Genomic DNA, 144,179 nt, shown 5'->3' on the forward strand with positions numbered 1-144,179 from the left:
AAAAGACGGATGGGTCGTGGAAAATGACAGCAGATCATCACAGATTTAATTCGGTGGCAATATCAATTGCAGCTGAGATTTCAGATGTGTTGTGAGCTCTGGAGCAAATCGACAACCCACAAAGTTTCTTTTCTCCGGTTCCCCACGATAAACAAAATCAGAATAAGTTTGCATTTACAAGGAGTATTAATTTTACTGTCCATCCCTCAGGGCAATGCCAGATCCCTTGTTCTTTGTTGTGAGTTGTGATATATATATATATATAATGTCTGCCATAAGGAGGGAGATTAAACTCTGTGGAAGTTCTATGGAAAGTCAGGATATTACTTCTTAAGTGAGAGCAAGTTGCTGCACCTCACACTACTTATGATTAAGAAAGAGGCACAATAATTGGTGTGTCTCTTTGGATTTTGAAGACTGTGTACATTGATTTTGTATCCTGCTACTTTACCAAATTCATTGATTAGTTCTAGTAGTTTTCTGGTGGCATCTTTAGGATTCTCTATGTATAGTATCATGTTATCTGCCAACAGTGACACTTTTACTTCTTCTTTTCCGATTTGGATTCCTTTCATATCTTTTTCCAGAATCCTCTAATCTCTCCCTCTTTGACTAGCTCCTTTCCTTTCAGTAAGAAACATGCTCCGGTCCACTCTCCCTTTCTGAAAATAAATATCCTCAAATGGATGGGTCTCCTCTTCCTCATCTTCCTCACAATGTCAAACTATGTGCTTCACTGTAGAGTAATCCAGCTGGGCCCTTTTTGGGGACACTTCAGTATCAATATCCTTAGATATTTTTCTCTTTCGTTGGTCAGATGGCCCACAGAATACCCCTCCAGCTGCCAGAATTTTAGGGTCAGAGTTGGAGAAGACTGGGGGTTTATAGCTTTCAGGGTGCATACCTCCACTTAAGCCCTCTGTTTTCAATATGAGACTCCAACTGTTGGCTATGTTTGGGAACTCCCAATCCAGATTGTCTCTGCTTTACCCTCTCCAGAGAATAACACTTCAGACTTCTGTCAGGGCAGGGCAGGGCCAGACACTCAGCGCAGGCAGGCATCAACTACAGAAAGGGATTTTGAAAAGAATCTACTTCTTACTTTTCAAAAACCCTCATTAGTTTGGTACCTATTCCCCCTCCACCTCCCCTTCCAGAGTTACCTGTTGCAACCCTTGAAGATTCTTGTGAGGAGTGAAGGGGGGTTAGTAAATCAGGTTGTTTTCTGGCTTTTCCCACTAAGGGCTTAGAATTCCTAGTTTGTGGACTTCTTAGTTGTCTCTTTTCCTGCTCCTCTAATCTTTTCAAATATTGCTTTATAGTAGTTTCAGTGGGGTTTTGGAAGGTGAAGTTAGATGTGGAAGTATCATTGCAGGCATGGATGTCTCCCTGCCTGCCTCATTCACCCTACACATCTTTGTTATCAAGCCACTCTCCCTAAGACACTCCAGACTCAGCTTTTCTCATCAGGCTCTCTGATCTCTTCTCTGACCTTTCTGCTCTTTCAGCTCTCAGCCCTCAGACCACCTACCCCAAACCAACTTCCTATCCATAAAGGCCATGCTTGATGTTCAGACGCCTTGTCAGTACTTCTGCAATTCACGACCTGTCTACTCTCTCTGACCCTTAGCATTCCAAATACTTTTCCAGCTCTGACTCACATAACTTTGCTCTTTCTCTCTAAGTAGAATGCTGATTTCTATCAAACACACAGGCTAACCCTGGTCTCTGCTATTTGTTCAAATGATATTGGTGACAATGATAAACTACTAAGTACTGAGTGTTTATTATGTGCTGCTCACTATGGTAGACACTTTATACATATGATGACCTCATTTCATTCTTTACCACAGGTTTATCAGATAGATGTCATTTTTTACCCCACTTTGCAGGTTAAGAAACAGAGGCTCAAGGAGAGAAAGTGGCTTCCCAAAATTCGCCAGGCTAGTAAGAGACAGAGGTGGAATTCAAGCCAAGGTTGGTTCAAGTCCATGCTCTTCCTACAACACTATGCTGCCTCAGTCAAGGTATGAGAGAGGGAGCTAGAAAGCAGAAGGTGAGAGGACACTGAGTACCTGAATTGGAGGGAGTTAACCACCATCAATGGGGCAAAGGGTAGACCATAGGTAATGATGGGGCTAATAGAGAAAAGCCTTCACTGACTTCACAGGTTTGCATAGCATTGACCCTTGTGATCTTCACTTGTGCACATGATAAATTACCATGCTTATCCACCCACATAGAAAGTAAGTTAGAACACCACTATTAATCAATATAATACACACCTACATGGCTTAAGACAATGTATCACAATTGTAAGAGATGTTTGATTAGTGTTTTCGAGAAAGGAAGCTTGGATTCTGTTAATCAAGCTAAGACTTTACACTGTTTCATAGTCTGGCACAAAAACAGACATGATAGCGATGAGTGTGATCCACCAAGAAAGTGTGTAGTCATATTTTGAAAACTCAATTTACGGAATCAGGGAAGAAGAATATCAATATGGAAAAGATTTCCATTCAAGATGTTACAGTGAGTTCATGCTGTGGCTCGCCTTGTGCTCCAAACACACAGCAATGATGGCAAAATATAAAAAGGTAAAATAAAAAAGGAATGGTCAACATACACACAAAAAGGATAATTGTCTCTGTGCTGAAGCAGCAGGCTTTTGCTGCACTGGAAGCAAACAATGGTGTCTAAAAGTTAAGCTCCTGCTATGAGCAAGATGGAAGCTCACTGCTTAAAGCCAAGAGCCAGGATGGAATTACCCACAAACCCACCAACCCCTGAATGTAAATCAGGAAAAAAAGAGCTACTACCAAATCTCCCAGCATCTTTGGCTCTGGTGAGCTGCAATCTTGAAGAGGTGAGGACACGGACACAGGCTGACCTCACAACTAGGAGCTGAGCCAAGACATCAGCTGGCTCTGTGAGTGGATCTCCAATATGCCCAAGAGCTTCCTGGGGCAGTGATGTGAATAGGTCCTGTAAGGTGCTTTTGATCTTAACAACTGACTGGTATTTTGCAAGATTGTGGTAAGAAGGAAATATGCTGAATAGGTTGATTGATTTCCTTCTATCATCAAGGTTCCACCTTTGAAAGAGGTAAAATTAGAGAAAGTGAAGAACAGTTTTTAGAAAGTTGGGGGGGTGTTTGTGGATGTTTGCAGACTATTTGCAAAACAAATGTAGATATTCTCATGGTTCTTTTAAGATTTTTTGGGAAAGACTGTGAAAGTGGAGATGATTATTATCTATGATTGGTCAGCTAGACTGTGTAAGTATGGGAAAGGGGGGTAGGAATTAACATTTATTGAGCAATATAGCAAATTACTTTAAAGCATTGTCTCTGTGGCCAGACTGTGAAGGTTCTAATCCAAACTCTGACACTTATTTAGCTATGTGATCTTGGGTAAGCCACTTAATCTCTCATTGCCTGTATTTGTTTATTTCTAAAATGGGGATACGGTTGCTGTGGGGATTAAAAGCACTTAGAACTGTGTCTGGCACATAGCAAGCACTATGTAAGAGTTAGCTATTATTATTGGTCATTATTATGTGCCGCAGACATCTTAGTTAATAATCAGAAATTTGTCACAAAACCCTGTAAGGTAGGTATTTTCCTTACTGTACCCATATAAGAAAACTTAAGCGATGAGAGGCCAAACAAAATTACAAAATGGCACAGCCTTTAGATGCTACTTAGTCCAAGGCCTTCATTTTAAACTGAAGAAGAGAAAACTGAAAAGCAAAATGCAGCTAGCAGCAAGAAGGTAGGATCAACAGTCATGATTTGCGTGGGACTTTCCCAGTTTTAAAACTATAAGTTCTGCAGCCCAGGAAACCCCTCTCAGTTTGCACACACTTGAATGCTTGGTCTCTCTAGATGAAGATGAACAAAATTCAACGCCAGTTAACTGCCAAACATAAAAAGACACACAGAGAATGTGATATTTTCTGGTGAGTTTGTTTGAAAATAATTCATTAATTTATTCTCATTACAACAAATCCGTATTATGAAATGATTATGTTAGGTGCTATGACACCATATTAGGTGCTGTGCTCTTGACTCTCTACTGATCCCATCCCACTATAGCAAAAGGTAAAAGTGACTCTACAGTGAGCTTGGTTGACACACACCCATGCTTACATTTTCAGGGACACCAGAAAGAGATGTGAAAAAGAAATCTCTCACGTAGAAAGTTGTCAATGACCATGATCAACACTCAAATAATTCCTTTTCCTCTTTCTTCCTCTGAGGAGAGTACACTGTAGAAAAGTACTGATTGAAAATTTAGGAACATGAGGATGAAATAATTAATGAATCAAGGTCCCAGGGAAGACAGAAGGTAAAGGGAGTCCTTCAGTAAGGGAGAAGATTGATCTGTGTCCTTATCACCCCAGGGCCATGAATATGTTCTTTCCTTGTCATAAAGCAATGATGACCTCAGTTATAGTGTAATTTTCAAGGCTAATTTAGGCAAAACTTCAAAAAAGGTAAATATCCTGATGAAGACTAATGAATGGTAACATATTTTAAGAGTACATAATAGTACAGAGAAAAGGCGGTATGTTAAAATGTTGTTACTTCTATTCTAATTGCTAAAGGGTATACTCTTTAAGACGTGAACTTAATTATCAATCCTTTGACCTAAGAGGAAAACACATTTCATGGAAGACCCCTAAAGATTCCTATATAGTACAATTAAAATGCAGAAATATTTGAGAACATATTTTGGAGCACTGGATGGGTCAATAAAATAATGTATAAACTATTAAATGTGAACTAGGAACTTCCTGAAAGCATCAGATTACGCTCTATTCTCTGTCAGAATACTAACTTTTCTTTGACTTGTGACTCCTAGCCTCACTAATAATGCTTTTTTCCTCTTGTGCACATCCTAGCCTGGACTGTCTTTCATCATTTTATAGCAGTCAATGTGGTTATTGTACAGCTTCGCTTTCAATGAAAGCCAAGGGAAAATAAACCTCACACCTATCTCTCTGTGTCTGTCTATTTCTGTCTCTCTTTCCCTCTCTCTCTCTCCACATATAAAGGAAAGCCATTAAAAAAATAAAAGAAACAGGGTATTATACTTAACCCAGTCAAATCTTGGCAATTAACATGTATAATATTTTAAGATAGGGAAAAAAAAAGATTAGCAGAAATGGAGGAAAACAGATTGTATCCTAAATTCCATCAAAAGCCAAAAAGCAATTTTGGATAGTAATCTCCAGTTCTTTGGAGGCACATTATCGATTGTGATGAATTCCCTGAACAATCTTAGAGACTACCCCTCTGTACCCTTTGTTGTGTTTTGTGTGTATGCACACAAGCGTGTGCATATGTGTGTGAATTACTATATGGAACCTCAGAAACGTCTAAAAACTTTCTGCAATTATCCCTCACAGAATTACCAAACTGATGGGTTTGTTTCACAGGAGCTATTGTGACTTCTCAGTTTTACTCCTCAAGAGATGACTTAGATAGAGATAACTCTTCTCACAAGATAAAACACTCTGTATTCAGTTCCTACCTTATCACTGAGCTTGTGATATGAAGCAATTCCTACAATATCTGTAGTTCTAGGAGACCATAGAGAAAAATTTAGGGTTCCAGTTAAACTCTTTAATCCATAGGCCTATGTAAAGGACTGTCCCAAGGTATCCTCTAGCACACTGGTTCTCAAAGTGTGGTCTAAAGACACCTGGAGCAGTCCATGAGATCCATTTAGTGGGTTTGTGTATTAAAAACAATTTTTAATAACAACATTAAGATGATATTGCCTTTTTCACTCGAATTATCTGATGAATGTACAGAAGACTTTTCCAGAGGATACATGACATGTGATGATGTCATCTCTCTGATAGCTGATGGATGTGTGCTTTTTTGTTCTTAAATTTTAAACATTTCTAAGTTTTAATATCTAATACAATTAGTAGCAATAGATACGACCCACATCCAAGCATTCTTTGGGGTCCTCAATAACTTTTAAGAGTGATTAGGTGTCTTAAGACCAAAAATGTTGCAAATCTCTGCTCTATTAAGACTTTGTTATTCCTAGAATGCATTTCTTTTTAACAGATTCTGTGGAAACAAATTTTTACCTAGTGACTATTATTGTTTCTCTATCAATGTGGTGATTATATTTCTGAAGCAGATTGACCACAATTACATCAAAAGGTCCAAAAACCAAATGAGTCCATGTTATAACTTGGGGAAGAAAGCTACCACACTAGATGGCTGACATTGGCTATCTCAGAAGCCTCTCTCCAAGGTTTTCCCTATTAGAGAAAGAGGAGGTTTTTGTTTTGTGTGATGAGGTAAGGAGACAATTTGAAGTCGGTATTGACACAATATTATTCTGCTGATATGAACTCTGGTAGCCAGGTTGTCAGGTGTGTTCATAATACCAATGCTGTCAATTTTAAGCCTGAAGACCCAAGAGACGAGCAGTGTTTAATACATCATCCCTTGTTAAATAGCAGCCACAGAGTTGGCGGTAGCCAGTGAAGGATTCCCTGCCATGTAGGACGCGCCAGTTGTCTATAAATAGGACCTGTGAATGGGAAAAAAAGAGAGAAAAAAACACTCAGAACAAGGGCAGACCAAAGGAACCCTAAATCAGAAGAGATCATTTAAAATAAAAGCTTTAGGTTGTTCTCTGGTTACATTCAATGAAGTGTTTTTCTTTTGAGATTAAACAAACATTTGGAAACTAGGATGTACATAGCTCTGTAGTAGGCTAAATGGAAGTAACAAAGGTAACAGCAGGTTACAGGCCCTGAACTTTGAGGAGCTTGTATTTCTTGAGTAATTATTCTCTTATCAAAACAAAGCAAACCAGATCATTGGTTTCTTTTTTTTCTTTCTCTTTAATTGTTATTATATATGTTCTCAAAGAGTTAAACTATTTCATTATGTCTTATGCTAAGCTAGAGATATTCTTTATCCAGAGGAAATATCAAGAGCAAAAAAAAAAAAAGGAATCATAAAGCCAGAAGGACCCTTAGCCCTTAGGGACTATCTAGTTCAACCCCCTCATCATACAAATAGAGTCACTGAGTCACTGGGGAGAGCCTGCTTCTAGGTCATTTAGTGAGTGAGTGGTAGGACCAGGGCCAACACCCAGGACTCTTTTCTCTTTTTCCTTTGAGACATTTTGACTCACATATTCAATAGGTACTCATTCTTCACTGCTTCAGTATAACAAGCTTACTTGACATCTTTTGAGTTTGGCACCCACCCTGCCAGGCTTTAGTTTGACCCAAAACTCATTCTCAGGTTTCCTCAACTCTATTGTTAGAGTCCGGTGTGCTGTATACCAACGATGGACAACATCATAAGGTACGGTATTGATGACAGCCCGGTCATAGTTGTTGTACCTAAGGTGAAATTGTGAGAAAGAAAGATCTCCTCAAACACATGTTAAAGACATCTGTTGCTTATTAAGCAATTTTATATAAGCTTTCCCTATACTTATTACTTGTCCCATGATGAGGTAACAATAATAATGTTCTCTCATGACTATAGGATTTTAGAGAAGAGCTCCACTGCCTGTTGACCATATTTTGTTTTCTTTTGGAAAATCTGAGGATAGGGGATAGAAGAAAGTTTTAGCTGGTTTCTACCATCTTAGAATATTATGTTTTATCTAAAGAACATTCCCTTGGCCAAATTTCATAGAAACATTGGGGAAAGATCTGAGCTTTCTCCTCACCAAGCTTAGGTTGGCAAGAGTTTGTACTAACAAGGCTTTCTTTTTAATAGGATGACTTACAACTTTTCAGGTGTTTTCCTTCGTGGGAGAAATCCTAGCTACAGCCTAGTAGAGAGTTTACCCAGGAATCTTCATTGATTCATTCATTCAACCCTAACATTTACATGAGCACTTGCTATGTGCTAGGTGGTGTGTCAGGCATTAAAGATATAATGGTGAACACAGCAGACATGATCCCAGCCTTTGGGGATTTTACATTCTATTGAGAAAGATAGATGATGAACAAGTAACAAATACATAACTAGTTACAGATGTTATGTAGAAAAAAATAGTGTTAAATGATAAAAGAAAATATTGGGAAGTCTATTTCAGAAGGATTGTTGAGAGAAGGACTTTTTTTTTTTTTTAAAGAAGTGACATTTGAGCTGGTACTTGTATGATAAGAAACCAGCAATATGACAAGCTGAGAGAAGCACGTTCCAGGCAGAGAACAGCAAGTACAAAGTCTTAGGGTGGAAAGTAGTTTTATGTTTGCAGACAAGTGAGAAGGCCATGTGGCTGAAGCTGAGTAACCAAGGGGAATAATGGTAAGAAGTGAAGTGGAGGAGGGCAGCCATGGGCCAGATCATGTATAGCTCTGTAGGCTATGGTAAGGACTTTGGATTTTATTCTAAGTACTGTGGGAAGCCACTGAAAAAGCTTTGCTAAGATATTGGATTTCTTTTTTACCTAAGGCAAATTAATTTTTTTACTGAAGTATACTACATATACAGAAAAGTACACAAATCATAAGCTTGATGAATTTTCATGATGTGAACACATCCATTTCACTAGCACCCAGGTCAATGCATAGATAATTACCTGAACCCCAGAACATTCCCTGTCCCCCTTTCCCATATTGTCTCTCCCCTCACCCAAGGATAACTACCATCATGACTTCTTTCAGCAAAGATTAGTTTTGCTTATTTATAAAACTTTATATAAATGGAATACTACAGTATGTACTCTTTTGTGCCTGGCTTCTTTCATTTAACATTATAGTTAGGAGATTTATCATCATTGTGCTATATGGCAATAGTTCATTCATTCTTCATGTTGAATAGAATTTTATTGTGGGACTATACCACCACAATTTATTCATCCATTCTGTTGATGGACATTTGAGTCATTTCTGGTTTGTAACTATTACAAATAGTGCTGGAGGTTCTGGTCCATGATGGAAATCTAGGAGGCTCCTGAACTCACCTCCTCCCATGGACACAGCAAATCTACAGTTACACAGGGAACAATTCCCTATGAAGAAATCTAGAAACTAACTGAGTGACTCCTACACATTGGGTGAATGAGAATGTATAAGAAAGGCTGAGACAATCTTGCCATGACCCTACCCCTGATTCAGTGACATATAAACATATAATCATGTAGAAACTCACAACTCCCAGCTTCTCCTTGAGGACTGAAGGGTTTGAACCCAACATCTAGTGTCCCAACTTTTAAGACTTCCACCTGAGGGATGGGCCCCCAAAACACACAGCTTTGAAAGACAATGGGGCTTGCAATCATGAGACCCAAAGGACTATACCAAACAAAGAAACACTTCTTAATAGGTTTGTGAGGACTTATTGTGTCTATCCCCCCCAGGCCTACCACAGAGACAGCAGACATAAACACTCATATCTCAAACTTTCCCTAAAAGAGGTCTATTTGCATACCTTAAAAGCTGCTGCCTGAGGGTCAGATTTCTAATTTAGCACACATCTATGAACAGACTGTGACCCTCCCTGGGATGGGAAAGGCCAGTGGGCACCATCTTCACATTCTTCCTCTGGCCCACTCCAGGTCACCAGTGTCTCCCTGGAATGAGCTTGTATACATGTTTGGTAACCTGGTTTTTGTGACTGCTGCACAGGGGACACCCCCCTTGATCACATGGCTCTGGTAGTCAGTGGGGTTTGAGTTACAGAATCCACAGGACTGTAGCAAACAAAGAAACACTTCTTAACTGGCTATCTCTTCATGGCTTAGTGCAAAGAGGCCAAGCAGAAGCCCTCAGCTCCCAGTCTTTCCCTGAAAGAGGTCTACTTGTATACTTTAAAAACTGCTGTCTGAGGCTTCCAATCAGCCTGCATCTGGTGCTGACTGAGATCCTTCCCTTTGGGACACTGACAGGTCTTGACATACCCTCGACTACTGGGAGCCACTAAGAACAAAGAAGGCACCTTAGACAATCACAAAGGTTTGAGAGACAATCAAGAGGTAGAGCTGGGCTGAACAATAAGGTTCATCTCCTACATGAGACCACTCTGTCAAAACTGAGAGAAGTGTGAAAAACCACAGAGAATCAAGGAAAATGAAGAAACAGAGGAATATGTTATAAACAAAAGAACAGATAAAACTCCAGAAACAGACCTTAATGAAACTGAGATTAAATGGTTTACCTGATAAAGAGTTCAAAATAATGGTCAAAAGATTCACACCAGGTTAAGAGAACAATGCATGACAAAGTGAGAATTTAAACAAAAAGACAGAAAATATTTTTTAAAAATGTACCAAACAGAAAGCACAGAGTTGAACCCTGGGCCATTTGGGTTCACAGTTAATAGCTGAGTGTTAAGTGACCTTTAACAGATTCTGATTTTAATAACAAAATTTGATACACTTACATATTTCATTTAGTGTAGGATGTCAATGTTTACAAAACAGACATACTGTATGTAGTATTACAAATATGCTGCCTATTAAACTGTGACTTTCTCAACAACAACAACAAAAAAGAAAGCACAGAGTTGAAAAATATAGTAACTGAACTGAAAAGGTCAATAAATGGATTCAATAGCAGAATAGATAAAGTGGAAGAAAGGAACAGTGAACTCCCAGATAGGGAATTGGAATTATCCAATCAGAGGAGAAAAAAAAAAGAATGAAAAAGAGTGAAGATAGCTTTAGGGAATTATGGGACTCAGTCAAGCAGACCAATATTTGCATTACAGGGGTCCCAGAATGAGAAGAGAGAAAGGGTCAGAAAGCTTATTTTTTTAAAAAAATAATAATGGCTGAAATCTTCCCTAATCTAGAGAAAGAAACAGACATCCAAGTCTAGGAATCCCAGGGATTCCCAAGAAGATAAATCCAGAGACCCGCACTGAGACACAATATAATTAAAATGCCAAAAGTTAAAGACAAGGAGAGAATCTTAAAAGAAGTAAGAGAAAAACAACTTGTTACATACAAGGGAACCCCCATAAAACTATCAGCAGATTTTTCAGCAGAAACTTTTCAGGCCAGAAGGGAGTGACATGACATATTCAAAGTGCTGAAAAAAAAAATCCTCCAATCAAGAATACTCTACCCAGCAAAACTGTCATCCAGAATTGAAGGAGAGATAAAGAGTTTTCCAGACATGCAAAAGTTAAAGGAGTTCATCACTACTAGACTGGCCTTACAAAAAATGTTAAAGGGACTTCTACAATATAAGCTGAAAAGAAAAGGTGTTAATTAGGAACAACAAAACATATGAAAGTATAAATCTCACTGGTAAAGGTAAATGCATAATTAAATTCAGAATACTCTAATGTTGTAATGGTGGTGGGTAATCACTTATAAATTCAGTATGAAGGTTAAAAGACAAAAGTAGTAAAAATGACTATAACTACAATAACTTGTTAATGGTTACACAAGGTAAAAAGATGTAAACTGTGATGTCAAAGACATAAAACACAGGGGAGAAAGTAAAAATACAGAGCTTTAGTATGTGTTTGAACTTAAGTGTCAGCTTAAAATAGACTGTTATAAATATAAGATGTTTTAGATAAACCTCATGGTAACCACAAAGGAAAACCTATAATAGATACATGAGACAAGGGAAAAGAAATCTAAGCATAACACCTACAGAAAATCATCAAACCACAGAGGAAGAGACAAAGAGAAGAAGAAAGGAACAAAGGAATTACAAAATAGCCAGAAAACAAATAACAAAATGGCAATAATAAGACAGTATCTATGACTAATTATTTTATTTTTTATTATTTATATTTATTTATTTATTTATTTATTTATTTTATTTTTGGCTGTGTTGGGTCTTAGTTGCAGCATGCAGGATCTTTGTTGTGGCACACGGGATCTTTTGCTGTAGTGTGCGGGCTTCTCTCTAGTTGTGGCATGTGGGTTTTCTCTCTCTAGTTGTGGCGCATGGGCTCCAGAGTGCGTGAACTCTGTAGTTGTGGCATGTGGGCGTTTACTTGCCCCATGGCATGTGGGATCTTAGTTCCCTGACCAGGGATCGAACTGGTGTCCCCTGCATTGGAAGGTGGATTCTTTACCAGTGGACCACCAGAGAAGTCCCTATCACTAATTATTTTAAATGAAATGGACTAAATTTTCCAATCAAAAGACATAGAGTGGCTGGAATGGATTGAAAAATAAGACCCATCTATATGCTGACTACAAGAGACTCACTTCAGCTTCAAAGACATACACAGACTGAAAGTAAAGGGATGGAAAAAGATGTTCCATGCAAACGGAAACCAAAAGAAAGCAAAGGTAGCTAAACTTATATCAGAAAAAATAGACTTTAAGCCAAAGACTGTAATTAGACACAAAGAAGATTATAATTTAATGATAATGAGGTCAATCCAAAAAGAGGATATAAGATTTATAAATATTTATGCACTGAATTTAATAGCACCTAAATACATAAAGCAAACATTAACAGACATAAAGGGAGAAATTGACAATAACACAATAACAGTAGGGAAGTTTATCATCACCATACTTACTTCAATGGACAGATCATCCAGACAGAAAATCAATAAGGAAACAGTGGCCTTAAATGATACATTAGACCAAATGGACTTAATATATATATATATATATATATATATATATATATATATATATGTATATAGAACATTCCATCCAAAAGCAGCATAATACACATTTTTTCCCAGTGCACATGGAATATCCTCCATGACAGATCACATGCTAGGCCACAAAACAGGTCTCAACAAATTTAAGAGGATAGAAATTATATCAAACTACTTTTCCCAATTACAATGGTATGAATCTAGAAATCAATTACAAGGAGAAAACTGGAAAGTTCACAAATATGTGAAGATTAAACAACATGTTACTGAACAACCAATGGGTCAAAGAAGAAATCAAAAGAGAAATAAAAAATATCTTAAGACAAATGAAAATGGAAATATAACACACCAAAACTTATGGGATGCAGCAAAAGCAGCTCTAAGAGGGAAGTTCATGGCAATAAACACCTACATTAAGAAATAAGAAAGATCTCAAATAAACAATGTAACGTTACATCTCATGGAATAAAGCCCAAAGTTAGTAGAAGGAAGAAAATAACAAAGATGAGAGCAGAAATAAATGAGATAGAGATGAATAAGACAACAGAAAAGATCAATGAAACTAAAAGCTTTTTTTTTAAGAAGATAAACAAAATAGACAAGACCTATAACTAGATTTACCAAGAAAAGAGAGGACTCAAATAAAATTATAAATGAAAGGGGAGCTATTACAACTGATAGCACAGAAATACAAATGACAATAAGAGACTACTATGAATAATTATACATCAACAACTTGGGCAACCTAGAAGAAATGGATAAAAATTCCTAGAAACATACAACCAACCAAGACTGAATCATGAAGAACTAGAAAATCTGAACAGACCAATTACTAGTAAGGAGATTAAATCAGTAATCAAAAACCTCCCAACAAAGAAAAGTCTATGACCTGATGGCTTCCCTGGTGAATTCCACCAAATATTTACAGAAAAATTAATACCAGTCCTTCTCAAAATCTTCCAAAAATTTGAAGAGGAGGAACACTTCCAAACTCATTTAATGAGGCCATCATTACCCTGATACCAAAACTGATAAGGACACTACAAGAAAAGAAAACTATAGGCCAATATCATGGATGAATATAGAAGCAAGTATCTTCAAAATATATTAGCAAAGCAAATTCAACAGTCCATTAAAAGGATCATACACCATGATCAAGTGGGATTCATTCCAGGGATGCAAGAATGGTTCAACATCTATAAATTAATATGATATACCATATTAACAAAATGAAGGCTAAAAATCATGATCATCTCAATAAATGCAGAAAAAGCATTTGACAAAATCCAACATCCATTCATGATAATAACTCTTAACAAAGTGAGTATAGAGGGAACATACCTAGACATAATAAAGGCCATATATGACAAACCTACAGCCAACATCATACTCAACTCTGAAAAGCTGAAAGCATTTCCTCTAAGATCGGGAACAAGACAAGGATGCCCACTCTCACCACTTTCATTTAACATAGTACTGGAAGTCCTAGGCACAGAAATCAGACAAGAAAAAGAAATAAAAGGAATGCAAATTGAAAAGGAAGAAGTAAAGCTGTCTATATTTGCAGACTATGTGATATTATATATAGAAACCCTAAAGACTACACCAAAAAACTGTTAGAATTAATAAACAAATTAAACTGCAAAATATAAAATCAACATGCAGAAATCAGTTTCATTTCTATGCCCTAACAACAAACTATCAGAAAGGGAAATTAAGATAACAATCCCATTTACAATTGTATCAAAAAGAATAAAATACCTAGGAATAAATCTAACCAAGGAGGTGAAAGATCTGTACACTGAAACCTATAAGACATTGATGAAAGAAATTGAAGATGACACAAATAAATGGAAAGATATTCCATGCTTATGGAATAATATTGTTAACATGTTCATAATACCCAAGCAATCTACAGATCCAATGTAATCCCTATCAGGATTCCAATGGCATTTTCCAGAAAAATAGAAAAAGCAATTTTAAAATTTGTGTGGAACTACAAAAGACCCAGAATAGCAAAAACATCTTGAGAAAGAGGAACAAAGCTGGAGGCATCAAACTTTCTGATTTCAAACTATATTACAAAGCAATCATATCAAAACAGTATGGTACTCACATAAAACCACACACATAGACCAATGGAACAGAATTGAGAGTCCAGAAATAAGCCCATGCATATATATGGTCAACTAATATTTGACAAGGGAAGCAAGAATCCTCAATGGGGAAAGAAGTTTCTTCAATAAATGGCGTTGAGAAAACTGGACAGCCACATGCAAAACAACTGCACTGGTCTCCTATCTTATGCCATACATAAATATCAATTCAGAATGGATTAAAGACTTGAATGTAAGACCTGACACCATAAAACTCCTAGGAGAAAATATAGGGTGTATGCTCCTTCACATTGGTTTTGGTGACGATTTTTTGTTTTGACAAATAAAGCAAAGGTGACAAAATAAAAAATAAAGAAATAGACTACCTCAAACTAAAAAGCTTCCCCACAGCAAAGGAAATCATCAACAAAATGAAAAGGCCACTTACAGAATAGGAGAAAATATTTTTAAATCATATATCTGATAAGGGGTTAATATGCAAAATATATATAGAACTCATACAACTCAATGGCAAAAAAAAAACAACCCTTAAAAAGTGGGAAGAGGACTTGAATTAAAAAGTGGGAGGAGGACTTGAATAGACATTTTTTCCAAAGACATATAAACGGACAACAGGTACATGAAAATGTGCTCAACATCAGTAATCATCAGAGAAATGCAAATCATAACCACAATGAGATATATCCTCACACCTATCAGAATGGCTATTATCAAAAAGACAAGAGATAACAATTGTTGGTGAGGATGTGGAAGAAAGGAAACCCTTGTACACTGTTGGGGGGAATGTAAATTGGTGTAGCTACTATCGAAAACAGTATGGAGGTCCCTCAAAAACTGAAGAATAGAACTACCATGTGATCCAGAAATTCCACTTTTGGTCACATATCTGAAGGAAGTGAAATCACTATCTCAAAGAGATATCTGGGGCTTCCCTGGTGGCGCAGTGGTTGAGAGTCTGCCTGCCGGTGCAGGGGACATGGGTTCGGGCCCTGGTCTGGGAGGATCCCACATGCCGCGGAGCAACTGGGCCCGTGAGCCACAACTGCTGAGCCTGCGCGTCTGGAGCCTGTGCTCCGCAACAAGAGGGGCCGCGATAGTGAGAGGCCTGCGCACTGCGATGAGGAGTGGCCCCCGCTTGCCACAGCTGGAGAAAGCCCTCGCATAGAAACGAAGACCCAAACACAGCCATAAATAAATAAATAAATTAAAAAGAGTCTCTTATTAAAAAAAAAAAAAAAAAAGAGATATCTGCACCCCCATGTTAACTGTAGCATTATTTCCGATAGCCAAGACATGGAAATAACCTACGTAACCATGACAGATGAATGGATAAAGAAGATGTGGTAATACACACACACACACACACACACACACACACACACACACACACACTGGAATATTACTCAGCCATAAAAAGCATGAAATATTGCCATTTGTGACAACATGGATGGACCTTGAGGGTATTATGCTAAGTGAAATAAGTCAGACAGAGAAAGACAAATACTGTATGATTCCACTTATATGTGGAATAAAAAAACTGAACTCATAGAAACTGAGAACAGATTGGTGGTTGCCAGAGGTGGGGTTGTGAGGTGGGTGAAATGGGTGAAGGTGCTCAAAAGGTACAAACTCCCAGTTAAAAGATAAGGCCTAATGTACACTATGGTGACTAATTAGTTAATAATACTGCATTGTATATTTGAAAGTTGCTAATAGAGTAGATCTTAAAAGTTCTCATCACAAGAAATAAAAAAAACTGTAACTAAGTGGTAATAGATGTTAACTATTGTGGTAATCATTTCACAACATGTACATATATCAATCAACACATTATGTTGTATACCTTAATCTAATACCAATGCTATATGTCAATTATAGTTCAATAAAACTGGAAAAAGAAAACAAATAGTGCTGATATGAACATTCTATTACTTGTCTTTTGGTGAATATATATATATTCATCTATGTTTGATATAAATTTAAGAATGGAATTACTGGGTTATAGGGTATGTATATACTCAGCTTTAATAGATACTGCCAAAGCTATTCTTTTAAAAGAGAAAAAAACATTTAATGGTACCTTTTTTGGACATCATACAGTATTCATTAGTGTTAGATAGTACATGGCACAATCAGAGCCAATACTCTTAGTTTTCTCACATATAAAAATGAGCATAACAACATCTGCTTAGCTGACCTCATAGAGCTATTGTGAAAATCAAATGAAAGAATGCATATAATAGTCCTTCATCCCAGGCTTCAAGGAGCCATGCGCATAGGGAAAAATGGGTGAGGAAGCATAGTTTTCACCAGGGTCTTGACACTCACTGTCACTTCCAGAAGCCCTCAGTGCTGTGTTAGGCACTTGGTCAAATATTATTTCATTTAATCCTTTCATCACCCCAGAAGGGAAGGTGGTATTAGCCTCCTTTCACATGTGCAGCAACTGAAACTTAGGTTAAACCTGCCACAGAGTTTATAAATAGCAGAGTGGTTTTGAAATCAGGTCTCCATAATACTTTAACTCATTGTTTGTACCAGAGAGCAGAACAATGATCTAATTCCTGTGTATGCTGGTTCATAAGGTCAACTTTTTACACATCATAATTGTGATCTCTTGACTTCAAATAGAGATTTGAAGTTTATAAGTGTTTTCATATACACAATCTCATTGACCCTCTATCTGATAACCCTGTGAGGTAAGTAGCACAGCTATTAATTATTATCTTACTTTATAGATAAGGAACATAAAGATAAGATTTATCCAAGGTCACATGAGATCTAGTATTCACTATTTATATTATATTAGATGATGTTGTTTTCTAAGGCTGATAGCAAGAAGCAGCAGGAAAAGTTTATTACAGATTAGTAAAATGGATTTGCAATTTTTTAATATTTAGAATAAGATGACTTTTGCACAAAGTGATGTCATTATATTATTGCATAATTTTTCTGTTTGTTTTTTTTTTTCTGCTTTGATATGATGCAAGAAAGCCCTGGAAGTAGAGGAAAGCAAATAAAGCAGATACTTATCTGACAAGAATATCTAGGGAGTCCTAATGAAACTATTCCTCTTATTAGTTGACAGAAAATTAAAGATTTTCCAAGTACAGAGAGCTCAGTGATTGAATGGAAGATGCATTTGATGGGCACTGTACTCTGACAGATCACTGTTACAATCCCAGTTCAGATGTGTGACCTTAGAGAAACATTTGATCACCTTGAGCCTCAATTTCCCCATCAGAAAACGGAGAATAATAATAACTTCCTTATATGGTTATCAGGATTATATGAAGTATTATATATTATGAACTAACACCGTGCTTGACACATAGGTGGTCAATAATGTTAGCTAAAATAAACACTAGTTAACTATATCAAGCCACAAAAATGAGCCCTAGAAACCATGAAAGTCTTCACAGTAAGTTATACTCAGACTTGGAGGACAGGGTTAGACTAAGCTTTGAATAATAACGGCTGAAGGATAGGTAAGTAGTTGTACCAAAATATTTGCATTTTAATACCCCTTGCTCTAAAATGTTTTAATAAGGTTTAAAATGTGAATAGGTATTGCACCTATTATAATGTCTCATTTATAGAAAAAGCTTACTTATATACAGAGCATGCCATATATATATAGCCATGCCACGCAGCTTGCAGGATCTTAGTTCCCCAACAAGGGATTGAACCCAGGCCGTGGCAGTGAAAGCATGGAGTCCTAACCACTGAACTGCCAGGGAATGCCTAAGCATGCTATATTTTTATTTTATTAAAAAATATTGAGCACTGTGTTCTGCTTCTGATAATGGCTAAGTAAACTCCTATTACATCAACCTGTTCCTCTCATAGGTGACAATTTAAAACTCTGGACAAAATACAAAAACCAACTATCCAAAGGTACTGTAGAGGCAGATATTGGAGGGGAGGAAAGAAAGAAACTGTACTGGGTGAGTTTCCCATTTTCATGGCATCTAGCCTGAGGGTATGCTACAGCCTTCACCATACAGGGCAGTTAAAACCCCAAAAGAAATCTCTCAGTCTTTCTGTCCTGAAGAACCAAACGACAGAGTTTGGGGAATCCACTGCCACCAGAAGGTGAAGAGGAAAACCTGGAAAGAAGAGAATCAGAGAAGAGGAGCACAAAACTTTATAAGCTCTACCCCAATATGTGGATTACCCCTGAATTTCACATGTGCAAGAGAAACTCCCAGCATTACATCTAGAGCTAAAATAACTGAAGTTTGAACTATCAAAGAATGGAGTTTGAAATCTGAGCACAATTAAATTGATTGCCTACTAAAAAAAAAACCCAAATCAACATTCTTTAGAGAAATATAATCTAGAGTCCGATTAACATAATATTCACATTCTTCAGAATTCAATTCAATATTATTCAATGTAACAAGGACCAGGAAAATGTGAACTATTATCAAAGGAAAAAGACAATCAAAAAACGTCAGCCCTTATATATCTCAGATGTTGGAATTATCAGACAACATTTTTAAAGCAGCTATTATCACTACATGCAATGAGGTAAAGAAAAATATGCTTGTAATGAAGGGATAGAAACTCTCCGCAAAAAAAAAAAGAAACTATAAAAAAGAACCACATGTAAATTTTAGAACCGAATAATACAACATCTGAATTAAAACATTTACTACATGGACTTAACAACAGAATGATGCTGACAGATAAGAGTCTGTGAATTTGAAAACTGGCTAATTGCATTTGATCTATCTGAAGAAAAGATTTTAAAAATTTTTGAAAAGAAAATGAACAAAACGTCAGGGACCTGTGGGACAATATCAAAAGGTCTGACATGTGTGTAACTGGAGTTCCAGAAAAGAAGAGAGAAAAGGGGGCAGAAAAAATTTTTGAAGAAATAATGACCAAAATTTGGTGAAAGACATAAATTTATAGATTCAAGATGCTCAGAGAATTCCCATTTGGAAGAAAATAAAGAGCACCACACCTAGGAATATCACAGACAAATTGCTACAAATCAAACATAAAATCTTGAAAGCTCCCAGAAAAAATGTTTACATGGTGCATAAATTAAAGTATAATTCAAAACATGTATTAAAATAATCCATAAGAAGGTAGGTAAGGAGGAACAGAAAAAAAAAACGATCAGGCAAAAAGAAAACAAAAGATTAAAAATAATATATATAATATATTTGGTTGATTATCAATAAGGGTGCAAAGACCATTCAATAGGGGAAAGGATATAATCTCTTCAACAACAGTGTTGGGACAACTGAACACCCAAAAGGAAAAGAACAACGTTGGACCCTTAATTCACACCATAAACAAAAATTAACTTAAAAATGGATCAGAGAGCTAAATGTAAGAGCTAAAACTATAAAACTCTTTGAATAGATCACAGGAGTAAATCTTCATGACGTTAGTTTAGGCAAAGCCTTCTTAGATACAAGACAGAAAAACACAAGCAACAAAAAAATAGATAATTTGGATATCATCAAAATTTAAAACTCTAGCACAACAAAAGAACACAGGGGAGTAAAAAGACAAGCCACATGCTGGGAGAAAAATGATTGTAAATGACATATCCAATAAGGAACTTGTATCCAGAATATTTAAAGAACTCATAAAACTTACCAACAAGAATTCAAATGATTTGCATTTCCCTGATGATTAGTGATGTTGAACAGCATTTCCTGTGCCTGCTTTTCCATCTTCTTTGGAAAAATGTCTACTCAGGTACTCTGCTCATTTTTAAATTGAGTTGTTTTTTGATGTTAAGTCGTATGAGCTATTTATATATTTTGGATATTAACTCTTAACAGATGTATCATTTGCAAATACCTTCTCCTGTTCAGTAGGCTGCCTTTTCATTTTATTGACAGCTTCCTTTGCTATGCAAAAGCTTTGTAGTTTGATGTAGTCCAATTTGTTTATTTTTGCTTTTGTTTCCCTTCCTTGAGGAGATACATTGAAAAAAATTGCTAAGACCAATGTCAAAGAGCATACTCCCTATGTTTTCTCCTAGAAGTTTTGTGGTTTCAGGTCTTATATTTAAGTCTTTACTCCATTTTGAATTTATTTTTATATATGGTGTGAAAGAGTAGTCCAGTTTGATTATTTTGCATGTAGCTGTCCAGTTTTCCCAACATCATTTATTGAAAAGGCTGTCTTTTCCCCATTGTATATTCTGCATCTTTTGTCATAGATTAATTGACCATAAGTGCATGGGTTTATTTCTGGGCTCTCTATTATGTTCCATGGGTCTATTTGTCTGTTTTCATGACAGTACCATACTGTTTTGATTATTGTAGCTTTGTAGTACAGTTTAAAATCAAGGAGCGTGACACCTCCAGCTTTGTTGTTCTTTCTCAAAATTGTTTTGGCTGTTCAGGGTCTTTTGTGTTTCCATACAAACTGTATAATTATAGTTCTAGTTCTGTGAAAAATGTCATTGGTATTTTGATGGGGATTGCATTGAATCTTTAGATTGCCTTGGGTAGTATGGACATTTTAACAATATTAATTCTTCTAAGCCATGAGCATGGTATATCTTTCCATCAATTTGTATTATCTTCAATTTCTTTCATCAGTGTCTTGTAGTTTTCTGGGTACATGTCTTTTACCTCCTTGATTAGATTTATTGTTAGGTATTTTATTCTTTATGATGCAATTATAAATGGGATTGCTTTCTTAATTTCTCTTTTTGATTGTTCATTGTTAGTGTATAGAAACACAGAGATCACTTCACACTTATCAGAATGGCTATTATCAAAAAGATAACAGATAACAAGTGTTGGAGAGAATGTGGAAAAAAGGGAACCCTCGTGCACTGTTGGTGGGAATGTAAATTGGTGCAGTCACTATGGAAAACAGTAGAAAATTTCCTCAAAAAATTAAAAATTGAACTACCATATGATCCAGCAATTCTACTCCTGGGTATGTATATGAAGAAAACAAAAACACTAAATTGAAAAGATATGTGCACCCCTATGTTCACTGCAGCATTGTTTACAGTAGCCATGATATGAAAGCAACTTAGGCCCCATCAATAGGTGAGTGGATAAAGAAGATGTGACACACACACACACACACACACACACACACACACACACTGGAATATTCCTCAGCCATAAAAAAGAATGAAAATCTTGCCATTTGTGACAACATGGATGGACCTAGAGGGCATTGTCCTAAGTGAAATAAGTCAGACAGAGAAAGACAAATACCATATGATAGCACTTATATGTGGAATTTAAAAATAAAACAAATGAACAAGCAAAACAAAAGAGAAACAGAGTCAAAGATACAGAGAACAAACAGGTGGTTGCCAGATGGGAGAGGGGAAGGGGGATGAGAGAAATAGCTGAGGGGCATTAAGAAGTACAAACTTCCAGTTACAAAACAAATGAGTCATGGGTATGAAATGTACAGTGTGGGGAGTATAATGAATAATTATGTAATAACTTTGTATGGTGACAGATGGTAAGTAGACTTATCATGGTGATCGGTATGAAATGTATAGAAATATCGAATCACTATGTTGTGCACCAGGAACTAACATAGTGTTGTAGGTCAATTATACTTCAAAAACAAACAAACAAACAAACTCTCAGAAAAAGAGATCAGATTTGTGGTTACCAGAGGCAGAGGGTGGAGGGGGGAGGGGGAATTGGATGAAGATGATCAAAAGGTATAAACTTCCAACTGTAAGATAAAAAATTACTAGGGATGTAATGTACAACATGATAAACATAATTAACACTGTTGTATGTTATACATTAAAATTGTTAAGAGAGTAAATCCTGAGTTCTCATCACAAGGAAAAAAATATTTTTTTATTTCTTTGATGTTGTGTCTATATGAGCTGATGGATGTTCACTAAACTTACTGTGATAATCATTTCATGATGTATGTAAGTCAAATCATTATGTTGCACACCTTAAACTTATACAGCACTGTATGTCAATTACATTTCAATGAAACTCGAAGAAAAAAAAAAGACAAATGATACAATTTAAAAATCGACAGAAGATTTGACTAAAGAAGATGTACAAATGGCCAAGAAGTAAAACGAAAGAACAAATGAAAAGATGTTCAACATCGTTAATCATCAGGGAAATGCAAATCAAAACCACAGTGAGATACTACTTCACACCCACTAGGACGGCTATAATCAAAGATAGATAATAACAAATGCTGGTGAGGATGTAGAGAAACTGAAGGCCTCATACATTACTGGCAGGGATGTTAACTGGTACATCCAGTGTGGAAAACAGTTTAGCAGTTCCTCAAAGGGATAAATGCAGAGTTACCATATGAACCAGCAATTGCATTCTTAGAAATCTACCCAAGAGAAATGAAAAAAACATGTCTACATAAAGACTTGTATGCAAATGTTCATAGCAACATTATCTGGAATAGCCCCAAACTAGAAATAATCCAAATGTTCATTACTGTTGAATATATAAACAAAATGTGATATATGTAAAGGAATACTATTCAGCAATTAAACAGATACATATTACAGCATGGATGAACTTTGAAATCATTATGCTAAGTGAGTGAAAGAGAGCTAACACAAAAGACTATGTATTGTATGATTCCATTTACAGAACATGTCCAGAATAGGCAAATCCATACAGACAGAAAGTTGATAAGTGATTGCCAGGGGCTGTGATGGGATGGGGTGGGGGTGAGGGAATGGGGGAGTCACTGCTTAAAGGGCAGGAGGGAACATTTTGGGTTGACAGAAATGTCAAAAACTGGATTGTGATGATGGTTACATGACTTTGTAAATACAATAACAATCACTGAATTATATACTTAAAACATATTAATTTTATGGTATACAAATAACTTTTTAAATGTTTTAAAGGTTTAAAAAATGTTAATGCACTTAATATCCCAATTAAAAGAGATTGTCAGACTGGATAAAAAAGCAAGACTGAAGTACGTATATGCCATTTATTTAAATACAAAAACATAGATAAGTTAGAAAAAGAAGATAGAAAATTAAATAGCATGCAAAGTGTAAGTATAAGAAGGTTGGAGTGGCTATATTAATTTCAGATAAAATAGACTTCAAAACAAAGTTAAAGAGGGACATTTTATGACAAAAGGTTGTTTCATCAGAAAGACATAAAAATCATAAATGAGTATGTGCTTAATAACAGATACTCAAAAAACATGAAGCAAGAACTGATGGAATTAAAGGGAGAAATAGACAAAATCACCATATTATTTGGATATTTTAATGTTGTTTTCTCAGTGGCTGACGGAATAATTAGTCAAAAAAATCAGAGAGGACACAGAATACAAAATAACATGGTTAAAGAAAGAACACATAAGCAAAATCAGAAAATATTTTGTACTTAATTATCATGAAAATAAAACATCAGTATCTGTAGGATGCAGGTAAAAAGGCTTAGAGGTACAAACATAGTTTTTAATGATTATATTAAAAAAGACTAAATGTATAATATCAGTGATCTAAGGTTCTACCTTGGGGGACTAGAAAAATGAGAATAAATTAAACCAAAAGTATGTAAAAATAAAGGAATAATGAAGATATCATAAATCAATAAAATAGAAACAAATGATAGGGAGAATTAACAAAGCAATACGGTGGCTCCTGGAAAGGACAAACAAAATTGGTAAACGTTTAGCTAGACTAAACAAGAAAAAAAGAGAGCTAAAATTACTGATACCAAGAATCATCATTACAGAGACGATAGACATTATACGAAAAGAATAAGAGAATATTATGAATGACTTTATGACAACTTAGATAAAAAAATGGAAAACTGACAACTTAGATAAAAAAAAAATTGACAACTTAGATAAAATTGACAACTTAGATAAAATGTACAGATTTCTTGAAAGAACCAGTAGAGGAAACAAAAATCTTACTAGCTCTAAATATACATAAAAAATTGAATTTAATATCCAAAACTTTCTCATAAAATAAACTCCATTCCCAGACAGTTTCCCTAGTAAATTCTAACAAACATTTAAGGTGGAAATAGCACTAATACCACACAAACTCTTTGGTAAACCAGAGTTTTACAAGGTCATTACAAAACAAGAAAACTGTCGACCAATATCCCTCTTGAACCTAGATGCAAAACTTCTCAACATGATATTATTAAGCTGAAAGCAGCTATGTATATGTATCAGCTACCAATTTATTGCTTCTCAGTTCTGAATGCATCCTTACATACAATACATGTTCTTGATTTAAGAATTCCTTTTAGCATTTTTCCTTTATAGCGAGTACAACATTAAACTTTCTCAGTAGCTGGCTTTGGAGGGACACTGCAGGAGAAAGACTTTCTCTTGCTATTTCTGGCCCTAGCCAGGTCTCTGCTGTGTGGGTGTGAGGGCATCAGGTGGCACCAGCCCTCAGGGCCCAGGACACGGTCCCTGTGCCACCTTGCAGCCTCATCCTGGTGACAACCTTTCCACAGCCCTCTCAACATAGTAAACCAGAGCCCCTGAACGACCTGCAGGAGGCCTGCTGTGTTCTGTGGGATCACACACTGAAAGTAAGTCTGAGTGCCAGTGAAAGCAGGAAGACTTAAGAGCACCTAGATCGCATGCTTTCACTGGCACCTAGGCTTCCGTTGCACACTCACACCACCAGTTGCTGATTGCCTGCTCCCCTGCCTGCCTGTACTCTGGAAGGGTGGCCTATTGTTTGCTCAGCAACTCTAGACCAGCTCCTGCCTGGCTAAATCAGCAACCTTCTCTGATATCAGGTGGCTGAACCACTCTTTCTTCCGGGTCTGAACCTCTTCCATGTTTATTCTTCCTTGGATACTCTGCCTCAGCCCTAGGGTACTATAATGAATTTCCTCATATCTTTTTTAAAAATTTTGTGATGCATGAAAATTATACGAATTTCAACTTTCAGTGTCCAGAAACAGAGTTTTATTGGAACATGGCCACATGTATTCACTTATATGTCTATGGTGGCTTCCATACTACAATGGCAGAGTTGAGTAGTAGCAACAGAGACATATGTGGTGCTCTCATCATTTTGCACCACTGCTCAGCACATTACAAATTGTGGTGATACAGTTATTACTACCAGCATTTTGAATGTTACATACTGTCATTCCATAATATTAAAAAATTTTTTTATTACCAGTGCATACCCATAATGTTGGAACAACAAAAGAGAAAAGTGGACTTAAGTGTCATGTGTTTAAGGCACAGAGGAGTATGGATTATTTTGTTATCAAATTAGATGGCAAAGCATTGTGTTTAAAATGCAATGACACTGTCGCTGCTCTGAAAGAATATTATATACATTAATTTCCTCATATCTCGTAGTCACTCTTTTATCCTAGTCCCTAATTCTTTATATTGAACTTTCCCTGTTTAACCTACCATGTAGTATCTATCTCTTGACTGGGTCCATACACATGCACACACACACACATACATATATATGTGTGTGTGTGTGTGTGTGTGTGTATAGTAATAAATTATGATCAAGTACAGTTTATCCTAGGAGTACAAGGTTGGTTTAACATTTGAAAATAAATTAATGTAATTTGCCATATTAACAGAATAAAGAAGAAAAATCGTATGATTATTTCAATTGATAAATGAAGATAAAACATTTATCAAAATGTAATACCCATTTATGGTTAAAAAAAAAACTCTCAGCAAACTTGGAAGGGAAATTCCTTAATCTGATAAAAGACATCACTAAACCCTTACAGCTAATGTCATACATGGCAAAATAGTGAACACTTTCATCCTAAAGATGTCTGTTCTTGCCACTCTTATTTAACATAATAGTGGAGTGCTAACCAATGCAATAAGATAAGAAAAACAAATAAATAAGCATACAGATTGGAAAGGAAAGAATAAAACTGTCCCTACAACATGATTGTCTCTATAGAAAATTCCAAGAAACCTAAAAAATAAAAACTTCTCAGGACTAATGAATGACTTTAGCAGAGCTATAGAATAAAATGCTAATTTAAAGAGAAATAAATTGTTTTTATATAATGGCAGCAAACAATTGGAAATTATTAAAATTTTATTTTATAATACCATCAAAATATAAAAATACTTAGAAATAAAATAAACAAAAGATATACAAGATCTCTATCTTCAATAATATAAAACACTGATGAGAGAAATTAAATAAGACCGAATATATAGAAAGATCAGGTTCATGGATTGGTAGACTCAAAGCTGTTAGTTTGTCAGTTCTCACCAAAATGATCTACAGATTCAAAGCAATCTCAATCATAATCCTAACAGGCTTTTTCCTAAACATTGAAAAGCTGATTTTAAAATTTATATGAAAATATAAAGAACCTAGAACTAAGGCTGGCAAACTATGGTCTGTGGGCCAAACCCAGCCTCCTGCCTGTTTTTGTAAATAATGTTTTATTGGAACACAGCTACACCCATTCATTTACGTATTGTCTATGGCTGCTGTTGTGCTTCCACACAGTATTGAGTAGTTGCAATAGAGACCATGCGGCCTACAAGGCCTAAAATATTTACTATTTGGCCCTTTACAGAAAAGTGTGTAGACCCCTGACCTAGAATATCCAAAATAATCTTGAAAAATAACAAAGTTGACAAACATATTACCTGACTTCAAGAATTACTATAAACCTGCAATAGCCAAGACTGTGTGGAGCTGTCATAAAGATCCACAAATAGATAATGGAACCAAACAGAGGGTCCAGAAACAAACTCACATTTATATGGCCATTTGATTTTTGACAGAGTTGCAAAGGTAATCCAATGGGGGAAAGGAAGGTCTTTTCAACAAGTGGTGCTATAACACCTGAGTATCCACGTGTATAAAACAGGAACTTCTACCTTTACCTCACAACATGTAAAAAATTAGTTTGAGATAGATCACTGACTTAGATGTAAAAGATAAAACCATAACACCCTTAGAAAACATAGGAGAATATCATTATGTCATGGGGGTAGTCAAAGATTTCTTATGCAGGTCACAGATTCAATGATCATTAAGGAAAAAACTGATCAACTACATTTCATTAAAATTAAAATTTTCTGCTTATCAAACATCACGGTTAAAAAAATAAATAGGTAAGCCACAGACTAGAAGAAAATATTCCTAAAACATATCAGGTAAGAACTGGTAACCAGGGTATATAAAGAACTCCTACAACTCAATAATGAAAAGACAGTCCAGTGAAAAAATGGGCAAAAGATCTAACTAGATACTTAGCAAAAGAAAATATATGAATGGTCAACATGCACATGGAAAGATGCTCAACATCATCAGTCACCAAAAAATGCAAATTAGAACCCCAAGGAGATACCCACTATAATGGCTAAAATTAATAAGACTGACACCACCAAGTATTAACAAGGATGTGGAGTGGGTACAACTTTCATACACTGTTGATGTCCATGTAAAATGGAACAAGTACTTTAGTAAAAGTTCTGGCAGTTGCTAATGAAACTAAAAAGTCATCTACTCTATGATCCAGCAGTTCCATTCTTAGGTATTTATCTGAGTGAAATGAAAACACATATCTACAAAGATACTTTTACATGAACATTCATGGAAGCTTTATTCATAATAACCCCAAACAGGAAACAGCCCAGGTGTTTATTCATAAAAGAATGGATTTGTTCCATGATATGAATTTCTAGAACAGGCAAAACTAATCTATGGTGGTAAAAAATCAAAACAGGGTTTTCCTCTCAGTGTATGTGCAGGGTTGGACTGAGAAGGGGAATAAAGTTACTTTCTGTAGTGATGGTAATATTCGATATCTTGATAGGGGTTTGGGTTACATAGGTGTATGCATTTTTCAAAACTCAGCAAGTGTATATTCAATATTTATAACATCACTGTATGTATATTTTATATCAAAATTAAAGATCTGTAAACAAATATTGAACTTTAGACTTAAGGTTATAAATGTTGAAGTATATTAGGGGGACATATACTCATATCTGCAATGTACTTTCCAATATATCAAAAATAAGATTAATTGATAGATAAACAGAGGGATAGAAAGATGGATAGATAGGTAATAAAGTAAGTATAGTAATATCTCAATGGTAGAATCTAGGTGGTGGGTATATGAGTTTTCTTGTAAATGCTTTTCAACTTTTCTGTATTATGAAAAATGTTTGTAATAAAATGTTGGGGAAAATATTGAGCACCTACTCATTGTTCTAGGCAATTGAGATATAAGAATGACTGAGGGAGAGTTTTCCAGTGGAGCTTATCCCAGGGAAGTGATTTAGTATTTATGTAGTTCCTACTACAATCCAGGGGCAAAGACAGGGGCAACAATTTATTTTTATCCTCACAATTCGGTGTGAAGGAGAAGGCTTGAAATGAGTGGAGATGATGAGTTCAGTTTTGAATAAACTGTGCTTTATGATCCTACAAGATACTAGGCGGCAATATCTAGTAGACTATTGGATATACACAGGTCAGGAGATTTGCATAAATCTAGGCAACAGTCAAATGTTGTTGTTATCATGCCTTTGGGTACCCTTAGCTATTTGGTGACTGAGCACAATTTAATAACTGTTTTTTGTTTTAAAACGTTTTCCTTTTTAAATGCTATGTGAAATATCTGCCCCCTCCAATCTAGCATTCCTTGTCTGTTGGCCTATTCATTATTCCATGGGAATTATAATAAGAATGGAAATTGTACTAATAGAAAGCTATACAATATCAATATTAAAATGTGACAGACATAGGATATTAGGAATTTTCATTACATTAGAAGACTAATATCTGACAAATACATTACACTGAGAGATAGTTCTTTGGTACTCACCTGATCATATAGAGCTCTTTATTCCATGGGTAGATATTTAAGACTGGCCCTACCCCAATCATGTGGTTGTGACATTCTCCAACATTTTCAATATATTCATGCTTCAATGGCACATTGCTGAGGAGTTCAAATTCCTCAGGTGCCTTCTGAAGTACCTGTTCTGCTGCATAGAATCCATCTACTAGCAGTGTCCTGCCACCTGTTCCTTCATGCTTAAGACAGTGAAACACCTGAATGCTAAAGAGGGGGAAAAATTAAATTATTCTGTTCAGTGGAGAAAAGAGAATATATCAAAATTTTAGAAAAAATATATATGAAATGATTATTGACTCCACTTGTGTCATTTTCTTTTCACTAAGAAATAAATCTCATTTCCCAATTGCCTTCCCTTCATAGCCAGCTGTACTTTTTTGTGCTTTGAAATATTAATGCCACTACAGGTTCCTCCTAAGCATATTTAACATGTATTGATGGCTATATGTGACAGACCCAGGGAATACCGTCATGAATAAGGTATAGTCTCTGTTTTAAAGAAGGCCAGTCTACTAAGAAGAGATGAAGCAAGTAAGTACCAACAGGCACTATAATAAAGTTGTATACAAGATACAGTGGGGCCATAAACAGAGGAAATTATTGTAGTGGTGTGTTGTATAGAGAAATGTTTTTGGAGGTGGATGAGAATGGTTTTGCTTAGTCTTAAAGAATGAGCAAGAGTTGGGCTGAAATGAGATTGAGGTGAGGAGAGGGCATTCCAGGCCAAAAAAAAAAAAAAGTATGACCAAAGATATCAACGCAAAACAACAAGGAGTTTAAACTGAGATGGGAGATGAACTGGTGGGAAGCAAGATGACAAAAAACATGGAAAACAACTTGGATAACTGAAATAGCAGAGAAAAATACTGAGGGCTTGAGCTTAGAGAAGGGTTTTATAGAAAAGAGGACACACCTAAGCAACATGATGGAGGACGAAGAACAGGCAAATATCTAGAATGACTGCAGGTTTTTCACCTGGACAACCTGACAAATAATAATGCCATCTGTCAAGAGAACGCAGGCAGATGCATAATTGGATGATAATAAGGGGGTGAGAGGGGTTGAGGAAGAGGTTCAGTTTAAGGACATGTTGAAATAGTTGAGTTATATATGGCTGAAAATTTAACAGGAAAAGGAAATGCAACTATTAATGGACTGGAAAACTAAAGTAAAAATTTCAAATTAACAAGGGGAAAATAAAATTAATAGTAATTTAGGAAAAAAGCAAAAATAAGGAAAAGTAAACAACAAAGTAAAATAAGTAATAAACATAAATAAAGATAGAAGGAATAAAATCAAGGAGAACCTAGGGTAAATACAATTAAAATGAGAAAGGTCAGTTCTGGCTATGTTGACCTTTCTGTGAAATTTCTAGGTTAGGATTACTTAGTAGCCAGTTGAAGATGTTTACCTTAGAAGAGAGGTAGATTTTGTAGTTGTCTGTAGGTGATAGCTAAAGCCAAGAGCATGGAAGAAGTCATTTGGAGAGATCATTTCAAGTAAGAAAAGAGGGAGAAGGAGAAAACCTTGAGAAACAACAATATTTACAACATGGACAAAGGAAAATAAGCTGGCACAGGAGACTGAGGAAAAATGGCTATAGATATAGAAGGAAAACTAGAAAAGAAAGGATATTTAAGAAGAGGTAGTGGTTAATGGTCCCAGGGGTCAAATAAGATGAAGACTGAAAGGTACACACTGGGTATGGCAATAAGTTAGTTGCTGGTGACTTTGGAGAGATTAATTTTAATTGGGAGGGGGGTGGATAAACTAGCTGACTACAGGTTTGAAGAGTGAATGAGAAGTGAGAATGAAAAGACACTGAATGTAGACAATTATTTTAATAAGTTTAGCTGTGAAGGTGAGGAGTAAGGCGGGGCTGTAACTAGAAGGAGATAGAGTGTACAAAAGTAGAGATTCAAGAAATGAGAAGCTGATAGGAAGGAGTCAATATGTATGGAAGGCTGAAGATACAGGAGAGAGAAATCCCCAAGGAGGTTGGAAAGGATGAGATCCTGAGCAAAGGTAGCTTTAGAAAGCGTAAGGCATATAACAATGATGATGATGATGACAATGGCTAAAATGATAATAATAATAGCTAGTATTTATTGAACATTTATTATGTTCTAGGAAGTATGCCAAGTGCTTTAAATACATCATGTAACTTAATCCCTAAGCAATACAAATGGACAGGTTTTATTACTAGTCCCATTCTACAGATGAATAAACTGAGGCATAGAGAGGTTAAGTTATTTTCCAAGATCACAAAGCTAACCTATGTTCCAGGTGGGATACAAATCCAGGTCTGGTTGATGCCATAGCCTGAACTCTTAACCACTCTCATTATACTGCTAATGTACTTGGTCCTTGCCATTGATTAGAAAGGGTTAAATTAAAGGCACAGACAACCGTGTATCTCTGGTAGTGGTCAGAGAGAAAAGAGCTAGTCAATATTTGAACCTCAACCCCTGTCCAACTGTTTCTCATCCCATTTCCTCATATTCTTCCTTCTGCATCCTGTAGAATGAGGATGCAGGGCTTTTTGTATATCAATAACATTGAGCAGGATGTCAAAAAGATGCTTTATTCTTCCTCCTCTGAACCAAATATTCTTAGGCTCCAAACCCTTAAAGGAAATCAATGCATCATGTCAAATAATTACTATTTCTTTTCTGTGGTGAGAAGATTTAAGATCTACTCTCTGTTAGCTACTGGTAATAATATTACAGTATATGACCATATCAAATCAACACATTGTACACCTTATATTTACACAATGTCATATGTCAATTATATCTCAATAAAGCTGGAAAAAAGTATGGTATGCGTTATCTTTGACTCAATAGCTTCTGAGTCCATGTGAGAAGGTTATTTTTCATTCATTCCTCCTCTCCAACTTCTTGTAAATTGGATTTAAATTCCTCTTACTACCATACCCAAAGTAGCTGTGTTTGGAAGATTGAACCCTTTGCAATATAACAACTAAATATGAAAAACTGTACAAATTCCCAAACTAATGGTTAATCAATACATTTTTGGTAAGTTATTTGTAATTACTTTGAGAAAAAATGTAAATTAAACAAAATTTACATCCATTTATGTAGTCAGGTAGATTTTCAATCATTTCAAAAATTTTATTCCTATAAGTCTAAAGAAGACTGAGCTAGGGTGTTTAAAAATGATCATGTTTCTAAGGAAAAGAAACAGTCATACAAATCAGCAGCAGCAGATATGATCTTGGTTCAAATAAAACAGAGAATGATTAAGAAACTATTCAAGACCATCACACGTAATGATCCCACTTTGGAAAATTCTAATCCACCTACCCACAGGGCTCTTGAAAATAGGTAGTGTCAGTGTGCCGATCCAGAGCTAGCTTGGTGTATGCAGTGTCACCCCTGGAGAAGTCTGAAGTGAAATACCACATCCTCCCATAGATGGTTTCTCTGTCAAATGAAGTATAGGAAACCTTTCATTCTTATCATTCAAAACTCTTTCCAATACTTTCTTTAATTATTCACAAATAACAATAGATTGTTTGGCTCCAGATTTCCATCTATAAGGTAAATATGACAGTTGAACACATCACCAGTCTAAACAATTCCTCCACTGAGTAATATTCTAGGAAGCTGGGGGGAAAAGGGTGAAAGGATAATAAAGTTTGAAAGCTTAGGGAATCATGCCACTGTGTTTATGTATCTACTTTTAATAGCTTTCACACTCAAACTTCTGTCCTGCACTCACCTTCCTCACATAGAAAAAGATGTTTTTGGGTAGCTGCTTTTAGAAGTGATTAATGTAGATCTTCACCCATCTTTTAGACATGGAGGAATAAGAAAAAGAGAAAGGATAGTTTATATTAGCAAGTATTTAGTGAGAGTTGCTGTATCACTGTTATTGTATCTCTCCTTGAGGAGAGATACAATAACATCATGGGTTTTGATTTCATAGTTATTTTCCTAGTAGGCTCAGATCTGACTAAAGGTCACTTTAATTCTTTAGCTTTCAGAGTTCATCTTATTCTCTGAACCCTCAAAATCCAAACAGGAAATGGCCTTCCTTTTGAACTATAACCTCTAAAGCCCTGTCAACTTATTGCCTACTAGCACAGCTTTTTTACTTGATAGTTCTCAAACTGTGTTTGAAACTGAATGGTTCACAAATGTTAATTATGCTCTACTAGGATAGGGCAAATGACCCAGCATACTGTCTGCTACACAATGAGCTATATCTGGCTCTTATGAAATAAAAGGAAAGTACTAATTATAACAAAGTTGGTTTACATCACATTTAATACTACAGAAGATAAATCTATATACTACCTAGAAATGCAATGGAAAGAACATTGTATTTAGGATCAGGAAACCTGAGCTATCTGAATCCCAGTTCTACTGCTTACAAGCAGAGCAGTCCTGGGCAAGCCACTTAATACATTTGAGCCTCAAGAGCCTCATCAGTAGAACAGGAGATAAAATACACACTTATCAGGATTACTATAATGACCAATGAAAATAACGGATTTGAATATGCTGGTTAAATGCTATACAGTATAAGGCAGTAGCATTAACAACCAGGCTCTGAATTAAGCCTTAGGAATAATAGAAGGTCAAAAGCAGATGATCTTTAGACACCATCTTATTCAATCCTGTTACTGATCAGATAGGAAAATAGAGGCTACTGGGGCGGTGGGGGTGGGGATTGAGGGAAGGGGTGTGTGTGTTATGCAGTTGTCTATGTTTACCCAACTGCTTGATGGTAGAACTCAGACTACTATCCGGTTTTCTTTACTCACAGTTAGTGCTCTTTCTAGTGTACAATGACTAACTCCTACTTTGAGCATCACTGGGCTCGAAAAAAATACCAATGACTTTGAAGTCTTCACCATATTTAACATGTAAGTGTCTTTAGAGATTAGAAATCTGGGCTTCAAATAAAGCACTATAAATGGGAATCCCATTGTTCAGGCCACAAAATATTCTGGAAAAACGAGGGTGACCATACCTGTCACTGGAAATTAATTTCTGCAGATATCAGGAAACTAATGACTTACCTGATCAAGCTGATCCTTTCTGCCAACTTCTCTGTGTGTTCTTGAGTAGGAGGGACATTTTCTACAAAAGCAATTCCATAGAGCAGAAAGTTCTGTAGAAAGTTCTTCAGTCCCTCCTTGGTTTCTAAGAAGCTCTGGAAATCTACAGATGGAACTTGGGCTTGCTGGTAGATTTCAGCATTCCATAAGATTCTAGGCTGGATGACCTTTTGTTTCTGCCCTTCATAGCTGTTTTTCACCAGCCAATCCAAATCATATCTAGTCACGTGACCATCTGGCCCTTTTAAGGGAAAAATAAAAGGCATTAAAAATAATAATTATAAATACTGCCAATAATTTACTGGTTAAGAATGATGTCAGCTGTAGATTAGAGCAATTTTATTTAAGAAGAAAAATAAAAGGTTCAAAAATAAATGCTTCCAAAGAAAGGAAAAACAAAGAGTAACTAAAAGAATACCTTGTTTTGGAAAGGGGCAAACCATTTTTTGTAAAACAATTGTTCTTTAAAAGAGTACCCCGAAGAAGACCAAGTCTCCTGTCCACTCACAAGTGAAAAAGAGTGTGGTCTCATCCAGACGAATGGTCTTTGGCTGGATACATAAATCCACACTGGCAGTGTCTAGGCTGCGCTGGTGAGTCTTAGAGTTGTAGCAAGATGCTGAGCGGCAGTGGTCTCGAAGCCAGACATAATCGAAGCGCATCACGGTGTTAGCATATTGCAGTTCTAAGGAAAAGATCACACTCTTTTTATATTATTATATTATTTTACATTATTTATTTTGTAAAAATAAATAAATATTTATTTAGGAAAACTAAAAAATCAGGACCCAGAAAACTTCCTTCAAAAAGTCTTCTACCAAGAAATAAGCAAGAGCAATGAGGGGGACACTAGCCCCCTACTAGATATTAAAACATAGTATAGAACTTCTATGATTAAAACAGTGTGATGTTGGTATAGGAAAAGGCAGATAAAACAACAGAAGAGTATAAAAAGTCCAAAAATATACATGAATGCATATAGAAATTTGGTACGTAAAAACTGGCAGGTGTAATCACTGTGGAAAATATGAATTTTTAAATAAACGGTGTTGGGACAACTGATAATCATTTGCAAAAAGATAAAATTGAGTCCATACCTCATATTGTCACTGGGTGTCCATGATAAACTCAAAACAGATCAGAGTTCTAAATTTGGAAAATGAAGCCATTCAAGTATATAAAAAGAAGACATAGATAGAGGATATAAAGGAGGTCCTTGTACCATTCTTGCAACTTTTCTGTTAGTTTGAAGATGTATCAAAATAAAAAGTTAGCAAAAAATCAAACTTTCTTATACATCAGGTTATTCATTTAGACAAGGTAAATAAAAAGGAGTTCAAATTTATAAGAGGAACAAAAACTATAAAGTGTCTGGGAAAAAAATGAAAATGTGGAAGACTACTATGGAGAAATCTATAAAACTATCCTGAAAGACTTGAAGGAAACTTGAATGGAGAAATATGCTCACAGATGGGCAGATTCAATAATGAAAAGATAGGAATTCTCCCACAAATTAATACACAGAACTCCATGTACTTTCAATCCAAATCCCAGTGAAAATTTTCATGTACTGGACAGGCTAATTCCAAGAATCATACTCAGAATTAATAAAGTAACAATTTTGAGAAAGAAAAAGAAAGGCATGGAGGGGAAGTCTTACTAGATATAAAAATGTATTATAAAGCTATAGTCATTTAAAAAGTATGATATTCATGCAGAATGGACTAACAGATCAAGGGGACAGAATAGAGTCTCAAAACAGACTCAACTGTACATGAAAATATGGTATATGTTAAAGGTGGTATTTTGTAATAGTGGTGAAAAGATAGATTACTCAATAACTAGTTTTGGAAAAATGAATCTTGAAAAGTTGATTCTAGAGTCACGTCAGCCTCAACAGTAAACTACTGATAGAGTAAAAGATAAAAAATAAAACTGTTATATATTGACAACTCTGAGGTAGGAAAAGCCTTTTTAATATGACACAAAAAGCATAAAAGATAATTTGTGTATACGAAAATAAAAACCTTCTGTTTTGCAAACAATGTAAAAAACAAAGTTAAAAGACAAGTAACAGGAAAAATCTTTTTAACATAAAAGGGTTAATACCCAGGATATAGAATAAATCCTTGTGATCATTAAGATAAAAACTCAATAGAAAAATGACCAAAGGATATCAATAGGAAAGTCACCAGAAATGACCAGTAAACACATGAACTCTTCTAACCTTAGTAGTAATCAGAGAAATGGGTATTAAGATATCATTTTTTATCCATCAGAGTGACAAAAATTTTAAAGTTTGATTAAAACATGTGTTTTCAAAAGATGTGGAGAAATGCATACTCTCAAACACTGGTAATGTGAGTATAAATTGGTGAAGACACACTGAATGGCAATCTGGAAGTTTCTATGAAAATAATAAAAAATGTGTATATTTATTGCTTGACCCAGAAATTTACCTCTCAGTACTTACCTTATAGAAACCGTCACATATGAAGAGGTATGCACAAGGATATTCATAATAGTTTTGTTTATAATAGCAAAATAATTAGAAAATAAGACTAAATGTCTGTCAGTGGGGGAAGTCGAGGAATAGCTGAATAAACTGTGGTGTATCTACAATGAGATCCTAATAAACAGTTAAAAAATGCAGTATATCTGGACTCCTCAAATTAACTTTGTACAATGTTATCATTCTCACTTTAAGGACAGGAAACTAAAGCTCAGAGATGTTAAATAACTTTGTAAGATCATATAATCATTAGGTGGTGAACCTAGGACGTGAACTCAAGTTGTCCAACCCCAAAGTCCTATGCTAGTGTTTCTCAAAGTGTAGTCTTGAGAATCTCTGAAGGTGAGACTTCAGGAAAGGCAGAGTAAGGAGCCTGGAAAATCCTCTCCCCCAATAACAATGATAAAACTGGACAAAATTACCAATAACAACCATTTTAGGACCTGGAAATTGACCAAAGGCTTACAACAAATTAAGAAGCATTTAGTCAAGAAAAACTATTGAACCTTGGGTAAGAACAGTGGGAATCTGTGTGTTTTCGCTTGGGGTGCTTCCACTCCCTACCCCACCCCTACCAGCTCCATCAGCAATAGTTCTACCAGGGCAGGCAAGCCAAGAAAGCCAGCAGCTTTGCTGCTGAAGGGGACTAAAGTGATCTGGAGCAGAGCACATTAAAACTCCATGCCCCTGGGTGTTGAAAACAATCAAGGAAGGCATACTGGTTGGGACAAGCAATAGATCCGCAGAACAGCCAGAAATCTATCAGGGGGATCAAGGGAATGAGACAGCTATAGTGGGCCTTGGAAAGCCCCCTCACATCCCCTGTGTTCGGTAAGGCTGTGCACACATGCAGGGCTGTGTGCACAATAAGGAGAGATTGGAAAGGTCCCTAGTTATCTACATGCCCCTGGAGGAATGTGAGGCACAATGGAGACATGTGAAGAATGGCAGAAACTGAAAGCCTGGGCAGACTTATAAACAGCCGAAACTTTGTGTGCCCCAATCCACACACACATCCATTGGGAAAAGGTGGAAGCCTTACTGGCTTAAGGTTTTTAGCTTAACCTCTGACCAACTGTTAGCCGGCCACTAAACTATACGAGGGTTTCTCAAACCTTGGTACTGTGGACATCTAGGGCATCCCTAGCCTCCACCCACACTAGATGCTAGAAGCATCCTCCTCGTCAGCTGTGACAACTAAAAATGTTCCCAGACACTGCCAAGTGTCTCCTGTAGTGGCAAAACCCCCCCAGTTGAGGACCACTGAGTTATGCTGACCCCACTGTGATACAAAGAAGCCACAGTTAAAAATAAAAACCAATTACTCCAGAGACGTCAATAACAAATAAACAAAACACACATACAGCAACAATCCCCCTGCGAGGTCAGAAATCAGTTTCTGTATTACCTAAAATGTCCAGATTTTCAACAAAAAACCCTGAGATACATATAGAAACAGAAAAGAGTGACCCTTGCAGTCCATACAAACTGTCTGAGAAGAGTATTACAAGAAATCCTATTGTCTAAGTCAGGCATGCTGCTAGTAGGTAGCTTATTACCTGGGAGGAAATGCCTTTCCCTTCTAACATCCTTGGGAGAGAAGCAGAGTGGACCACTGGGGCATCACCTCCATGTACCTATAACATCTTCTAGTTATGAGTCAAAAGTTGGTGTTGAATGCTTGAAAATCCAGACACTGAAGTTAATTGAAAGAGTCTCTGATATAGCAGCTGCTGATACTGTGGAATGGGGCTATTATTTGGTGGTGATCTGAAGTTGGAGTTCTTGACCTAGGATCCATGGAATGATATGTAAAACTGTGTGTGTGTGTGTAGTTCTGTATTTTTCTATGGAGAGGATCCATAGCTTGCAACAGAATTTCTATGAGATTCATAAACTAAAAATATTGAGAACCACTCCCTTAGAGTGATAAAAGTGATTAAGTACCACCAACCCTCATTCAGATTGGTCATTACACTGAGGTAATCCAGGGTTTTGACAAACTATAACCTTCAAGCTCTTGCACATGCAGTTCCCTCTGAACAGAACATTCATTCTTACCTTCTCACCCTTTTTCCCTTGCCTAATTCATATTTAAATATTCATGACTCTGCTCAAATCCTGTAGGCAGTCATTTATAACTCTTTAGTTTGGGTTAGGTAACTCTCCTCTTGTTCTTATAGCACTCCATATGCTGTCTAAAAGCATTTATCACACTGTTTTATAACTGTGTGTTTGTTTTTGCCATAAGACGGTACCTTGAGGATAGGGAATGTGTCTTCTCCATCACTGCATGCTTTGCATTTATCACAACGCCTGGCTCCTGGTACTTGCTCATTCAGAAATGAGAATGATCCTGTCGTCAAAACTATGGATGATCTTCTCCTGCCCTATTAGATGGGTGAGAAGTTGCCAGGCACATACTGTACAGTAGTGGAATAATTTGTACTATGGGGATGGACTCATATCTTAAAAAGCTCCAAAAAATCCCCTTCATTTTAGTCAAGTTGGTATGCTTACTGTCCTTTCCATGGCTGGAATTCATTATTACCTCTGCTCTTGCCATTTTTCTCCTTAAAATTACAGGCTCCTCTAATTAAATGACCATCTTTTCTTTCAAAATCTAGCTAAAAATTAATTTAATTCAAGGAAGCTTCCTTGACTAACCCTACATTTTCTTTGAAATTAAGTAGTTGGTATGTATCAATTTAATTTGCATTTGCATATGGCATAAGCTATTTATGCTTCTTATATTTATTTACTCATTTTATGTTTTATGTTTACATTAAGGTAGGGACTATGTCTTCCATCTTTGGTTCTCTAGAAGTTCTCAGTTCTGTATAAAGTTGACACTGAACAAATGTTTATTAATTAGGTCTTGCCAAAATGTCAATACAGAAGAGAAACTTAGGACTCAACTCATTTCTCTTGTAACCTACATTTAATCAATCACCAAGGTTTGTTACTTCCGCCTCCTCTGTCACTCTGAAATCCACCTGACCTCTCCATTTCCACTCTTTTCTCCTGCCACCTTCAGGCAATCATCATCTCTAACAGTGGGCCTCTCTATAAAGCGATTTTTAAAATCAGAGTACTAAAATCAGATTGAACTTTGGAAAAACTGCTCTAGTTTCTGGACCATCAAGGGAGCAAGGCAAGGCTGTAGTAATCCTGGTAGGATAGTTGCCTCATTGCTGCTTTGAAGCTCATGCTATCCTATATAACTCTAAACTTCTTCATTACTCTAATCATGTATCTCCTGAGTCGCTTTATTTTTAAATAAATGAAGATCAGTTTACTGTCTTTTACTGTCACCCCCATCATCCCTTCCCCTGTCATCATTCTTGGCAGCTTCATCATTATTAATTGTAATACCTTCATAATTTTCATTTCAAACACCCTATACTCTGACTACCTGTTGTTCCTTCTCCAGCTCAATTATTCAGGCACTCTTCACTGTAATAATCCTTCAACTACACAAAAAGCTCCAATCCATTGACCATAAGCTCCTTTTTGTTATCCATCATCTTGCCTCCTTTAATGTCTTCGATTCCCTCCTTACAGGGCCCACCTTCCATGATCCGTCATTTTAATTAATTCCTTGCCAACACCCTTAACTCCCTTGCCCCCCTATCACCCTCTGCCATGCTTCCCTGACAAAGCTCTGACCCGGATACACTCAGGTCCACACCTCCTCTGTGCCTGCAGCCAAGCAGCTAAACATTGTTAGAGAAAAAAATTTAAACTGTATTGGTTACTTTCATTTTAAAATCATCACCAAAAATATCAAATGAGTACTCAACGCTGCCAAACAGTCCTTGCATAATTTCTTAGTAAAATCACTTACTCACTCTCCAAGAACACTATTATACATAGTGTCTTCTCTCCTCAAACTGCCACCACCACCTCTCCCTTCCCACTTTCAACTGATTACCTTGCTTACTCCTTCAAAGAGAATATGGAAGCAGTTAGAAGACAATCTCCACAAACCCATGCTCCACATCCACCCACTTACATGCATCTGTGCCCATATATTCTGCCTTCCTTCTTGTTACTATGGTTGAAATATCTGTGCACTTAATCAAGGCCAACACTCTCATTTATGAATCAGATCCTCTCCCTTTCCTACCCAGGTACTACACTTCTGAAATTTTTCTATCCCCCTCTTTTGCATCATCAAATTTTCCCCTCCTACTGGATCATTCTCATCAGTGAACATGTTGCAATGTCTTCCATCTTAAAACAATATCCCCCTCCACTACCACTCTACCTCATATTCCCTTTCATAGTGAAACTTATGGCTTGAGGTTTCTACTACCTCTCTGTAAATAAATTTGTTTTAAATTTCAGAATGATTTTAATTTTATAGAAAAGTTGCAAATACAAAGAGTTCCCATATAGCCCTTGCCCAGTTTCCCTTATTACTAATATCATACATTAGTATGGTAAATTTGTCACAACTGATGAATGAATACTGATACATTATTTATTAATTAAATCCCATAATTTATTTGAATCTCATTAGTTTTCCCCTAATGTCTTTTTTCTGTCCCAGGATCCCATCCAAGACTCACATTACATTTAGTCATCATGTCTCCTTAGGCTCCTCTGGGCTGTGACTTTCCTAGTTTTTGATGACCTTGACAGTTTTGAGAGGTACTGGTCAGGCATTTTGTTAGAATGTCCCACAATTTGGGTTTATCTGATGCTTTTATCATGGTTAAAGTGGGGTTATAAGTTTTTGGGAAGATAGCCACAGAAGTGAGGTGCCCTTCTCACCATATCATATCACTGGTACATACTATCAAAGGTAGTGTTTGCTACATTTCTCTACTTAAGTTACCCCACCCTCCTTCCATATTCTATTCTTTGCCAGCAAATCACTAAGTGCAGCCTGCATTCTAGGACTGGGGACTTAAGATCCACCTCCATAGTTGGGGGAGGAGGAATATCTACATAAATTATTTGGAATTCTTTTGTATGGGACATTTATATGTACTCTCCCCATTTATTCATTTATTTATATCAGCATGGATTCATGGATATTTATTTTACACTTTTGGTTATAATCCAATATTACATTATTTATTTTCTTGCTCAAATTGTTTCAGCATTGGCCATTAGAAGCTCTTTTAGTTAGCTCCTGTGTCCCTTTAACATTGCCTCATCATTTTTTTGAGCACTTCCTTACTTTCTGGGACTTCAAGATTCTCCAGGCTCATCTTGTATTTTCTCTGACCCAGCTCTAGAATAGTCCATTTTTCTAAGGAGCCCTTGGTTCCTTTTCTTGGAGCATGGTATTAGAAACCAAGATCTGGGTGTGCTCATTGCCACTGTGGTGTCATTGTTCCCAGGACCTCTCAGTGGCTAGAGCTAGGAAATATACTAATCTATGTGTAAAAACATTATCTATACAGCCGACCCTTTAACAACATGGGTTTGAACTGCACAGGTCCACTTACAGAATTTTTTTCAATAGTACATACTACGAACGGTACTACACAGTCTGTGGTTGGTTGAATCCGAGAATGCGGAAATGTGGATACAGAGCAACTGTGGCAGGGAAGAGCAAAATCAGACTCCACCTTGGATCTGTTTCTTTTATTTTAACCTTTGCTCTCCGTTGCTTTTTGTTACTATAATCACTAAAAGGATGTTGTCTATAGCTATTGGCATACATAATGGCCTGCTTCGGGGAACCCTGCCCCTCTGCCTGAATGTTAAACTAAAGTGCCTTTGTTCAGCTCACAGGGAAACATCCTGACCCTGCCCACCAGTGAATGGCTGCAAGAAAGAAGAAATTAACACATCCCCTCCCCGAGGCTGGCCAAACCAGGAGATGTTTTGCAAGACTTGTGGCCTTTTTAGTTTACTTCCTCATCTCCTCCCCCTCTCTTTTCTATAAAAGAAACTGACATCCAGACCCCGATAAGAAGATACTCTAGGACATTAGTCCACCATCTTCTCGGAGGCCCGGGTTTCCAAATAAGTCACGGTTCCTTGCCTCAACACCTCGTCTCCTGATTTATTGGCCTGTTGTGCAGCGAGCAGAGCGAGCTTGGACTCAGAACTGTGTATACAGAGGGCAATCTACAAGTTATATGTGGATTTTTGACTGCACAGAAGGTTGGCACCCATAACTCCTGCATTGTTCAAGGGTCAACTGTAATTATTTCTGCATCTATCCATCTGTATCTATATTAGGCTAAACATGAGTTTATACTGATGTCTTCAACTATAATCCAGTACCACATGATTCATTCTAGCATTTCCCCTATACTTATGGGTAACCACACTCTCCAGACCCCTAGCAACCACTGATTTGTTTTCTGTCCCTATAGTTTTGCCTTCAACAGAATGTCATGTCATTCCTTTTGATTGCTGAATAGTATTCCATTGTATGGATGTACTATAGTTTATTAATTAACCTATTGAAGGATATTTTGATAGCTTCCCACTTTTGACAATTATGAATAAAGTGGTTTTTCATGTGTGGGTTTTTGCTGTGGACATAAGTTTACAAATCAGTTGGGTAAATACCTAGGAGTGCAACTGTTGACAAGTCCATGTTTAACTTTATAAGAAACTACCAAATTTTCTTCCAGAGTGGCTATACTATTTTTGTATTATTACCAGCAATGAATACAAGTTCCTATTGCTCTGCATTCTTGTCAGCATTAAGTACTGCCAGGTTTTTTTTGGATTTTAGTCATTCTAATAGGTGTATAGTGGCATCTCATTGTGGCTTTAATTTGCATTTACCTAATGAAATCATGTTGAGCATGTTTTCATATGCTTATTTGCCATACTTTTGTCCTCTGGTGAAGTGTCTGTTCAGATCTTTCTACCCTTTTAAAAATTGGGTTATTTGTTTTCTTATTGTTAAGTTTTAAGAGGTTTTTCTAAAATCTGCATACAAATCTTTTCTCAAGCATGTGGTTTGCAAATATTTTCTCCACGTCTGTGTGGCTTTTCTTTTCATTCTTTTAACAGTGTCTTTCACAGAGAAAATGTTTTGAATTTTGATATTGTCCAATTTACCATTTTTTCCCTTTATGCATTAAGCTTTTGAAGTTGCATCTAAGAACTTTTTGCTTAATCCAAGGTAACAAACATTTTCTCATACAAGTTTTATAGTTTTGCATTTTACATTTAGGCTTATGATCAACTTTGAGCTATTTTTTACACAAAGTATGAGGCAGGTGTGAACATTTTGTTTTGTTTTGCTCTTTTGCATAGGGATGTCCAACTGTTCTAGCACCACCTGTTGAAAAAAACAGTCCTTTCTCCATTGAATTGACTTTGCACTTTTATCAAAAATCAGTTTACCATATCTGTGTGGGTCTATTTCTGGGCTCTCAATTTTGTTCCACTGTTCTATGTATCTATCCTTTTGACAACACCACACTGCCTTGATTGTAGTTGATCCTTGAACAACATGGGTTTGAACTGTTTGGGTCCACTTATAAGCAGATTTTTTTCAATAGTAAATACTATAGTACTACCTGATTTGCAGTTAAATTGATCTGTGGATGTAAAACCACATATATGAAGGAACTGCATATATACAGAGGGCTGACTGTAAATTACAGATTTTTGACTGCTCAGAAAGTTGGCACCCTAACCCCTGTGTTGTTTGTGTCAACTGTACTAAGGTTAATTTAAGCCCTTTGACTTAATTTTTTTCCAGAAGTGTATTGGCTATTCTGATACCTTTGTCTTTCCACATACATTTTAGAATCAGTTTGTCAATATCTATAAAAAAGTCTGCTGGGATTTTTTGAGTGGGATTGCACTGAATCTATAGATCATACTGAGAATTCACATCTTAAAAATATTGGGTCTTCTAATCTATGAGCATGGAAAGTCCTTCCAATTATTTATGTTCTTTCATTTTTTTTATCAGTGTTTTGTAGTTGTCTGCACACAGATTGTGTGTGTGTGTGTGTGTGTGTGTATTTATTGCCATACATCCCCCTCCAACCACTGCTTTCGTCGCTTACCACAAATTTTGATAAGTTGTATATTCATTTTCATTTAGTTCAAAATATTTTTAACTTTCCTTGAGACTTATTATACTTATACATTTTTTGGTAGTGTATACCTTGATTTCCAAATATTTGGGACTTTTCTGTCATAGACTTCTAGTTTTTTCTGTTATGGTCAATGTACATACTCTATATGTTTTTAGAGTCTTTAAAATTTTTGAGCTTTGTTTTATGGCCCAGAATGTGGTCTACCTTGATGAATGTTTCATTTAAACTTCAGAACAATGTGTACTTTACTGTTGTTGGATGGATTGTTCTATAAATATCAATTGGGTCAAGTTGGTTGATGGTGCCTGCTTAATCTATCGATTACTGAGAGAGGTATTAAAACCAACTGAAATTGTGGATTTGTTTATTTCTACTTTTATCTCTGTCAGTTTTTGCTTCATGCATTTTGATGGTTTATTGTTAGGTGCTACATTTTTAGGATTGTTACATGTTCTCTTGGAGAACTGACCCCTTTATCACTATGTTATGTGCCTCTTTATCCATGATAATCTTCCATGTTCTGAAGACTGTTTTGTCTGAAATTAACATAGTTACTGTTGTTTTGATTAGCATTGCATGGCGTTTCTATTTCCATCCTTTAACTTTAAATTTTAAAAAAATTTAAGTAGACTATTTTTTAGAGCAGTTTTAGGTTCACAGCAAAACTGAGACAAAGGTACAGACAGCTCCATATATCCCTTGTCCCCACATCATCCCTTAACATTTATCCTGAGCCTTTATATTTAAAGTGCGTTTCTTGTAGACAACATATAGTAGAATATTTTTTTGATCCATTTTGACAATCTTTGTATTTTGACTGGTGTGGTTAGGCAATTTATATTTGAAGAGATTATTGATGTAGTTGGCTCTAAATCTACCTTCTTGCTGTTTTCTATTTGTTGTATTTACTCCTTGTTTCCTTTCTTTTTTCCTCTTTTTCTGCCTTCTCTGATTTTCCTTGGGTGTTTTTTATGATTCCATTTTATCTCATTTCTTGACTTATTATTCATACTATTTTTTAAAACTTTTTTAGTAGTTTTCCTAATGTTTACAATGTACATTTTAAATAATCTAAGCACACCTTTAGATAACTCTAAAAGTGTCATCCAAAGTGGCTGTACTATTTTGCATGCCAACAGCAATGAAAAAGAGCTCTGATTCCTATTCATCCTTGGTAGAACTTGGTATTGTCAGTTCTTTTGACTTACCTTATAATAGAATATTCCTAATTTCTCCCTCCTATCCTGTCACATTGTTGTCATTTGTTTCACTTTTATATGTGCTATGAACACCAAATACACTGCCATTACTATTTAAATAATTAAAATTTAGTGCAATTAAGGAAAAAAGTTTATCTTCACTCATTTCTAACACTCTTCATTTTTTTATGTAGATCCAAGTTTGTGACCTATATCATTTTTCTTCTGCCAGAAGAAATTCCTTTACAGTATTTTGAGAAGTTATATGAGAAAGTCTATTTCTCTCTCACTTTTGAAGGATTGCTGGATATAGACTTCCAGGTTGGCAGTTTTTTTCTCCTTTTAATACTTTAAAACTGTCATTCCATTGTGTTCTTGCTTGTATAGTTTCTCATGAGAACTCTGCTGTAATTCTTCTGTTTCTGTGTAAGTGAAGTGTTTTTCTCACCTCTGACTGCCTTCAAGATTTGCTCTTTGTTTTCACTCTTTTGCCTAAGTGTGGGGTTTTGTGTGTGGGGGGGGGTTTAAAAATGGATGCTAAGCTTCTCTAAGCTTCTTGGATATGTGGTTTGGTGTCTGACACTTATTTTGGAAAGCTTTCAAAAATTATTTCTTCAAATATTTCTTCTGCTTAGTTCTTTCTTTCTTTTCTTTCTGGTATTCCATTCATGTATATGTTACAACTTTTGATATTGTTCCACATTTCCTGAATACTCTTTGTTTGTTTGTTTGTTTCCACTCTCATTTTCTCTGTGCATTTCAGTCTGGGTAATTTCTATTGACCTATCTTTATACCTGATTCTATCCCTTGTTGTATCTTATGAGCCCATCAAAGTCATTCCTCATTTCTGTTACTGTGCTTTTGATTTCCTTTTGATTCTTTCTTATATTTTCCATCACCCTGCTGACATTATCTATCTGGTCTTTCATTTTGTCTACCTTTTCCATCAGAATCCTTAAGATATTAACCATAGTTATTTTAAATTTCCTGACTGAAAATTTCAACACCTGTGTCATATGTGAGTCTAGTTCTGATGGTGTTTTGTCTCTTCAACTTGTGTTATTTCTTGCCTTTTAGCATGTTTTGTAATTTTGTTCTTATAGTTGACAGCCAGACATGTATAGAGCAGTAGACACTGAGGTAAATAGGAATTTATGGGTGACTATATCAATCTGGCCAAGAGCTGGGCTACGTTTGACATTTACTGTCTCTATGGGTACCAGAGGCTTTAAATTTCTCTAGTGATCTTGTTTTTATCCCCCCTCTTGGCCTTGGCCCTTCTCTTTGTGCTTCACCTCAGAGACAGTCTGTCTTTTGCAGCTGCAATCCACTGCTATTTTAACTGGAGGCTTATTAGTTGGTTGTAGTGGGGGGGAGGGGAATTCTCTAATCTTTGGATTAAGTCTAAGTCTTTGGAGTGCATAGTGGGTCTATGTTTTGGGAGTGTGGCCTTCACGGTTGTTTTTGTCCCTTTCCAGGGTGTTGTGAGTTGAACTGCATTCCCCAAATAGATATGTTGAAGTCTTAACTTCTAGTACATGTGAATGAGACGTTATTTGGAAATAGGGTCTTGGAAGATAATCAAGATAAGATGAGGTCATACTGGATTAGCGTGGGCCCTAAATCCAACACATGGTCCCCTTATAAGGAGAGAGAAATTTGAAGACACAGAAGAGACACAGGGAAGATGATGGAGGCAGAGAGTGGAGTGATGTTGCCAAAGAACACCAAGGATTGTTGGCAACCAGAAGAGGGAAGGAAGAGTTCTCTCCTAGAGTCTTCAGAGAGGACATGGCCCTGCCAACATCTTATTTCAGACTTCCTGCTTCTAGAACTGTGAAAGAATAAATTTCTGTTGTTTATGCCAATTAGTTTATGGTAATTTGTCACAGCAGTGCCAGGAAACTAATACACAGGGGTAAAGCTTTTTTCCCCTATGCCACCCAATACTTTCCCTGGCTATAGAATTTCCAGTCTATGTCTTTGAAACTCTCTCCCCTGTATACTGAGGTTTTTTTTCTTCTTTATTTTTTCTTAGATGAGACAGGGAGATAGAGTGGGGCTGGGGCATAGCAGACTTCCTTTTCCCTAGCTGGGATGAGATTTTCCTGTTACCCTATATTAGTTTTGTCTTTCTTGCAACCTGTAAAATAATCCTGGAAATAAATGGTTAAAAGTCTTCGCAACTTCACAGAAAGTACTTTCAGTCCACATGAAAAGTATCTGTCATTGCACAATAATGTAAATATACTTTGCACTACTGAAGTGTACACTTAAAATGGTTACGGTATTAAATTTTGGTTTTTTTGTCACAATTAAAAATAAAGTATCTGCCTCTACACATCTTACCAAAATGATCTTCATGTTGCTGCCAAACACAATTCAGAGACTTGGAGGCTGTATGGTGCCAATGGATGGCTAATGGAAATAAGCTTTTGAAGTTGGGCTGTTGAAGGGCCCAACATGTGACTCGTCCCCTCAGCAGGTCCTGGAGCCTGCTTTGTAGATGGGACAACCTGCGGCACCACATCCTAGAAAATTTGACAATGAGAGTGTTAGTAACAATATAAAACAATGTTTATAAGGCTGTAGGAATGATACTACATATCTAACTATGTAAAAGAACAGATTTTATTATCTCAACCACAGCATTAAAGGAGAAATTCTGAACAGCTAAGCATAAGTGGTTGATAACCATTACTTCTATCTTCTCACCAGCCACTCATATTATGCATTGCAATCTTGCTTCCACCCCGCTATCTAACTGAAGTGGTTCTTTAGAAAATCACTAATTTTAACCTTCCAACCACATATGGAAGGATTGCTTTTTAGGGCTTATCATTCTGGGACTCTCCACTGTGACACTATTATCATCCTCATCCTGAATCCTTGAAACTTTCTTTTCCACTGATTATATGTGATTGTGGGCAAGTTTCTTAAACTCTCAGTGTCTCTGTTTCCTGTTTTGTAAAACGAGGATGACAATAATACTTATCCCATGGGTTTAGTGTGAGGACTAAAGTAGTTAGAACTTTGTTGTCACATAGTAAGTCCTATATATGTCCTATATATGATATGCTATCATTCTAATCATCATTATTATTGTGGTTATTATTAGGGATAAACTATATCTATTGGCAAAAGTACCTTGATAAACTTGCTTGGAGTTGGTGACACCCTAAGTGTCATGGTTTCAGAAATATTAATAAAATAACTTCATTTGCATAAGATCTTAAAAGGAATTAATTCATCCTGTGGGAAAAGATGGAGAAACCCATGCCACTGCAGAGAAGCTGTATGGTGCTTGACATGAACCTTCTCAATAACCCCTTAAGGTCACTAAACCCGCTAAAAATGCTTATTTTGAGTGGATATATACATGTTAAGTGTGTGGTGTAAGCTAATAAAGGGACTGATTGGTTTCATACACAAAGGCCATAGCTAGAGACATAATAGAATTTGCTGATGAATTAGGGAGGGTTCTGAAATAGGTTAGGAAATTGAGAGTTAAAGTCTAAGACAGAGGCTGGCAAACTATGGCCCATGCCTATTTTCATATGGCCACATACAGGTTTTACATTTTAAAGGACTGTAAATAAAAACAATAACATTGGACCAAGACCATATGTGGCCTGCAAAGTTTAAAATATTTGCTATCTGGCCCTTCAGAGAAAAAAATTTCCAACCCTTAGTCTAATGCTTAATTCTTAATCAAATACTCTTCTCCATTTACAATGGCTTACTCCCCACAAAAAACACTCTTAAGCAAGTGCATTCATTCATTTCTTCATTATTTCACTTGACAAATATTACTAAGCATGTGTAAATAGGGTACTTTCTTAAGTACTAGGAATACAAATATAATCAATCCCAGCCACCATTCAAGAATCTCATAATCATCTAGTATGGAAGAAAGACAACTACTACTATCTATAGTAGTTTTAAACACAGAGTACAGTGAAAAAGTGCAAAGGAGAAAGTGGTTAACTATGCCTGGGAAAACTGGGAGGACTCCATATGATCAGTGTTCTTTGTAGAAGTGCTTCATTGTTTTTTATTTACTTACAAAATAAAATTTGCTCATTGTAGAAGATGCTGGAGTAAGGACCCTGAACTCATCTCCTCCCAGGGGCACACCAAAATTATGACTACGTACAGAGCAGCTATCTATGAGAATGACCTAAACACGAGCAAAAGAGACATTCCACAACTAAAGATATAAAGGAGAAACCACAATGAGATGGGTAGGAAAAGTTGAGATGCAGTATAGTCAAGACCCATACCCCTGGGTGGGTGACCCACAAGTGGGAGGATAATTACAATTGCACAGGTTCTACCCAAGGAGTGAGGGGTCTGAGCCCCCACATCAGGCTCCCTATCCTGGTGGTCCTGAACCAGGAAGACAAGTCCCCAGAACGTTTGGCTTTGAAGGCAACTGGGGCTTACTTTTGGGAGAGTCAGAGGGCTGTAGGAAATAGAGACTCCATCATTAAAGGGCACACACAAAATCTCACACACTCCAGGACCCAGGGCAGAGGCAGTAATTTGAAAGGAGCCTGGGTCAGACCCACCTGCTGATCTTGGAGAACCTCCTGGAGAGGCAGGAGGCAGCTGTGGCTCACTCTGGGGACATAGACACTGGTGGCAGCCATTTGGGGAGCTCATTCTACCATGAGGACACTGGTGCTGGCAAGGAACATTGTGGAATCCTCCCTCTAGATTACTAGCACCAGGACCTGGACCCACCCCCAGCCTGTTAGCACTAGTACTAGACTCCAGGTCCTGACTCTGCCCACCAGTGAGGCAACACTAGGCCCAAGATCACCAGGGCCACAACCCCACTAACCAACAGGCTAACACCAGCTCCAGGACCTCCCTGGGCCACAATCCTGCCCATCAGGAGGCTGACACCAGCTTTAAGACACCGTGGGCCCCTCAGCTAGCTGCCCCAGGATCCAGACCCACTCAACAGTGGGCTGACACCAGCTTTGTAATATCAGATGCCACAGTCAGCCATGTCAGGAACTGGCCCCATGCACTGGCAGGCTGATGCTTGATCTGGGACAACTGGCCCTGCAACAAGCCACACTGACTGGGCTCTGCCCACCCATGGGCCAGCACTAGCCCTGGGATTTCCTGGGGCTCTGCAGCCATCCCTCTTGAGACCCAGCCCAAACCTCCAGTGGCCAGCAGCCTCTGTACAAGGCAGAACCTGATAATCAGCCAGACAGGGCCTGCCATACCTACCAGACCACTCATAGTAGTCAGCCCCCCACAACAGAAGGGCCCACACAGGGGGCACCCCCAGGGCATATAACTCTGGTGACCAGAGGGGAGTGCACTGCTCGGACACATAGGATGCCTCATAAAAAACGCCACTTCTCCAAAGTTGGGAAATGTAACAACCTACCAGATACATAGAAATAAAAATAGAAAATTAGGCAAAATGAGGCAATAGAGGAATATGTTCCAAATGAAGGAACAAGATAAAATCCCAGAAGAAGAACTAAGTGGAGATAAGCAATCTACCCAATAAAGAGTTCAGGTCATGATCATAAAGATGCTCAAAGAACTTGGGAGAAGACTGGACAAACACAGTGAGAACTTTAACAAAGAGTTAGACAATATAAAGAGGAGCCAAGCAAAGGTGAAGAATGCAATAACTGATATTAAAAAGCACACTAGAAGGAATCGACAATAGATTACATGATACAGAGGATCAGATCAGCTAACTGGAAAACAGAGTAGTGGGAATTACTTAAGCTGAAAAAAGAAATTTAAAAAATGAAGATAGTTTAAAAGACCTCTGGAACAACATCAAGTGTACTAACATTTGCATTACAGGGGTCCCAAAAGGAGAAGAGAGAAAGGGGCAGAAAACATATTGGAAGACATGATAGCTTAAAACTTCCCAAACCTGGGAAAGGAAACAGACATCCATGTCCAGGAAGCACAGAGAGTCACAAACAGGATCAACCCCAAAAGGAACACACCAAGACACACTGTAATTAAAATGGCAAAAATTAAAGATAAAGTGGGAATATTAAAAGCAGCAAGGGTAAAGCAACAAGTTACATACAAGGGAATTCCCATAAAGTTGTCAACTGACTTTTCAGCAGAAACTCTGCAGGCTAGAAGGAAGTGGCACCATATATTTAAAGTGATGAGAGGGAAAAAACTTCAGCCAAGAATACTCTACGCAGCAAGGTTCTCATTCAGTTTTGATGGAGAGATCAAGTTTTACAGACAAGCAAAAGCTACGAGGGTTCAGCACCATCAAAACAGCTTTACAAGAAATGTTAAAGGTACTTCTCTAAGTGGAAAAGAAAAGGCCACCACCAGAAATATGAAAATTATGAAAGGAAAAATCTCATTGGTAAAGGCAAATATATACAGTCATGGTAGAAAAATTAACCACTTATTAAGCTAGTAGGAAGGTTAAAAGACTAGAGTAGTAAAATCATCTATAACCACAATGAGTAGTTAAGGGATACATAAAACAGAAAGATGCAAAATAAGATGTCAAATAGTAAACACTGGGGGAGGAGGGTGAAAATGCAGGGTTGTTAAAATGCATTCAAACTAAAGAGATCAGTAGCTTACAATAATTACATATATATGTGTGTGTATATGTATATATATATATATATATATATATATATACATATATAATTTGCTATATATAAATCCCATGGTAAATACACATCAAAAAACTATAATAGATACACACACACAGAGAGAGAAGAGAAAGGAATCCAAATATAATGCTAAAGATAGTCATCAAATCACAAGGGGAGAGAGCAAAAGAAGAAAAGAACAACAATTTAAAAAACTACAGAGACAATCCCAAAACAATTAACAAAATAGCAATAAGTACATACCTAACAGTAATTAAGTATTTATTTATGTATTTATTTATTTTTATTTTTTTGCCACACAGCATGTGGGATCTTAGTTCCCTGACCAGGGATTGAACCCGCACCCCCTGCATTGGAAGCACAGAGTCTTAACCACTGGAGCACCAGGGAAGTCCCAACAATAATTACTTTAAAGGTAAATGAACTAAACGTTCCAATCAAAAGACAGAGTGGCTGGATGGATACAAAAACAAGACCCCTATTTATGCTGCTTACAAGATACTAACTTCAGATCTAAAGACACATACAGACTGAAAGTAAGGGGATGGAAAAAAGGTATTTCGTGTAAACAGAAATGAAAAGAAAGCTGGGGTAGCGATTTTTATATCAGACAAAATAGACTTTAAAATAAAGACTGTAACAAGAGATAAAGATGGACATTACATAATGATAAAGGGATCGATCCAACAAAAAGATATAACAATTTTAAATATAAATGCACCCAACATAGGAGCACCTAAATACATAAAGCAATATTAACAAACATAAAGGGAGAAACTGACAGTAACACAATAATAGTAGGGGACTTTAACACCCTACTTACAGCAATAGACAGATCATCCAGACAGATAATCAGTAAGAAACACTGGCCTTAAATGACACATTAGACCAGATGGCCTTAATAGTATATATAGAACATTCCATCCAAAAGCCCCAGAATACACATTCTTTTCAAGTAACATGGAATATTCTCCAGGATAGATCACATGCTAAGCCACAGAATAAATCTCAGTAAATTTAAGAAGACTGAAATCACATTGAGCATCTTTTGCAAACACATAATGCTATGAGACTAGCAATCAACTACAAGAAACAAAGCTGTAAAAAACACAAGCACATGGAGAATAAACAACATTGTAATAAACAACCAAGGGTCACTGAAGAAATCAAAGAGGACATCAAAAAATATGAATATGAAAATGAAAATACAGTGATCCAAAATCTATGGGATGCAGCAAAAAATTTCTAAGAGGGACGTTTATAGTGATTCAAACCTACCTCAGGAAACAGGAAAAATCTCAAACAACCTAATCTTACATGTAATGGAACAAGAAAAAGGAGAACAAACAAAACCCAAAGTTGGTAGAAAAGAAATCATAAAGATCAGAAAAGAAATGAATGAAACAGAGACTAAACTACAACAGAAAAGATCAACGAAACTAGGAGCTGGTTCTTAAAAAGATAAACAAAATCGATAAACCTTTAGCCAGACTCATCAAGAAGAAAAGAAGGCCCAAATAAGTAAAATCAGTAATAAAATACAAGTTAGAACCAACACCAGAGAAATAGAAAGGATCATAAGAGATTACCACAGAAAGTTATACACCAATAAAATGGACAACAGAGAAGAAATGGAAAAAATCCTAGAAATGTACAATATCTGAAGACTGAATCAGGAAGAAACAGAAAATATGAACAACAGACCAATGACCAGTAATGACATTAAATCAGGAATGAAAACAACTCCCAACAAACAAAGGTCTAGGGTCAGATACCTTCGCAGGTAAATTCAACCAAACATTTAAAGAGTTAACACCTATCCTTCTCGAATTATTCCCCAAAACTGCAGAGGAAGGAATAGCTTCCAAACTCATTCTACCAGGCCAGCATCACCCTGATACCAAACCAAAGATATCAAAAAAAAGAGAAAATTACAGGCCAATATCACTGATGAACATATATGCAAATTCCTCAACAAAATATTAGCAAACCAAATTCAAAAATACATTAAAAGGATCATACACCATGACCAAATGGGATTCATTCCAGGGACACAAAGATGGTTCAATATCCGCAAATTAATCAGTGTGATACACATTAACAAATTGAAGAGAAAAAAATCATATGATCATTTCAGTAGATGAAGAAAAAGCTTTTGACAAAATTCAACATCCATTTACGATAAAAACTCTCAACAAAGTGGGTATAGAGGGAACATACCTCAACATAATAAAGGCCATATATGACAAGCCCACAGCTAACATCATACTCAATGGTGAAAAGCTGAAACCATTTCCTCTAAAATCAGAAATAAGACAAGGATGCCCACTCTCATCACTTCTACTCAATATAGTATTGGAAGTTCTAGCCAGACCAATCAGACAAGAAAATAAAATAATGGAATCCAAATTGGAAAAAATGAAGTAAAACTGTCACTGTTTGCAGATGTCGTGATATTATACGTGAAGATCCTAAAGATGCCACCTAACAACTACTAGAACTCATCAATTAATTTGGTAAAGTTGCAGGATATGAAATTAATATAGAGAAATCTGTTGCACTTCTATACAGTAACAATGAACTATCAGAAAGAGAAATTAAGAAAGCAATCCCATTCACAATCACATCAAAAAGAATAAAATACCTAGGAATAAATGTAACCAAAAAGTAAAAGACATGTATTCAGAAAACTGAGAAACCAATGAAAGAAACTGAAGACGACACAAATAGATGGAAAGATATACTGTGTTCTTGGATTGGAAGCATTAATATTGTTTAAATGACCATACTATCTAAGGCCATCTAGCGACTCAATGCAATCCTTATCAAAACATCAGTGGTATTTTTCACAGAACTAGAATAAGTAATTATAAAATTTTATGGAAACACAAAAAAACCCAAATAGCCAAAACAATCTTGAGAAAGAAGAATAAAGCTGGAGGTATCATGCCCCTGATTTCAAACTATACTATAATACTATGGTAATCAAAACAGTATGGTACTGACACAAAAACAGACACATAGATCAATGCAACAGAATAGAGAACTCAGAAATAAACCCACACTTATATGGGCAAGTAATCTACAACAAAGTAGGCAAGAATATACAATGGGTAAAAGACAGCCTCTTCAATAAGTGATGTTGGAAAACCTGGACAGCTACATGCAAAAGAATCAAAAGTGAACTACTTTCTCACACCATTCACAAAAATAAACTCAAAATGGATTAAAGACTTAAATGTAAGACCAGAAACCAGAAAACTTCTAGAAGAAAACATAGGCAGTATGCTCTTTTACATTTGTCTTAGTAATAGTTTTTTGGATATGCCTCCCTAGGCAAGGGAAACAAAAGCAAAAATAAATGGGATTACATCAAACTAAAAAGCTTTTGTACAGCAAAAGAAGCTATCAGCAAAATGAAAAATTTGCCTTTTGAATGGGAGAAGATCTTTGTAAATGATGTATCTGATTGGTTAATATCCAAAATATACAAATAATTCACACAATTCAACATTAAAAAAAGCAAATAACCCAATTAAAAATGGGCAGACAACCTGAATAGACATTTTCCCAAAGAAGACATACAGATGACCAACAGGCACATGAAAAGATGCTCAATATCACTAATCATCAAGTAAATGCAAATCAAAACCACAATGAAATACTACTTCACACCTGTCAGTATGGCTATTATCAAAAAGCTAACAAATAACAAGTGTTGGTGAGGATGTGGAGAAAAAGGAACCCTCGTGCACTGTTGGTGGGAACATAAATTGGTGCAGCCACTATAGAAAACAGTATAAAGTTTCCTCAGAAAATAAAAAACTGATCTACCATATGATCCAGCAGTTCCACTCCTAGGTATTTATTTGAAGAAAATGAAAACACTAAACTGAAAAGATATATGCACCCCTATGTTCATTGCAGCATTATTTACAGTAGCCATGATATGGAAGCAACCTAGATCCCATCAATATATGAGTTCAAAAAGAAGATGTTACACCCACACACACACACACAGACAGACTGGAATATTAGTCAGCCATAAAAAAGAATGAAATCTTGCCATTTGTGAAAACATGGATAGACCTAGAGGGTATTATGCTAAGTAAGATACATAAGACAGAGAAAGACAAATTCTATATGATCTCACTTATATGTGGAATCTAAAAACCAAAACAAATTAACAAACATAATAAAACAGAAACAGAGTCATAGATACAGAAAACAAACAGGTGTTTGCCAGAAGGGAGAGCAGTGGGGGGAGGAAAGAAATAGATTAGGGAGATTAAGAGGTACAAATTTCCAGTTGCAAAATAAATGAGTCACCAGTATGAAATGTACAGTGTGGGGAATATAGTTATAGCTATGTAATATCTTTGTATGGTGACAGATGGTAAGTAGAGTTATCCGGGTGATCATTTAAAAATGTATAGAAATATCTAATCACTATGCTGTGTAACAGGAACTAACATAGTGTTGTAGGTCAATTATACTTCAAAAACAAACAAACAAATAAATTCATAGAAAAAGAGATCAGACCAGAGGCGGGGAGTGGAGGGAGAGGGAATTGGATGAACAAGATCAAAAGGTACAAACTTCCAGTTATAAGATACATAAGTACTAGGGATGTAATGTACAACATGATAAATATAATTAACACCATTGAATGTTATACACTAAAGTTGTTAAGAGAGTAAATCCTAAGAGTTCTCATCACAAGGAAAAAAATTTTTTTCCTTTTCTTTAACTTTGTATCTATTGAGATGGTGGATGTTCACTAAACTTATTGTGGTAATCATTTCATGATGTAAGTCAAATCATCATGTTGTACACCTTAAACTTATATAGTGCTGTATGTCAATATGTCAATTATATCTCAATAAAACTAGAAGAAAAAAACACTTCCTCACTGTAAAAAGAAAAAAAATCTAAACAACTGAGAAATATATAAAATAAAAAGTCAAAGCCTCCTTCCCTCATTATTTGCCATTCCCATTCCTTCAAGGAAACTCATCAACAATCAACAGTTTGGAGAACCAACCTCAAGATCACATACAGCTGAAATCTCCACAACTGCCACACATACATACAGAAATACACTTTTTTTTTTTTTTTTGGTGAACATAGTTTTTGGATCACTTGGGTAAATGCCGAAGAGTGCTATTGATGTTTTACTTAACATTACTAGAATCTCTGAAATTGTCATCCAAAGTAGCTGTACTATTTTGCATTCCACCAGCAATGAATGAGAGCTCCCATTCTTCTGCATCCTTGCTAGAACTTGGTATTGTCAGTTTTTTGGATTTAGCCATTTTAACAGGTGTGCAGTAATATCTCATTGTTGTTTTAATTTGCATCTCCCTAATTATGAATGATGCTGTGCATATTTTCATATTCTTAATTGCCACCTATATATCTTCTTTGGTCAAGTGTCTGTCCAAAGATCTTTTGCCCACTGTACATTTTTTTAAGCAAGATTTTTTTTAGAGCAGGTTTAGGTTCACAGCAAAATTGAGGGAAAGATATAGAGATTTCTCATACACCTCCTGCCCCTACACATGCATAATCCCCACCATTATCAATATCCTCCACCACAGAGTGATACATTTGTTACAAGTGATGAACCTACATAAACACATCATTATCACCCAAAGCCCATAACTTATATTAGGGTTCACGCTGGGTGTTCTACATTCTATGGGTTTGGGCAAATGTATAATGACATGTATCCTTTATAATAACACACAGAGTATTTTCATTGTCTTAAAAATGCTCTGTGCTCTGACTATTCACCCCTCCCCCACCATGAGTTTTGATATGCAATATTTTCATTTTTTAGCCAATTAAAATATTTTCTAATCTCCATTGTGATTTTTAAAATTCGACCTACAGGTTATTTAAAAGTAAACATATTTTAGAGGGATTTTCTATTTTTACTTTTATTATTGTTTTCTAACTTTATTTCATTGTGGCAAAAAAAACCCTCAGTGCAACTGTAAGTTGTTGCTGTATGGCCTAGCATATCATCTATTTTTCTGGGTGCAGAAAAGAATATATATTCTGTAGTTGTTGCATAAGGTCATCTGTATATGTCTGTCAATTAGGTTGTTTGTTAATATTATTGTTCAACTGTTCTATATACTTATTGGTTTTATTTGTCTTATGATCTGTTAGTTATTGAGGGATATGTATTAAGATCTCTGATTATGACTGAATTTATTTACTGGACATCTGTCAATTTTTGCTTTGTATATTTGGGTTGCGTACAAATTAGAACAATAATTTTATCTTCTTGGTGGATGGCCTCTCTTATCATCACAAAATATCTCTTATGTCTAGTAAAGAAACCTGCCATAAAGTCTTGTTTTATATTATTATATCTAAATCAGGTCTTTTTGGGGGGGTAGTGTTTGTGGTGTATATTTATTCCACCCTTTTGTCTCTTATAAACAGCACATATGTAGTTAGATTTTGTTTTTTAACCTCATGTTCTGTCATTTAATTAATGTGTGAAGTCAAATATTTGCTTTCTATTTGTCTTGCCTGTTTTGTTACCTTTCTCTCTTGCTTTGCTTTGCACTGATTAGGTAATTTGTATCATTCCATTTCCTCCTTTGTTTACTTGTTAGTTATACATTCTTTTACTGTTTTTTTAAAAGCAGTTATTCTAGTGATTATAACACGTATCTTTGATTTTTTTAAATTATAATGCAAATTAAAGAATTTATATTAACTCTATCTTCCTTCTTCAACTGCTGTTGTGTATTTTAATTATACACACACACAAACACACACACATACATCCCACAGGGACATTCAGATCTACCCACATATTTAACCTCTCCATTGCATCCATTTTATATCTCCAAGCTTTCATTTGGGATCATTTTACTTTGTATCTCCAAGTGTTCATTTGGGATCATTTTACTTCGGCCTAAAGATCCTAAATATTTCCTTTGGTGTTTGGTGGAAGGTTCCGTAAGTTGGGACCATCTAAAAACATCCGTCTTACTTTCATTTCGAAGGCTATTTTCATTGGATATAGAATTTTCGATTAGCAGTTAGTTTCTCCAGCATTTTGAAGATATTGTTCCATTATGTTCACATTGTTTCTGTTGAGAAGTTAAAGCCAATCTAATTGCTACTCCTTGTAAGGTAATACATCTTTTTTCTCTAACTGTTTTTAAGATTGTTTCTTTTTCTTTATTTTTTAGCAGTCTTTATTAAAATACACCTAGATGAGGTTTTCTTTATTTATTCTGCTCTGAGTTACAGCACTTTTTAAATCTGTGACTTCATGCATGATTAGGTTATGTATATGGCACAACTGACATTAAGAAAGGGAGATGATCTTTGGTGGGTCTGACCTAATCCAGCAATCCCTTAAAAGGGACAGGGATCTTTCTGGTGAAAGAGACTTGAAGCAGCAGAGGAATCTGCTGTCTGCTTCTATTGGCTTTGAAGATGGAGAGGACTATGTGGCTGATATGCAGCAGGGAAACAGCAACCTCAGTCCTACAGCCACATGGAATTGAATTCAGCCAACAATCTGAATGAGGGTGGATGTGGATTCTTAGCCAAAGCCTCCAGAAAAGAATACAGCCTACCCAACACCCCAATTTCAGCCTTTAATACACTGACCAGAGAACCCAGTAATGCCATGCCTGGTCTTCTGACATACAGAACTATGAGATAATAAATGGATGTTTGTTTAAGTACTAAGTTTGTGGTAACTTGGTATGCAGCAATAGCAAAATAACACAATACTTTGTTACTTTTGGAAAACTCTTAGTTATCATCTCTTCAAATATTGTTTCTGCACCATTCTCTCTCTCCTCTCCTAGGACTCCTATTACAAATATATCAGATATTTACATGTACTAGGTGCCAGGCATTCTTATAAGTGCTGACCCACTGCATTATATCTCTATCTGCTACCATCCCAGTCCAGGCCCACCATTATTTCTCACTCAAAGGCTGCAAAAGCCTCCCAACTGATCTATCCATACACACATTTGCCCTCCCTTCAAATCATTTTGCACACTGTAGGAATGGTGAATTAAAATATATATATTAGTATGTCATCCCTTTTGAATAGACCCCTAGGGCCTTCAGGGTAAAGTCCAATTTACTTATCATGTTACATAATGCCTCCCATTACCTGATCCTGAGCTACCTCTCAGCCTCACTTCCTGTTATTTACACCCTTGTACTTCATTGTTTATAGTTTCCCAGACCCACTATACTTTCCTAATTCTGAGAAACTCATGTTCATGCCTTTTGTTCCCTCAAACTGGAAGCCGTTCCTACTCTGTCTTTTATACGTCTTTCAAGAATCAGTGGAGGTATCATCTCATCTAAGAATTCTTCCTTAAAGTCACAGAATGAACTAGTAGCTTTCTTTTGTTCTCTCACTATAGTCTGTTTATGCCTCTGTTTTCCTTCTCAATATATTTTGTTGAAATTATATGTCTTTATGTCTTTCCCACCAGTAATACTTGGACATATCTCAATGTGAAGACCTCTGGGTCATTCATTTTTTTACCCTAACATCTAGCATGGTTCCTAGTACTTAGGAGAATTTCATAAATGTTTGTGGACATTGGATTGAATTACTTTTCTTCCAGCTTCATAGCCTCTTTAAATCTGGTAAGATGTCTGCTCTAAATCTTCAGTTAAGTAAGTAATAAAAATATTGATGCTGTCAAGCCAAAGGTAGGGTTTGCAACAGGCCATCTAAAACTCTTCCTTTGCTTATGGTCTGCTATCAGCACTCTTTTAGTATAGTAATTTAATTAATTAATACATAATTGTATTAGTTATATAACCCATCAACATGGATTCATAATTCTTGTTCACAAGGGGGTCATAAAAGACTTGTTAAAATCTTGCTGAAGTTTCATTCATTCATTCATTCATTCAATGTACATGTTATAGCTGTCATATTTCCATAAACACCTCTAATAATCAGAAATAAAAATTAGATTTGAGTGGAACGTCTTTGTTTGTTGATAACACTGTGTAATTTTCTAAGTACTCACTTACTTGAAAATCTGTTCTAGAAGCTAACCCAGGACATATTTAGTTTATTGATTAGTAGATTGAAAACTCTTCCTCCTTTTCCTTTGTTAGAAGTGGTAGTATACTTATATAAGTCCAGTGTTAAAGCACCTGTCCTTATTCTCCTTAATTCTTTTGCTCATTGAGAATAGTTTAACAATATCAAGTTATAACTTATCCATCCCAGGACACATGTACTTTTTCTTTCTGAGAACGTAGTTAAAATTGTTCTTGTTGTCTTTGCAAATATGTATTTATACAAGCCTGAGGTAATTTGGGGCCTTAACCTTCCAAATACTAATCCTTTAGGCAAGTGCCACCTGTTATATTCATCCTTCTTTTCCATCTTTTATATATTATTCTTAAAAAAATAGCAACTATTAGGTCATTGTAAAACTTCCCTTGCAACCCCATAGTGTCCCTCATTTCTCCTTTAATAGAATAATTTGCTGTTTCATAGTCAAAATGATGTTTTTGAGAGCTTCCCAACCTTTAGAGTCTAAAGCCATCTTAATGTAAATTAAAGTCCAACAAGTATCAATCATAATAACAGAAACTTTTGGAGAACAGCCATAGCTAGAAATTCTAGTCAGAATAAGCAATTACATAATAGGTCAATCTGAATCTTTTCATGGTTATTACTAAGGAAGAAGCATTACCCCCTAAAAGGCTTAAAGCCAAGAGTCCATTTAGCTCCTGTCAATTTTTCCTTCCAAATGTCTCTCAGATTTGTCCTTCTCTTTCCATTCCTATAGATACCTTCATCACCTCATACCTGGACTACTGCCATAGACTAGATGGTTTCCTTGCCTCCATTCCATCCATATTCCAATCCACTTTCCATACTATTGCCAGATTAATCTTCTTAAAACACTTTCATCATGTCACTCTCCTGCCTGAGACCTAGCTCAAATGTCACCTTTGTAAAATCTTCCTAACTCCCCTAGGAAGAGTTAGTAGCTGCCTACCCAGTGTTTTCACAGCTCTTTGTGCATACCCTTATTAGTGCACTTACAACACATACAATAATTGCCTGTTTAATTATTTTTCTCTTCCCATTTGCTGAAAGCTCCTTGAGGGCAGACAAAAGGATTGAGTCATCTCTTTACAATGGCTTCACATAATTGGCTCCATCTATCTTGCCCACTGCCTCAGGGCCTTCACATATGTTGTTTCCTTTGCCTACCATATTCTCCCTCTCATTCTTCCTGCACAATTCATTTAACAAATATTTATTGGGTGTCAACTATGTGCCAGGAACTATTTTAGGCACTTGGAATTTATCAGTGAACAAAACAGACGACAAAAATGCCTGCTTTCATGGAGCTTATCCTCTAGTGGAAGGAGGTAGACAAAGATAAACATAATAAATGAGTAAATTATATAGTATATTAGAAGGCAATAAGAGCTATCTGGCAGGATAAAGGGATGTGCTGGAGGTAGTAGGACATTTAAACAGGGTGATCAGGGTAGACTTTATTGAGCAAAATGATATTTGAAGAAAAAGGGAATTATTCATGAAGATATCTGATGCAAAGTAGGCCAATACGAAAGCTCTAAGCTGAGATTATCTGTCATATCTGTGTCTGTGTTTAACTAGTGCAATAATATATTGGATTACATGAGTTAAAAGAATGCTCCTTTACATCAGGGCCTCAAAATTAAATGCCCACAGGGGCTAGGCAAGTAACATAAATAGGTAAAGTATAAGAGACAATAGGGGATTGTGGTAAGAGCGGTGAACTGAAGAATGCTTGATCTGTCCAAAAATCCTAGCCACTACTCAGCTCTAGCTAATTATTGCCAGACAGTCCGAATGTTGCCAGATTTGAGAGGAGCCAGAAATGCACATTACATAAGAAATCTCCCAATTTGTAATGTTGACAACTGAATTAGTTTGGGTGCTCTGAGAAGGAGATGCCATGACAGGAAGAGATGTACAAGTGGTTTATCAGGGGAAACATATGTGAGAGAAAATGGAGACAGAGTTTGAAAAGACTGGGACAGCTGTTGGGCCATGATGTAGGTCTAATCCCTGTGGAGGAGGGTAAATGCAAATCAAAACCACAAAGAGATACCACCTCACATCTGTCATAATGGCTATTATTAAAAACACAACAAATAACAAGTGTTGGTTAGGATGTGGAGAAAAGGGAACACTTGTGCACTGTTGGTGGGAATGTAAATTGGTACAGTCACTCTGGAAAACAGTACGGAGGTTCCTTTAAAAATTAAAAATAGAACTACCATATGATCTAGCAATTTCACTTCTGGGTATTTACCCTAAAAAGTGAAAGGACTAATTTGAAAAGATACGTGCACCCCTGTGTTCAATGCAGCATTGCTTACAATAGCCAAGATATGGAAGCAACCTAAGTGCTCATTGATAGATGAATGCATAAAGAGATGTGGTATACACACACACACACACACACACACACACACACACACACACACAGGAATAATGTTCAGGCATAAAAAAAGAATGAAATCTTGCCTTTTTCAACAACATGGATGGACCTAGAGGTTATTATGCTGAGTGAAATAAGTCAAACAGAGAAAGAGAAATACCATGTGATTTCAGTTATATGTGGAATCTAAAAAACAAAACAAATGATTAAACCTAACAAAACAGAAACAGGCTCATAGACACAGAGAACAAACTGGTGGTTGCCAGAAGGGAGAGAGGTAAGGGCGGATGAAAGAAACAGGTAAGAGAGATTAAGAGGTACAAACTTCTAGTTACAAAATAAATGAATTGTGTGGATTTAATGTACACATAGGGAATATAGTAAATAACATTATAATATCTTTGTATGGTGATAGGTGGTAACTAGATTCATCATGGTGATCGTTTTGTAATGTATAGAAATATCAAATCACCATATTGTACACCTGGAAGCAACATAGTGTTGTAGGTCAATTATACTTCAATTAAAAAAAACGAAGTCAAAATGGATTGGACATAAATGGAAGATAAAACTATAAAACTTGCAGAAGAAAATATGGGAGAAAATCTTCGTGACCTTGGATTAAGCAAAGTGTTCTTAACCAAAAAGTAGAATTTACAAAAGAAAAATGATAAATTGAACTTAATAAAAATTCAAACCCTTTGTCTTTCAAAAGACACAATTAAAAAATGAAAAGATAAGTCACAGACTGGAAAAAATATTTTCAAATCATATACCTGATAAAGGATTTGTATCTTAAAAATATAAAGAATTCTTACATCTCAATAATAGGAAGGGAAAAAACCTTATTGAAAAATGGGCAAAATATTTAATAGACTTTTCTCCAAAGAACATATACAAATGGACAAGAAACAGATGAAAAGATGTTCAATATCATTACGATTAGGGAAATGCAAATCAAATTCAAAATGAGATATTACTTCACACCCACAAGGGCAGCCAGAAATTTTTTAAAAGGAAAAATAACAAACATTGGTAAGGATGTGGAGAAATTAGAACTTTTATACACTGCTGGTGGTGCATGTAAATGTAATCAATATAAAATGGCGCAGCCCCTTTGGAAAATACTTTGGCAAAAGATTAGACATACAGTTACTATATGACCCAGCACTTCCACTCCTAGGTACCTACCCAAGAGAATCGAAAACATACGTACACCCAAAATCTTGTGCGTAAATGTCCATACCAGCCTTATTCACAATAGCCAAAAGGTGGAAATAACCCAAATGTCCATAAACAAAAGGTGGTATATACATATATTATATACCATTATTCGGCCATCAAAAGTAATGAAGTACTGATTCACATTACAACATGGATGAAACTTGAAAACGTCACACTAAGTAAAAGAAGCAAGTCACAAAAGATTGCAAACTGCGTGATTCCATTTATATGAAATGTCCAGAATAGGCAAATCCATAGAGACAAGAAGCAGATTAGTGGTTCCCAGGGGCTAGGGTGGTAATGGGGACTAAGTGCACATGGGCAAGAGAGAGGTGCCATTGAGGTGATGGAAATATCTAATATTGGATTATAGTGATGGTTGCACCACTCGATAAGTTTACTAAAAATCCTTGAATGTACACGTAAAATGAGTCAGATTTATGGTGTGTAAATTATATCTCGATACAACATTTTAAAAACACTTTGGGAAGTAGAGAAAATAAAGTTTGTGTCAATTGACACAATTTATTAGGGGTCATACAGAGCTCATTGGGCTGTTGTATGTTGTTGATGCTGTCGTTGTTGCCGTGGTTATGGTGGCTTTCCCATGAGGGCTGAGGGTCAAGCAGGGATTTGGGTCTTTTACAATAAAAATTTAAAAAATTAACAGAAAAAGAATGTTGCTGGGTTGAAATTCTGAGTAGCAGTGGGGGCGAAGAGATGTGGATGGGTTTAAAAACATATTCAGGATGCGGAAGTGACACGATTTTGTACTGATTAGATACTGGGAATGGGGAAGAGTGAGGACGCCTCAGACTTCACATGCTTCAAGTTGAACTCCTGTTGTCCTCTCAAACCTACTGTCCTCCTGTGCTGCTAACCTCTGGGAGTGGAGCAGCACCCTGGCACAGAGTAAGCGTTCATTGATTGTCTTTGGAGTGGAAGAATGAACGAACAGAGTAAACATATGGCCAACGCATCCACCAGGTCCTCCAAACAACCAGCCCTATACTCACCCACAAGGTCAGCTCAGCAGACGTCTATCAGAATTTCCCTCTCGCTCTATTGACCATTTGGGAAATCAACAGGTCCCACGCCTTGAACAACACTCACATTCATACCGGTGGCCACTCCTTGCCTAAACCCTGCAGCTGTGGCAGGGACCGGGTTTTGCCCAAAGCCTCTCATCCTGTAAATTCTTTACACGTGGGCAATGGCAGGTACATGTACAGCCCATATGAGCATGGGGGACGTTTGGTGTTGTAGAAAGAGGGTCACAATGGTGCCCAACTGGTGGGTCTATGTTCACTTTGGCTCCAAGCAGAAAGAGACGTTTCCCATCCGAGGGGGTTTATTAATCCAGGGCCCACAGCTCCACCCACCCACCATCCTGGCAGGCAGAAAACACAGCTGCCAGAAACACTGCAGACAGTGAGTGATCAACTTGGATATTTTACTGCTGTTCCCAGGGTTGACAAGCAGAGATACAGAACTGCTTGCGGTTCCTGATACAGATACCAAAACCAGGAAGTGATCCCTCCCAACCCACCCTTCCCAGAAATAGAGAATGAGGTGGGACACGCAAAAGACGCCCCCAGACTCAACCGACAAATTGAAAATTCCCTTCATCATACTGGTTATGAGATAAAGTATAACCTCTTTAAGTATCGTGATACATAAGCACATTTACCTCTCATGGTTGTGAAGATTACAGTGTTTTGCATAATATATGGTTGCCGTTATCATTGTCACCAGTTCCTTAATGAGGAAGAATCAGAATGACAGTACAATGTCCTTCCATAGTGTTTCTAATTCTTTGCCTTTGTAGTTAAGTTAATGTAAAATAAAGTGTAATTTTTACTACAGTGTTTCCTGAAAGGGCAATACCAAGCTAAGAGGCAACCCTAAAAGACTGCTGTATGGGAAGGGAATATGGACGTATTCCCACACATGGGAGCTCAAGTTTGTCTTTCAGTGCTTGAGTATATAATTAAGTCACCAAGTCTTTTACGATTAGACTTTTGCCAGGCAGTGTACTATGCTCATTCAACCCATAAGGTTTTGGACAATCATCTGTCATCTGGTTAAAATCTTTCATGGTAAGGCATTCAGAAGAGCATTCTTCAGAGTTAACATTCAACTAAGGCATTGAATGAATGTTGTTTCCAGTTTTCAGGGCAGTCAGTAAAGTAAGTAAGCCTAAATAGGCTTTTCAGAGTTGTTTTCAGAACAGAGAAAGAGCTGCCTTGCCTAGCTTCCCCAATGCCCTGCCCTGCCACTCCTGACTCTTGCTAGGTTTCCTGCTCAGGAGGGGCAGAGAAAGGGTAAAATCTGGGCAGAAAACATTACCAAGAAAGAAAGTCAGTGCTGCAAGGTCTTGCAGACAGCCAAGTTCCACCTTCCACTGCACTGCCCAGCAAAGTAAAGCAGGGAGAGGGCAGGGACTCGCCGAAAGCTAGACCCAGTCAACGACAGACCCAGGGCGGGGAAGTCCGATCGAGTTGGAGACAATGTACTCTGGGCGTCAGTCCCGGCGCAAGGTTGCTCAGCTCTTCCAGCTCTGCCCAAGCACTAGGCCCATCTGACCCCGCGCTGAGCTCCGGGCGGGCTGTGTTTCGCGCAGCTGGCACAAACCGTGACGAGAGCCCCGCGGCAAGGCACAAGTGGCCTTCTCCTCTGCCGGGGTAAAGGTGAGTACCAACGCCCCGAGGCCGAGCAGCCGCCTCTCACTGCGCCAGGCCTGAAAGCCAGCGGCTGGGCAAACCCACTCATCGCGCCCACCCAGAACACCCCTTCGCCGACCCACAGGGCGGAACCCACCTGTGCCGGAGGTCGCGACTCCCCGTTCAGCAAAGCGGGACGAACTGCAAGCAAAGAGAGCCTCGGAAGGCAGCCCTGCGCCCGCCTTTCGCTTTTTGCCCTGAAACTGTCGGCTCCGCGCTCCCCTCCCCCAGCGCGCTCGGACCCGGCGCCTAGCCTGGAGGCCCCGCCCCGCTCCTTCCGGCCATGCAGGGTGGGGGCCTCGCGCGCCTGGGATCAAGCGGGCTTCGGGGCGTGCTGGAGCCTCTGATGCAACAGGGCTGAGCCGGGCCGCTCTGGTTGATTGCCTTCATTTAGCAGATTGGGAACCACAGGCGCAGACAGGAAGATAGACCTAGAAAACTACGCGTGTAAAACCTAGGTCGCCTTGCTTGCCGTTTCAGGACTCCTCCCAGTACGCTCCTATTTATGGTGGTTTATCGAGGGTCGCTGGAACTTAAATTCTTCCGATATCCCTCCACCACTTTCTTGAACTTACATCGCATACCACTCCACTGCTGGACTCCCTCCAATTTACTTGAGCACCTTGAATCCAAGGTCCAGGTGCAGTGTTAAGCACATTGAGCACTAGAATGCAACGAGCCGTTAAGAATTCATATCTTATGCACGTAAAAACTGAAGAACAGTACATATTACAAAGAAGGACAAAAAATGCGCTGAAATAGTATGTGCAATGGAAATTCAGGACAAAGGGAAGAAATTGGGAGCAACAACACATAACAGATGCAATGCATAGACATTGAAAATGGGAAAGTGAGCAGTATTGTAGTTATTGGAGATTAAAATTGTTACTCAAAAGGGTAATAATAAAGGAAAAGATCTGTAGAAGTCAGCATCAACAAAAGAAGAAAAAACCCTTCATACTTTTACCCTGGAATTCTTGCTGCCAGACGCTTTACCCCTATTTGTCTATTTGGAAAATTGATCCTTTTTCGTGGGTCCAATATGACCAATGTATCCAGCACAGGCCTCAAGTATACCACTTACCGTTTTGGATTATAATTTCTCTCTTTGCATGCCTGTGTCCCCCAATGAGCACATACCTTCTTGAGAGCAGAAAATTCATATTTTTCAAATTTATATTCCAAGTCCCTAGCCCAGACCTAACAAATATTGTGTTTAGTGAATATTTGTTTAGAATTGTGTAAACCAGTGAGTAGAAAGAAAAAAGGCTATAGCTAGGATGTGAATTAATATACAGAGGAATAACTGAATAAAGTGAGATGATAGACTCAGACTGGTGCTCATTCAGGCAGCAAACATTAATGAGTGTCTACCGAACCCCAGGTGCAGTATTAAGCACTGGGTGTAAAATGGTAAAAAAAGCAAAGCAAAACAAAACAAAACAGATAAGAGTTCATGCCCTTATCGAGTTTAAGAACAAATAGGAATTGGCCAAGCAACAGGAAAAGGAACATCCCAGATGGAGGGAACAGTATGACCAAAGGTCCTGTAGTAGGAAAGAACATGACAGTAGCAATTAGAGTGATAAGATCAATAAAGGTAAGGTGAAATCAACAGATAGAAAGTACTCAGAAAGAGGCAAGAGGTTGATAGATAAAGCCTGTTTAAGAGTCGGAAAAAGAAGCCAGTTGCCTTAATAATAGTAACCAACATTTATTAAATTTGCACTATATGCCAAATGCTGAGCTGTGTTTTATAACAAACACTTAAGATAAATATTACTGTTATCCCTGATTTAAGGATAAGGAAACTGGGGCACAGAGAAGTTAAGCAATTTCACCAGGATCACACAGTAGTTAAGTGTCAGGGCTGAGATTCAAACCTAGGTAATCTGGCTCCAGATCGGAGGGCAAGAACTGTAATAAAAGCACAAGTAAAAACTACAAAGAACTCTTTTACAAAATATGTTCATTGTTCTCAGATATTTGGCATCTATCAGAAACAATACTAAGAGCTTCAAGAAACAATGTCCTGGACCCAAATATTAATGCTCTAGACATAAGACTTTGGCACAGACATTGGTTGGTATTGGCAGTGGTGGTGGTGCCTTTGGTAGGTGATACCATCAAGCAGCAATGATCGTAACATTAGGCATCAGCAGCAAGCCAGAGCACAGGAAGTAGAAAATAGTCGACATGAGTGCTCTTTTCTGGAGCACGTATGAGATCTTGGGCAAAGGACATCAGTTCTTTAACCCTCAATTTCCTAATTCACAAATGAGCATAATAATAGTATCTATATTACAGGTTTGTGGTGATGAAATGAGACAATATGTGTAAAGTGCCTGGCCATATCTGACACACAGTAAATGCTCTATGAGTGTTAGCTGCTATGACGGTGATGCATTTTAGTGACTGGAGGGGAGGCATGACCAACGAGGGAAGGTGTGGCTCAGGTACAGTTTGGGGAAGGTGATATGGCATATCAGATAAATATTGAATAGGTAGTGAAACAAAAGTTTATTTCCTCCTCTTTGCATCAATTAAATCATTCCCCCTCTGTTATAATTGCTTACTTGTTGGTTTCCCTTATTATGATTTGTGTGTTTGTGTGAAGAAGCTAACATAGTGTCTAGGACAGAGTGGGAACTTAAAGAACATTTGTTGAATGAATGAGTTAATGTCTGAGTAAAAAGCAATAGGTATAAATGTGCTACAAAATAGGAAAAGAAAAAAACCAATGATAGTATCTGGGTTTTATGGTTTAGCCACTCTGGCCTTCCTTTATGTTACTAGAACTCACCAGGCTTGTTCCTGCTCTGATTCCAAAAATATAATCTGCTCATTTATTTGTCTCCACTTGTACTGCTAATACTTAAGGCCAAGTGTTGGCAATTTTTTTTAGAAAAAGGTCAGGCAGTAAATATTTTAGGCTTTGTGGGGCACATGCAGTCTGTCTGCCACTATTCAAATCCATGTTCATTGAGCAAAAGTAGTCACAGACAATATTTAGATGATGAGTGTGGATATGTTCTAATTAAACTTTATTTACGAAAATAGACAGGAGGCAGAATTAGGCCTGTGGGCTCTAATTTGACAATCCCTGCTCTAGACTAAATTACCACCATCTCTTGCATGGACTATTGTGTAAGAAAGATATGTGGGAGCCACCATCTCTGGCCAACATCTACATCTTGGTTTTATCAGCATCTTAGTGAAGCTTTCATGCTTTCTAATCCTGTTCATCACCTTAAGAGTTGTTGAAAAGTGATTCAAAGTGTGTATTGTAATTTTGAATTTTTATTCATCAAAATGGTCTTTAAAAGAACCAACTACTAGTGATCTTTGAAAGGTTAAAAAATAAAGAAAAGAAAGAAAGAAAATGAACATTCATAATAAAAGTAACTTTTATTATGTAACTAAAAGTGACTTTAGCCAGAAAATAAATATTCTGTACACAGTGCAATGTTGAATTTGGCTGAGGCTTTGGTCTATGACAACAATTCTACTATACACTCTATACAGAAACAAGTGAATGCTAAAAGTTTTCAGAAGAAATCGTCTAGGCCATGCAAAATTTCCCTCATCTACTGATGGATAAAAATTTGGTAAAACCTGAAAAGTGTATTAATTTTGTATATGAGGATATGAACAGGGTATGGACATTTCTGACTCTCAACAGAAATATGATTCAGCACAAATTTAGTAGCCTGTACAATAAGTTTACACTGAAGAGGCATTTCATTAGTTTAAATTGACAAAAACCTACCTGAAACTAACTTAAGTGAAAGAGAAATTTATGGAAAGGTAATGGGGTGTCTCACAAAATTCTAGGAGTGGAGCAATCAGAACTTGGAAAGAACAAGGTACAGTTAGGCCTCAAGAATGGTCAAAACCAAGGATTCAAATGCCATCAAGATTCTATCATTCTTTAATCTCTATTCTTCCTCATACATTTATTTGTGAGCTCTCTCCCTCTCTCTCCCTCTCTCTTTCTCTCCCTCTCTCCCCCTCCCTACAAATCTCCTTTTGTTTCTCAGGTCCATGCAACAGGAAATAGGGTTACTGACACCTTCATAAATTTTCATCTTACAGCTTCAACCACTGGAGAACACTATGCCAGGTTGGATCATCTGAAAAGCAGATGCCAAGTTGGCATCTAGAGATTTATTGTGGGTAATGATTAGGAAGATAAAGAGGAGGAGCAGGAGTGGGCAGGGAGAGACTTCAGACCACAACACAGGTCTGACGCTTGTTAAAGGATAGGAAATGAAGGAGGAATGGGTAGGAAGTGCCTCAGATTGCAGTGCAACTCTATGGAAGTAACAGCCAGTCCAACTGGGGAATCCAGAGCAAAGGTTGCTGATGAGATGAATCCCGCATTGGACAGAAATGGCCCTAGTATCACTCCTGTGCTCAGAAAATGGCTGGAGGTGCTGGGACGGGAATGGCCTTGGATCAAATGATGCAAATATATCCTAACGGTGTTACAATTGGAGGCTGTTGGCTGACTACATTCCTCACAATAGGTTTCTTCTTGAAAGAAAATCTGCAAGGCACCTCCAGGGCTGCCACAGACACTGTGGTCCCATATCCATAAATGTGAGGGAGGGATTCATCAGCCAAGTTTAAGTCTGGTGCCTATGCAGAACCAATCAACTGTAGCTAAGTGAGTGATGTCACATTATATTAAAGGACAGTTTTCAAGAGTGAGCAATCATCCCAGTTTGGCTAGGACTGAGAGAGTCCCTGGGATGTGAGGCTTTGCTAAAACAAGGACGGCTGGTTATCCCAGAGGTACCCATCTTAAGAGGGATGGGAGGGGCACTTAAGACCATCCTATAGGTTGTATACTATATAAACCATTGCATTTTACTGCGTTTTATGGAGGAAATTCTACATTATAATGCTTTTATTGGATTAGGAGAATTTATGAAAGTCTAAGAATTAATCCCTTGAAAATGCCAAAGGTGTCATACTTTATTTCATATCATGCTCAGTCTCCTGTGCATTTATACATGCTTCCTCCATCTAGAAAGCTTCTCTCACTGAAACCTCTCTCCCTTTACCCCTCATACCACCGTTAGAAATGCCTCTTGCCCATTGCTTTGCTTTCTATAAGGAAGGATTCCTCTAAATGAAGATTAAATCACGTAATGAACGCTAAGCACCTATTTAGAGCGTAGCACAAAGTGGTGGCTTGCATCAGTCACAGCTCTTAGTTGCATGCAACAAAAGCTGAGTCTGGATGATTGAAGCAGGAAAAACGTTTAATAAACCTATACTGTGAATGGCACTAGACTAGCACTCCTGCTGTTACAAAAAATCGTTAAACTGCATAAGATATGTAAGGAAGCTATTTACAGTTATTGAACAATACTCAGCACAGTGACTGTGACCCACAGAAGAGAAACTCACAATGTAAGCCCTCAGAATCATGTGAACTCTTTGCCTGTTGACGATTTCCTGACCCCAACACGGAGAGCTGGAATCCCCAGCTGAGTTTGGCAGTCTCACTGAGCTCAGGAGGCAAAGCTGTGCAGATGTTGGAATGAGCAAACATATGTCTTGGGGCTTTCAGCAAATCTTTAAAAAGAGTGAAAAGGTCATAGAACTTATTGTTCTTGGTTCCAAGACTTACTATAAAGCTACACTTATCAAAACAGTGTGATACTGGAGTAAGAAATGACAAATAAATCAGTGGAAAAAATTAGAATCCAGTAATAGACCTACACATATATCGTTATTTATTTATTTATTTTTGGTTTGTTCAATCATTCACTCATCAAAGAACATTTGGGCTGTTTTCAGTATTTTTGTATTGTGAATAAAGCTGCTATGAACATTCATGTACAGGTGTCTGTGTGAACACAAGTTTTAACTTTTCTGGACTAAATGCCTATGAATACAATTACTGGGTTATATTCTAGTTACATGTTTAATATTTTAAGAAACTACCAAACAGTTTTCCAGAGTGGCTATGCCATTTTACATTCCCACCAGCAATGTATGAGAGATCCAGTTTCTATGCAACCTTTCCAACATTTTGTGTTGTCAATATTTTTTATTTCAACTGTTCTGATAGGTCTATAGTAATATTTCATTGTGTTTTTAATTTGCATTTCCCTGCTGATTAATGATGGTGAACAAATTTTCATATGCTTATCAGCTATCTGTATATCATCTTCAGTGAAATGTGTCTTCATGTATTTTGCCCATTTTTTGCTTGGATTATTTCTTATGGTTGAGTTTTGAGAGCTCTTTATGTATTTAAGATACTAATCCTTTGTTGGATATGTGGTTTTTTTCTCTTTCTCTGTTGTTTCTCTTTTTTTTTCATCCTCCTAAGTACTCCATACAGTAAAAGTTCTGAATTTTGATCAGGTCCAATTTATCAATGTTTCTTTTATTGGCTGTGCTTTAGGTGTTGAGTCTAAGGACTCTTTGCCCAAACCTATATCCCAAATAACTTTCTCAGTTTTTTCTAAAAGTTTTATAGTTTTGTGTTCTGTATTTAAGTCCACAATCCATTTTGAGTGATATTTTGTAAAGTGTAAGACTTAGGTTGAGGTTTATATTTTTGCCTCTGGATGTCCAGTTGCTCCAGGACAATTGCTTGAAAGGTTATCCTTACTCCATTGAATTGATTTTGCACCTTTGTCAAAAATTATTTGAATATATTTATTTGCATGGGTCTATTTTTGACTTTTTTTTAAATAAATAAATTTTTTTCTTTATTTATTTTTGGCTGCATTGGGTCTTTGTTGCTGTGCACAGGCTTTGTCTAGTTGCGGCGAGCGGGGGCTACTCTTCGTTGTGGTACATGGGCTTCTCATTGCAGTGGCTTCTCTTGTTGTGGTGCGTGGGCTCTAGGCATGTGGGCTCAGTAGTTGTGGCTCACGGGCTCTAGAGTCCAGGCTCAGTAGTTGTGGTACACGGGCTTAGTTGCTCCGTGGCATATGGGATCTTCCCAGACCAGGGCTTGAACCCGTGTCCCCTGCATTGGCAGGCAGATTCTCAACCATTGCACCACCAGAGAAGCCCTATTTTTGACTTTTTAATTCAGTTCCATTTATCTAGGTGTCTGTCCTTCTGCCAATACCACACTGCCTTGATTACTTCAGTTACTTTTATCTAAAGTCACCAATGCCATTAAATAGGAAAGGAAGTCTCATAAACCATTGAATATTGAAGAAAATGAAGCTCAAACTTTACCTCATACCACACACAAAATTTAATTTAGGATGAATCATAGACATAAACATAAATGCTAAAACTATGAAGCTGAAAGAAGAAAACATGGGACAATATCTTCATGATCTTGGGTTAGGATGATAGAAAACAGAAAAAATCATTAACCATAAAAGAAAATTGATAAATTGAACTTCATCAACATTAAAAACTTCTGCAATCAAAGACATTGTCATAAAAATGAAAATGTAAACCATGGACTGGAAGAGAAAATAGTCACAATACATATACCTTACAAAGGTTAGGTATCTAGAATACATAAGGAACTCTTTGAAAGATAAAGCACAAACAAGCCCAATTAGAAAGAGACAAAAGACTTCAATGTGTACTTAACAAAAGAAGATACATGAATGACCAATAAACACATGAAAATATGCTCAATATCATTTACTCTTTAGATGAAGGGGAAAAATCACAAAGACAGAACACTTCACACCAATACAAATATATAAAATTTAAAAGAATGATACCATCAAATGTTGGTGAGAATGTGGAAAAATTTGAACTCTCATACCTTGTTGATGGCAAAATAAACTGGCACAATTGCTTTGGAAAATTATTTAGTAGACTCTTCTAAAGTTAAAAATACACTTTCCCTATGACTCAGTAATCCCACTTCTACTTATTTACCCGAGAGAAATGAGAATACAAATTCATACAGCATTTTGTACACAAATGTTTATAGCAGCTTTATTTGTAATAACTCCAAACTGTAAACAATCCAAATGTCCATCAATAGGCAAATGTATAAACAAACTGTACATCCATAAAATGGAATACTACTCACCATAAAAAAGAAATGAATTACAAGTGACAAACATGGATCAATTTCCAAGACATTACACCTTGCTTCTATTTTTAAATAAACTACTTATTTTGGAACAATTTTACATTTACAGAAAAATTGCAGAGTACAGAAATTTCCCATATAACCACCACTCAGCTTCCCCTCATGTTAACATATTACAAAGCCGTGGTACATTTGTCAAAACTGAGAAAAAACTACCAATTAAATGCCAACTATTTGTATTTTAAAAAGAAACATTATGCTAAGCTAATGAAGCTAGACACAAAAGAATACATACTATGACTCAATTTATAGGAAATTCTAGAAAATACAGAACTAAGGTATGGTGATTGAAAGCAGAATAATGATTGCCTGGGGCAGAGAGAATGTGGGTTTACTGAAAAGAGGAATGAGGGAATCCTTTGGAGTGATGGTAATGTTCTGTATCTTGATTGGGATGTTGGTTAACACAGTGTATACATTTGTCAAAACTCACTGACCTGTACAGTTAAGATTTGTATATTTAACTGTGTATAAATTATAACTGATAAAAATTAAGTTGGAAGAAAGGATATTTAGAAAGAAAGAATCGCTGTGAGGCATGGAGAATCAGGTATAGAGCTAAGTTTCCAAGTTCAACAACCAAAAATTCACTGCACAACTGGTGTGGTGAGGAAACCACTATTCTTACCACTGCTACTTCTGCATTACTGTAGTCACTTCTATGCTGGAAACTCAGTCTGGCAACTATTATGGCTGCTCACAGAGAGAGCATGAAAGAACAACTAAATTTTCTGATCAAACTCTGTCACAATCATTATGGTCAGTTTACTTATTCTCTTTACGTGATTCTAAATAGTTTTAAACCATTGTTTTAGAAGACGTATTCCATGCATGTCCTGTATTATAAATGGCTTTAAATCCATTTTGGATTTACACCAAGAAATGCATAAAACAATGAAAAAGTATATTTTAGTCACCTCATCATATTAATTTTTCTCTTATTACCTATTTCTTTCTAGTCTTACTGCTGGTGAGGCAAATCCTCTGGGTTCTGGAGTCTGACAAATCTGTTTTTATCCTGGTCCCCTTGCATTGTCCACCCTAACCCTTATTCGCACCCACTCTACCACTCCCCCACTTCCATGAGTCTCCTTTTCCTTAAATTAAATATTGCCTGTGGTTCAACTATTTCTCATAAATTGTGTCTTTGGGAGTCTGGAGGCCGAGTTCCCAAATGATGTCCTCTCCACTCCGGGAGTCAGGATGATATCAGGCAATGTCCCTTCCTTCCAGTATGGTCAAAGATTTATTTGGGCTTCACAGGGTACTACCAGTAGTGCTGGGCCCAAATTCTTCAGTATGACTGACCTCCTGGGCAAGAGACTCAGGGTCTCTGGGACTCCAGAGCCTCCCAAGGCATTCAGGGTGCTCCTCATCTATATCCCATTGTACCCCAGAGCAGCTATACATCTAATAGAGGGACCTCTCCAGCAGAGCTGTACTAGAGACCCCTGCACTGCCCCTACTCTGCCCATACTTTTACTACAAACTCTCAGCAGCCAAAGGCCACCCCCAAAGTACAGGCTGGGTGATAGCCTCTGCACAGTATAGGGGCACCCCCTCCAGCTTTGAGGCATTTTTTATTTTTAAAAAATTTTATTAATGGAAAATTTCAAATCTATACCAAAGTAGAGAGAATGGCATAATGATCCCCATATACATATCACCCAGCCTCAACTATTCAATTCATGGCAAGTTGTGTTTCACCTAGATCATTTTGAAGCAAGTCCCTTATATTTTATCATTTCATTGGTAAATCTTTCACTTTGTAGTTATAAAATAAAAGGACTTTTAAAATTTGACAGAACCATAATACCTTTATCACACCAAACAGTATTTCCTTAATATCATCAAATATTCAGTTGGTATCCTAATTTCCTACTGTCTCATACATGTGGTAAATGCTTTCTCTTTTTCAGTTTGTTTGACTCAGACCCCAGTAAGGTCCAGAAATTGAAACTGGTAAGTTTATTTTTTAAATCTCTTTGAATATAGATTTCTACTTTATCTCTCTGTTTTACTTTTTCTTGCCATTTGTTTGTTGAAGGAGTGTTTATCTGTAGTTTCCCAGAGTCTTAATTTTGCAGATTATTTATGGGCATGTTTTTAAATAGATTTATTGAGATACAATTCACATACCATACAATTCACACATTTAAAGTGTACAATTCAGTCACTTTTACTATATTCACAGAATTGTGTATTCGTCATCACAATCAAGTTTAGAACATTTTCATCACGTTCCAAAGAAACCCTGCACCCCTTAGCCATGATCTTCCACTGCCCCTGCCACTGGCAACCACTAATTTACTTTCTATCTGTATAGATTTGCCTGTTCTGAACATTTCATGTAAATTGAATCATACAATGTGTGTTCCTTTGTGACTGGATTCTTTCACTCAGCCTAATATTTTCAAGTTCAATTCATGTTGTAGCATGTGTGTCAACACTTCATTTCTTTATATGACTGAATAATAGTCTATTGCATGAATACACTACATTTTGTTTATCCATTTATCAGTTGATGGACATTTTTACTGTGTCCTCTTTTTGGCTTTTGTGAATAATGCTGCTATGGACACGTGTGTACAAGTTTTTGTGTGGAGTTATGTTCCCATTTATCTAATAGTGGAGTGGCTGGGTCATATGGTAACACTGTTTAACCATTTGAGTAACTGCCAGATTGTTTTCCACAACAGCTGCAACATTTTATATTCTCACTAGCAGTGTATGAGGGTTCCAATTTGTCTGCATCTGTGCCAACGCTTGGGTTTTTTTTAATTGTTGTTTTTTTGTTTGTCTTTAATTATAACCATCCTAGTGTTAAGTGGTATCATATTGTGGTTTGGGTTTACAGGTCCCTACGGACTAATGATTTTGAGATATTTTATGTGCTTATTGGCCATTTGTATATCTTCTTTTGAGAAATCTCTATTCACATCCTTTGTCCATTTTGAAATTGGGTCATTTGTCATTTTATTATTGAGTTGTAAGAATACTTTACACATTCTGGATACAAGACCTTAGAAGGTATATGATTTGCAAAAATATTCCCCCATTCTGTGAGTAGTCTTTTCACTGTCTTTTTTTAATTTAAGTTTTCTTTTATATTGGAATATAGTTGATTTACAATGTTGTATTAGTTTTAGGTGTACAGAAAAGTGATTCAGTTATATATATATCCATTCTTTTCCAGATTATTTTCCCATATAGGTATTACAGAATACTGAGTAGAGTTCCCTGTGCTATACAGTAGGCCCTTGTTGATTATCTATTTTATATATAGAAGTGTGTACATGTCAATCCCAAACTCCTAATTTATCCCTCCCTTCCACGTTTCCCCTTTGGTAACCATAAGTTTGTTTTCTATGTCTGTGAGCCTGTTTCTGTTTTGTAAATAAGTTCATTTGTATCATGTTTTTTAAGATTCCACATATAAGTGATATCATATGATATTTCTCTTTCTCTGTCAGACTTCACTTAGTATGATAATTTCTAAGTCCATCCATGTTGCTGCAAATGGCATTATTTCATTCTTTTTTTTATGGCTGAGTAATATTCCATTGTATATATGTACCACAACTTCTTTATCCATTCCTCTGGCGTTGGACATTTAGGTTGCTTCCAAGTCTTGGCTATTGTAAATAGTGCTGCAATGAACATTGGGGTGCATGTATCTTTTTGAATTATGATTTTCTCTGGATATATGCCCAGGAGTAAGATTTCTGGATTGTATGGTAGTTCTATTTTTACTTTTTTAAGGAACGTCCATACTGTTCTCCATAATGGTTGTACCAATTTATACTCCCACCAATAGTGTAGGAGGGTTGTCTTTTCTCCACATCCTCTCTGGCATTTATTGTTTGTAGACTTTTTGATGATGGCCATTCTGACCTGTGTGAGGTGATATCTCACTGTAGTTTTGATTTGCATTTCTCTAATAGTTAGCAATGTTGAGCATCTTTTCATGTGCTTTTTGGCCATCTGTATGTCTTTGGAGAAACGTCTATTTAGATCTTCTGCCCATTTTTTGATTGAGTTTTTTTTTTTTGATATAGAGTTGCATGAGCTGTTTGTATATTTTGGAGATTAATCCCTTGTCAGTCACTTTGTTTGCAAATATTTTCTCCCATTCTGTGGGTTGTCTTTTCATTTTGTTTATGGTTTCCTTTGCTGTGCAAAATCTTTTAAGTGTAATTAGGCCCCATTTGTTTATTTTTGTTTTTATTTTCATTACTCTAGGAGGTGGATCCAAAAAGATATTGCTGCAATTTATGTCAGAGAGTGTTCTGCCTAAGTTTGCTTCTAAGAGTTTTATAGTATCAGGTTTTACATTTAGGTGTTTAATCCATTTTGAGTTTATTTTTGTGTATGGTGTTAGAGAATGTTCTAATTTCATTCTTTTAAATGTAGCTGTCCAGGTTTCCCAGCACCACTTATTGAAGAGACTGTCTTTTCTCCATTGTATATTCTTGCCTCTTTTGTCATACATTAATTGCCCATAGGTGCGTGGGTTTGTTTCTGGGCTTTCTATCCTGTTCCATTGATCTATATTTCTGTTTTTGTGCCAGTACCATACTGCTTTGATGTCTGCAGCTTTGTAGTATAGTCTGAAGTCTGGGAGCCTGATTCCTCCAGCTCCATTTTTCTTTCTCAGGATTACTTTGGCTATTCAGGGTCTTTTGTGTTTCCATACAAATTCAAAAATGTTTTGTTATAGTTCTGTGAAAAATGTCATTAGTAATTTGATAAGGATTGCATTGAATCTGTAGATTCCCTTGGGTAGTATAGTCATTTTGACAATGTTGATTCTTCCAATCCAAGAACATAGTATATCTTTCCATCTGTTTGGGCCATCTTCAATTTCTTTCATCGGCATCTTATTGTTTTCAGAGTAAAGATCTTTTGCCTCCTTAGGTAGGTTTATTCCTAGGCATTTTATTCTTTTTGATGTGATGGTAAATGGGATTGTTACTTTAATTTCTCTTTATGATCTTTCATTGTTAGTGTATAGAAATGCAACAGATTTCTGTGCATTAATTTTGTAACCTGCAACTTAACCAGATTCACTGATGAGCTCTAGTAGTTTTCTGGTAGCTTCTTTTTTTTTTTTTTAATTAATTAATTAATTAATTTATTATTTATTTATTTATTTATGGCTGTGTTGGGTCTTCGTTTCTGTGCGAGGGCTTTCTCTAGTTGTGGCAAGTGGGGACCACTCTTCATCGCAGTGCGCAGGCCTCTCACTATCGCGGCCTCTCTTGTTGCGGAGCACAGGCTCCAGACGTGCAGGCTCAGTAATTGTGGCTCATGGGCCTAGTTGCTCTGCGGCATGTGGGATCTTCCCAGACCAGGGCTCGAACCCGTGTCCCCTGCATTGGCAGGCAGATTCTCAACCACTGCGCCACCAGGGAAGCCCTCTGGTAGCATCTTTAGGATTTTCTATGTATAGTATCATGTCATCTGCAAACAGTGACAGTTTAACTTCTTTTCCAATTTGGATTCCTTTTATTTCTTTTTCTTCTCTGATTGCCGTAGCTAGGACTTCCAAAGCTATGTTGAATAAAGTGGTGAGAGTGGACATCCTAGTCTTGTTCCTGATCTTAGAGGAGATTCTTTCAGCTTTTCACCATTGAGTATGATTTTAGCTGTAGGTTTGTCATATATGGTCTTTATTATGTTGAGGTAGGTTCCCACTATGCCCACTTCCTGGAGAGTTTTTAATCATAAATTGGTGTTGAACTTTGTCAAAGGCTTTTTCTGCATCTATTGAACTGATCATATGGTTTTTATTCTTCAGTTTGTTCATGTGGTGTATCACACTGTTTGATTTGCAGATATTGAAAAATGCTTGCATCCATGGGATAAATCCCACTTGATCATGGTGTATGCTCCTTTTAATGTATTGTTGGATTCGGTTTCCTAGTATTTTTTTTGATGACTTTTGCATCTATGTTCATCAGTGTTGTTAGCCTGTAATTTTCTTTTTTTGTGGTATCTTTGTTTGGTTTTGGTATCAAGGTGATGGTGGCCTCATAGAATGAGTTTGAGAGTGTTCCTTCCTCTGCAATTTTTGGGAAGATTTTCAGAAGGATAGGTTTTCACTCTTCTCTAAATGTTTCATGGAATTCACATGTGAAGCTATCTGGTCCTGGACTTTTGTTTCTTGGAAGTTTTAAAATCACAGTTTCAATTTCAGTGCTTGTGATTGGTCTGTTCATATTTTCTGTTTCTTCCTGGTTCAATCTTGGAAGATTGTACCTTTTTTAGAATTTGTCCAGTTCTTCCAGGTTGTCCATTTTATTACCATATAGTTGCTTATAGTCTTGTAGTAGTCTCTTACGATCCTTTGTATTTCTGTGGTGTCAGCTGTAACTTCTCCTTTTTCGTTTCTAATTTTATTGATTTGAATCCTCTGCCTTTTTTTTTTTGATGAGTCTGGCTAGAGGTTTACCAATTTTGTTTATCTTTTCAAAGAACTAGCTTTAATTTCATTGATCTTTTTTGTCATCTCTACTTCTTTTTGTTTTGATCTTTATGATTTCTTTCCTTCTACTAACTTTGGGTTTTGTTTGTTCCTCTTTCTGTAGTTGCTTTAGGTGTAAGGTTAGGTTGTTTATTTGAGATTTTTCTTGTTTCCTGAGGTAAGATTGTATTTCTATAAACTTCCCTCTTAGAACTGCTTTTGCTGCATCGCATAGGTTTTGGATTGTCATGTTTTTGTTGTCATTTGTCTCTAGGTAATTTTTGATTTTCTCTTTGACTTCTTCAGTGATCCATTGGTTGTTTGGTAACATATTATTTAGCCTCCACGTGTTTGAGTTTTTTACAGTTTTTTTTTCTGGTAATTGATTTCTAATCTCATAGCGTTGTGATTGGAAAAGATGCTTGGTATGATTTCAATTTTCTTAAATTTACTGAGGCTTGCGTTGTGGCTCAGGATGTGATCTATCCTGGAGAATGTTCCATGTGCACTTGAGAAGAATGTGTATTCTGCTGCTTTCAGATGGAATGTTCTATAAACATCAGTTAAGTCAATCTGCTTTAATGTGTCATTTAAGGCCTGTGTTTCCTTATTTATCTTCTGTCTGAATGATCTGTCCATTGATGTAAGCGGGATGTTAAAGTTTCCCACTATTATTGTGTTACTGTCGATTTATCTTTATATGGCTGTTAGCATTTGCCTTATATTTTGAGGTGCTCCTATGTTAGGTGCATATATTTTTACAATTGTTATATAGTCTTCTTAGATTGATCCCTTGATCATTATGTAAAGTCCTTCTTTGTCTCTTGTAACAGTCTTTATTTTACCGTCTATTTTGTCTGATATGAGTATTGCTATTCCTGCTTTCTTTTGATTTCCATTTGCATGGAATACCTTTTTCCATCTCCTAACTTTCAGTCTGTATGGTTCCCTAGATCTGAAGTGGATCTCTTGTAGACAGCATATATACAGGTCTTATTTTGTATCCATTCAGCCCGTCTATGTCGTTTGGTTGGAGCATTTAATCCATTTACATTTAAGGTAATTATCGATATGTACGTTCTTACTGTCATTTTGTTAATTGCTTTGGATTTGTTTTTGTAGGTCTTTTTTCTTCCCATCCTCTTTTATTTTCTTCCCTTGTGTTTTGATCTATATTTAGTGTTGTGTTTGGATTGCTTTTCTTTTTTGTGTGTATCTGTTGTAGACTTTGGTTTGTGCTTCCCCTGAGGTTTTGATATAGCCGTCTGTATATATACAAGATTGTTTTCAGTTGCTGGTCTCTTAATTTCTAATGCATTTCCAGTATCCTGCATTTGTACTCTCCTCTTCTCATGATTGCCGGTTTTGATATCATATTTGTGTGTGGATGATTTCCTACCTTTACTGTATGTTTGCCTTTACTGGTGAGCTTTCCCATTAGTAATTTTCTTGTTTCTAGTTCTGTCCTTTTCTTTTCCCCCTAAAGAAGTTTCTTTACCATTTGTTGTAAAGCTGATTTGATGGTGCTGTATTCTCTTAGCTTTTGCTTGTCTGTAAAGCTTTTGATTTCTCCATCAAATCTCAATGAGAGCCTTGCTGGATAGAGTATTCTTGCTTGTAGGTTTTTCCCTTTCATCACTTGAAATATATCATGCCATTCTCTTCTGGCCTGCAGAGTTTCTGTTGAAAAACCAGCTGATATCCTTATGGGGATTCCCTTGTATATTATATGTTGCTTTTCCCTTGTTCCTTTTAATAGTTTCTCTTTGTCTTTAATTTTTGTCAATTTGATTAATATTAATATGTGTCTTGGCATGTTCCTCCTTGGGTTTAACCTGTATGGGACTCTCTGCACTTCTGGAACTTGAGTGAGTTTTTTCTTTCCCATGTTAGGGATGTTTTCAGCTACAATCTCTTCTCAGCCCCTTTCTCTCTTATCCTTCTGGGACCCTTATAATGTGAATGTTGGTACATTTAATGTTGTCCCAGAGGTCTCTGAGACTGTCCTTATTTCTTTTCATTCTTTTTTCTTTATTCTATTCTCTGGCAGTGGTTTCCACCACTCTGTCTTCCAGCTCACTTATTCATTCTTCTGGCTCATTTATTCTGCTGTTGATTCCTTCCAGTGTATTCTTCATTTCAGTTATTGTATTGTTCATCTCTGTTTGTTCTTTACATCTTCTAGTTCTTTGTTAATCATTTCTTGTATCTTCTTGGTCTGTGCCTCCACTCTTTTTTTGAGATCTTGGATCATCTTTACTATCATTACTCTGAATTCTTTTTCAGGTAGATTGCCTATCTCCACCTCCACTTCACTTAATTGTTCTTCTGGGTTTTTATCTTGTTCCTTTGTCTGGACCATATTTCTCTGCCTTCTCATTTTGTCTAACTTTTTGTGTTTGTGGTCTCCTTTTCCACTGGCTGTAGGGTCATAGTGCCTCTTGCTTTTGGTGTCTGCCCCTGGTGGGTGAGGTTGGTCCAGGGGCTTGTGCAGGTTTCCTGGTGGGAGGGACTGGTGCCTGCTCACTGGTGGGTGGAGCTGGGTCTTGTCCCTCTGGTGGGCAGGGCTGTGTCAGGTGGTGTGTTTAGAGGTGGCTGTGAGCTCAGTATGACTTTAGGCAGCCTGTCTGCTGATAGGTGGGGCTGTGTTTCCCCTGCTGATTGTTTGGCCTGAGGCATCCCAGCACTGGAGCCTACAGGCTGTCGGGTGAGGCCAGGTCTCGGTGCCAAAATGGCAATCTCCAGGAGTGCTCATGCCAATGAATATTCCACGAGGCCTCTGCCACCAGTGTTTTTGCCCCCACAGTGAGCCACAGCCGACCCCTGTCTCCCCAGGAAACCCTCCAAGACCTGCTGGTAGGTCTAGCCCAGGCTCCTATGGAGTCACTGCTTTGTGCTGGGTACCAGTTCATATGAAACCTTTTGTGTGCCCTCTAAGAGTGAAGTCTCTGTTTCTCCCAGTCCTGTGGATCTCCTGCACTCAGACCCCACTGGCCTTCAAAGCCAAATGCTCTGGGGGCCCCTCTTCCTGATGCCAGACCCTCAGGCTTGGGAGCCTGATGTGGGGCTCAGAACTCTCACTCCTGTGGAAGAACCTCTGTGATATAATTATTTTCCAGTTTGTGGGTTGCCCACCCAGTGGGTATGGGATTCGATTACATTGCAGAAACTCCCCTCTTACCATCTCATTGGGGCTTCTTCTTTGTCTTTGGATGTAAAAATATCTTTTTTGGTAGGTTCCAGTCTTTTTTGTCAATGGTTGTTCAGCAGTTAGTTGTGATTTTGGTGTTTTCATGAGAGGGGGTGAGCTCAAGTCCTTCTACTCTGCCATCTTGTCAGGAATTGAGGGTCTGCTTTTAGTTTGGATGCTTGCTGCCTCTTTTCTCAGCTTGTGCTGGCCATTATCCCCTTGATATGGGGTGTGCAGGTGTGGCGGCCTGTGCATGCTCCTGGGATGGTGGGGGCAGTGATTGGCACCTGGCCCCAGGTCTCTTAGCAGATGTGGCAGCCCATGCACTCCCGTGACAGTAGGGGCAGCGATTGGCACCTGCTCCTATGTCTCTTAGCAGCAGAGGCAGCCCGCATACTCCTGGGACAACAGGGGCAGCACTTGGCACCTGCTTGCAGGACTCTTATTGGTGTCGACAGCCCAGGCCTGCCTCTGGAGACTAGGATGGCAGTGGCAACTTGCACCTGCCCCTGGAGCTCATGTAGGCAGTTTCCTGTTGCCTGAGAGCACACACAGGGAAAGTTTCACTGTCTTGATGGTATCCTTTGAAGCACAAACATGTTTAATTTTGATGATGTCCAGCTTATCTACTTTTTTATTTTGCTACTTGTGCTTTTGGTGTCATATCTAAGAAACCATTGCCTCAACCAAAGTCATGAAGATTTATACCTGTTTTCTTCTAAGATTTTTATAGTTTCAGCTCTTACATTTAGTTCTTTTATCCATTTTGAGTTAATTTTTGTATATGGTGTAATGTAGGGGTTCAACTTAATTCTTTTGTGTCTGTTTTTAATGTTCTGTTTTTAAGCCAAAAATTATCACATAAGCAAGTGCTCCCTCAGTTCAGTTTTCTCATCCCAATGTGACATGAGATATCATTAACATTTGTTAGGGGGCTTAAGCTTCATGATCATTCTACCCCAAAGATCTTTCATCAGAAGCCAGAAATAGCATCTCTGACTTTTTAAAAATATTTTTAAACTCTTTTTTTTGGTTTACTATTTTTTAAAACAATTGATTTATTTTTTATTGAGGTATAATTTGCTTATAACATTATATTAGTTTCAGGTGTATACAGTAATGATTCTATATTTGTATATGTTGCAAAATGATCATCATAATGTTTAGTTAACATCCATCACCACACATAGTTAAAAAATTTTTCTTGTGATGAGAACTTTTAAGGTTTACTCTCTTATCAACTTTCAAATATTTGATACAGTATTATTAACTACAGTCACTATGTTATACATTACATCCCCATGATTTATTTATTTTATAACTAGAAATTTGTACCTTTTGACCCCCTTCACCCATTTAACCCACCCTGCACCTCTGGCAACCACCAATCTGTTCTCTGTACATTTGAGCTCAGCTTTTGTTTTTGTTTTAGATTCCACATATAAGTGAGATCATATGGTGTTTGTCTTTCTCTGTTTAAGTTATTTCACTTAGCGTACTGCCCTCAAGGTCCATCCATGTTGTTACAAATGGCAAGATTTCATTCTTTTATGGCTGAATAATATTCCATTGTATACCATTATCCATTCATCCGTCAATGGACACTTAGGTTGTTTCCATGTCTTGGCTATTGTAAATAATGATGCATTGAACATGGAGGTGTATATATCTTTTCAAATTAGTGTTTTTGTTTTCTTTCTATACATACCTAGAAGTGGAATTGCTGGATCATATGGTAGTTCTATTCCTAATTGTTTGAAGAACCTCCATACTGTTTTCCACAGTGGTTGCACCAATTTACATTCCCAGCAATAGTGTACAAGGGTTCCCTTTTCTCCACACCTTCTCCAGCATTTATTTGTAGACTTTTTGATGATAGCCATTCTGATTGGTGTGAGGTGGTACCTCATTGTGGTTTTTATTTGCTTAAAAACATTTTAAATTTGAATGTGACACAAATACAGAAAAGTAAAGATATAAGTATACAACTCAGTGATATGCACAAAATTAACACACCTGTGTAGCCACAAATTAGGTCAATAAATAGAACATTGCTAGGACCCCAGAAGCCTTCTTCATGATAACCAATATTCTGACTTATCAGTATAAATTAGTTTTGCCTGTTTTTGAAATTTATATAAATGAAATCTTATTTATTTATTTATTTAGTTACTTAGTTATAATTCTATCTTCATCCCTAAATATTAACTTTATGAGATTCATCCTTAATGTTGTGTATAGCACCAGCTCATTCATCCTCATTACTGTATAGAATTTCATTGTGTAACTATACCCCAATTTATCCATCAATTCTACTGTTGATGAGCATTAAGGTTATTTCCAGTTTGGGGATGTAATGTGTAGTACTACTATGAATATGTCTGGTACATGTCTTTTGTAGCACATGTGCATGCATTTCTGTTAGGTACATACCTAGGAATACAATTGCTGGGTCATAGAATATGCATATGGTCAGCTTTAGTAGATACTGTCAAATTGTTTTCCAAAGTTGCTTTTCAAGAGGATCTATATTTTCCTCAAGATCTACTCCCCTACTGTTTTTTGCCACTAGACTCATCACTAGAATCAAGATCTCACCATGTTTCTGGTGGGCAAGTATAAAGTCAGACTCAAGAGGAAATAGTTTCTATTTGATCAAAATTTAAAGACTTTTTTATATTTGTTATATTGCCATAAACCTGAGGGAATATGTACTGGAATGGATTCTAAGGGTGTTTTACCAAGAAAGATGGAATCTAACACCATATCAGGCCAAATTCATTGATATAGGTATACTTACCAAAGATTCTGGATTTAATGCATTTGCTTCTGCAGAAGGAATTAGCTCTAACAGCTTAACTGGTTAGTTGACTAAAATTTGGACTGAATGGTGGCCTACATTTAATGAGATTGTGATGCTAGAACTTCCATGACATAATGTAGAGGAAAGGCTCTAAAGGCTTAGGGGGATAGGAATGATGGAGTGAATTTATGAAATGCAATTTCTACACCCACCATTGCCACTACCACTACCACCACCCATATATACACTCTGTACCTCATGATGGCACAGAGAACATTCCCTTCTCTAAGGCTTTGAGAAATATATTAGTAAGGGGAGCACTGGTATATTAGGCACCTAGGGCTATTTAACAAACCACCCTAAAACTTAGAAGCTTAAAAAAGCACACTTATTTAAATCACAAGTTCATGGATTGACTGAGTAGTTAGATCTAACTAACAAGAAAACTCCAGATCTGATAGAAACTTGACTTGAATCACTAAAATGGAAATTCATGACTTCTAAGAACCCAGTTCCAAGACCTAAGAAGTTCACAGAGACAGAGCTCTGTGACTGAAGGAGAGACTAGGTCCCTTGAGGAAAGACCCTTCAGCATTGCCATAAATACATACTGTAAATATTTTCCCCAAACCTTCTACAAAGGGACCTGTAGCCATTCGCCATGGTGACAACACTGAGGAAAAAAATATTCAGGCCTTTTGGGGGAAAACTAGACACTCTCTCTGAGTCAATGTTAATTTCTGAGGACCCAAATCATCAGTCTGATCCATAAGTCTAAAAGTGGGCTTATGGTGGTAAAATGGTAAGTGGCATTTTGACCTATGTTTGAATAACAGTGGCTAAATACGTAAGATAACCCTCTCTCTGCTTACTCCACCCCCTCCCCCAGTTCTTGAATATATATAGAGTAGACATATTCAGACAGTGGCAGAATCTCTACATTTGCTCTCTGATCTATGAAATAAGAGCTATTATTGCAGGAGGAACCAAGTATAAGCCTCAGGAACTTCCTGTTTGTACACAGATAGTAAACCAAAAGCAAAACTTAATGCTTGTGGAAACTGTAGGAATTAGTGACACCATCACAGACTTAAAAGAAGGAGGGTGTTGATACCTATCATATCCTCATTTAATTCCCCTGTTTGGGCTGTGCAGATACAGGATGCATCTTGGAGAATGACTGTGGACTCTTGTAAACTTCATCAGATGGTGACAGCTGCTTTCCAGAAGTCCTGTATTTACTAGAGCTAATCAATACATCCACTGACCCCTGGTATGAAGCTATTGACCAGGAGAATGCTTTTTCTTTCTGTAAGTTTGCAAGGATAACAAGAATCAGTTTAGTTTTACCTGAAAGGGCCAACAGTACACCTTCATAATCTGGCCTCATGGCTACATCAACTCTACTACTCTGTGCCGTAATATACAAATATGATGACTATCTTGAGTTCCATAAAATATTATGCTAGTCTTCTACATTGATGGCATTACAATGATTGTACCAGACGAAGGGAAAGTAGTACACTAACTAGAGAATTGGAAACAAACCTCATAAAAATTGAGAACCCATTGAATGGTCTTGACACCTTCATAGAAAATCTATTACACATGAAAGTTTGAGTTCATTCTTCAACTCCCAATTCCATTTCATTGATTTATAGATTCCATTGTGTATGCTTATGCCAGTACCACAAAGTTTTGGTTGCTATGGAACTATGGTCTGAATGTTTGTATTGCTCTAAAATTCCTATGTTGAAATCCTAACCCCCAAGATGATGGTATTAGGAGATGGGGCATCTGTGAGGCTACAGTGGAAAGATGGCCATCTATGAACCAGGAAGTGCATTGATCTTGGACTTCCCAGCCTCAAGAACTGTGAGAAATAAATGTTTATCATTCATAAGGCACCCAGTCTATATTTTGTTATAGCAGCCCAAAAGAACTAAGACATGTAGCTTTGAAGTAAGTTTTGAAATAAGGAAGTATAAGTACTCTTATTTTGTTCTTCATTTTCAAAATCGTTTTGAATATTCAGATTCCGTTACAATTCTGTATGAATTTTGGGGTTCGTATTTCCATTTCTTCAAAAAAGGCCGCTGGGAGATTGATGGAGGTTGCATTGAATCTGTAGAGTGATTTGTGGAGTGTTGCTATTTTAACAATACTAAGTATTCCAATCCATGAACACAGGCGTTTTTCCATTTATTTAGGTCTTCTTTAATGCTAACTTTAGGTGTAGTTTGCTCTTCTTTTTCTAGCTCATTAAGGTGAAAATAATTAATTTGAGATTTTTATTCTTTTTTATTGTAGGCATTTAAAGCTTTAAGTTTCCCTGGGCACGGCTTTTGCTGCATCCTATAGGTTTTGGTATGTTGTATTTTTGTTTTCATTCATCACAAAGTATTTTCTAATTTCTTTTTTGATTTCATCTTTGACCCATTGGTTGTTTAAGAATGTGTTGTATAATGTTGACATATTTGTGAGTTTTCCAATTTTCCTCCTGTTATTAATTTCTAGTTTCATTTCATTGTGGTCAGAGGAGATACTTTGTATGATTTCAACCTTTTAAAATTTATTGAGACTTGTTTTGTGGCTTTACCTATGGTCTATTGTGGATAATGTTCATGTGTACATCAGAAGAGTGTATATTCTGCTCTTGCTGTGTGAAGTGTCCTATATTGTCTAAGTCTTGTTGGTTTATAGTGTTGTTCAAGTCCTCTATTTCCTTAATGATCTCCTGTCTATTTGTTCTATCCGTTATTGAAAGTAGGATTTGTATTTCCCTAATTATTAGTGATGCTGAGCATCATTTCATATACCTGTTGGCCATTTGTATATGTTCAGCGGAGAAATGCCTGGCCAGAGATTCTGGGGACCTCTCAAACTTTTATGCTATTTCAAAATGCTGTTCTTGTTCTCAGTGGCCCCCAAGCATCTTGACTATGACAGGTTCCATTAGCACTCTTAGACAGGCAAGACAGAAACCAGTGCCTTATGCAGCCCCCAGAAAAAAATCAAAATGTTGGATATATGGTCCAGTCCTTTACTTTTCTCCACAGGGAGAAGCTGGGAGCTGGAGATTTTTCACTTTGCACTGAGCTAGGGAGTAGGGCTATGGTTTATGCTAGCTTGCTAGTTCAAACCACAGTTTTTGTTCTTAATGGGTCCCAGGTGACTAGAGTATTCTGGGTCCCATCAGCACTCTAAGACAGGTGAGACAGAAGCCAATGCCTCAGTCAGCCCCCAGAAAAATCAGAATATTGGTTATATGGCCTAGTCCTTTCATCCCCAGGCATAAGCTGGGAGTTGGGGGTGTTCCTTCAATCATATGGCACTGTGGTGTTAGTAGTGCTTATGTTGAGAGGGTGTTGCAAATATTCCTACTGGCTTTATTGTGGCTGGTTTCACATCACCAGGGACACAGGGGCCTCTCAGCTAGTTTCTGGATTTCTCACAAAGGGAATTGTTCCGTGTATTGTGTTGAATTGGTGTTTCTGTAGGAAGAATGGAGGATCCAGGGCTTCCTATTCTGCCATCTTGCTGATATCATTCCCCTTCTTTGTCTTGAAACAATTTTTAACTTGAAGTCTACACTTCAAATATTCTGATGCTTTATTGGTTAATTGCATACATGTTTAGGACTGTTATATCTCCATGGAGAATTGACCTCCTATCATTACATAATGTCCTTCTTTATCCCTGATATTCTTCCTTATTCTCAGGTCCACTTTGTCTGAAATTAATATAGCCACTCCAATTTTTTAAATTTAGAATTGGCATGGAATTTCTTTTTCCATTTCTTAACTTTTAACCTATTTGAGTGTATATATTTTAAATCAGTTTCTTGTCAACAACATATAGTTGGGATCTTTTTGTAAAATTCATACTGACAACCTATTTCTTTTAATTGGTGTATTTAGGCCATTTATATTGAAAGTGACTATTGATACTTTCAGACTAATATCTACCATTTTTGGTAACTTTACTATTTGTTACATTTATTCTTTGTTTTTTCCCCCCTCTTTTTCTGCCTTCTCTGGTTTTAATTATTTTATATGATTTCATTTTATCTTCTTTCTTAGCATTTCAATTATTCTTCTTTTTAAGTTTTCTTTAGTGATTGCCCTAGAGTTTGTGATATACATTTTTTAACTAATCTGGGTTCACCTCTGAATAACACTAAACTGCTTCACATGTAGTGCATAAATCTTCTAACAGAGTATTCCCAATTCCTTCCTCTAATCCCCTATGATTTTTCTTTCAATCATTAAGCCTTTTTATATGCTATAATCACTCAACACATGGCTACTTTTATTACTTTAAAATAATTATCTTTTAGAACAATTAAGAATAATAAAACTTTAAAAATTAATTTTACCTTTACTCTTTTTCTGGTGATCTTCTCTTCTGAATGGAGATTCAAGTTCCTGACAGATATTATTTTCCTTCTTCCTGAAGAACTTCTTTTAATATTAATTGCAGGGCATATCTGTTGGTGATGAATTTCCTCAGTTTTTGTTTTTCTGAGAAAGTCTTTATTTCTTCTTTACCTTTGAAGGATAATTTCATTAGATATAGAATTCTAGGTGGTGGGTTTTTTTCTTTCAATACTTTAAATATTTTACTCCACTTTCTTTTTGCTTTCATGGTGACTGATGAGAAGTCCTCTGTAATTCTTGTTCTTGTTCTTCTAAAGGTAAGGTGTTTTCTCCCTTTTCTGGCTTCTTGAATATGATATATTCTTGATGTTCTCTGAGCTTCCTGGATCTGTGGTTTGATGTTTGTCAATAAGTTTTTTAAATTCTCAGGCATCATTACCTCAAATATTTTATCAGCTTCTTTGTTTCTTTCTGTTAACCAATTAAGTGTGTGTTACACCTCTTGAAATTGCCCCATAGTTCATATATGTTTTATTCTGAGTTTCCATTAATTCTTTTTTCTCCTTGCATTTCAGTTTGGGAGGTTTTCTTGACCTATCTTTACATTCACTGATTCTCTCCTTGGCCATGTCCAGTCTACTGATGAGCCCATCAAAGATATTCTTCATTTCTGTTACAGTGCCTGTGATGCTAGCATTTCCTTTTGATTCTTTCGTAGAGTTTCTGTCTCTCTGCTTCCATTACCCATCTATCTGTTCTTGAATACTGTCTACTTTTCCCATTAGAGCCTTTACCATATTAATCATGTTTTTAAATTCTAAAATCTTTGTTGTATCTGAGTCTGGCTCTGATGCTTATTTTGTATCTTCAGGCTCTGTTTATTCTTGCCTTTTAGCATGCCTTATATTTTTATGTTGAAAGCCAGGCATGATATACTGGGTAATAGTACTGAGATAAATAGGCCTTTGGTGTGAGATTTTGTTTTAATCTTGCTAGAAGTTGGACTGTGTTTAGTATTTGCAGTAGCTGTAGATGTCAAAGGCTTCAAATTCCTCTAGTGTTCTTGATTTTTGTCTCATTTTGCCTTTGGTATGCCCTAAGAACTACTCATCAGGTAGAGTCTGCATCTTGCAGATTTTTCATCTGTAGTCCACTCTTATTATAATATATAGAGAGTTATTTCAGAAAAAGGGCTCCAGAAGAAACCTGCTCAGAGAAATCTGCAAAAGTTGTGATGTTGGAAAACTACTCTTTATAAATGAGATGGCTGAACAATGGGAAGGTGTGAGCCAAAGGTTTTATATCTGACTAAGTTAACTTTCAGATATAAATACAAGCTATAATGAGCATGCAATAACTCAGGAAATATTATTCCCATGATACTTTCTAAGAGATTTAATAGAAAAAAAGCTTTAGATACCAAGAAATCATAGGAGTAGTTTGGCATATATTCGATGGTGAGCAGTAATTATATTTACCTGTAAAGCTAAGAATAAGTGATGAAGATGGAATGACAAAATAGAGGCAAATATTATATACTCTGAAATATATGTATAATACAAATAACAAAAATGGATATAGAAGGAGGACAACTTCATAGATACTAACTAGGAGTAAGAAGATATAGGCTTAAATTAGAAGCTGGGTCAGAAGGAGGGGAGAGGCAAAAAGAGAGTACTAGCAAATTTTATTATGATTCATGAAGGGAATCAACAGACAGTATCTTTAAAAGTAAGATAAAAGTATTATATGAAGATATTAGTATAAAATAATGGTTCTTCAAGTGTGGTACTGGACCAGTAGATCCATATCACTTAGAAAGTTGTTAGAAATGCAGATTCTCACGTCCTACCCCAGACCTGCTGAATCAGAACTCTGGAGTTGGGACCCAGCAATTTGTGTTGTAACAGCTCTCCAGGGGATTCTGATATATGCTACAGCTTAGAAACCACTGGAATAAAGATATCATTAGAACCAAAATGAAACCTTTTTAAATGGCAAAAGATACACCAAAAAGTAAAGTGAAATATTTTATGTGCATAAAACACACTCACATACACACATGTATTCATTTGCCAAAATTGAGAACCCCCCTTCCCGAAGGTACTATTTATAATAGCAACAAAAATTACAAGGTATATTAAAATAAATCCTATAAAAGGTGTAATACTTTTAGGAAGAAAATTATAAAACTTTAATTAAAAATCTTTTAAAAGACCTAAGTGAATATAGAGTTATACTACATTCATGAGGGGAAGATTCACTGTCATAAACATAGTTATTTTTTTCAAATTATTCTACACATTAAATGAAAATATAATCAAGATATCAATAGGATTTTATTCTTACAGAACTTGACATGCTGATACTAAAATTTATATTATAATTCATGTAGAAGAAAAATAGATAAGAATGATCATGAAAATTTTGAAGAATAAGCATAAAGAACTTGTACTACCAGATAGCAAAATTTACTACAAATCCATAATAATCAAAATACTGTAGTATTAAGGCACACATGAATAGACAAATAATAGATGGAGAAAAATAGTGAACTTATAAACAGAACCAAGTATAAATGTAATCTTATTATATGACACATAGAGAACAGTAAGTCAGCAGGTGAAATGATTGACTTTTCAATAAATGGCATTAAGATAATGGGCTCTCCTTATGGAAACAGATAAATTTAGATCAATACCTCACACCATTCACAGACATTTAAGAATTTAATTTCTGGGACTTCCCTGGTGGTGGTCCAGTGGGTAAGAATCTGTGCTCCCAATGCAGGGGGCCCAGGTTCGATATACAATCGAGAAAAGACAGTCTCTTCAATAAGTGGTGCTGGGAAACTGGACAGCTACATGTAAAAGAATGAAATTAGAACATTCCGTAACACCATACACAAAAATAAACTCAAAATGGATTCGAGACCTAAATGTAAGACCGGACACTATAAAACTCTTAGAGGAAAACATAGGAAGAACACTCTTTGACATAAATCACAGCAAGATATTTTTTGATCCACCTCCTAGAGTAATGGAAATAAAAACAAAAATAAACAAATGGGACCTAAGGAGAATTCGAAGCTTTTGCACAGCAAAGGAAACCATAAACAAGACGAAAAGACAACCCTCAGAATGGGAGAAAATATTTGCAAACGAATCAACGGACAAAGGATTAATCTCCAAAATGTATAAACACCTCATGCAGCTCAATATTAAAGAAACAAACAACCCTATCCAAAACTGGGCAGAAGACCTAAATAGACATTTCTCCAAAGAAGACATACAGATGGCCAAGAAGCACATGAAAAGCTGCTCAACATCACTAATTATTAGAGAAATGCAAATCAAAACTACTATGAGGTATCACCTCATACCAGTTAGAATGGGCATCATCAGAAAATCTACAAACAACAAATGCTGGAGAGGGTGTGGATAAAAGGGAACCCTCTTGCACTGTTGGTGGGAATGTAAATTGATACAGCCACTGTGGAGAACAGTATGGAGGTTCCTTAAAAAACTAAAAATAGAGCTACCATATGACCCAGCAATCCCACTACTGGGCATATACCCAGAGAAAACCGTAATTCAAAAAGACACATGCACCCCAATGTTCATTGCAGCACTATTTACAATAGCCAGGTCATGGAAGCATCCTAAATGCCCATCAACAGACGAATGGATAAAGAAGATGTGGCACATATATACAATGGAATATTACTCAGCCATAAAAAGGAATGAAACTGAGTCATTTGTTGAGACGTGGATGGATCTAGAGACTGTCATACAGAGTGAAGTAAGTCAGAAAGAGAAAAACAAATATCGTATATTAATGCATGTATGTGGAACCTAGAAAAATGGTACAGATGAACCGGTTTGCAGGGCAGAAGTTGAGACACAGATGTAGAGAACAAACGTATGGGCACCAAGGGGGGAAAAGCGCGGTGGTGTGGGGATGGTGATGTGCTGAATTGGGGGATTGGGATTGACATGTGTACACTGATGTGTATAAAATTGATGACTAATAAGAACCTGCAGTATAAAACAAACGAACAAACAAAAAAAAAAAAAAAGGAAAGGACTAGAGGGAACTTTCTTGAGTGCTAGATGTGTTCTATACCTTTATCTTTATAGGGGTTACACAGACATATATGCATATGTGTAGTTTTATTTAGTAATACACTTAAAATTATTGCTTTTTATGTATTTCATGTATGTTATATCTTAATAAAAAAATTTAAGTTCCTGTGGCAATTCTTATATTACATTTCTCCTCTGTCCTTTGTTTTCAGTCTCTTCTTTAAACCATGAAAGTCAACACTATCCTGGGGCTTTCAGAGTAACTACCTCTCTTTGGGGCCCATATTATCCCTGTGTCTTCTTTGTTTTATTGCTGATCCTCTTTCTCTTTTGCTTAGGCCAATCTTAAATAACAGCTCTAGGATATTCTATTTTTGCCCTCTTCCATGTTCCATGATTTAGGATTGTCCATGTTATAAAGGTCCAAGGGCACAGGGGTACTTATGGAGGATTTGTTCTTTAAGTGTCTTTCAAATACAAAAAGTAGGCCATCATAGACAGTGAGCTATTAGTAACCCTAATGCAACACTGGCCCCATTCCAATGATTTGCTTTTGGAGATAAACAACCTAGATCAGACAAATAATAAAGGGATTCTTTCTGGGCTTTAAGTGCCCACTGAATAATTTCTAACGTGTCTCTAAATAATCATCAATGGCTTTTATAGAGTTACCTTTAAGCTAATTTGCCCTCTTTTCTCATCCTTCCTCTATCCTTATACTTCTAGTCCTTCACATCATGTTACCCATTTTAAACACTTATACTGTTATATTCCTCAGTCATCTTCCACAAAGCCTTTTAAAATTTATCCCTGGACCTCTCACCCTCCACATTCTAAACATTGAACTATTTAAGATGTGGAATATGTATAAGTCAAATTATTCTCCCATATTATTACCTGTATCTTAAGAAACTCACCTTAAACTCACACCCTCCAGAAAGATGAATCGGAAGCATATTTATAATCCCTATGCTGATACATTATTTGCTAATCACAACACAGACCACAGTACTGTTTCAATTAATGGCTAAATATGTTCAGCATTACAAAAATTTTTCTAAATTAAAATCCACAGAAAATACCTAAATCTACAATGACAATACCTAGACATTCCTCAGTAAATTCCATCACAGTGTGAATGCAAATGTGTAGAAGTAGATACCCTATGCTTGCATGCTCAGTCAATTGAGTTCTCATATATACCAAGTTAGTGAAGAAGGTACAATAGTGTAGTGTAGAAAGCACTTGACCTGTGAGTTAGGCAGAGTAGGTATTATTTTTTCTATTTCACGAATTAGGCCCAGATTGGCAAAAGGACTTGTTCAAGGTCACACAAGGCAGAATCAGAGCTGGAACCTTTCTTTTGCAGTGTTCCTTCCACATTACCATACTGACCTTTTAAAGCCCTTTAGGGGTCAGATTCACTGATCATCCTCAAACAAGAGTTCCCTGAGGAAAGCTGTACCAATTACTAGTCCGTGATCTTTCCTTATCCTCAGAAGTGAACTCATAGCAAACTTTTCCTTTTATATAACACACTTGGCACACTCTATGCCATTTACCTCCATCTATCTCCTGAACCTCTGTATTCCTACCTTCTGAGGCTTTGGAAGGTGCTGAGATAATCTGCTGGGGTGTGATACTTTATTTTAGAGATAATGAGGAAGCTGGGGGCTTGGGAATGTCGAACTAGGAGACATAGAGGAATGATGGGCTGGGAAGAGGAAGACAGTTACTTATTTTAAATGGTTTTTATTCTAGGCTGCTCATGATTTAAACAGTAATATTTTAGCCTGATAACGTTTTTGTTAATCATGCTCTCCCCTGAGTCATTCTGATCCCTGAGGCAAGGAGCCAGTTTTCTTCTGCAGAAAGGTTATTGCTTCTCTTAATGTTCTGAGAGAACATTAAGAGAAGGGGGATGGGGATATCTTGAGGGTTGGTATTTGAGCTTGGTGAGGAAGCAGGAAGAGCACGCCAAGGGCTAGGACAAATCATTCTCCATTTTCTTATGGGTGTCATTCCAAGTCTTAACAATTATCCAACAACTTCATTCAAACATTTGTTTTGAGCATATATCCATAGTGTTCCTATCCATCTGCCTATCAATATCTATCTATCTATCTATCTATCTATCTATCTATCTATCTATCTATCATCTATCTATTTATCTATCTATCTATCTATCTATCTATCTATCTATCTATCTATCTATCTATCATCTATCTATCTGTCATCTATCTATCTATCCATACTGTGCTCTGTTAGATACCAGAATGCAAAGATGAAAGTTCAAGACAGTTTCTGCCCTTAAGGACCTCATGTCATGAGCACAAAACATGGCTATGAGCATAACGTGCTTTCAAACTACTACATGTATATAACTCTGTTTTCTTCTTTGCTCACTAAATATGAAGTAGATTTGAAAAGATGGTGGTATTGCTCCTGTGAAAAGAATTTGTTGGTTTTAGTAAATTCTGCCTGGTATTCTCAAAAGGGGACATTGCAGTGGGAGAGGTTTCTGGCCGAAGTTTGTCAGAAGTGCTGCCAAAGTGTGAAATCAGCCAAGGTTTCTTTGGTGCCCTTCCAACCTCCCTGACTACTGGCTCTCAAATCTCCAGTGCCTTAAAACTGTCCCCCACCTTTCCAAGCCCTCTTCCTATTGCGTCTCACCCAGATCTGCCTTACTTGGGAAGTTCCTGCTTGGAGTTTTTCTATTTAGTCTTCTGCTGGTGAAAATGTATCTATACTCTTTTTCAGAAGACTGTGAACTTGGAGACACTAACCCTCTGGAGATAGGCACTGATTCAAGATACACTTAAATAGAGGTCAGCCCTATTTGCCTCTGGTTAATTCTACTATCTGTGCATGAAGGATGGGATTTCTCCTCCTTGTACCAGACCATTAGAAAAGTAGCCTATCCCATTTGTCTTCTTTATCATCTTTCTCTAAGTCAAATTCCATAGTAGTTATGTTTATTTTGCTTCAAGATTCTATAGCTGTTTTACTCTCTATTATGGGTGCTATAATTTAGAAAGAATGCTGTACTAATTTCAACTCTAATAATAACCTAGACAATTCAGTCATCATAGTTGAAAGGAGTTCATTTTGTACAGTGATTCCTAATCTTTTTCACATCATGATACAAATAGAAGATAGTATTTGTATATCTCACTGGGACAAACAGGCAAGGCTGCTTGCAGCTAGAAGCAACTGGCCTGGAGGTTCCAGCTACCCAAAGCCATTTCTGATCACCTTGAGAGTTAAAGGAATTAGTATCTTATTACATGCCTATAGTCTATTTGTGGAGAACCAATGTGCCAAGAACAACACACCACTTGGGAGGTTCCAAGATTTCCAAGTACTGTCAACTAAATCCCCTAAGTCTTTTTTCACATATGAAGCTCTTAAGTCAAATCTGATCCATCCTGTGTATTTGAAGGATTTTTCCATTGATCATTATCACATTTCATTTTTTAAAAAAAATATTTGGCCCATTTCAGCTCTCTTCATCCCTATACAGGTCATCAGCAAAAATTTTGAACAAGCCAAGGACTACATTTCTCCCTGTATTTGATACCTTTTATCCCTTTACTTAACATTTCTTGAGCACCTTTTACGTGATGAACAAAACATCTACAGTTTCCATCCTCATGGATCTTATGATGAATCCAGTAAGCAGAACTGTTTTGGTGTAATTGTTCAATTAGTTGTGAGCTCATCTAATTGTGTTGTTACCTTTCTATTTTTTTCATAAGTGTATCATGTGAAACTTTGTCAAATGCCTGCATTGTTCAATCCAGATATACCACATATACAGCATTCATCTTATATGCTAACCTAGTAACTGTAAGAAAGAAGTGCACCATGTCTGTAAATAGGCATGAAATTGTAAGTTGCAAGCTTTGCTGTCACTTGCCAGTAAGTACACAGGAAGATTTTGTGGGGATGTGTCTCTGGCTTGCTTGAGGAGAAAGGCTCCAAAGGAAACAAGAAATATGTTTCTGCATGGAAAGAGAAGAGGAAAATGAGGCAGGGTGTGTGTGTCATGGAATGAGAGGGGAGACGTATCAGAGTAATTGAGAGTGACTAGCACATAGCTTAAAGTTATGCCAGTAACTCCAAAAGTAACAAGTAAAGTAGTCACTTGAGGCACACCAGGGTGAGAGGGACAAGATTTTAAAAGGTATTAGGAGACACACAGCAAAGATGGTGGTTCCCAAACAGCAATATTTCCTACAACTTTGGTCATTATGAGTGAGACAAAAGACATACAAAAGACTATGAATTAGGCAATGTGGGAAAAGTGTAGCTGTCCAGCTGTATATGCCAGTTACTGACAATATTATTATATATTGTTTTCTGTTAATTGAGCTTCTTTTTTTTTTTTTTTTTTTTTATTTATTTATTTATTTATTTATTTATTTATTTATTTTTTTTGTCTGTGTTGGGTCTTCGGTTCGTGCGAGGGCTTTCTCTAGTTACGGCAAGTGGGGGCCACTCTTCATCGCGGTGCGGGGACCGCTCTTCATCGCGGTGCGTGGGCCTTTCACTATCGCGGCCCCTCTCGTTGCGGGGCACAGGCTCCAGACGCGCAGGCTCAGTAGTTGTGGCTCACGGGCCCAGCTGCTCCGTGGCATGTGGGATCTTCCCAGACCAGGGCTCGAACCCGTGTCCCCTGCATTAGCAGGCAGATTCTCAACCACTGCGCCACCAGGGAAGCCCTAATTGAGCTTCTTAATGTAACATTAGGCCAAGGGTGTACACTATGTAAATTATGATGCTTTGGTAAAAGAAAGCTGCTTGCCTTGGCACAACAGATATCGCTAGCTGTGCCATATACCAAAATAGAGTATTCATAGTAACTTAATTTGGGCCTTTTTTTCTATCAAAAATCAGCATGGGATTTTCAGTACGAAATTTGAGTATTCTATCAAAACTGTTGGTAATACATGTTGGTTCCTAGTGATCACCACTTTTTTTTCCTTCTCATCAGTAATTTCTTTTGGTAATCAGTTCTAAAGCCCTGACTAAACTTTACATTGAGATCACATTTTATAAGTTCTGAAATTTCCTCTTATTAATAAGGAGTATATTTTCCAGCCTCTATTTTTAATAGACTTTATATTTTTAAGAGCTCTTTTAGTTTCATAGCAAACTTGAGCAGAAGATGCAGAGATTTCCTGTATAGTCCCTGCCCCGCCCCCACACACATAGCCTCCCCATTATCAACACCCTTCACCGGAGTGGAACATTTGTTACAATTGATGAGCCAAGATTGCTATGTTATTATTAACTAAAGTCCATAGTTTACATTAGCGTTCTCCCTCGTGTTGTACGTTCTGTGGGTTTGGACACATGCACGATGTCATGTATCCACCATTACAGCATCATCAGGGTAGTTTCACTGCCCTAAGAATGCTCTGTGCTCAGCATGTTCATGCCTCCCTCCCCCTCCTAAACCCCTGGCAACCACGGATCCTTTTACTGTCTCCATAGTTTTGTCTTTTCCAGAGTGTCTTATAGCTGGAATCGTACAGTCTGCAGCCTTTTCAGGTTGGCGTCCTTCGCTTAGTCCTATGCATTCAGGGTTCCTCCATGGCTTTTCGTGGCTTGATAGATCATTTCTCATTAGCAGTGAATACTATTCCATTGTCTGGATGGACCACAGTTTATTTCTGCATTTGCCTACCAAGGTCATCTTGGTTGCTTCCAAGTTTTGGCAATTATGAATTAAGCTTCCATAGGCATTTGTGTGCAGTTTTTGTGTGGACCTAAGTTTTCAGCTCCTTTGGGGAAATACCAAGGAGCATGATTGCTGTATCATATGGTAAGAGTATTTTTATTTTGTAAGAACCTGACAAACTGTCTTCCAAAGTAGCTGCATCATTTTTTGCATTCCCACCAGCAGTGGATGAGATTTCCTGTTGTGCCTCATCTTCATTGGATTTTCATCATTCTAATAGGTGTGTAGTGGTATCTTACTATAGTTTTAATTTGCATTTCCCTGATGATGTGTGATGAGGAGCATCTTTTCATATGCTCATTTGCCATCTGTGTATCTTCTTTGGTGAGGTGTCTGTTCATATCTTTTGCCCATTTTTAAAAATTGGGGTAAGAACACTTAACATGAGGTCTAGACTCTTAACAAAATTTTGAAGTGTACAATACAGTACTGTTAACTCTAGGCACTATGTTGTACAGTAGATCTCTAGAACTTATTCATCTTGTATAACTGAAACTTTATATCCATTGAACAACATCTCCTCATTTTCCCCTCTCTTCAGCCCCTGACAACCACCATTCCACTCTCTGCTTCTATGAGCTTGACTATTTTAAATACCTCATGTAAGTGGAATCATGCAGCATTTTTCCTTCTGTGACTGGCTTATTTCACTTAGCATAATATCCTTCAGGTACATCCATGTTGTCACATATGGCAGGATTTCCTTCTATTTAAAGCTGAATAATATTCCAATGTATGTATATACTATATTTTCTCTGTCTGTTCATCTGCTAATGGACATTTAGGTTGTTTCCATGTCTTGGATACTGTGAATAATACTGCAATGAAGATGTGAGTGCAGATACATCTTCAAGGTCCTGATTTCAATTCGTTTGGATATATACCCACAGCTGTATTGCTGGATCATATGGTGGTTTTATTTTTAAGTTTTGAGGACCCTCCATATGTTTTCCATAGTGGCTATACCCTTTTACATTCCCATCAACAGTGTACAAGGGTTCCAATTTTTCCACATCCTCCAAGCACTTGTTATCTTTTGATAATATATATCCTAACAAGTGTGAGATGAGATCTAATTGTAGTTTAGATTTACATTTCTCTGATGATTAGTGATGTTGAGTACCTTTTAGAGTTCTTCCATTCTCCATAAGTCTTTTTTTTTTTAACATCTTTATTGGAGTATAATTGTTTTACAATGGTGTATTAGTTTCTGCTTTATAACAAAGTGAATCAGTTATACATATACATATGTTCCCATATCTCTTCCCTCTTGCATCTCCCTCCCTCCCACCCTCCCTATCCCACCCCTCTAGGTGGTCTCCATAAGTCTTTAAAGATCACCAAGAAGGATCTCATCCATAACTTTTCACAGTATAAATATGAATCATCTGGTCAGAAGTTTTGACCTATTGCATGAACTACATACTTTCCTTTGTTTCATCACCTATATTGGGCTTAAAATTTCCCTTTCCAAAGGGAACTAATTCTGATCTTTTTTTAAAATCACATGTTAACATAGCATACGGCCCAAGCATTTTCCCTACATTAATCAGCATATGTGAGAGGTGCTCAAAGGATAATCTGTAGTCGTGGATGCTCACTGCTTTTATGTTATCCATTGTCCCTACAGACATCTTGGACCCCTGTGTTTTCCTTTTATTTTGTTCATTTGTGCTTTAGCTAATTCAGATAAGTGATTACAGATGTTAATTGAATCATAGAATTGTATAGTTGTATCTTTCACAACATGTTCACAGTGAGAAACACCAACAAATTAGAAAGAGTCATTTGCAAAGGTATCATAAGGTTACTAGTAGCATCAAGTTAAAAATGAATACCCATCAATAAAAATACAATGCAAAGTTTGGAAATATATAATTATCATACCTGTAGGCATAGACTTTTAGAACGTTACATTTTGCAGGTGAAAAACTGATGTTCTGGGAGGTGGAGACCAACTTTTCCTATGGTTTCCATGAGGAAAGATTTTTTTCCCTATACTCTCCTGGAATCTGTCTATTTCTTCATCTACTAGTTCTGATGATTCACCTGACTGATATGAATGGAGCATGTGTAACTGAGCTTCTTCCTCCTTCTGTTCCCTTGGTTGCCAGCTGACCACAGGAAGCATGCTTTTTGATCTGCTTCTTCATTCCTTACATTTTACATGGACAGGCTTTCACATAACGTTACCTATGGTTGTATAGTATTGCCTGTGAATGGATGGGTAAAGCTAATTCTTTGGTACAATATTAAGGAAGCCGCATTCTCCGGTATTCGCTTTATCAGTAATAAAGCTAATGTTTTGATTTTCGTGTGCATGACTTCTCTATCTTTCAATTGGTTTCAAACTCAGGAAAGAAAGGGGGAGCTGTATTGCAATCCCCTAAAGCCCTTATAATCAGAAAGTAGAACTCCTACAAACTTAGAAGGCATGTGCAACCTCTGTGGACTTCATCATGCTCCATTGTGTATCTGGGGAGTCATTCCAATAAATGTCTTATCAGAGCAAAAATGTTTAGTTTCCTGGCCAATAACTTGTGGATCTCCTGATGGACTACTTTTTTATTACTTCCATTAACAGACTGAAATGCCAACTGAATGACTATTTTCTACTAGTCAACCTAGTAACTTTGGAAAACTCCCACCAGAAAGACAACACACAAGATCTTGTTCTTTTGAAAAACCTTATACTTGTGGCACCTTTCATGCAAGCTTGTAAGCTTTTTGAACAAGGCAGGGATATTTCCAGGGATATCTCAGCACTGTCACATTGAATGAGATGACCTGGAGTGAAATGTGAGGATTCCTACAGACTCTAATGGACTACTACTTCTAGACTGAATGAGCTTGTTATCAAAGGGGACTTCCCCTAGTGTAACAAAATTTCGTCTCTCTTTACCTTTATTGTATGTGCTCTGAATTTAGGAGAAAATCATTCTACCTCCAGCCTTCTAAAATGTAGTTAGGAGAAAGTTTCTATAAATCTTATTTCAGGAGAGAAAAAAAAAACCTTTGACAACTGCAATAGAATGATTCCAGTATCCTTCAGAAGGGACAGGAAAAACCTTGCTGAGTAAGATGCTGGCCTGTCTACTTGTGATTCTGTTATGTTAATCTATAAAGTATCCAATTCTAATGTCCCCTATTTTTCTGGCTAGAGAAACCCCTTAGCAAATACTTAGCAAATTAACAGTCTGTGTTTCTTTGCCAGAGCTTCCAAATCTGCCCTTTCCCTTAGAGCAAAAATAAGGGACCAAAAGTGGGAGAGGAGGAATAATTATACTGTTTAATAATTGAAAAGAGTGCCTTTTGGATGGTGTTTTTTAATACTTTGTTGAAGCAAGGGAAAGAAATAGGAAAGTGTGATGCCTTTCAAACTGGACAAACCAAGTCAGTCTAGGCTGGATTTTATTTAAAGCATTTGAAATTTATAAACTATAATATCACTTATTATTATGTGTTTTATTTTCCTTTATTTTCTTAGCAAAGTTTAATTTTGATAAATTGTGTTTTCAACTGAAATCACAGTGTACTGAGTTCTTTCACACTCTAAACAATATTGAGAGAGGATAGATTCATTACACAAATGAATGAAATAAGCTCCTACTCTGTGTCAGGCACATATAAGGCAATAAAGTTTTCATTATGAGCAAACAATAGATATGGTCCCTATCTTGGTAGAGCTTTCAAATATGCAGGGGGATAGTCATTAAATAATCACATAATAGTAGCCTGTATAGCATTTATAAAGAAAAATTACAGAGAACTGTAAGAGCATATATAGCTGACTTTATTTGAGTTGAATAATCAGCAAAGATTTTCCTATGAATGGGACGTTTACACTGAAAGCTAAAAGATAGTTAAAAGTAAGGTAAGCAAATGGTACGTAAAGAAAGGGAGCAGGAAGACATTCAAGGCAATGGGAACAGCATATGAAGAGGCTCAGAGTCATTAGTCTCTAGAACTACAGAATAATTAAAAGAAAAGCAGTGTGGCTAGAAAGTGGAAACCAAGGAAGAGTACCAAACAGTGAGAACAAAATGGTAGATATGGGACAGAACTTTCAGGGTTCATAAATTATGTTAAAGATTGGACTTTATTTTAAGGGCATTGGGGAGCCACTGAAAGGTTTTAAGCTGTACTGGTGTGTGTATGTCTGTGGTAGGGGAGGGAGGGAAAGTCAAATTTGTATTTTACAGAGTGACTATTCTGGCTCTAGTAGGCAGACTAGTATATAAGGGGTTAAGAAAGAGAACAAGGGGACCAGTCTAGAGACTACTAAAATCACCATGTGAGAAACTTGAGTTAGTGACTTGAGTTAGAGTAGAAACGGTAAATTGTGGAGACGGGGAAAAGTACTCAAATGTGAGGTCCTTTTGGGAACTAAAATACCACAGAACTTAGTACTAGATTGGATATAGGATATAGGGGATTCCCCAATGTCATTTTGACTTGCTTGACTGCATGGATGGAAGGATTATTTGCTGAAATACAAAATACTGGAATAATGGAGTTTGCTTATTTTTGGCAGAAGAGACATGATGAGTTCTATTTTAATACTTAGTTTGAGACATCTGTGAAATATCCAAATAGAGATAGTAAAGTAGCAGTTGGATATATAGATATGGCTCAGGAGAGAGGACTGAGCTAGAGATATAGATTGAGTCATTGGCATATAGATAGTAATTTTGGCAATGGGAATGGATGAGATGATCCAGGAAGAATACATAGAGGGAGGTGAGAAGGCAGCCTGGGACAGGAGCTGGGGAAAGTCCAGCTTTTCAGGGGAGGGTCAAGGAGGACGATCTAAGCAAGAAGGATGAGGAGCATCCAGGTGGGGTTCAAGGGTGCTGCTGCCCCAGAAGCCAGCCGAGAAGGGTTTCCGCGGGAGGGCTTCAGCCTGCGCAGCCACCTGAGGGTCAAGGGACGTTAGGGCCAACAGGTAACCCGGGGCGCTGGCACCAAGAAGGCCCCAGGCGGCCTTGGCCACAAGCCGTCCTGTGGGGGTAATGGAGGCAAGGGCAGAGCGGGGCAGGTTGCGAGACGGGGAGGGAAGCCTATGGAAGGAGCCGGCACACAGGACTTTGGAGGAGCCGGCAAGGAGAGGAAGGGAGGGCGCAGAGCCCCGCCGCTGGCTGCGGATGTGATTCCGAAGGAGGCCTCTCCTCCCGCGTTTTCTGAGGATGGGAGGTGTTGAAAATAGAGGGGAAAGAGGGAGACAAAGTGACCACTATGCTAAGAAAAGCCGAGCAGGGCAGAGAGCTCGGCGCCCAGCGCATAGCAGGGGAAGGGAGGATCTGCCTGGCCTTGCAAAGGAGTAGGAACCGCCTCCGTCACCGTCACAGGAGAAAGGGGGGCAGGATGGCAGGGACTCAAAGACATTGGTAGCCTCAGAAGCAGGAGGTTAGGGGGCCCCTCCACACCGCCAGGGAGAGCCAAGCTGAGCCTTGGAGTTGGAGCTCAGCTTCCTCCTTCGCCCGCCAGGAGCTCCCACCTTCCTGTTCTCCCGTCACTTCTTCCCAAGCGCCTGGGGAGATCCGATCATGAGAGGCCCTCGGGTCGTTCGGGAGCTCGCTGGCACCCGAGGAGGCCTTGCCCGTGTCTGTCATGCCTCTAGGTCCCCTCCGCATCGTGGCCCTGGTCATCACCGTGGGCCTCACCTGGCTCGTAGCCAGCATCCTCCTCAGTGGGCCTGGCGGTGGCTTTCCTCGCATCCAGCAACTCTTCGCCGGTGAGTGTGGGACTCTCCCTCGCCCCGCTACGAGGTCCCCGGCGCGGCCGCCTGGGCCTGCAGCCTGAGGCTCGGGGTGGGGGTGGCGGTGGCCTGGGTTTGCTGTCTCTTCCCGGCAGGGCGCCTGTAGCTGCCCTCGGTCCGCCTCCTGGCATCCGGCACAGCCTCCCCCCTGCCACCCAGTTGCTTCGGCTGGAAACGCCAATCCCCGCTAATTAGAATCCTCTGTTCACTGGGGCCCGTGTGAGGGGCAGGGGGGCTTCTGCTGAACGCTGGGGACGACTCCCGAGTTGTTCCCTGCAGGCTTTCCGCTGGGTTCTGAGATGGGGAGGGGACTCGACACCTCGTTACTGGTGACACATCACCTAAGTACTTTTTTTTCAACTTTATCAATAAAAATTTCAGAATTTATTTATATGTATAAAAGATATGTATGTATTTACAAAAGACTTAAAAACCATAACCACATTTAAAAATAATCAGTTTACTTAATTTCATCAAATATACAGTGAGTGTTCAAATTTCTAAATGTCTCATAAATGTAAAAAACATTTTATGTAGATTTAAAAAAAATCAGGATCCAAATAAGGTCTACATATTGTGATTGGTTGTCTTTTAAAGTTTTATTTCTTAAACTATCATACACTAAAATCGACTTTTTGTCCTTTTGGTGTAAAGTTTTACACATGCATAGATTCATGTAACTATAATTAGAATATAGTATAGTTCCATTATCCTAAAAATCTTGTTTGTACTATATCTTTATAGTCATAGCCTCCTCCCTACCCCTAACCCCTGGAAACCATTTATCTGTTATCCTTCCCTATAGTTTTGTCTTTTATAGAATGCCATATAATGGGAATTGGTATGTAATCTTTGACTTCTTTCACTTAGTATAATGCCTTTGAGAATCAGTCAAGTTTTTGCGTGTATCAATAGTTGTTATTTTATACTAAGTAATATTTCACTGTATGGAATGTATCACAATTTATCCATTCACCCACTGAATAACATTTAGGTTGTTTAATACTTATGTACAGAATAGATTTCGGTCATGTTTTCCTTTATCCAACCTGATCATCTCTGTCTCTTAATTGGTGTGTTTAGCTCATTTACATTTAGTGTAATTATTGATATGTTTGGATTCAAGTCTACTGTTTTGTGTTTCTTTTGTTTATTTTTGAACATTTTCTAGTATTCCATTATAAGTCATTTATAGTACTTTTGAGTATTTCTCTTTATACATTATTTTTAGTGGTTGCTCTAGGGATTACCAAATGTATACTTTTCATGGTCTATTTAGAATCAATAAATCTATTTCAGATCAGTATCTTACTAATTCAACTGAAATGTAGACACCTTACCGCCATATAGATACCTTTACCTTCCACATAGTTATGCTATAGTTGTCTTATATATTACATCTACCTACATTGAAAACCCTATCAGAGATCATTATGTTTTTTGCTTTTAACCATCAAACATGTTATAAAGAACTCAAGAGGAGAAAAGTCTACTATATTTACCCAGATATGTACCATTTCTCTTGACTTTTTTTGATTCCTGATGATGTAACTTTTCTTCTGGTATCATTTCATTTCTGTTTGAAGAACTTTTTAGCAATTCTTTTAGAGCAGGTTTCTGGTTTCAAATTTTCTTAGTTTTTATTCATCTGAGAATGTATTTATTTCACCTTCATTAGTAAAGATATTTTCACTGGATTTACAATTCCAGGTTGACAGTTCTTTTCTTTCAGCACTTGGAAAATATTGTGTACTTCCTTTTGGATCCTGTGGCTTTTGATGTGAAATCTGTTTTTCCCCTATTGCTAATATATTTTTGTCTATGGCTGCTTTCAAGACCTTTTCTTTCTCTTTAGTTTTCAGCATTTGATTATGATGTATCTGGGCATGGATTCCTTTGTGTATATCCTGTATGGGGTTGGCTCATCTTCTTGAATCTGTAGATTTATGTTTTTCCCCAAACTTGGGATATTTTCAGTCATTATTTCTTCAAATATTTTTTCAATTCAGCACTCTTTCTCCTCTCCTTCTTGGATTCCAGTGATGTGAATTTTAGAATTTTTGTTATTGTCCCGCAGGTTCCCAAGACTCTGTTCACTTTTTTTTTTTCAATCTTTTTTCTCTCTGTTCATATTGGATGATATCTAGTGGTCTATCTTTAAGTTCACTGGTTCTTTCCTCTGTTATCTCTATTCTACCACTGAGTCCATCAGGTGAATTTTTTTTCACTGATTGTTTCAGTTCTAAAATGTCTGTTTGGTTCTTCTTTATATCTTTTATTTCTTTACTGATGCTTTCTATTTTAATATTTGTTTAAATAATGTTCACAACTGTCCATCAGAGATTTTTTATAATAGCTGCTTTAAAGCCCTCATCAAATGACTCCAACATCTCTGTCATCTCATTGTTGCTATCTATTGATTGTCTTTTCCCATGCAAGTTGAGATTTTCCTGCTTATTTGTATGCCAAGTATTTTTTTGGTTTGTATCCTGGGCATATTGAATATTACATTATAAGATTCTCAGTTTTGTTTACGTCCTAGGAAAATGCTGATATTTTTGTTTTAGTCTTCAGTGGGCTGTGGGTTCCAAAGTCAGTTCAATTTTTGTTTTTGCAGTACTAATTGCATCTGTCCAGCATATGCGCCACCCAGTGGTCATCCTGAGACCTGAATGAAGATCTACCTGTTAGCTCACTTCTGAAAGTCTTTGGTATATTAGTTAGTATCAAATACATTCATGAGCAGGTCAGGGTTGCTCCGGAGTTCATAAACAATTTTATGGGGGTTACTCTTCCAAGTTCCTCTCTCTCAATTATCTCCAAAGTATTTTTTAGCTCCCAAGTCTCTTCTTTTTATTCTTCCACCCAAAACTGCCCACTTCTATGATTGTACCATGTCCAAAGTCAAGCAGAAAGAAGACAAAGAAAGGAAAAAAAGCAATGGGATATGTTCTTACTCTCTTGGAGCGACGACTCCATCCAATGGAGGGAAATGTTCCCCTCTCTGAGTTTTGGCTCCCGCATGCCTCCATTGCCAGCCAATATCACTGCCATAGGATTGCCTGGAGGTTAGGGCACAAGAGAATGGAATAAAAGGAGGAAAAAATGAAAGATTCCCCACCCCCGACCTTTAGGTTTTATGTTTCCTGTTCCTTAAGCCAGACTTCTTCTGAGTCCTTTTTTGTACTACAGTGTTCACTTCTGAGTTTTGTGTTGCATTGAGTTGAGGCCAGGATATACCAAAATGAAAATCATGGTACTGTTTGGGGTTCTTCAAGTTATGGTATTTTTCCATTATATATTTACAATTGAACAACATTTATAAATTGATCAGGGAATGTTCCAAGTTCAGCCTGGCTTAGGCTCTGAGTTTCTGACCCACTTGCCTTTCACTTCTCAATGTAGGCCAGGCTGACCTGCTGCAGGCCTCAGGATACCTCTATACTAACAGAAATAATTCTTTGTACCCATAAGACTGACTGGTATTTCAGTTAGGACTTACATTTGCAGTTGGTGAGAAACTCAATCTAAATTGACTTTATCAAAAGGGTAGTTTATTGGCTCATGTAACAGAATAGTCCAGGGATAGGTCTAGCTTTAGATAATATGACCTAACCCAGGACCTCATAATATCATCAAGGCATGAACTCTCTCCATTTCTCAGTTGTGCTTTCCTCAGTATTACATGCATTTTCATATAGTTTCTTCCCTCATTATGGCAAGATGGTTACCAATAATTCCTAGTTTACAACTTCATGACTTAAGTCCAACAGAATAGAGAACACCTCTTTATTGCTTGAACAAGATTCCTGGTATTATCTCTGATTGGATCAAAATGTTTTACTTGAATCATCTGCCCATATCCAAATCATATATTGTGGCCTAGGAGAGTGATTGGCCAGGCCTGTGTTACACGTATGCTCTTGGAACCAGACATAGAGTCAGCTTTACCCAAAGCACACCACACATAAACAAAGCACATTGCTGATCATCCGTGATGATCTTCCCAAAGTAAAATCACGGTGGTTCTACCAGATGAAGAGGTGATGGACGATGGGAGAAAGAATTAACAAATGTATACTATACCCAGAGAACTCAATAACTTCCATTAGGGTGCTTAGAAAGCCTTGCCTTCCCTCTGTACTTTTTGTTGGTCCAGTTAGTCTCTCTTCCCTTGCTGAATCCTTACCCATAAGTTTTAATTATTGTTTGTTCTTCAGAACAGAGGCTTATAGATTGTAATTGAAACCATTTATGAGATGAAATATCCTGAAGTATATATTAAGCAGCGGCTCTAAAACTCTTGTCTCTGGAGCAGCAGCAGCATAGCCTAGGAACATGTTAGGAGTGCAAGTTCTTGGGTCTCATCCCAGACCTAATGAGTCAGAAACTATTGTGATGGAGCTCAGAAACCAGTGTTTTAACAAGCCCTCCAGGTGACTGTGATGTTCACTAAGATTTGAGAACCATTGAACTAGAGAATAAGAAGATTAAAGGACTGGAGGGAAGTGGGAGAAGGAGGACACTAACTTTATCTGTAATATTTATAGTTGTTACAATGAGAATGTGTTCATATATTACTTAGACAATAATTTCTTTTTAACTAGGAGAAGACTTAGGTCCTTGAGGACGACTGACATTTGAGGGACAGGCAGAAAAAAGTAAAGATTGCAAAAGAGACTGCAAAGAATAACCAGAGATGTAGAAGGAAAACCAGGAGCATGTGGTAACAAGAGAAGTCAAAAAGGATGCTTTAGAATGTGTTTACTAATTTGTTGGATAGTTCCCATATTATAAGGTAAGGTCTAAGAGACCAGAGACTTTTTTTGTCTTGCTCTCTGCTGTATCCATAGCATATAGTTGGAGACTTCAAAACTTCTCTCTCTGCAGCTGGTTGAACAAGTAAACAGAAAATTAGTAACGATATAGAATACCTGAACAATACTGTCAAATAAGACTTAGTTTGTATTTACAAATACTCCACCTAACAAAAGCAGAATATAATTTCTTTTCAAGTGTGCATGAAAGATTCACCATTATAGAACATACTTTGGATCATAAAACAAGCCTCAACAAATTTGAGTATCAATCATATAAAGTATGTTCTCAGATCACAATGGAATTAAACTAGAAATCAATAACAGAAATATATCTGAAAAATTGCCAAATATTTGGTAATTTAACAATATACATCGAAGTTACCCATAGATCAAAGAAATCTGAACCAATAACTTAAAATATTTTGAACTGGGGAATTCCCTGGCGGTCCAGTGGTTAGGACTTGGCACTTTCACTGCTGTGGGCCTGGGTTTGATCCCTGCTCAGGGAACTAAGATCCCAAGGCAGCTGTGTGGCACAGCCAAAAATAAATTTAAAAAAATATTTTGAACTGAATAAAGATAAAATACAACAGATGAAAATATGTGGGATGCAGCTAAATCAGTGTTTAGAGGGAACTTTATATTGTTAAATTCTTAAATTAGAAAAGAAGAAAAGTCTCATATAAATAATCTAAACTTCCAGCTAAGAGGTTCAAAATAAACCCAAAGCAAGCATAGGGAAGGAAATCATAAAGATAAGAGCAGAGGTCAATTAAACTGAAAAAAGAAAATTAATAGAGAATATCAATGGAACAAAAGTTGCTTTTTAAAAGATCAACAAAATTGATAAGCCTCCTGCCAGACTGACCAGAAGAAAAAAGCAATAAAACTACCAATATCATTAAAGGCCACACAGACATTAAGAGGGTAAAGGAATACTATGAAAAACCTTATGCTCAGAAATAAAACAACTTAGATAAAATGAACAAATTTCTTGAAAGACACAAACTACAGAAACACCCAAGAAGAAATAGATAACCTTAACAATCCTATATCTATTTTAAAATTTTAATTCATAGTTAAAATGTGCCAAAAAAGAACACTTCAGGCCCAGATGGTTTCACTGATGCATTTTCCCAAACACTTAAGGAAGAAATAATATTCTCTTCAAGAATACAGAAGAAGGAACACTTCCAAACTCATTTTATGAGGCAAGCATTACTCTAATACCAAATCAAAGAAATTGCAAGAAAGAGAAACTAGTATTTCTCATGAACATAGATGCAAAAATATGCAACAAAATATTAACAAATTAAATCTAGCACTATATAAAATGCAAAATACATCATGATTAAAGTGGGAATGGTTTATTCTAGTAATAAAAGGCTGTTTCAACATTTGAAAATCAATCAACATGATTCACCATATTAAGAGACTAAATAAGAAAAAAACTATGGTCATTTAAATAGACACAGAGAAAGCATTTGACAAAAAAGCATCTATACATGATTTTTTTTAAACTCCCAGAAAACTAGGGATAGAAAGAAACTTTCTTAACGTGGTAAAGGGGAATCTACAAAAAATTGACAGCTAACATCATACTTAACGGTGAGAAGCTGAATAGTTTCTTTGAAGGATGCAGAACAAAGCAAGGAAATCTTCTCTCATAACACCTCTTCAACAAAGTACTGGAAGTCCAAGTCAATGCAATAAAGGATAACAAGAAATAAAAGGCATAGAGATTGAAAGAGGAAAAAAAAACTACCTATACTTGCAGGTGACATAATTGTTTTATGAAGAAAACCTACAAAGAATCTACAAAAAGTATCCTAGATCTAATATATGAGTTTAGCAAGTTTGTAAGATACAAAATCAGCATACAAAATTCAATTATATTTCTATAGACAAGCAATGCAATGTGTTTCAAATTTTTAAAAATACCACTTACAATAGCACAAAAATGAAACACTTAAGTATAGGTCTAATAAATTATATTCAGTGTCTGTATGCTGACAACTACAAAATACTGCTAAAAGAAATCAAAGAAGACATAAATTAATGGACTTCATTATTATTTAACAACCATTTGCACTGCAAAAGACACTGTTAAGAGAATGAAAGGCCAAGCTACAGACTAGGAGAAAATATTTGCAAGTTACACTTCTGACAAAGGACTTCTATTCAGAAAATATTTGCAAATTACACTTCTGACAAAGGACTTCTATTCAGAATACACAAAGAATTCTCAAAATTCAGCAGTGAGAAAACAAACAACCCAATTAAAAATGATTAAAATAACTGAACAGACACTTCACCAAAGATAATATACAGATGTCAAATTAGCATATGAAAAGAAACATGTCATTAATCATTTGGAAAATACAAATTAAAACCACAATGAGCTACCACAGCACATCTAGTACAACTAAAAATTTTAAAACCTGGCAATACCAAATTCTGACGAAGATGCAGAGGAGGTGGAATGCTCACACATTGCTACTAAAGATGCAAATTGGTACAGCCACCTTGAAAAATAATCTGGCAGTTTCTCATAATGTTAAACATACGCCTACAAGGTGACCCAGTAATCCCAGCCCTAGATATTTACCGAAGAGAAATGAAAATTTATATTCACCCAAAAGCCTGTATGTGAAGATTTATACTAGTTTTATTTATAATTACCAAAAATGGAAATAACTTAGCTGTCCTTCAACAAGTGAATTGACTAACTATGGTACATCCACAAAATGGAAAACTACTCAGCAATAAAAAGGAACAAACCACTGATTCATGCAACAACATGGATAACATCCAGTAGTAATGATCACACCTAGCATTCAGATCTTGGTTTCTAAATACCATTCTCCAATAAAAGGAACAAGGGCTTCTTGAAGAACTGGGTGATTGCTGAGCTGGGAAAGGGGAAATGTGAGATGAGACTGGAGCATCTTGTAAGGCCAAAACGTAAGAAAGTGCTCAGAAAAGGAGAAGGGATGAAGGAATATCGAAAAGGCAAAGAAGCCAACCTGAATTAGCTACCAATGGTCAAAGTTGACTATAAATGGTCAGAAGAAGGAAATTTTGGGGGTGATAGAGCTGTTCCATATCTTATTTAAGGGTAGTGCTGACTGTGCTTTTGTCAGAATCCATAGAACTGTACACCACAAAGCATGAAGTTTATAGTACATGAATTTAAAAATAAATTAGAGAGAAATAAAAAGAAATTTCCAAAAATTATAATGCACATGTTGCTAAATAATTCCTACCCAAAACATATCTTTTTGTATTATACTCACTGTATCTTTAAAATAACTCGACAGTTTTATTGTTATACATATTTATGTTCTCTGCACATTTATTTTTTAGAATAATGTAATGAATTCCCATGGAGCCATTGCCCAAGCTAAAAACTAAAGCATTTTCAATAATTTATGTACTCCCTCCATCTTGCCTCCCTTTACCTGAAGTAACCATTATTCTAAATTTTATGCTTATCATTCCCTTCCTTTTAAAATTCTCTGATATCATAAACATTTAGCTAAATCAATGTTTCAAAATGTTCATTTATGTAAGCAGCACTCAGATCAAGAAACAGAACATGACCACTTCCCCAGCAACTTCCCTTAGGTCCCTTCCAGTCACTGCCCCCACCCCCAGAATGATTACTACTCTGATTCTATAACAGCATAGATTAGTTTTTCCTGTTTCTGAATTTTATATAAATGATATTATATACTATATAATATCTAATGTCTGACTTATTTTGATTAATATTATCTCTTTTGTATTCATCCATATTGTTTCAGGCAGTTGTATAGCTGTTATATAGTATCCCGTTGTGTGAATATACCACAGTGTATTTATCCATTTTGGTTGGCATTAGTTTTTTTCAAATTGGGACTATTATAGGCAGTGCTGCTATGAATATACATGTCTTCTAGTGAACATGTTATGCATTTCTGTTGGCTATACACTTATGATTGGAATAGCTAGGTCATAGGATATGTATATGCTCAACTGTAATATATACTTGAGTTTTCCAAAGTAGTTTACCATTTGACAGTCCCACCAGCAATGATGAGAGTTTGTTCTATATCCTTGCTGAACTATGGTATTGTCTGTCATTTTCATTTTATCCATTCTTGTGGATGTGTAATGGTATCACGTAGTGGTTTCAATTTGCATTTCCTATTGATTAATGAAGTTGAGCACTATTTTATGTTCCTTGGTCATTTGGAGATCCTCTTGTGAAGATTTTTATTGGTTGTCAATTGTTTTTGTTTTTTAAAAAGTAACAAACTATTGGATTTATTTAATTAATCTTAATTCATTAATTTGTTCTTTTATCCCTATAACTCCTTTCTTATGCTTTCCACAGATTTTTTTTTCATATGTGTGAGCTCATTTGTAAGGTTTTGAATTAACTATTAGTTAATTTAAGTTTTCCATGTTAAGTAATGAAAGTATGTTGTGGCCATATTGAGAAGCAAGATACATCTCTATCCAAAATTGGTTTGGATGTCAAGACTGATGATGCCACACACACACACCAAGAGTGTATGAAAAGTTTTATTCCTTACATACAAGGCTTTCTAGGAAAACCAGGGTTAGGGAGTGGAGCCAGTGTGAGGATTCCTGTGCATGGGTAGGGCATTGTGTGGTTTGAATCTCTGACCTGCACCAAAGGAGAAAGCATCCAGGCTTTCTCATAAGCATGTCTAGAGGTGGGGCAGAAGAACAAGTGGGAAGGGTGAGGCTTAAATCTGACATCAGCCAAACATTAAAAAATGGAGTCAGACTCTTTATTACAAAGTATTTAATTTTTTCTCTGAGCTCAGTTTTATCTGTAGCACATATATTTTGATGCTGTAGACTGCATTTTAGATTCTCTACATTTTCTTCTTTGGTTTAGGTTTTATTGTTGTTGTTTCCACTTTTGTTGTTATGTACTAATTTTATTGCCTTTATCCAAAAATATAGTCTGTATTTTGGAATATGTTGAAATTTCCTCTGTGAGTAATACCTAGCTAACTTTAAAAACTGGTTTATTGATATATAATTCATATCATAAATTCACCCATGTAGAGCATACAATTCAATGCATTTTAATGTATATACAAGACTTGTGCAACCATCACCACAATCTAATTTTAAAACATTTTCAACAAAATACATAGGAATAAAGCTAACCAAGGAGGTGAAAGACCTATATGCTGAAAACTATAAAACATTGATAAAGGAAATTAAAGATGATGCAAAGAAATGGAAAGATATCCCATACTCTTGGATTGGAAGAATTAATATTGTTGAAATGGGCATACTACCCAAAGCAATCTACAGATTTAATGTGATCCCTATCAAATTACCCATGACATTTTTCACAGAACTAGAACAAATAATTCTAAAATTTATATGGAACCACAAAAGACCCAGAGTTGCCAAAGCAATCCTGAGGAAAAAGAACAAAGCAAGAGGCATAACCCTGCCAGATTTCAGACAATACTACAAACCTACAGTAATCAAAACAGTGTGCTATTGGCACAAAAACAGACATATGGATCAATGGAACAGAATAAAGAGCCCAGAGATAAACCCACACATGTACGGTCAATTAATCTATGACAAAGGAGATGAGAATATACAGTGGAGAATAGACAATCTCTTTAGCAAATGGTGTTGGGAAAGCTGGACAGCCTCACATAAATCAATGAAGTTAGAACACTCCCTCACACCACACACAAAAATAAACTTAAAATGGTTTAAAGACCTAAATATATAAGACAGGAAACAATAAAACTCCTGGAAGAGAACATAGGCAAAACATTTTCAGACATAAATCGTAGCAATATTTTCTCAGATCAGTATCCAAAGGAAAAAGAAATAAAAGCAAAAATAAAACATGGGACCTAATCAAACTTAAAAGCTTTGCACAACAAAGGAAACCATAAGCAAAATGAAAAGACACTGTACTGAATGGGAGAAAATATTTACCAATGATACAGCTGACAATGGGTTAATTTCCAAAATGTACAAACAGCTCATACAACTCAATATCAAAAAAACAAACAACCCAATCAAAAAAAATGGACAGAAGACAAATAGACATTTCTCCAAAGAAGACATACAGATGGCCAACAGGAACATGAAAAGATGCTCATCATTGCTACTTATTAGAGAAATGCAAATCAAAACTGTAATGATGTACCACCTCACACCAGTCAGAATGGCTATCATCAAAATGTCTACAAATAATAAATGCTGGAGAGAGTGTGGCGAAAAGGGAATCCTCCTACACTGTTGGTGGGAATGTAAATTGGTGCAGCCACTATGGAGAACAGTATGGAGTTTCCTTAACAAACTAAAAATAGAGCTACCATATGATCCAGCAATCCCACTCCTAGGCATATATCCAGAGAAGACAAAAACTCTAATTCAAAAAGATACATGCACCTATTACTCAGCCATTAATAAAATGAAATAATGCCATTTGCAGCAACATGGATGGACCTAGAGATTGTCATACTGAGTGAAATAAGTCAAATGAGAAAGACAAATAGCATATGATATTGCTTATATGTGGAATCTAGAAAAAAGGGTACAAATGAACTTATCTACAAAACAGAAATAGAGTTACAGAAGTAGAAAATAAACTTATGATTATGAGGGGTAAGGGGGGGAGGGATAAATTGGAAGATTGGAACTGACATATACACACTACTGTATATAAAATAGATAACTAATAAGGACCTACTGTATAGCACAGGGAACTCTACTCAATACTCTGTAATGGCCTATATGGGAAAAGAATCTAAAAAAGAGTGGATATATATATATAACAGATTCACTTTGCTGTACACCTGAAACTAATACAACATTGTAAATGAACTGTACTCCAATAAAAATTAAATTTAAAAAAAGAATAAAAAAGAAAACATACATGCACCCCAATGTTCATAGCAGCACTATTTAGAATAGCCAACATATGGAAGCAACCTAAGTGTCCGTCAAGAGATGAATGGATAAAGAAGAAGTGGTATATATATGTGTGTGTATATATATATATAAGATTGAATATTATTACTCAGCCACAAAAAATAAAAAATAATGAAATACTGTCATTTGCAGCAAGATGGATGGATTTAGAGATTACCATACTAAGTGAAGTAAGGCAGAGTAAGACAAATATTATATGATATCACATATCTGGAATCTAAAAAATAATACAAATGAATCTATGTACAAAACAGAAACAGACTCAGAGACACAGGAAACTAGCTTATAGTTACCAAAGGGGAAAGGGAGTGAGGAGGGATAAATTAGGGGTATGGGATTAACAGATACAAACTATTGGGTTGGCCAAAAACTTAGTTCGGGTTTTTCTGTAACATCTTACTATGCATAAAATAGATAAGCAACAAGGACTTACTGTATAGCTCAGGGAACAATATTCAATATCTTATAATAACCTATAATGGAAAATAATCTGAAAAAAATATATATAATAAGATCACTTTGCTGTATACCTAACACAATATTTTAAATCAACTATACTTCAATAAAAAGGAAAAATAAATAAAACATTTTCAACACCCTAAAAGGAAACCCAGTACCCATTAGAAGTCACCCCCCTTCCTTTCCATCATTGTGTCCTAGTCCTAGACAACTACTAATCTAATCTCTGTCTATAGATTTGCTTATTTAGGCTATTTCATATAAATGGAATTATACAATATGTGTTCTTTTGAGGATGGATTATTTAGCTCAGCCTAATGTTTTCAGGGTTCATCAATGATGTTGCATGTATCAGTACTTCACCTTTTATTGCAAACTAATATTCTATTGTATGCATACACAATGTTTTATTTATTTATGTATTGGTTAATATACTTTTGTGTTGATTCCACATTTTGGCTACTATGAAAAATTCTGCTATGGCCATTCTTGTACAAGTTTTTGTGTAGACGTATGTTTTTATTTCTCTTTAGCATATACCTAGAAGTAGAATTGTTGGTTAATATGTTAACTCTATGTTTAATATAGAGTTAAACTGTTTTCCAAAGGAGCTTCATCATTTTACAATCCCACCAGCAATGTATAAGGGTTGAAATTTCTCCATATCCTTGACAACTCTCATTAATGCCTGTATTTCTGTATTTATTATAGCCATCCTAGTTGGTATGAAATAGTATCTAACTGTACTTTTGTTTTGTATTTCCCTAAGGAATAATGATGTCGAACATCTTTTAGTGTGCTTATTATCCACTTGTATTCTTTTGGAGAAATATCTATTCAGATCCCTTTCCCATTTTTCAATTGGGATGTTTGTCTTTATATTATTCAGTTGTAAAAGTTCTTTTTATATTCTAGATAAAAGTCCCTTGTCAGGTACAGGATTTTCAAAAATTTTCTCTCATTCTTAGGGTTGTCTTTTCACTTACTTGATGGTATCATTGACAGCACAAAAATTTTTAATTTTCGTTAACTCCAAATTATCTATTTTTTCTTTTGTCACGTGTTTTTGGTCATGCATCTAAGAAACCATTGCCAGATCCAAGATAGTAAAGGTTACGCCTATATTTTCTTCTAAGATTTTTATAGCCTGAGCTCTTACACCAAGGTCTATTATCTATTTTGAATTGATTTTCTTGTGTAGTGTGAAGTAGGGGTACAAATTCATTAATTTGCATGTGGACATCTTATCTCAGCACCATTTGTTGAAAAGACTATTCTTCCCCCCCCCAATTAAATTGTCTTGACACTTTTGTAGAAAGCCAATTGACCATAAAGGTAAGAGTTTATTTCTAGGCACTCAATTCTATTCCATTGATCTATATGTCTGTCCTTATGCCAACACTACACTGTCCTGATTACTATAGTTTTGTAGTAAGTTTTGAAATCAGAAAGATTGGATACTCCTACTTTGTTTTTCCTTTTCAAGATTGTTTTGGCTATTCTGTGCTATTGCATTTCCATATGAATTTTAGGAATTGCTCATCAATTTCTGAAAAAAAGTACAGCTGGGGTTTTGATGGGGATTTTGTTAAATCTGTAAATCAATTTGGGGAGTATTGCCATCTTAGGAATATTTAGTCCTCTGACCCAGGAACATGAAATGTATTTCCATTTATTTCTTTGTAAAGAAAACTGCTACACTGTTGAAAGTTACATTCCCTTAGCTTAAAGTGCTTGCCATTAAGTGAGTGTTCAGGGTCACTTTTTATCCACGAATGCAGTAGCTAACTCTTTGCAGACCAACCACCTGTGCATCTCCCCTAGTCCCTGACTTAGTTGCCCTGAATGTTTTCCCATAGATGGAGACACAGGGATGGAACTATTATGCCTTATATTTGGAATTTGGTTCCTTCAATGAGTCAGTATCATTCTGAAAAATTATGCACAATGAACTCTGTGGGATGTGTTATTAATATTTGGTAACCTTAATGTGATCACATATAATCATTAAGCACAGGAATGTATCTTCCTCTTAGATTTTCTCTTGTTTTTACACTCTTTCAGCCAGGCTTCCTTTTTACATTTGAAAAAAACCTGAAATTATTTTGATTATCTGAAGTCTCCACTATCTTCTTTTAATCTAGTTTGGTGAGGCTTTCAAACTTCCTTTTTCTGCCTTTGTCACTATCTTTTTTTTTAATTTTTGAATTTTATTTTATTAATTTTTTTATACAGCAGGTTCTTATTAGTTATCCATTTTGAGCATATTAGTGTACATATGTCAATCCCAATCTCCCAATTCATCACACCACCACCCCCCTGCCACTGTTCCCCCTTGGTGTCCATACGTTTGTTCTCTACATCTGTGTCTCAATTTCTGCCCTGCAAACCGGTTCATCTGTACCATTTTTCTAGGTTCCACATATATGCGTTAATATACGATATTTGTTTTTCTCTTTCTGACTTACTTTACTCTGTATGACAGTCTCTAGATCCATTCACATCTCTACAAATGACCCAATTTTGTTCCTTTTTATGGCTGAGTAATATTCCATTGTATATATGTACCACAACTTCATTATCCATTCGTCTGTTGATGGACATTTAGGTTGCTTCCATGTCCTGGCTATTGTAAATAGTGCTGGAATGAACATTGGGGTGCATGTGTCTTTTTGAATTACGGTTTTCTCTGGGTATATGCCCAGTAATGGGATTGGTGGGTCAGAGGGTAATTTTATTTTTATTTTTTTGAGGAACCTCTGTACTGTTCTCCGCAGTGGCTGTATCAATTTACATTCCCACCAAAAGTGCAAGAGGGTTCCCTTTTCTCCACACCCTCTCCAGCATTTGTTTGTAGATTTTCTGATGATGCCCATTCTAACTGGTGTGAGGTGATACCTCATTGTAGTTTTGATTTGCATTTCTCTAATAATTAGTGATGTTGAGCAGCTTTTCATGTGCTTCCTGGCCATCTGTATGTCTTCTTTGGACAAATGTCTATTTAGGTCTTCTGCCCATTTTTGGATTGGGTTGTTTGTTTTTTTAATATTGAGCTGCATGAGCTGTTTATATATTTTGGAGATTAATCCTTTGTCTGTTGATTCGTTTGCAAATATTTTCTCCCATTCTGAGGATTGTCTTTTTGTCTTGTTTGTAGTTTCCTTTGCTTTGGAAAAGCTTTTAAGTTTCATTAGTTCCCATTTGTTTATTTTTGTTTTTATTTCCATTATTCTAAGAGGTGGATCAAAAAAGATCTTGCTGTGATTTATGTCAAAGAGTGTTCTTCCTATGTTTTCCTCTAAGAGTTTTATAGTGTCTGGCCTTACATTTAAGTCTCTAATCCATTTTGAGTTTATTTTTGTGTATGGTGTTAGGGAGTGTTCTACTTTCATTCTTTTACATGTAGCTGTCCAGTTTTCCCAGCACCACTTATTGAAGAGACTGTCTTTTCTCCATTGTATATCCTTGCCTCCTTTGTCATAGATTAGTTGACCATAGGTGCATGGGTTTATCTCTGGGCTTTCTATTCGGTTCCGTTGATCTGTATTTCTGTTTTTGTGCCAGTACCATATTATCTTGATTATTGTAGCTTTGTAGTATAGTCTGAGGTCAGGGAGTCTGATTCCTCCAGCTCCGTTTTTTTCCCTCAAGACTGCTTTGGCTATTCGGGGTCTTTTGTGTCTCCATACAAATTTTAAGATTTTTTCTTCTAGTTCTGTAAAAAATGTCATTGGTAATTTGATAGGGATTGCATTGAATCTGTAGATTGCTTTGGGTAGTAGAGTCATTTTCACAATATTGATTCTTCCAATCCAAGAACATTCTATATCTCTCCATCTGTTTGTATCATCTTTAATTTCTTTCATCAGTGTCTTATAGTTTTCTGCATACAGGTCTTTTGTCTCCATAGGTAGGTTTATTCCTAGGTATTTTATTCTTTTTGTTGCAGTGGTAAATGGGAGTGTTTCCTTAATTTCTCTTTCAGATTTTTCATCATTAGTGTATAGGAATGCAAGAGATTTCTGTGCATTAATTTGTATCCTGCAACTTTACCAAATTCATTGATTAGCTCTAATAGTTTTCTGGTGGCATCTATTAGGATTCTCTATGTATAGTATCATGTCATCTGCAAACAGTGACAGTTTTATTTCTTGTTTTCCAATTTGTATTCCTTTTATTTCTTTTTCTCCTCTGATTACCAGGGCTAAGACTTCCAAAACTGTGTTGAATAATAGTGGCTTGAGTGGACATCCTTGTCTTGTTCCTGATCTTAGAGGAAATACTTTCAGTTTTTCACCATTGAGAATGATGTTTGCTGTGGGTTTGTCATATATGGCCTTTATTATGTTGAGATAGGTTCCCTCTATAACCACTTTCTGGAGAGTTTTTATCATAAATGGGTGTTGAATTTTGTCAAAAGCTTTTTCTGCATCTATTGAGATGATCATATGATTTTTATTCTTCAATTTGTTAATATGGTGTATCACATTGATTGATTTGCTTATATTGAAGAATTCTTGCATCCCTGGGATAAATCCCACTTGATCACGGTGTATGATCCTTTTAATGTGTTGTTGGAGTCTGTTGGCTAGTATTTTGTTGAGTATTTTTGCATCTATATTCATCAGTGATATTGGTCTGTAATTTTCTTTTTTTGTAGTATCTTTGTCTGGTTTTGGTATCAGGATGATGGTGGCCTCATAGAATGAGTTTGGGAGTGTTCCTTCCTCTACAATTTTTTGGAAGAGCTTGAGAAGGATGGGTGTTAGCTCTTCTCTAAATATTTGATGGAATTCACCTGTGAAGCCACCTGGTCCTGGACTTTTGTTTGTTGGAAGATTTTAAATCACAGTTTCAATTTCATTACTTCTGATTGGTCTGTTCATATTTTCTATTTCTTCCTGGCTCAGTTTTGGAAAGTTATACCTTTTTACGAATTTGTCCATTTCTTCCAGGTTGTCCATTTTATTGGCATAGAGTTGCTTGTAGTAGTCTCTTAGGATGCTTCGTATTTCTGCGGTGTCTGTTGTAACTTCTCCTTTTTCATTTCTCATTTTATTGATTTGAGTCCTCTCCCTCTTTTTCTTGATGAGTCTGGCTAATGGTTTATCAATTTTGTTTATCTTCCAAAGAACCAGCTTTTAGTTTTATTGATCTTTGCTATTGTTTTCTTTGTTTCTATTTCATTTATTTCTGCTCTGATCTTTATGATTTCTTTCCTTCTGCTAACTTTGGGTTTTGTTTGTTCTTCTTTCTCTAGTTCCTTTAGGTGTAACGTTAGATTGTTTATTTGAGGTTTTTCTTGTTTCTTGAGGTAGGCTTGTATAGCTATAAACTTCCCTCTTAGAACTGCTTTTGCTGCATCCCATAGGTTTTGGATTGTCGTATTTTCATTGTCATTTGTCTCTAGGTATTTTTTGATTTCTTCTTTGATTTCTTCAGTGATCTCTTGGTTATTTAGTAACATATTGCTTAGCCTCCATGTGTTTGTGCTTTTTACGTCTTTTTCCCTGTAATTGATTTCTAATCTCATAGTGTTGTGGTCAGAAAAGATGCTTGATATGATTTCAATTTTCTTAAATTTACTGAGGCTTGATTTATGACCCAAGATGTGATCTATCATGGAGAATGTTCCATGAGCACTTGAGAAGAAAGTGTAATCTGCTTTTTTTGGATGGAATGTCCTATAAATATCAATTAAATCTATCTGGTCTATTGTGTCACTTAAAGCTTGTGTTTCCTTATTAATTTTCTGTTTGGAAGACCTGTCCATTGGTGTAAGTGAGGTGTTAAAGTCCCCCACTATTATTGTGTTACTGTCGATTTCCTCTTTTATAGCTGTTAGCAGTTGCCTTATGTATTGAGGTGCTCCTATGTTGGGTGCATATATATTTATAATTGTTATATCTTCTTCTTGGATTGATCCCTTGATCATTATGTAGTGTCCTTCCTTGTCTCTTGTAACATTCTTTATTTTAAAGTCTATTTTATCTGATATGAGTATTGCTACTCCAGCTTTCTTTTGATTTCCATTTGCATGGAATATCTTTTTCCATCCCCTCACTTTCAGTCTGTATGTGTCCCTAGGTCTGAAGTAGGTCTCTAGTAGACAGCATATGTATGGGTCTTGTGTTTGTATCCATTCAGCGAGCCTGTGTCTTTTGGTTGGAGCATTTAATTCATTCACGTTTAAGGTAATTATCGATATGTATGTTCCTATGACCATTTTCTTAATTGTTTTGGGTTTGTTTTTGTAGGTCCTTTTCTTCTCTTGTGTTTCCCACTTAGAGAAGTTCCTTTAGCATTTGTTGTAGAGCTGGTTTGGTGGTGCTGAATTCTCTTAGCTTTTGCTTGTCTGTAAAGCTTTTGATTTCTCCATCAAATCTGAATGAGATCCTTGTTGGGTAGAGTAATCTTGGTTGTAGCTTCTTCCTTTTCATCACTTTAAATATGTCATGCCATTCTCTTCTGGCTTGTAGAGTTTCTGGTGAGAAATCAGCTGTTAACCTTATGGGCTTTCCCTTGTATGTTATTTTTCATTTTTCCCTTGCTGCTTTCAATAATTTTTCTTTGTCTTTAATTTTGCCAATTTGATTACTATGTGTCTTGGCTTGTTTCTCCTTGGGTTTATCCTGTATGGGACTCGATGTGCTTCCTGGACTTGGGTGGCTATTTCCTTTCCCATGTTAGGGAAGTTTTTGACTATAATCTCTTCAAATATTTTCTTGGGTCCTTTCTCTCTCTCTTATCCTTCTGGGACCCCTATAATGTGAATGTTGTTGCGTTTAATGTTGTCCCAGAGGTCTCTTAAGCTGTTTCCATTTCTTTTCATTCTTTCTTCTTTCTTCTGTTCTGCAGCAGTGAATTCCACCATTCTGTCTTCCAGGTCACTTATCCGTTCTTCTGCCTCAGTTATTCTGCTATTGATTCCTTCTAGTGTATTTTTCATTTCAGTTATTGTGTTGTTTATCTCTGTTTGTTTGTTCTTTAATTCTTCTAGGTTTTTGTTAAACATTTCTTGCATCTTCTTGGTCTGTGCCTCCATTGTTTTTCCGAGGCCCTGGATCGTCTTCACTATCATTATTCTGAACTCTTCCTGGAAGGTTGCCTATCTCCCCTTCATTTAGTTGTTTTTCTGCGGTTTTATCTTGTTCCTTCATCTGATACATAGCCCTCTGCCTTTTCATCTTGTCTCTCTTTCTGTGAATGTGGTTTTCGTTCCACAGGCTGCAGGATTGTAGTTCTTCTTGCTTCTGCTGTCTGCCCTCTAGTGGATGAGGCTATCTAAGAGGCTTGTGCAAGTTTCCTGATGGGAGGGACTTCTGGTGGATAGAGCTGGGTGTTGCTGTGGTGGGCAGAGCTCAGTACAACTTTAATCTGCTTGTCTGCTGATGGGTGGGGCTGGGTTCCCTCCCTGTTGGTTGTTTGGCCTGAGGTGACCCAACACTGGAGCCTATCTGGGCTCTTTGGTGGGGCTAATGGTGGACTCTGGGAGGGCTCATGCCAAGGAGTACTTCCCAGAACTTCTGCTGCCAGTGTCCTTGTCCTCACTGTGAGACACAGTCGCCCCTTGCCTCTGCAGGAGACCCTCCAACACTAGCAGGTAGGTCTGGTTCCATCTCCTATGGGGTCACTGCTCCTTCCTCTGGGTCCCGATGCACACACTGCTTTGTGTGTGCCCTCCAAGAGTGGAGTCTCTGTTTCCCCCAGTCCTGTTGAAGTCCTGCAATCAAATCCTGCTAGCCTTCAAAGTCTGATTCTCTCAGAATTCCTCCTCCCATTGCTGGACCCCCAGGTTGGGAAGCCTGACGTTGGGCTCAGAACCTTCACTCCAGTGGGTGGACTTCTGTGGTATAAGTTTTCTCCACTTTGTGAGTCACCCACCCAGCAATTATGGGATTTGATTTTATTGTGATTGCGCCCCTCCTACCATCTCATTGTGGCTTCTCCTTTGTCTTTGGATGTAGGGTATCTTTTTTGGTGAGTTCCAGGGTCTTCCTTTCGATGATTTTTCAGCAGTTAACTGTGATTCCGGTGCTCTCACAAGAGGGAGTGTCTCTGACTATCTTAAAGCAGATTACCTAGGAAGTTTTCTACCTTGATCCTCTTCTAATAGCAGGTATGTTTTTTACCTTTAGGGTAGTTTTTTTCCTCCTGGTTATCAATGAGTGCCTTAGATTTTCAGCAAGTCTTGTTTCATTCAAGTCGGGAATGGCTTCTAATATTTCTTTCATAATGTTTTCATTTTGGTCCATTCCTATTACATCCTCTCTCCTGATCACTCTATTAACAGGCTTCTCTAATTTAGTTCCATAGGTGTAATGTTTTCTTGAATATCATTGATAGTATTATTTAAAACCTGTTCTAAAATGTTCTATTTTATTTTTTGCAGTGATCTATTTCATAGAAATATGTTTATTTACAAGATCCCCTTCTTTTCAACTGTCAAAACTTTTCATATGTCCCTATATTTCTGTTTTCTCAGCCTTACTAAGGTAGGCTTATTCTTGCATAGAATTGGGATATAAGACAGGTTTATTCATATGTTAAAGGTAGCCCTTTAGAATCTTTTAAACACAAATGAGCAACAGAGGACATCTTTAGAGTTACAGGAATTTTATATTGTCAGTTCAGAGATCCAGAAGCCTGGAGTAAGATGAAATGGTTGGAAGATGGTCAAGTGGAGTTAGAGTTGATGGAAGTCACAGAGATCTGTGCTTTAAAATTTCTTTCCAGTGTTTGCTGTGATTGTTAGGTGATAGCTAGGAGCCAAGCTCTCATTGGGAGGTAAAGGAAGAAGTGCTCCCATGCTTCAGTTTCATAAAATACTGCAAAAGCCCTATTTAGACATAAAGTCAAAATGTAAAAGTCAACTCAAAAGGCTTTAAAAAGAACACAATAAAGCAAAAAGAATAAAATATAAAAAGTAAAATAAATTACAAAACAGAAAAAGATTTGTTTTATAAATAATTCCAAGAAGGTGTTCTTAGAAAAAAGGCAATTAAATAGACAAACCTCAGGCAAATGTAATCAATAAAAAACAATTATTGATTGGAAGGGAGGACAATATAGTAGAGGAAGTTGGATGTAAGCTCTTCCATATAGACTTTGTTATATCGGTAGAATTATAAAGGAAACTGTTCTTTTATACATGAGACCTCACAAGTATATTAGTTTTACCTTAAGTTTATCTGACAAACTAAAAAATTTTCTGGTACATGAATGTCACTTTCTCCCAGTTTCTAGCTTTAGTGTTCCATTGATCATGTTAATGAATGAATAGTGGGGGGTAGGGTAAGAGGAGTCAGATTGTGTGCTCAAGTCACCCTCCTACCATTCCTGTTTCCAATTTTGAGTAAGTTATTTGCTTAGTCAGGTTTTTAATGGTGCTTATTATATTCAAATTTTATGGGTTTTTTTTCTCATTTTACATGTTAGTATATTTCTAACATAACTGTACTTGCACCCCTTTGATAAAATCTATTTGATTATAGTATATTATTATTTTTAATATACTGTTCAATTTAACTTGCTGGTATTTTATTTTTTTATAATTTTAACACATAGATTCATAAGTAAAATTGATCTACAGTAGCTTTATTTGTGGTATATTTCTTAATGTTTCATGTCAGGGTTTTGCTAGCTTCATAAAATGAATGAAATATCTTTCAATATTTTCCTGTGTTCTGGGATATTCTTCATAGACTTTGAATTAACTGCTCCTTTGACATTTTCTAAAACGAATCCATAGTTTGTAGGGCTCAGAGCCCCCTTTTCCTTTCTTGGTTATTGGTCTTTACACTTTTTATATTTCTTTACTTAATTTAGGTAATTTATATTTTTACAAAATATTGTCCCTTTGAGATTTTCAAAAGTTCATACTTTATATATTGTAATTTCCCCTCTGCAACTACTATATTGTCCTCCCTTCCAATCAATAATTGTTTTTTATTGATTACATTTGCCTGAGGTTTGTCTATTTAATTGCCTTTTTTCTAAGAACACCTTCTTGGAATTATTTATAAAACAACTCTTTTTCTGTTTTGTAATTTATTTTACTTTTTATATTTATATTTTATTCTTTTTGCTTTACTGTGTTCTTTTTAAAGCCTTTTGAGTTGACTTTTACATTTTGACTTTATGTCTAAATAGGGCTTTTGCAGTATTTTATGAATTTAGTTTAATTTTTAAATATTTTATTAGACTAGTTTTTAGAGCAGTTTTAGATTTACAGAGAAACTGCACAGAAAGTACAGAAGGTTCTTATTTTCCGCTTCACACAAATACACACACACACACAGTTTCTCCTATTATTAATATTTTGTATTAGTGTGGTACATTTGTTATAATTGATGAACAAATTCTGATACATTATTATTAATAAAGTCCATAGTTTACATTAATGTTCACCCTTTGTGCTATATACTTCTATGGATTTTGACAAATGCGTAATATCATGTATCCACCATTACAGTATCATACAGAATAGTTTCACTGCCCTAAAGAAAGCCCCTGTGATCCCCAATTCATCCCTCTGCTCTCCCCTGAACCCCTGGCAACCACTGATCTTTTTACTATTGCCATAGTTTCGCCTTTTCAAGAATGTCTTATAGCTGAAATCATACAGTATGAAGCTTTTTTCAGACTGACTTCTTTCATTGCTCCATTGTCTGGATGTACCACGGTTTATTTATCCATTCCCCTATTGAAAGACATCTTGTTTACTTCCAATTTTTGGCAATTATGAATAAAGCTGCTATAAACATTCTTGTGAAGGTTTTTATGTGGATATAAGTTTTCAACTCATTTGGGTAAATATGAAGGATGCAACTGCTGGATCATATGGTGAGAGTATGTTTAGTTTTGTAAGAAATCACCAAACTGTCTCTCAAAGTAGTGGTACCATTTTGCATTCCCAGCAGCAATGAATGAGAGTTCCTGTTGCTTTTGGAATTGTCAGAATTTTGGATTTCAGTCATTCTAATAGGCATGTAATGATATCTCATTGACATTTTAATTTGCAATTCCCTAATGACATATCATGTTGAGCATCTTTTCATATGCTTATTTGCCATCTGTATATTTTCTTTGGTAAGGGGTCTGTTCAGATCCTTTGCTTATTTTGTAATTGAGTTTTTCTTTATTGTTGAGTTTTAAGATTTCTTTATATATTTTGAATACAAGTCCTTTATAACATATGATGTGTTTTGCAAATATTTTCTCCCAGTCTGTGGCTTGTCTTTTTATTCTCTTAACAGTATCTTTCACAGAGCAGAAGTTTTTAATTTTAATGATGTCTGACATCATTTTTTTTCTTTCATGGATCAGGCTTTTGGTGTTGTATCTAAAAAGTTATCATCAACCCCAAGGTCACCAAGATTTTCTCCTATGTTATCATCTAGAAGTTATATAGTTTTGCATTTTTATTTAGGGCTATGATCCATTTGGGGTTAATTTTTGTGAAAGGTGTAAGTTCTGTGTAAACTTTAGAATCAGTTTGTCAGAATCCACAAAATAACTTGCTGGGATTTTTGACTAGGGTTGTATTGAAGCTATAAATCAACGTGGGAAGAATTGACATCTTACTAATATTGTCTTCTTATCCATAAATGTGGACTATCTCTTCATTTATTTAGATCTTTTTAATTTCTTTCATCAGAATTTTGTATTTTTCTTTTTCCCCCAGCTTTATTGAAGTATAATTGACAAATAAAAATTATATATGTTTAAGACATACAATGTGAGGTTTTGATATATGTATACATTGTGAAATGATTACCATAATCAAGCCAATTATCATATTCATCACCTCATATAGTTACCTCTTTTGTGTATGTGATAAGAACACTTAAGATCTACTCTTTTAGCAAATTTCAAGTATACAATACAGTATTATTAACTATAGCCACAATAATGTACATTAGATGTCTAGAACTTATTCATCCTGCATAACTGAAACTTTGTATCTTTTGACCAACATCTACCCATTTCTCCTACCCCCAGCCTGTGGCAACAACCATTCTACTCCCTGCTTCTAAGAATTTGACTTTTTTCAATTCCACATATAAGTGAGATCATACAGTATTTGTCTTTCTGTGTCCTTATATAGATATTGTACATATTGTGTAAGGTTTATGCCTAAGTATTTCTGTTTTTATGCTAATGTAGATGATGTAGTGTTTTAAATTTCAAATTCCAATTGTTCATTTCTGGCATATAAGAAAGCAGTTGACTTTTGTATATTATTAACCTTGTATCCTGAAGCCTTGGTATAATCACTTATTAGTTTCAGGAGGTGGGTTTTTTTTGGGGGGGGGGATCAATTTTTCTACATAGGAAGGCACATCATCATGTACAAACAAAGGCAGTTTTATTTCTTCCCAATATGTATACCTTTTATCTCCCTTTCTTGTCTTATTGTATTAGCTATGACTTCCACTACAATGTTGAATAGGAGTAATGAGAGGGAACATCTTTATCTTGTTCCCTATCTTGGGAGTAAAGCATGTAGTTCCTCATCATTAAGTGTGATGTGAGCTGTAGGATTTTGAAGATGTTCTTTATAAAGTTGAGAAAATTCCCCTTTATTCCTAGTTTGCTGAAAGTTCTTATCATGAATGGGTGCTGGACTTTGTCAAATGCTTTTTCTGAATTTACTGATATAATCATATGATTTTTCTTCTTTAGCCTATTGATGATGAATATCATTGATTTTTGAATGTCAAACCAGTCTTCCATACATGGAATAAATTTCACTTGATTGTGGTGTATAATTCTTTCTATACAGTCTTGGATTGAATTTGCTAATATTTTGGGAGGATTTTTACTAATATTTTGGGAAGATTTTTACATCTATGTTTTTACGTCTATATTAGTTTATAATTTTCCTTCCTAGGAAGGAAAAGGTCTTTGTCTGGTTTTAGTGTTAATACTAGCCTTATAGAATGAATTAGGAAGTGTTATCTCTATTCAATTTTTGGAAGAGATTGTAGGAAAATGGTATCATTTCTTTAAATGTTTGGTAGAATTCACCAGTGAAATCATCTGAGACTGGTGCTTTCTGTTTTGGAAGGTTATTAACTGTTGATTCAATTTCTTTAATTAGATATAAACCTATTCAGATGAGCTATTTCTCCTTGTGTGTTTTGGTAGATTGTGTCTTTCAAGGAATTGGTCTATTTCATTTAAGTTATCAAATTTGTGGGCTAATGTTGTTCATAATATTACTTTATTATCCTTTCAATGTCCATGGGATCAATTGTGATGGCCCGTCTTTCACTTCTGATATTAGTAATTGCTGTTTTCTCTCTTTATTCTTGGTTAGCCTGGCTAGAGTTTTATCTAGTTTACTGATTTTTTCAAAGAACCAGCTTTGGTTTCATTGATTTTCTCTATTAATGTCCTGTTTTCTATGTCATTGATTTCTGCCCTATTTTTATTATTTCATTTCTTCTGCATTATTTGCATTAAATTTGCTCTTCTTTTTTTACTTTCCTAAGTTAGAAGCTTAGATTATTGATTTTACATCTTCTCTTCTAGTATATGCATTCAATGTTGTAAATTTCCCTCTAAGCACTACTTTTGCTGTATCCCACATATTTTGATAAGTTGTATTTTCATTTTCATTTAGTTCAAAATATTTTTAAAATTTCTTTTGAGACTTCATCTTATACCCATGTGTTATTTAAAAGTATGTTGCTTAATCTCCAAATACTTTGAGGTTTTCTAGTTATCTTTCTGTTTAATTCCATTGTGGTTTAAAAGCATACACTCTATGTTTTTTTAATTCTTTTGAATTTGTTAAGGTGTGTTTTATGGCCCCAAATGTGGTCAGTCATGGTGAATATTCCATATGAGACTGAGAATGTGTATTGCTGTTGCTGGATGAAGCATTCTATAAATGTCAACTAGATCCAGTTAATTAATGGTGCTATAAGTTCAATTATTTCCTTACTGATTTTCTGCCTTCTGGATCTGTTAATTTCTGAGAGAGGAGTGTTGACGTCTCCAACTATAATAATGAATTTGTCTATTTCTCCTTGCAGTTCTATCAGTTTTTGCCTCGTGTATTTTGATGTTCTGTTTTTAGGCACATATATATTAAGGATTGTTGTGTCTTAGAGCATTGACCCCATTATGTAATGCTCCTCTTTATCCCTGAAACTTTTTCTTTCTCTGAAATCTGCTTTGTCTGAAATTCATGTAGGTACTTTTCTTTTGATTGGTTTTAGCATGGTATATCATTCTTCATCCCTTTACTTTTAATATATCTGTGTCTTTATATTTAAAGTGGATTTCTTGTAGACAACATATTGTTGGGTCTTGGTTTTTATTCACTCTGATAGTCTCTGCCTTTTAATTGGAGTATTTGGACCATTTACATTTAAAGTCAGTATTGATATAGTGGATTAATATCTACCTTATTTGTAACTGTTCTCTAATCATTGTCCTTTTTCTTTGTTTCTTTTTTTGTTTTCCACCCTTGTTTTACCTTCTTTGGTTTTAATTGTGCATTTTACGATTCCATTTTCTCTCCCCTCCTAGCATATTAATTACACTTTTTAAAAAAAATTTTACATGGTTACCCTAGAGTTTTCAATATACATTCACAACTAATCTAAATCCACTTTCATATAACACTATACTGCTTCACTGGTAGTGTGAGTACCTTATAATAACAAAATAGTTCTAATTTCTCTCTTGCATGCCTTATACCATTGCTGTCATACATTTCACTTATTCATAAGCTATAATCATCCAATATATTGTTGATATTATTATTTTGAATAAACTTTTCTGTTAGGTCATTTAAGAATAATATGAAAGATTTTATTTTACTTTCATTTATGCATTCTTGAACTATCTTCCTTTCTTTATAAAGCTCCAAGTTTCTGACCAATATCTTTTCCCTTCTCCCTGAAGAACTTCTTTTAACATTTTTTGCAAAGCAGGTCTACCAGTGACACATTCCCTCAATTTTTGTTTTTTTGTTTGTGTGAAAAATTATTTCTCTTTCACCTTTAAAGGAGAATTTCACTTGATATAGAATTCTAAGTTGGTGGGGTTTTTCTCTTGACACTTTAAAATTTCACTCCACTCTCTTCTTGCTTCCATGGTGTCTGACAAGAAATCTGTAATTTTTATCCTTATTCTTCTAAAAGTAAGGTGTGTTTTCCTCTTGTTTCTTTCAAGATTTTCTCTTTGCCTTTGATTTTTTGCAGTTGGACTATGATATGCTCAGGTGTATATTTTTTTGGCATTTATCCTGCTTGCTGTTTACTGCACTTCCTGGGTCTGTGGTCTGATGTCTGTTAATAATTTTGGAATATTCTTAGCCTTTATTACTTCAAATATTTATTGTATTCCTTTCTCTCTTTCTTCTCCTTCTGGTATGTCTGTTGCATGTATGTTACACTTTTTTGTAGTTGTCCCACAGTTCTTGTATTCTGCTTTCTTTTCAGTCATTTTTCTCTTTGCTTTTTAGTTTGGGAAGTTTCTATTGCCATAACTTTAAGCTCACTGATTTCTTTTCTCAGCTGTGTTCAGTCTACTGATGAGTCCATGAAAGACAGTCTCTATTTATGTAATAGTTTTTTTAATTTCTAGCATTTCCTTTTGATTGTTTCTTAGAATTTCCACATCTCTGCTTATATTACCCATCTGTTCTTGCATGTTGTCTACTTTTTTTCATTAGAGCTTTTAGCATATTAATCACGGTTATTTTAAATTCCTGGCCTTCTCATTCCAAAATCTCTGCCATACCTGAGTCTGGTTCTGATGCTTGCCCTGTCTCTTCAGACTGTGTTTTTTTGCCTTTTAGCACTCTTAGTAATTGTTGAAAGATGAACGTGATATAGTAGATAAAAGGAACTAAAGTAAATAGGTCTTTGATGTGAGATTTTAGTCTTATCTGTCAAGGAGTCAGGCTGTGTTTACTGTTTGATGTAGCTGTAGGCATCAGAGGCTAAAGTTTCCCCTAGTGTCCTTGTTTTTGTCTTTTTTCTTGTTTTGAGTTTTCCTAGAGATTTCTTTTTAAAGAGGGTCTGAGCCTTATAGTTCTTTTCAGCTGCCATCCCCTGTTATTATAGAGGAGCCAGATTGGTGTGGTGAAAAGGTAGGAATGAGGGGAAGGGTTCTGTAGTCCTATGATTATTTCTCAGTCTTTTAGTGAGTTTGTGCTTCTGGGCTGTGACCTTCACAAGTGCTATAGGCTGGAATTGGGTGTTTCTCTTCCCCAACCTGGAAGAATAGAGGAGTCTGGAGTTGGATATTTCCCTTCCCCCAAATTATTTAGGCTCTGGTAAAACTCATATTAGTTAGGCTCTGGTAGTTTCTCTTGAGGGTTGGGCTTTGTTAAGGAGAATAGAACACTCCGGGTGTATTTCAAAATAGTTACTTTTCCCCTCATCCTGCTGGAAACATGAGAGTATTTTTCTCTGAGAACATGGTAGGGCTCTAAGAGGTAAAACTCATGCAAGTGTTGGGGCTCCCCTAAGGCTGGACTTCCAGAATTTTTTAATCTCTCCAGATTATCCATGCTCAGGGTCCAACAACTAGCCAATTACCCTTTAAGTCTTTCTAGCCCATACTGGCTTCAGTACAGTTTCTGCCCCCACTGAGCTGTGATTCTCTAAATCCACCAAATGTTCCAAACATATTTGAAGAACTGGAGGTGATAGGAACTTAAAGAAGTTCACTGTAGCTGGATTGTGCAATGCGACTGGGGGTGGGGGTAGAGGGCAAAGTGGCAAAATGTGAAGCCTTTTGCTCATATTAAGGAGTTTGGAATTTATTCTAAGATAAGTTAGGAGCCATTGAAGACATTTAAGCAGGTGAGCAACATGATATGAATTGTATTTTAGAAAAATTCTCGACCTTTAAAGTGGAGAATGAATTGGAATAGTGAAATATAAGAGTGTGTTTAACCTTATATTATTGCCACCTCTAATTTCTATTTTTAATTAAATTTGAATTATCCAAGTAATACATGAATCCATTCACCTAAAAAAAGAATTAGTATCTAAACCTCACAGCTTATGCAAAAATTAATTCAAAATAGAGCATAGACTTAAATGTAAAGTGTAAAGTGTAAAACTGTAAAAAATTTTAGAAGTTAACATAGGATAAAATTTTTGAGACCTAGAGATAGACAAAGTATTTGTAGACATGACACAAAAAGTGAAATCCATAAAATAAATTGATAAATTGGACCTCATCAAAAATGAAAACTTTTGCACTGTGAAAATAATGTTAAGAGGATTAAAAAGCAAGGTGCAGATTGAGAGAATATATTTGCAAACCACATGTCTGATAAAGGACTTGTATGTATAACATATAAAGTGGGCTCAAAACTCAACAATAAAAATAACTAAAAAATCCAAATAGAAAATGGGCAAAAGACATGAACAGACATTTCACCAAAGAGGATGAGTAATATACAGATGGTAAATAAGTACATGAAAAGAGGTTCAACATCATTAGCCATTAAGGCAATGCAAATTAAAACCACAACGTGACTGTATCAATTTACATACAGCAGAAACTAACACAACATTATACTCCAATAAAGATGTAAAAAAAAAAAGAATAAATTTAAACATTAAAAAAAATAAAGTTTTCCCTGAATCTCAAAAAAAAAAAAAAAAACCACAATGTGATATCATCACAGACCTATTAGAAAAGTTCAGATGAAAAATAGTGATAATACTAGATGCTGTTGAGGATACACAGAAACTGGATGTTTAATACATTCCTGGTGGGAATGCCAAATAGTAAAGTCAGTTTGGAAAACATTGTTGCAGTTTCTTATAAAACTAAGCGTGCAATTACCATAAAACCAAGCATTTACCTTCCTGGACATTAATCCAGAGAAATGAAGACTTGTGTTCATATAAAAACCTTTGTAAGAATGTTAATAGTAACTTTATTAATAATAGAAAAATACTGGCAACAATTCAAATGCTGTTCAACAGGTGAATGGTTGACCAAACTATTTTACATCCATACCATAGAATACTACTCAGCAATGAAAAGGAATGGACTATTGATACATACAACTAGCTTGATGGACTTCAGGGTTATTATGCTTAATGAAAAAAGCCAATCTCCAAAAGTTACATACTGTATGGTTCCATTTATATAACATTCTCAAAATGACAAAACTATAGAAATGAAGAACAGATTAGTGGTTGCCAGGAGACAGGGAAGAAGGTGGTGTGTCATAGGAGGTGAATAAGAATACACAGAGGTAGCACAAGGGAGTTCCTTTATGGTGCTGGAACAGCTCTGTATCTTGATTGTGGTGAGGATTACACAAAATTATACATGGGAAAAAATTACATAGAATCAACACACACACACACACACACACACACTCACACACAGATACAAACTTAAAAATGGTGAAGACAATAAAGTCTGTGGTCTACTTAACAGTAATGTACCAATGTCAAATTCCTGGTTTTGATAATTGTACTACACTATATAAGACGTCATCATTGAAAAAAGCTGGAGGAAGGGTTCACAGGATTTTATAGACTATTTTTGCAACTTCTTACTTCAAAATTAAAAGATTTTTTAAAAAAAGAATTAAGGCATTACAGATAAGTCTAAAATCCCTTTTGGTCACTATCCCTGACTGCATTCACTTCTTCCCCACCCTAGAAGCCACTAATGCTGTGAGTTTAGTATGTATCCTTCCATAATTCTTTTTTTATGCACACATATGTGTACTCATAAAAATATATGTAAATATATAGTATTTTGTGTGCTTTTTTCTACGCAAATGTTATATGGTGTGTGTGATTCTGTAACCTGTTTTTTTCACTGAATTTTACATTTTTAAGATATTTTCTTATTGATACATATAGCTTTAATTAATTTATTGTGACTGCTTTATGGCGTTCTATTGAATATATAATTTTTTGTTTAACTATTTCTGTATTGTTGGACATTCAAGCTGTTTTCAAATTTTTGCAGTGTTGTAGAAAATATTCTTGTACATGTCTTCCAGTGTGTTTTCCCCAAGGAAGAAATGGAATTGGTGTGTCACAGGTTATTAACATTTTCAATTTTAATAGAACTGCCAGATTATATACGCTGATTGGCTGTACCAATTTATACTCCCACCATTTTCCTATACTCTTGATAAAATTAGATCTTATCTTCAAAATATAACCTATATAAAATCAATCCACCTATGGCAGTCCCAGCATGGAGTCATGTCCAAACAAACGTTTGTCTAAACTCCAAAAAGAAATGTAAAAAAATTACCTTTGTGTGTTGCCTTTCAAAACACACGGCAAACTATCTTTTAAAAAATAATTGTCACCCATTTACTTCCCCAAATTCCCACTTATTATGGCATAGCAGACACTCTAATCTCTTTCTGCCTCTCTCAGAATTACCTAAAACACTCATATCTAGCCCAAGTTAATATTTTCTTCTTTTAGTAATTGTCTACCCTTTCCAATGTAAATCAAACAAATCCTGGCATGTTTCATTTCTCTTAACCATTATCCTGATCTCTGGAACAAAGTCCAGGAACAGAGTGTGCAAGGACAAAATTCTCTTTGGTGGATGTGTGAGAAGTAGAGGTTGTAAATATTTTTATTTTAAGTCTTTCTTATCTTACATGCTTATGTAAAATGCAAGATTACTTTTAAGTTTGAACTTTAAGCAAGAAGAATGTCTTCCCACAAGTGGAGTTTAAAAATTCCTCCCCTATGTACACAGTACACAGAGAAAAAGAAAAAGAAAACAGCTTTCAGGGAGAAAACAGATAAGAAGTGCTCAGATCAGAACAGTTGCAGCAAGAAGTATTAATAAAACACTTTCTAGTTATGATTACTCTACTCATACAGTTTCTGTTTCAATTATTCTGAGCCCTTCAGCAGGGCTTTAAATATTCCCATGATTCGTTAACAGATATTTCTAGAGTTCCTGCTGTGTGCAAAGTCCAATATTGTCTAGTTTGTGAGAAAGGTGGAGCAAGTGAAGATTAGGAGATATGGTGTCTGCTCTTAGGGACTTTTTAGTTTAGTTTCAGAGTGTCATTGTGGTTAAGACACACAAACTGAGGTCAAACTGCATGGGTGACATGACTTCACCACCTATTTGTGTGATCTCGGGTAAGTTGTTTTAGCTCTCTGAGTCTCAGTTTCCTAATTTATTCAAGTAATAATCATAGCTATCTCATAGATCTGTTCTGAGGGAAACAGTTCTTCCTATTCCTGATATATCTTATGTGAAGGGAAAATAAAAACATATCTTTTTTCTGATCCTCACTCACTTCTCTATCAAGGACATGCAAGTCAAAACCACAGTGTGATACCACTTCACATCCACTTGGATGGCCATAATGAATTTTTTTAATGGAAAATAACAAGTGTTGGGAGTTCCCTGGTGGTGCAGTGGTTAAGAATCCGCCTGCCAATGCAGGGGACACGGGTTCGATCCCTGGACCGGGAAGATCCCACATGCCATGGAGCAACTAAGCCCGTGCACCACAACTACTGAGCCTGCGCTCTAGAGCCCGTGAGCCACACTACTGAGCCCACGTGCTGCAACTACTGAAGCCCATGCGCCTACAGCCTGTGCTCTGCAACAAGAGAAGCCACTGCAATGAGAAGCCCACACACCACAACCAAGAGTAGCCCCCGCTCACTGCAACTAGAGAAAGCCCACGCGCAGCAATGAAAGACCCAATGCAGCCAAAAATAAATAAATAAATTAGAAAAAAAAGAAAATAATAAGTTGGCAAGGCTATGGAGAAATTGGAACCGTTATACATTGCTGATGAGAACATAAAATGGTTCAGCTGCTATGGAGAACAGTTTGACAATTCCTCAAAATGTTAAACATAGAATTGCCATATAGCACAGCAATTGCACTCCTAAGTATACACAAAAGAAGTGAAAACATGTTTTCAAACAAAAAGTTGTACATGAAAGTTCATAGGATTCTTTTTAAAATTTAATTAATTAATTAATTAATTAATTAATTTTGGCTGCGTTGGGTCTTCGTTGCTTGTATATGTGTGTGTGTGTGTGTGTGTTCCATGGTAATCCTACAGTAGAAATTCCGGCTAAATGCTAAGAGTAAGTAAGAATGTTGGAGAAACAAGAACAGCATGAACAGGTGACATCCTATGACAATATGTGTTTTTGCAAGGGCAGACAGACACAATGCTGTCCAGAAGATCTCCTGAGGTAGTTTGTAGTTAAGCAGCAGCAAAATGTCCCCTGCTTCCTGGGGTGACTGGAGTGATGTTTCCTTGCAAAAATCCTGCCATCTATATCTCTGCAAAGTGTGCTGTTGGTCTTACTTTGGATTCCAAGGGAGAGGGACTTTTCCTGGCAAATGCAACTTAAAATGTTTCTCTCAGTGTCATGTTATACAGAAAACACTAACCCCACAGAGAGAATTAGACACACACACACACACACACACACACATACACACACACACACACACACACACATACACACACACACACACACAAACCAGAGGAAAAAAGTACTACATGAGCACAGACCAGGACACTAAAGTCAAAGAGACAGAGCCACAGCCTCACACAACCATTGCTCACGTTGTACAGAGCATTACTAGAGGGAAACAAAGTCTTCCACAGAAACCTCCTGTACCACTTTTAGGAATGGCCTCCTTTGGCTTGGCCTGGGGCCACTCTACCAGTGGATTATTTCATAGTAGCCTTTATAGGTAATACCTAGATTTTCAGACTCCCCCAAGTCATTGGATTGAGTCTTAGGAGCTCTTCCTGATGTGTGTCTGATTCAAATTGTGTTTTAGGAAAACATGGAATCAAGGAAGAGTATGATGGTAAAGTACCAAGTGCAAAGCTCCTTTACAAACTTCCGATAATGTCAGAACTCATATCTAAGGAATATAGGAAGACCTTTCAATTCCTAGTCCCTTCCCACCACTCAAACATTCCTTATGGAGAACAGAGACTCAGTGCGACTTCAGTCCCAGGAGCAGCTCTAGAGAAAACTAAGCTGGAGAAATTCACCTCATCTCAGACCAACTCTAACTCCCTGAATTTTGTTCAAATCAAAGGTAGTCAATTAGAAGGGGTAAGGTAGTTAGTGTTCCATAGTGTTTAAGGTTTTCCTTGAAGCAGTGGTAAAGGTCTTTGACTTATTACTTAACTGTTTATGTCAGTAAGGGTGCATCAGAGACCCCCCTGTTGTAATTAAGTTACATCACTACTAAGGAGCCCATAAGACTGAGGGCTGGTTCAAGGACCATTATGAGGTGCAGATACTGAGAGCCACTGACGACTTTTTAGGAGTGCAGCTTAAAGCAACCAGCAGTAATAATAATAACAGACAAAAACTTCTGTTGATGGGAGTCACCTGTGAGGGCAGCAGCTAAATGTTCAGGCTTGGGTGATCTTACTGTTCTACAGTACCTGGCTTTGTCTTCTAAACAAAAGCCATCCTTCACATCAGGAAAGAATATTGATATCTAAGTAGTCTTGTAATTGAGCAAATAAAGCAATTTGACCTTGAGCAATTTTTTTAACCTCATTGAGGATCAATTTCCCCATTTGAACATAACAGTACTTACCTCATAGGTTTGTTGTGAGACTTAATTGAGACAAAATATGTAATTAACCTTGCATAATACTTAGTACATAGTAAGCACCAATAGTTATTATTATTTTCACTAGCAAATTTAGTAGGGCTGAAGGCTCTGAAACACTGGGTAGGAACTTGAGCCAGCCATAGAGACCTTGAATTGTAACCTGGCCTTCAGATTCCTCATCAAGAGGGTGGGACCAGGAATAAGAGCTACACTTGGCACAAATCCAAACTGCATGACTGCACAAACACTGTAACCGTTCTGTATTCAGACACATTTGAAAGGATTTTTCCAGCATAAATTTCTAAATGTGCTGCTTGTTTTGTAATTCAATCTAGGGCAGCAGCGGC

The 144,179-nt window shown here is 36.6% G+C and overlaps 1 protein-coding gene across 3 annotated transcripts; it reads right to left on the reverse strand.

The window, feature by feature from the left end:
• Positions 1–3,539: 3,539 nt before the first annotated feature.
• TMLHE (trimethyllysine hydroxylase, epsilon) lies at positions 3,540–68,661 on the reverse strand. 3 transcript variants are annotated; one of them, XM_036840705.1, is made up of 8 exons: positions 68,522–68,661; positions 48,715–48,896; positions 35,126–35,302; positions 34,579–34,858; positions 32,855–32,974; positions 29,496–29,732; positions 7,221–7,386; positions 3,541–6,560 (listed from the first exon to the last, which is right to left on the reverse strand). In XM_036840705.1, the coding sequence occupies exons 2-8, from the start codon at positions 48,893–48,895 to the stop codon at positions 6,429–6,431; spliced, it is 1,293 nt and encodes a 430-aa protein (XP_036696600.1). In that variant the 5' UTR covers position 48,896; positions 68,522–68,661; the 3' UTR covers positions 3,541–6,428. The 3 variants fall into 3 exon arrangements, with proteins under 3 accessions (XP_036696602.1, XP_036696600.1, XP_036696601.1); XM_036840706.1 differs by having other exon boundaries at positions 6,112–6,560; positions 7,248–7,386; XM_036840707.1 differs by lacking the exon at positions 29,496–29,732 and having other exon boundaries at positions 3,540–6,560.
• Between the last annotated feature and the right edge of the window lie 75,518 nt (positions 68,662–144,179).

Source organism: Balaenoptera musculus, chromosome X (genome assembly GCF_009873245.2).
Source record: "Balaenoptera musculus isolate JJ_BM4_2016_0621 chromosome X, mBalMus1.pri.v3, whole genome shotgun sequence".
Taxonomy (NCBI): Eukaryota; Metazoa; Chordata; class Mammalia; order Artiodactyla; family Balaenopteridae; genus Balaenoptera; species Balaenoptera musculus.

Bases quoted from the DNA above. Each gene is read 5' to 3' on its own strand.
- TMLHE (XM_036840705.1), bottom strand. From the start codon at position 48,895: ATGTGGTGCCGCAGGTTGTCCCATCTACAAAGCAGGCTCCAGGACCTG. The intron at 34,859-35,125 runs GTGAGTGGACAG...TTCCCTTAAAAG, and splicing joins GACCACACTCTTTTTCACTT to GGCCAGATGGTCACGTGACT. The intron at 29,733-32,854 runs GTAGGTGGATTA...CCCCCTCTTTAG, and splicing joins TATTTTCAAGAGCCCTGTGG to CATTCAGGTGTTTCACTGTC.